General features: G+C 49.7%; 3 protein-coding genes across 3 annotated transcripts; 1 reads left to right on the forward strand and 2 right to left on the reverse strand.

The window, feature by feature from the left end:
• Window positions 1-6,153: 6,153 nt before the first annotated feature.
• POLQ (DNA polymerase theta) lies at window positions 6,154-76,118 on the reverse strand. Its single transcript, XM_083171508.1, has 31 exons — window positions 75,964-76,118; window positions 73,510-74,195; window positions 70,769-70,951; window positions 68,295-68,425; window positions 65,962-66,118; window positions 57,025-57,133; window positions 56,590-56,812; window positions 55,709-55,868; window positions 55,357-55,503; window positions 54,976-55,188; window positions 54,540-54,682; window positions 54,216-54,414; window positions 50,412-50,554; window positions 50,136-50,329; window positions 47,933-48,057; window positions 44,912-45,155; window positions 41,021-44,001; window positions 37,038-37,181; window positions 36,373-36,575; window positions 31,946-32,186; window positions 31,679-31,872; window positions 31,175-31,312; window positions 30,667-30,841; window positions 30,147-30,273; window positions 27,675-27,781; window positions 26,553-26,737; window positions 17,250-17,361; window positions 15,682-15,806; window positions 9,019-9,166; window positions 7,796-7,905; window positions 6,154-6,580 (listed from the first exon to the last, which is right to left on the reverse strand). The coding sequence occupies exons 2-31, from the start codon at window positions 74,015-74,017 to the stop codon at window positions 6,467-6,469; spliced, it is 7,983 nt and encodes a 2,660-aa protein (XP_083027634.1). The 5' UTR covers window positions 74,018-74,195; window positions 75,964-76,118; the 3' UTR covers window positions 6,154-6,466.
• Window positions 76,119-76,197: 79 nt separating this feature from the next.
• Window positions 76,198-83,126, forward strand: LOC146059361 (uncharacterized). Its single transcript, XM_083171515.1, has 12 exons — window positions 76,198-76,405; window positions 76,946-77,021; window positions 77,364-77,469; window positions 78,366-78,511; window positions 79,573-79,672; window positions 80,280-80,357; window positions 80,534-80,630; window positions 80,978-81,057; window positions 81,422-81,566; window positions 82,240-82,439; window positions 82,526-82,654; window positions 82,904-83,126. The coding sequence occupies exons 2-12, from the start codon at window positions 76,954-76,956 to the stop codon at window positions 82,970-82,972; spliced, it is 1,218 nt and encodes a 405-aa protein (XP_083027641.1). The 5' UTR covers window positions 76,198-76,405; window positions 76,946-76,953; the 3' UTR covers window positions 82,973-83,126.
• A 6,688-nt stretch (window positions 83,127-89,814) lies between these two features.
• Window positions 89,815-121,602, reverse strand: LOC146058360 (F-box only protein 40-like). Its single transcript, XM_083170644.1, has 4 exons — window positions 120,990-121,602; window positions 119,993-120,408; window positions 90,456-92,348; window positions 89,815-90,063 (listed from the first exon to the last, which is right to left on the reverse strand). Exons 1-4 carry the CDS (start codon window positions 121,600-121,602, stop codon window positions 89,815-89,817), a joined length of 3,171 nt encoding a protein of 1,056 aa, XP_083026770.1.
• Between the last annotated feature and the right edge of the window lie 22,577 nt (window positions 121,603-144,179).

A 144,179-nucleotide genomic window follows, 5' to 3' on the forward strand; every position in this document is an offset into this window, starting at 1 on the left:
CTGGGTCACCGCCCCTGAGCACCTGTGTGCTGTACCAAAGGAGCACTGGCTGTGTCCCCACCCCTGAGCACCTGTGTGCTGTACCGGAGGATCACTGGCTGCGTCACCGCCCCTGAGCATCTGTGTGCTGTACCGGAGGGAGCACTGGCTGCGTCACCGCCCCTGAGCACCTGTGTGCTGTACCAAAGGAGCACTGGCTGTGTCCCCACCCCTGAGCACCTGTGTGCTGTACCGGAGGATCACTGGCTGCGTCACTGCCCCTGAGTGCTGTACGGGAGGGAGCACTGGCTGCGTCACCGCCCCTGAGTGCTGTACCGAAGGGAGCACTGGCTGTGTCACTGCCCCTGAGCACCTGTGTGCTGTACCAGAGGAGCACTGGCTGCGTCACCGCCCCTGAGCACCTGTGCACTGTACCGGAGGGAGCACTGGCTGTGTCCCCACCCCTGAGCACCTGTGTGCTGTACCGGAGGATAACTGGCTGCGTCACCGCCCCTGAGCACCTGTATGCTGTACGGGAGGGAGCACTGGCTGCGTCACCGCCCCTGAGTGCTGTACCGAAGGGAGCACTGGCTGTGTCACCTGTGTGCTGTACCGAAGGGAGCACTGGCTGCGTCACTGCCCCTGAGCACCTGTGTACTGTACCGGAGGAGCACTGGCTGCGTCACCACCCCTGAGCACCTGTGTTCTGTACCAGAGGGAGCATTGGCTGCGTCACCACCCCTGAGCACCTGTGTGCTGCACCAGAGGAGCACTGGCAGCGTCACTGCCTTTGTGCACCGATGTCCCCTGGTGTAAGCGCAGGAATGATACGGTCAGTGGCGATGATGATTACATGCATGGAACTACAGTATTTATCTCCTGAGCATTGCAGCTGTGTGAGGCTTCCTACACTTGTATGTAGCAGACACCAGAAGGATAGGATCACATGGGTCACATGACACACTAGGAACCGCGCAGTGTACAAGCAATGAATAAAGTTTAAGAATTCTCCACAATTCCTACGCTGCCTCCTGGCCACATGTCACCTCATACCCAGCATACACAGAAGGACAATGACGGACAGTAAGGACAAGGCCCTACAGCAGGGTCCTCTGTACTGTCACCGCATGATGTGACATCCATCAGATCTAATCTTCCGCGTGGCAGTCACAGTACCGTCACACTGACATGCAGAGGGATAATAACTGAGCGCTGACTGGAGAAGACGACGCATCCCGGTGCCGGCAGGAGGAAGGATCTAGACTGGGATGTAATCTCCCTCTCTCACATCATGAGGTGGTGTCATTAACCCCTACACATCCCTCATCTACCCGCATCCCCGTTGTGTTCCTCAGGAATCCTCATCTAAGGACTAATTATTATTCCCTCACTATCTCTCATAACACAGACATGGGGGTAAAGCTTCTAAAAGCCCTTAGCAATATGGCCAACATCACTATTCATTTTCAGAAGCTCCGTAATGTGTAAGAATTACTAGATAAAGCATCAGGGCAGATACACAACTCCCACAGTGCAGCCGTCCAGTGATAACTGCTCATCAATGGGAATCAGTGACACACGAGATCCCACATCCCCGTAATGATGCGCAGCTGCACATGGCCGGGCGCAGGTGGGTATAAGAGACGGTGAAATCAGGCCCCATTTACACAGCTGCTCCCCGTCCCTGCTGCAATGGGAGCACTTAGCTGTGACAGGAACTAACTAGACATTAGGTAAATACAGGTTACAAAGAATGGGAAATGGAGAGTGAACACAGAACCTGAACAATAGTGCGGAATTTGTCATAGCAATCAGTGTACCATGGCTATTCCCTATGTGTGCTGCTGGGGACCCTGCTCCTCCCACTATAGAACTCTCAGTCTGTGGCTTCCTGCTGCCTCCATTTCCCTCCTCACATCATGTCACTGCCCCTGTCACATGCAGCCCTGTCCTCACTGGTACATCACCCATCTCCTGATATACTCTGTGCTGCTGGGGACCCTGCTCCTCCCACTATATAACTGTCAGTCTGTGGCTTCCTGCTGCCTCCATTCCCCTCCTCACATCATGTCACTGCCCCTGTCACATGCAGCCCTGTCCTCACTGGCACATCACTCATCTCCTGATATATTCTGTGCTGCAGGGGGACCCTGCTCCTCCCACTATATAACTCTCAGTCTGTGGCTTCCTGCTGCCTCCAATCCCGCTGTCACATGCAGCCCTGTCCTCACTCATCTCCTTATATACTCTGTGCTGCAGGGGGACCCTGCTCCTCCCACTATATAACTCTCAGTCTGTGGCCTCCTGCTATCCCCATTCCCCTCCTTAAATCATGTCACTGCCCCTGTCACATGTGTTAGTAATGCTCCTCTAACATCCAATGGTGCGTCTATAATGGAGGAGGGTGAATTCTGTGCAGGAGTCCGCGCATTCACCCTGCACAAACTGACTATTCTCAGACCTCAGCTTTTAAATGATGCATATACTGTATTAGCAAAATACTTTCGGATTTGCTGGAAGGCTGCCACCTCCATACTTCCCAGTTCTCATTGGCTGACTGCTAGCCTTCCCTACCAGCTCCCATTCCCCTCCCACGAGCTTTCATTGGCTGACTACTAGCCTTCCCTACCAGCCACCATCCCTCAACTTTCACTGGCTGATTGCTAGCCTACTCTACCAGCTGCCAACCCTCTCCCTCCCAGCTGTCACTGGTTGACTGCTAGCCTTCTCTACCAGCAAACACCCCCTCTATCCCAGCTCTCACTGTCTGGCTGCTAGCCTTCTCTACCAGCCACCACCTCCTCCCTCCCAGCTGTCACTGGCTGACTGCTTGCCTTCTCTACCAGCTGCTATCCCCCTCCCTCCTAGCTCTCGCTGGCTGACTGCTAGCCTTCTCTACCAGCTGCTATCCCCCTCCCAGCTCTCACTGGCTGACTGCTTGCCTTCTCTACCAGCTACTATCCCCCTCCCTCCCAGCTCTCACCGGCTAACTGCTAGCCTTCTCTACCAGCTGCCACCCCCACCGTCCTAGCTCTCACTGGCCGACTGCTAGCCTTCTCTACCAGCTGCTAATCCTCTCCCTCCGAGCTCTTACTGGCTGATTGCTAGCCTTGTCTACAAGCCGCCATCCCCCTCCAATCCCAGCTCTCACTGGCTGACCTCTAGCCTTCTATACCAGCTGCTAACCCTCTCCCCCTAGCTCTCACTGGCTGACTGCTAGCCATCTCTACCAGCCACCATCCCCTCACTCCCAGCTCTCACTGGTTGACGGCTAGCCTTCTCTAACTCCTGCCATCCCCCTCCCAGCTATCACTGTCTGTCTACTAGCCTTCTCTACCAGCCACCACCCCCCTCCCAGCTCTCACTGGCTGACTGCTAGCCTTCTCTACCAGCCACCACCCCCTCCCATCCAGCTCTCACTGGCTGACTGCTAGCCTTCTCTAACAGCCACCACCCTCCTAGCTCTCACTGGCTGACTGCTAGCCTTTTCTACCAGCTGCTAACCTCCCTCCCAGCTCTCACTGGTAGTCTCCCGGCCTTCTCTGACAGCCACCACCCCCACCCTCCCTGCTCTCACTGGCTGACTACTAGCCTTCTCTACTATCTGCTAACCATCTGCCTCGCAGTTCTCACTGGATCACTGCTAGCCTTCTCTACCAGCTGTTAATCCTCTGCCTCCCAGCTCTCACTGGCTGATTGGTAGCCTTCTCTAGCAGCCACCATGCCCCTCCCTCCCAGCTCTCACTGGCTGATTGCTAGCCTTCTCTACAAGCCACCATCCCCCTCCCTCCCAACTCTCACTGGCTAACTTCTAGCCATCTATAGCAGCTGCTAACCCTTTCCCTCCCAGCTCTCACTGGCTGACTGCTAGCCTTCTCTATCAGCTGCCATCTCCCTCCCTCCCAGTGCTCACTGGCTGACTCCTAGCCCTCTCTAACAGCCACCACCCCTCCCATCCAGCTCTCACTGGCTGACTGCTAGGCTTCTCTACCAGCTGCTAACCCTCTCCCTCCCAGCTCTCACTGGCTGAATGCTAGCCTTCTCTACCAGCCACCACCCCTCCCATCCAGCTCTCACTGGCTGACTGGTAGCCTTCTCAAACGGCTGCTAATCCTCTCCCTCCCACCTCTCACTGGCTGACTACTAGCCTTCTCTACCAGCTGCTATTTCTCTCCCTCCCAGCTCTCACTGGCTGACTACTAGCATTTTCTACCAGCTGCTAACCCTTTCCCTCCCAGCTCTCACTGGCTGACTGCAATACTTCTCTACCAGCTGCTAACCATCTCCCTCCCAGCTCTCACCGGGTGACTGCTAGCCTTCTCTACCAGCCACCATCCCCCTCCCTCCCAACTCTCACTGGCTGACTGCTAGCCTTCTCTACCAGCCGCTATCCCCCTCCCTCCCAACTCTCACTGTCCGACTGCTAGACTTCTCTATCAGCTGTCATCCCCCTGCATCCCGGTGCTCACTGGCTGACTCCTAGCCCTCTTTAACAGCCACCACCCCTCCCAACCAGCTCTCACTGGCTGACTGCTAGGCTTCTCTACCAGCTGCTAACCCTCTCCCTCCCAGCTCTCACTGGCTGAATGTTAGCCTTCTCTACCAGCTACCTCCCCTCTCCCTCCCAGCTCTCACTGTCTGACGAGTAGCCTTCTCAAACAGCTGCTAATCCTCTCCCTCCCACCTCTCACTGGCTGACTACTAGCCTTCTCTACCAGTTGCTATTTCTCTCCCTCCCAGCTCTCACTGGCTGACTGCAATCCTTCTCTACCAGCTGCTAACCCTTTCCCTCCCAGCTCTCACTGGCTCACTGCAATCCTTCTCTACCAGCTGCTAACCCTTTCCCTCCCCGCTCTCACTGCAATCCTTCTCTACAAGCTGCTAACCCTTTCCCTCCCAGCTCTCACTGGCTGACTGCAATCCTTCTCTACCAGCTGCTAACCATCTCCCTTCCAGCTCTCACCGGGTGACTGCTAGCCTTCTCTACCAGCCACCATCCCCCTCACTCCCAGCTCTCACTGGCTGACTCCTAGCCTTCTCTGCCAGCTGCTAACCTCCCAACCCTCAATGGCTGATTGCTAGCCTTCTCTACCAGCTGCTAACCTTCTCCCTCCCAGCTCTCACTGGCTTGACTCCTAGCCTTCTCTAACAGCCACAAACCCCCCCCCCCAGCCTCTCACTGGCTGACTACTACCCTTCGCTACCAGCTGCTAACCCTTTACCTCCCAGCTCTCTCTGGCTGACTGCTAGCCTTCTCAACCCACTGCTAATCCTCTCCCTCCCAGCTCTTACTGGCTGATTGCTAACCTTGTCTACCAGCCGCCATCCCCCTCCTTCCCAGCTCTCACTGGCTGATTGCTAGCCTTCTCTACCAGCCACCATCTCCCTTCCTCTCAGCTCTCACTGCTAGCTTTCTCTACTAGCTGCCATCCCTCTCACTCCCTGATAGCTAGCCTTCTCTACCAGCCGCCACATCCCTCCCTCCAAACTCTCAATGGCTGACTCAGCCTTCTTTACCAGCCCTCATCCCCCTCCCTTCTGGCTCTCACTGGCTGACTCCTAGCCTTCTCTACCAGCTGCCACCCCTCTCCCATCTGGTTCTCATTGGCTGACTCCTAGCCTTCTCTACCAGCTGCCACCCCTATCCCTTCTGGTTCTCATTGGCTGACTCCCAGCCTTCTCTACAAGCCATCACCCCTTATGTCAGTGCCGTCTGCTGATGCAGCTCTGGTTATGTGACCTGTACTTGTCCTATCTTGTTTCCTGTTTTGCATATGAGTTTATGTGCTTGGTAATTGGGCGATGTGGGACACTTGTGGCGCCATATAAATAAAAGGATGATAATAACAATGTGGGGGCATGAAGCTGGAGAGACATTAAGTTATGAGGCTAGCAAGACATGGGGTGGGGGTGGGTCATATCATTCCGTAGAGAACATTAGAGTATGGGAATGGAGAAACCCACAGGGATGAGGCTACAGCAGGGGTGGCCAAACAGGTCCTCGACATCTACCAACAGTCTACGTTGGTGCACAGGTGTAGACACATGAACTGTTGGTAGATCTTGGAGGACAGGTTTGGCCATCCCTGGGCTACGGTATATGGCGGCCACACTATCCTGACAACTGATGGGCCGCACATATCAGCGCACTCGGGATGGAGACCAGATATTGCCTTGGAGAAATCATCTTTATTTGGTCAGTGCTAAACCCGGGGGAGGAGATAAAAGAAACCTGTTCCACTGGCTGCACAGTGAGCAGATAATAATATACATTCATATAAATATATAATACAGACATCTACATATAGAAATTCATTCACTGCTTTCCCAGAATTCATGATTACGCGTAATGGCGTCGCTGCCGTGTCCGGGACACACCATGACACACATGACTTCATCGTAGTAACTGGAGTTCCGCCTTCCATGGATCCAGCCATGATAACGTTATCCAGTGATGTCACTGAGGGGGGAGGGGATAATTCATCATCTATAGGTCAAAGTCTTGTAGCTGCCCCCAGCTTGGGCCAAACTTCACCTTCACCTTCAGTGTGACCGATAGCGTCACCGCATTCTCCATCTCGCGCTTTATTATCTGCGCCACCTGCATGGAAGGACACGGTTATACTGACACTCTCACAGGTAACACGCTGACATGCCGGCACTGTACACAGGTAACACGCTGACATGCCCGGCACTGTACACAGGTAACACGCTGACATGCCGGCACTGTACACAGGTAACACGCTGACATGCCCGGCACTGTACACAGGTAACACGCTGACATGCCCGGCACTGTACACAGGTAACACGCTGACATGCCCGGCACTGTACACAGGTAACAAGCTGACATGCCCGGCACTGTACACAGGTAACACGCTGACATGCCGGCACTGTAAACAGGTAACACGCTGACATGCCGGCACTGTACACAGGTAACACGCTGACATGCCCGGCACTGTACACAGGTAACACGCTGACATGCCCGGCACTGTACACAGGTAACACGCTGACATGCCGGCACTGTACACAGGTAACACGCTGACATGCCCGGCACTGTACACAGGTAACACGCTGACATGCCGGCACTGTAAACAGGTAACACGCTGACATGCCCGGCACTGTACACAGGTAACACGCTGACATGCCCGGCACTGTACACAGGTAACACGCTGACATGCCGGCACTGTACACAGGTAACACGCTGACATGCCCGGCACTGTACACAGGTAACACGCTGACATGCCCGGCACTGTACACAGGTAACACGCTGACATGCCCGGCACTGTACACAGGTAACACGCTGACATGCCCGGCACTGTACACAGGTGACATGCCCGGCACTGTACACAGGTAACACGCTGACATGCCCGGCACTGTACACAGGTAACACGCTGACATGCCCGGCACTGTACACAGGTAACACGCTGACATGCCGGCACTGTACACAGGTAACACGCTGACATGCCCGGCACTGTACACAGGTAACACGCTGACATGCCGGCACTGTACACAGGTAACACGCTGACATGCCCGGCACTGTACACAGGTAACACGCTGACATGCCGGCACTGTACACAGGTAACACGCTGACATGCCCGGCACTGTACACAGGTAACACGCTGACATGCCCGGCACTGTACACAGGTAACACGCTGAAATGCCCGGCACTGTACACAGGTAACACGCTGAAATGCCCGGCACTGTACACAGGTAACACGCTGACATGCCGGCACTGTACACAGGTAACACGCTGACATGCCCATCACTGCTGCCATAGGGGAGACACTGGCAGCACGCAGTGCATTATGGGTGATACCTGAATCATATCGTCCTCCGCAGCCTCGTACAGAAGCTCGTCGTGCAGCTGCAGAATGAAGAACGCCCCTCGGGATGGCGGAGAATAATTCCCTCTCTTCTCCGAACGCCCTGGGAACATCGGACATGGATTTATTATACACTATAACATGACACAACATACCTGTAACATACGTTGTGTCCGTGTTCAGTAACAGCCAAATGCCCCAAGTACGGAGGCGCTCGGTGTGACGTCATACAGAATTATAGCCATGTGTACAATAATCATGTATGAGGGTCACACGCGTGCTCCTGGCCTTGTGCAGACAGCCCGGGGTGGTCGGTGACTACGGTAGGTGAGGGCCTTGGTATACAGGTTGACTCACATTTGTTATCTGTATATTGGATTGCACCCTGAGGACGGGGCTGAGACCCCGAAAGTACTCGGTATAGATCCTTTTAACAGACGGACGTTTAAGAAACAAGTGTGTTGGAGTGCCCTCTTCCTGGATCAATCTATATATACAGTATATGTATGTACAGCGTACACACACACAAACACATGATTTGTTGGTCACAGATATCTCGTTTCCCTCCTGCCACATCTCTGTGCACAGCTATGCCCAATGCCCAGCAGCTCCCCTGAGCCACAGTGCCCGGTCCTCCCGCTGAGCCACAGTGCCCGGTCCTCCCACTGAGCCACAGTGCCCGGTCCTCCCGCTGAGCCACAGTGCCCGGTCCTCCCGCTGAGCCACAGTGCCCGGTCCTCCCGCTGAGCCACAGTACCCGGTCCTACCGCTGAGCCACAGTACCCAGTTCTCCTGCTGAGCCACAGTGCCCAGTCCTACCACTGACCCACAGTGCCCAGTCCTACCACTGACCCACAGTGCCCAGTCCTACCGCTGACCCACAGTGCCCGGTCCTCCCGCTGACCCACAGTGCCCGGTCCTCCCGCTGACCCACAGTGCCCGGTCCTCCCGCTGACCCACAGTGCCCGGTCCTCCCGCTGACCCACATTGCCCAGTCCTACCGCTGACCCACATTGCCCAGTCCGACCGCTGACCCACAGTACCCAGTTCTCCTGCTGAGCCACAGTGCCCGGTCCTCCCGCTGACCCACATTGCCCAGTCCTACCGCTGACCCACAGTACCCAGTTCTCCTGCTGAGCCACAGTGCCCAGTCCTACCACTGACCCACAGTGCCCAGTCCTACCGCTGACCCACAGTGGTGACTACTGGCACATACCGATGTGGCGCAGCTGCGGCCGGTGTCCGTGGGATTTGGGCACGGACAGGAAAGTTTCTTCCAAACGCCTCTGAATGTTCACAGTTGCAGTTTTGACTATGTCAGCGGCTGATCCCTGCACTGTCGTGTTCACAGCCTGACGCTCGGCCTAACAAGTGTGACACAAATGTGACATTATACATGGCATCCTGCCTCCCTCTATATACATTATACATGGCATCCCGCCTCCCTCTATATACATTATACATGGCATCCCGCCTCCCTCTATATACATTATACATGGCATCCCGCCTCCCTCTATATACATTATACATGGCATCCCGCCTCCCTCTATATACATTATACATGGCATCCCGCCTCCCTCTATATACATTATACATGGCATCCCGCCTCCCTCTATATACATTATACATGGCATCCCGCCTCCCTCTATATACATTATACATGGCATCCCGCCTCCCTCTATATACATTATACATGGCATCCCGCCTCCCTCTATATACATTATACATGCCATCCCGCCTCCCTCTATATACATTATACATAGCATCCTGCCTCCCTCTATATACATTATACATAGCATCCTGCCTCCCTCTATATACATTATACATGACATCCTGCCTCCCTCTACATACATTATACATGACATCCTGCCTCCCTCTACATACATTATACATGGCATCCTGCCTCCCTCTATATACATTATACATGGCATCCTGCCTCCCTCTACATACATTATACATGACATCCCGCCTCCCTCTATATACATTATACATGGCATCCCGCCTCCCTCTACATACATTATACATGACATCCCGCCTCCCTCTATATACATTATACATAGCATCCCGCCTCCCTCTATATACATTATACATGGCATCCCGCCTCCCTCTACATACATTATACATGACATCCCGCCTCCCTCTATATACATTATACATGGCATCCTGCCTCCCTCTATATACATTATACATGGCATCCCGCCTCCCTCTACATACATTATACATGACATCCCGCCTCCCTCTACATACATTATACATGACATCCCGCCTCCCTCTATATACATTATACATGGCATCCCGCCTCCCTCTATATACATTATACATGGCATCCCGCCTCCCTCTATATATATTATACATGGCATCCCGCCTCCCTCTATATATATTATACATGGCATCCCGCCTCCCTCTACATACATTATACATGGCATCCTGCCTCCCTCTATATACATTATACATGGCATCCTGCCTCCCTCTATATACATTATACATGGCATCCTGCCTCCCTCTACATACATTATACATGGCATCCTGCCTCCCTCTACATACATTATACATGGCATCCTGCCTCCCTCTATATACATTATACATGGCATCCTGCCTCCCTCTATATACATTATACATGACATCCTGCCTCCCTCTATATACATTATACATGGCATCCTGCCTCCCTCTACATACATTATACATGGCATCCTGCCTCCCTCTCCATACATTATACATGGCATCCTGCCTCCCTCTATATACATTATACATGGCATCCTGCCTCCCTCTATATACATTATACATAGCATCCTGCCTCCCTCTACATACATTATACATGGCATCCTGCCTCCCTCTATATACATTATACATGACATCCTGCCTTCTATATACATTATACATGACATCCTGCCTCTATATACATTATACATGGCATCCTGCCTCCCTCTATATACATTATACATGGCATCCCGCCTCCCTCTATATACATTATACATGACATCCTGCCTCCCTCTACATACATTATACATGGCATCCTGCCTCCCTCTACATACATTATACATGGCATCCTGCCTCCCTCTACATACATTATACATGACATCCTGCCTCCCTCTATATACATTATACATGGCATCCTGCCTCCCTCTACATACATTATACATGACATCTCGCCTCCCTCTACATACATTATACATGGCATCCTGCCTCCCTCTATATACATTATACATGGCATCCTGCCTCCCTCTATATACATTATACATGACATCCCGCCTCCCTCTACATACATTATACATGGCATCCTGCCTCCCTCTGCATACATTATACATGGCATCCCGCCTCCCTCTATATACATTATACATGGCATCCCGCCTCCCTCTACATACATTATACATGGCATCCTGCCTCCCTCTATATACATTATACATGGCATCCTGCCTCCCTCTACATACATTATACATGGCATCCTGCCTCCCTCTACATACATTATACATGACATCCTGCCTCCCTCTACATACATTATACATGACATCCTGCCTCCCTCTACATACATTATACATGGCATCCCGCCTCCCTCTATATATATTATACATGGCATCCCGCCTCCCTCTATATATATTATACATGGCATCCCGCCTCCCTCTACATACATTATACATGACATCTCGCCTCCCTCTACATACATTATACATGGCATCCCGCCTCCCTCTATATATATTATACATGGCATCCCGCCTCCCTCTATATATATTATACATGGCATCCCGCCTCCCTCTACATACATTATACATGGCATCCTGCCTCCCTCTACATACATTATACATGGCATCCTGCCTCCCTCTACATACATTATACATGGCATCCTGCCTCCCTCTACATACATTATACATGACATCCTGCCTCCCTCTACATACATTATACATGACATCCTGCCTCCCTCTACATACATTATACATGGCATCCCGCCTCCCTCTATATACATTATACATGGCATCCTGCCTCCCTCTACATACATTATACATGGCATCCCGCCTCCCTCTATATACATTATACATGGCATCCCGCCTCCCTCTATATACATTATACATGGCATCCCGCCTCCCTCTATATACATTATACATGGCATCCTGCCTCCCTCTATATACATTATACATGGCATCCTGCCTCCCTCTATATACATTATACATGGCATCCCGCCTCCCTCTACATACATTATACATGGCATCCTGCCTCCCTCTATATACATTATACATGACATCCTGCCTCCCTCTACATACATTATACATGGCATCCCGCCTCCCTCTACATACATTATACATGGCATCCCGCCTCCCTCTATATACATTATACATGGCATCCCGCCTCCCTCTACATACATTATACATGGCATCCTGCCTCCCTCTATATACATTATACATGGCATCCTGCCTCCCTCTATATACATTATACATGGCATCCTGCCTCCCTCTACATACATTATACATGGCATCCTGCCTCCCTCTACATACATTATACATGGCATCCTGCCTCCCTCTATATACATTATACATGACATCCTGCCTCCCTCTACATACATTATACATGACATCCTGCCTCCCTCTACACGTTATACATGACATCCCGCCTCCCACACGTTATACATGACATCCCGCCTCCCACACGTTATACGTGACATCCCGCCTCCCACACGTTATACGTGACATCCCGCCTCCCACACGTTATACGTGACATCCCGCCTCCCACACGTTATACGTGACATCCCGCCTCCCACACGTTATACGTGACATCCCGCCTCCCACACGTTATACGTGACATACCGCCTCCCACACGTTATACGTGACATACCGCCTCCCACACGTTATACGTGACATCCCGCCTCCCACACGTTATACGTGACATCCCGCCTCCCACACGTTATACGTGACATCCCGCCTCCCACACGTTATACGTGACATCCCGCCTCCCACACGTTATACGTGACATCCCGCCTCCCACACGTTATACGTGACATCCCGCCTCCCACACGTTATACGTGACATCCCGCCTCCCACACGTTATACATGACATCCCGCCTCCCACACGTTATACATGACATCCCGCCTCCCACACGTTATACATGACATCCCGCCTCCCACACGTTATACGTGACATCCCGCGTTGCTCCTGACACGGAACATTACCAGGGCTTCCAGCAGTTCTTCCTGCAATGACCAGCAGTAGGGGTCTCCGCAGCCCCCGTTCGACAGAGAATGCGCTAAAGTAATCGCCAATGACGCAGTGGTCGTATGTAGATGGTGTCTGCATAATTCAGACCTGATCACACGACAATTAGTTCACGCAGCAAGCGATATATTATCATAGTACACAAGTGTGATGCCGTGATGTGATGAAATCCTGCTACTATTTCTATTCCGTCACCGATGTGGTGCCCCCTATCCCTTCCTCGCTCTGTGCCCCCTATCCCGCCCCGTGCCCCCTATCCTGTCCCCTCTCTGTGCCCTCTATTCTGTCCCTGCTCCGTGCCCTCTATCCTGACCCCTCTCCGTAGCCTCTATCCTGTCCCCTCTCCGTAGCCTCTATCCTGTCCCCTCCCCGTAGTCTCTATCCCGTCCCCTCTCCGTAGCCTCTATCCCGTCCCCGCTCCGTGCCCTCTATCCTGTCCCCTCTCCGTAGCCTCTTTCCTGTCCCCTCTCCGTAGTCTCTATCCCGTCGCCTCTCCGTAGCCTCTATTCTGTCCCTGCTCCGTAGCCTCTATCCTGTCCCCTCTCCGTAGCCTCTATCCTGTCCCCTCTCCGTAGCCTCTATTCTGTCCCCTCTCCGTAGCCTCTATTCTGTCCCTGCTCCGTAGCCTCTATCCTGTCCCCTCTCCGTAGCCTCTATTCTGTCCCCTCTCCGTAGCCTCTATTCTGTCCCCTCTCCGTAGCCTCTATTCTGTCCCTGCTCCGTGCCCTCTATCCTGACCCCTCTCCGTAGCCTCTATCCCGTCACCTCTCCATAGCCTCTATCCTGTCCCCTCTCCGTAGTCTCTATCCCGTCCCCTCTCCGTAGCCTCTATCCCGTCCCCTCTCCATAGCCTCTATTCTGTCCCCGCTCCGTAGCCTCTATCCTGTCCCTGCTCCATGTCCTCTATCCCATCTCCGCTCCGTGCTCTCTATCTCGTCCCCGCTCCATAGCCTCTATCCTGTCCCCGCCCCCTATCCCGTCGCCGCTCCGTGCCCCCTATCCCATCCCCGCTCCGTAGCCTCTATCCCATCCCCGCCCCCTATCCCATCCCCGCTCCGTAGCCTCTATCCTATCCCCACCCTCTATCCCGCCCCCGCTCCATGCCCTCTATCTCGGCCCCGCTCCATGCCCTCTATCCCGTCCCCGCTCCGTAGCCTCTATCCCGTCCCCGCTCCGTGTCCTCTATTCCATCCCCGCTCCGTATCCTCTATCCCGTCCCCGCTCCGTGTCCTCTATCCCGTCCCCGCTCCGTGCCCTCTATCCCGTCCCCGCTCCGTGCCCTCTATCCCGTCCCCGCTCCGTGCCCTCTATCCCGTCCCCGCTCCGTAGCCTCTATCCCGTCCCCGCTCCGTAGCCTCTATCCCGTCCCCGCTCCGTAGCCTCTATCCCGTCCCCGCTCCGTAGCCTCTATCCCGTCCCCGCTCCGTAGCCTCTATCTCGTCCCCGCTCCGTAGCCTCTATCCCGTCCCCGCTCCGTAGCCTCTATCCCGTCTCCGCTCCGTGCCCTCTATCCCGTCCCCGCCCCCTATCCCATCCCCGCTCCGTAGCCTCTATCCTGTCCCCACCCTCTATCCCGCCCCCGCTCCATGTCCTCTATCCCATCCCTGCTCCGTGCCCTCTATCTCGGCCCTGCTCCATGTCCTCTATCCCGTCCCCGCTCCGTGCCCTCTATCTTGGCCCCGCTCCGTGTCCTCTATCCCGTCCCCGCTCCGTGCCCTCTATCCCGTCCCCGCTCCGTAGCCTCTATCCCGTCCCCGCTCCGTAGCCTCTATCCCGTCCCCGCTCCGTAGCCTCTATCCCGTCCCCGCTCCGTAGCCTCTATCCCGTCCCCGCTCCGTAGCCTCTATCCCGTCCCCGCTCCGTAGCCTCTATCCCGTCCCCGCTCCGTGCCCTCTATCCCGTCTCCGCTCCGTGCCCTCTATCCCGTCCCCGCTCCGTAGCATCTATCCTGTCCCCGCTCCGTGCCCTCTATTCCGCCCCCGCTCCGTAGCCTCTATCCTGTCCCCACTCCATGCCCTCTATCTCGTCCCCGCTCCATGCCCCCTATCCCGTCCCCGCTCCATAGCCTCTATCCTGTCCCCGCCCTCTATCCCGTCCCCGCTCCATGCCCCCTATCCCGTCCCTGCTCCGTGCCCCCTATCCCATCCCCGCTCTGTGCCCACTATCACGTCCCCGCTCCGTGCCCCCTATCCCCTCCCCTCTCTGTGCCCTCTATCCTGTCCCCGCTCCGTGCCCTCTATCCCTTCCCCGCTCCATGCCCTCTATCCCGTCCCTGCCCTCTATCCCGATCCCGCTCCGTGTCCCCTCTCCCGCTCCGTAGTCTCTATCCTGTCCCAGCCCTCTATCCCGTCCCCTCTCTCTGTGCCCTCTATCCCGTCCCCGCTACGTGCCCCCTATCCCATCCCCTCTATCCCGACCCCGCTCCGTGCCCTCTATCCCGACCCCGCTCCGTGCCCTCTATCCCGACCCCGCTCCGTGCCCTCTATCCCGACCCCGCTCCGTGCCCTCTATCCCGACCCCGCTCCGTGCCCTCTATCTCGACCCCTCTCCGTGCCCCCTATCCCGACCCCTCTCCGTGCCCCCTATCACGACCCCTCTCCGTGGCCTCTATACTACCCCTGCTGAGGATCCCCCCACCCCACGGCAGGTAGACCTCAGGTTAGCGGCACATTGTACTCACATGAGCTTTGGCGTGGTGATTGGAGTCCTTAATAGCCGGGAGGTACCTGCGTCGGCCCAGGAGGGTCTGTACAAATCCATTACTGGCACAGCCCCTCACGGTCTCTTTCAGGAACCTCTGAATACCTGAGATAAGACGTGTAAGGTTCTATCCGAGTACAGAGGAGGCGACTGGTAAAAGTCTTGTGACCATTTGTACTAATTATGGCTGAATATAGCACAGAATATACAATTATATTACACCAGTCCCAAATCGGGCAACGGACTAGGCGGCACACACCCAGTACGCAGGGGCAAACTGGGCAACTACCTATATGGCACACACCGTCGCAGGGGCTAACCAGGCAACTACATATACGGCACACACCGCACACAGGTGCTCCCTGGTACACTACCTATACAGCATTCACCGCACACAGGTGCTAGCTGGTACACTACCTATACGACACACACCGCACCCATGGGCTAGCTGGTACACTACCTATACGACACACACTGCACACAGGGGTTAGCTTGTACACTACCTATATGACACACACCGCACCCAAGTGCTTGCTGGTACACTACCTATACGGCACACACCGCACGCAGAGGTTAGCTGGTACACTACCTATACAGCACACATCGCACGCAGAGGTTAGCTGGTACACTACCTATACGGCACACACCGCACGCAGAGGTTAGCTGGTACACTACCTATACAGCACACATCGCACGCAGGGGTTAGCTAGTACACTACCTATACGGCACACACCGCACGCAGGGGCTAGCTAGTACACTACCTATACAGCACACACCGCACGCAGGGGCTAGCTGGTACACTACCTATACGGCACACACCGCACGCAGGGGCTAGCTGATACACTACCTATACGGCACACACCGCACACAGGTGTTCGCTGGTAAACTACCTATACGGCACACACCGCACGCAGGTGCTCACTGGTACACTACCTATACAGCACACACCGCACGCAGGGGTTAGCTGGCACACACCGCACACAGGGGTTAGCTGGTCCACTACCTATACGGCACACACCGCACGCAGGGGCTAGCTGGTTCACTACCTATACGTCACACACCGCACGCAGGGGCTAGCTGGTACACTACCTATACGGCACACACCGCACGCAGGGGCTAGCTGGTACACTACCTATATGGCACACACCGCACGCAGGGGCTAGCTGGTACATTACCTATACGGCACACACCGCAAGCAGGGGCTAGCTGGTACACTACCTATATGGCACACACCGCATGCAGGGGCTAGCTGGTACACTACCTATACGGCACACACCGCACGCAGGGGCTAGCTGGTACACTACCTATACGGCACACACCGCACCCAGGTGCTAGCTGGTACACTACCTATACGTCACACACCGCACGCAGGGGCTAGCTGGTACACTACCTATACGGCACACACCGCACGCAGGGGCTAGCTGGTACACTACCTATACGGCACACACCGCACCCAGGTGCTAGCTGGTACACTACCTATACGGCACACACCGCACGCAGGGGCTAGCTGGTACACTACATATATATGTGGCTGCTGGTGTCTCATACCTGAGTATCTGGCTTTAAAAGACTCAATGTAACAAGCAGCGTCATTTTCCTCTATTCCCATCTGCTCCCCCAGCGACTTAGCGCCCATTCCATAAATGATTCCGTAGCAAATCTAAAGGAAAGTAATAAATGTAAGAATATATAGATAGATGGATAGATAGAGAGATATCACATACTGTAGATAGATAGATAACAAGATTCTGTACTTACGTTAAATCCTTTTCTGCCAGTACAAAGGTGTCACTGGAGCTTTACTGTGGGGAATTGAAGGCGACCACAGGGAGCATGGGCACGTTAAATATTAAAGAGTGTGGCCAACTCCTCCCCTTCTACTCCCCCCCCCCTACTTACGAGAGGAGGCTAACATCACACAACAATAATACAGAAATGTAGTGAAAGTAATGTGACGAAAATTAATAATGAAATCACACAAATAAGGTAATTCCAAACACACAAGAGTTCCAAACACACGTCCCCGACAGGAAACTTCCAATAAATGAAGGTTACCAAGACCAAACTGAAGTGCCGGGAGGGCGCCCAGTGCGGAGAAAAGGATTTAACACAAAATCTTGTTTCCTCCTTCATCCACTAGGTGGCACTGGAGTGCTTTACAGTGATGACGTCCCATAGCTCTCATTACGGGAGGAAGGCGCTGGGATCGCCGTAATACAGAGTGGCTAAACTGGGAAACAGAGGCTGCAAAGGTGCCAAAGCGGTAGAACCGAACAGAAGTCTTCCAACCCAACCAAGTAGCAGCACAGAAGAGCTGCTGAATGGACACCCCACGGGCAGCTGCAGAAGAGGGTCCCACAGAGTGAGTGGAATGCACGGAAATGGAAGGTGGAGGAGGCCGAGAGGCCGCCCCGTAAGCCTGGTGTATAGTCAGGCGAATCCACCCAGCCAAAGTTTGCTTGGAAGCCGGCTAACTCGACTTAGCATCATAAAGGACAAATAAGGCATCTGACTTGCGGACAGCCGCCGTTCTGTCCACATAAATGCGGAGTGCCCTCACCACATCCAGCAGCTTCAGTCCAGGTCCTCCTCACGAAAAGCCGGAGCCACTATCGGTTGATTGATATGAAAAGCTGTCACAGCCTTAGGGAGGAGAGAAGGACTGGTGCGAAGCTCCTCTCGGTCCTCATGAAATAACAGGTAAGGAGGAAGACCAGATAAGCCAGAGTGAGAAAAATGTCCAAATACCACGGAGCCTTGGGAGCACGGAAGGGTGGCTGAATCCTCAACACCCCCTGGACGATAGTTTGTACCTGAGGTAACAATGCTGGTCTCTGTTGAAAGAAAACCGAAAGGACAGATACCTGCAACCTGCAAGAGACCCAAGGCGTAAACCCGCGGAGAGATCCTTCTGTAAGAAAAGGAGGAGATGAGCCATCTTGAAGGTAGCCGGAGAGACCTGACGACTCTCACACCAGGAAACATTCGCCCTCCATATACGATGGTAATGGGCAGACGTCACCTGTTTCCTGGCGCTCATCCACAAAGAGAATCCCAGCTTTCCTGAAGATGAACCTCTCAACAACCACGCGGTCAAGTGAAGACACCCCAAGTCCGGATAAACGAAAGGGCCTAGAGACAGCAGGTCGTCCTACAATGGTAGAGGCCATGGCTCGTCTATCAGAAGAGACGTGAGGTTGGTGTACCTAGTTCTGCGTGGCCAATCCAGCGCTATGACCAGAACTGTCATCCTCTCCCTGCGTATGCGCTGGAGAATCCGAGGCAACAGCGGGAATGGAGGAAAGAGGTATATGAACTGGTAGCACCAAGGGGCTGTCAGGGCATCCACCGCCACGGCCCCTGGATCTGTTGTGCCAGATGATTGTGGCGAGATGCCATCATGTCGATCTGAGGACACCACTCTCCCTGGTGGACGTCCAGCCGAATGAGATAGACTCCCAGTTCTCTACGCCTGGTATGAAGACCGCTGAAATCACCTCGGCGTGGGCCTGCACCCAGAGCAGAATCCAACTTACCTCTTTCATGGCCACGCGACTCCGTGTGCCTCCTTGCTTGTTTATGTAGGCCACTTCAGTGGCATTGTCGGACTGCGCTCTGATAGCTCCGCCCTGAAGAAGGAGCTGCACCTGTACCAGTGCATAGAACACCGCTCGAAGCCTCCTGAGTTGTCTACCAACCCTGACACTGGCAGTCCAGCATATTCGCTCCCCAACCCCGGAGACTTGCATCCGTGGTGAGAAGGGTCCCAGGTGCCGAAGGCAAGCCTTAGGAGACAGCGTCACCCTTTGCTGGAGGGACAGGTGAGAACTGGACCACTGCTGGAGAAGAGACAGTTGGAAAGGGTGTGAGCAAAACCGGTCGTTTTGCAGCCCCTCCTGCTTACAGGAGGGGCTGCTGCACATGTGTCACAGAGCAGGGCTCCCTCAGAATGAGGAGGGGACTTACAGGAGGGGCTGCTGCACATGTGTCACAGAGCAGAGCTTCCTCAGCATGAGGAGGGAACTTACAGGAGGGGCCTGCTGCACGTGTCACAGAGCAGGGCTCCCTCAGAATGGGGAGGGGACTTACAGGAGGGGCTGCTGCACATGTGCCACAGAGCAGGGCTCCCTCAGAATGAGGAGGGGACTTACAGGAGGGGCCACTGCAAATGTGCCACAGAGCAGGGCTCCCTGAGAATGAGGAGGGGACTTACAGGAGGGGCCACTGCACATGTGCCACAGAGCAGGGCTCCCTCAGAATGAGGAGGGGACTTACAGGAGGGGCCACTGCACATGTGCCACAGAGCAGGGCTCCCTCAGAATGAGGAGGGGACTTACAGGAGGGGCTGCTGCACATGTGCCACAGAGCAGGGCTCCCTGAGAATGAGGAGGGGACTTACAGGAGGGGCCACTGCACATGTGTCACAGAGCAGGGCTCCCTGAGAATGAGGAGGGGACTTACAGGAGGGGCCACTGCACATGTGTCACAGAGCAGGGCTCCCTGAGAATGAGGAGGGGACTTACAGGAGGGGCCACTGCACATGTGCCACAGAGCAGGGCTCCATCAGGATGAGGAGGGGATTTACAGGAGGGGCTGCTGCACATGTGCCACAGAGCAGGGCTCCCTCAGAATGAGGAGGGGACTTACAGGAGGGGCTGCAGCACATGTGTCACAGAGCAGGGCTCCCTCAGAATGAGGAGGGGACTTACAGGAGGGGCTGCTGCACATGTGCCACAGAGCAGGGCTCCCTCAGAATGAGGAGGGGACTTACAGGAGGGGCCACTGCACATGTGCCACAGAGCAGGGCTCCCTGAGAATGAGGAGGGGACTTACAGGAGGGGCTGCAGCACATGTGTCACAGAGCAGGGCTCCCTGAGAATGAGGAGGGGACTTACAGGAGGGGCTGCAGCACATGTGTCACAGAGCAGGGCTCCCTGAGAATGAGGAGGGGACTTACAGGAGGGGCTGCTGCACATGTGTCACAGAGCAGGGCTCCCTCAGAATGAGGAGGGGACTTACAGGAGGGGCTGCTGCACATGTGCCACAGAGCAGGGCTCCCTGAGAATGAGGAGGGGACTTACAGGAGGGGCCACTGCACATGTGCCACAGAGCAGGGCTCTCTGAGAATGAGGAGGGGACTTACAGGAGGGGCCACTGCACATGTGCCACAGAGCAGGGCTCCCTGAGAATGAGGAGGGGACTTACAGGAGGGGCTGCAGCACATGTGTCACTGAGAATGAGGAGGGGACTTACAGGAGGGGCCACTGCACATGTGCCACAGAGCAGGGCTCCCTTAGAATGAGGAGGGGACTTACAGGAGGGGCTGCAGCACGTGTCACAGAGCAGGGCTCCCTGAGAATGAGGAGGGGACTTACAGGAGGGGCCACTGCACATGTGCCACAGAGCAGGGCTCCCTTAGAATGAGGAGGGGACTTACAGGAGGGGCTGCAGCACATGTGTCACAGAGCAGGGCTCCCTGAGAATGAGGAGGGGACTTACAGGAGGGGCTGCTGCACATGTGCCACAGAGCAGGGCTCCCTCAGAATGGGGAGGGGACTTACAGGAGGGGCTGCTGCACATGTGCCACAGAGCAGGGCTCCCTCAGAATGAGGAGGGGACTTACAGGAGGGGCCACTGCACATGTGCCACAGAGCAGGGCTCCCTGAGAATGAGGAGGGGACTTACAGGAGGGGCCACTGCACATGTGCCACAGAGCAGGGCTCCCTCAGAATGAGGAGGGGACTTACAGGAGGGGCCACTGCACATGTGCCACAGAGCAGGGCTCCCTCAGAATGAGGAGGGGACTTACAGGAGGGGCCACTGCACATGTGCCACAGAGCAGGGCTCCCTGAGAATGAGGAGGGGACTTACAGGAGGGGCTGCTGCCCATGTGTCACAGAGCAGGGCTCCCTGAGAATGAGGAGGGGACTTACAGGAGGGGCTGCTGCACATGTGTCACAGAGCAGGGCTCCCTCAGAATGAGGAGGGGACTTACAGGAGGGGCTGCTGCACATGTGCCACAGAGCAGGGCTCCCTGAGAATGAGGAGGGGACTTACAGGAGGGGCCACTGCACATGTGTCACAGAGCAGGGCTCCCTGAGAATGAGGAGGGGACTTACAGGAGGGGCCACTGCACATGTGTCACAGAGCAGGGCTCCCTGAGAATGAGGAGGGGACTTACAGGAGGGGCCACTGCACATGTGCCACAGAGCAGGGCTCCATCAGGATGAGGAGGGGATTTACAGGAGGGGCTGCTGCACATGTGCCACAGAGCAGGGCTCCCTCAGAATGAGGAGGGGACTTACAGGAGGGGCCACTGCACATGTGCCACAGAGCAGGGCTCCCTGAGAATGAGGAGGGGACTTACAGGAGGGGCTGCAGCACATGTGTCACAGAGCAGGGCTCCCTGAGAATGAGGAGGGGACTTACAGGAGGGGCTGCAGCACATGTGTCACAGAGCAGGGCTCCCTGAGAATGAGGAGGGGACTTACAGGAGGGGCCGCTGCACGTGTCACAGAGCAGGGCTCCCTCAGAATGAGGAGGGGACTTACAGGAGGGGCTGCAGCACATGTGTCACAGAGCAGGGCTCCCTGAGAATGGAGAATGAACTAGAGTAACGGTGTGTACACAGTGGGATTCCCTTGCTATTCAACTTAAGATTCAAGTGCTATACAATCTTTGCTAACTCTACTTTTTACATACAACTCATACAATCTGCATTAGATTTGCACTATACAGTCATTGCTGCCCTGTCCATCTGGGTTTAGATTTGTGCTATCACGGGAGCGCGCATCGGGATCGCGAAGGTAATAAACCTGTGCGATCTGCATGCGATTTTGACTATATAGTCAAAATCTCACCGTGTGTACACAGCATTACACTTCCTGCAGGTCACCTTCTTAGCAGCGCCTCCTGCCATATGACACAGTCACACACGCAACACTCTCTACCAGGGGCAGCCAACCCCAGTCCTCGAGAGCTACCAACAGGTCACATTTTCCAGCTCACCTCACAGGTGCACAGGTGCACTCATTACTCACTGACGCATTTTAAAAGATCCACAGGTGGAGCTGATTACTTCACTTGTGTTCTGTGAGGAGACCTGGAAAACATGCACTGTCGGTAACTCTCGAGGACTAGGGTTGGCTACAACTGATCTGTACGCCGTTCGTATAGGACAGTCAGAAGCACAAAGGAAAGGTTATGCCAGTGTCACAACAGCGCTATGGTATATGAACAGGGAGAGCGCTATGACAACAAATGTACACACTACTGACAAGCCGCTAAACCCCACTGTCTGACTCACATATCCCGGGGTAGAGGCAGCGGGACACAGGACACCTGCGCTTTAGAAACTGGCCGCTACAGGAGGAAAAAAATAAAACCCAAGAGGGCTAGCCCAGAGTTGCCTACTTTTCAGCTGCTCTCCAGGAGAAGGCAGCCAGCTAGCCAAAGGGTCGGAGCTGGCAGACATGCCATGAAGGGGGCGTGGCCAGAGGCGGGGCTGAAACTCTGTGCTGTATTTGGTGGTGAACCAGTCATTTTGGCCAGTATTGCAGGCATTGCAGAGCGGTATTGGGGCCACAATGATGCGATTCACGTCCCCGCGGACCCCCCGCTGAGTGGGAATTGCGGGAGGCTGGGGGGATTTCGGAGGGTAGGCAACCTGAGCTAGCCACACTGTTTATTTAATGTGCCCATGCTCCCTGTGCTCACCTTCTATTCCCCTCTGTAAAGCTCCAGTGCCACCTAGTGGATGAAGGAGAAAGATAGATTTACAACATCGGCGATTCAAACTTGGGTTCCCAGAGCACCTGGAACAGGCTGAGAGCCTGGTATCATGGATAGCCTTAACATCTGGAATGTTAGTGGTGCCTTGAGGAGCGGGTTTGGTAACCACAAACATTCCAGATTGTAAGGGTCTCATACTGCACATAATGGGGTTGTGGATAGCGCAGGACCATACAGTGACGAGCGGTGACAGGTCAGGACGCAGCGCAGCAGATGGTATTGGGGACGGGAAGGCTGGTCACCTGTTTGGCCTGCTGTCTAGTGCTGTCAGTTACAGCGCAGGATCATACAGTTACCAGCGGTGACCGGCCAGGACGCAGCGCAGCAGATGGTATTGGGGATGGGAAGGCTGGTCACCTGTTTGGCCTGCTGTCTCATACTGTCAGTTACAGCGCAGGACCATACAGTGACCAGCGGTGACCGGTCAGGACGCAGTGCAGCAGCTGGTATTGGGACGGGAAGGCTGGTCACCTGTTTGGCCTGCTGTCTAGTGCTGTCAGTTACAGCGCAGGATCATACAGTTACCAGCGGTGACCGGTCAGGACGCAGCGCAGCAGATGGTATTGGGGATGGGAAGGCTGGTCACCTGTTTGGCCTGCTGTCTCATACTGTCAGTCACAGCGCAGGGTAGGGTGACCAACTCATCCCTTTAATCCGGGACACATATTAATTACACAGGTTCTGTGGCTGGCTTTCACCTGGTTTTCAACTGCCTCACCTCAAGACTCCATTTCACCTGGTTTTAAACTGCCACAGAACCTGTATAATTAATATGTGTCCCGGATTAAAGGGATGAGTTGGTCACCCTAGCGCAGGGCCATACAGTGACCAGCGGTGACAGGTCAGGACGCAGCGCAGCAGCTGGTATCGGGGACGGGAAGGCTGGTCACCTGTTTGGCCTGCTGTCTCATACTGTCAGTCACAGCGCAGGACCATACAGTGACCAGCGGTGACAGGTCAGGACGCAGTGCAGCAGATGGTACCAGGGATGGGAAGGCTGGTCACCTGTTTGGCCTGCTGTCTCATACTGTCAGTCACAGCGCAGGACCATACAGTGACCAGCGGTGACCGGTCAGGACACGGTGCAGCAGATGATATTGGGGACGGGAAGGCTGGTCACCTGCTTGGCCTGCTGTCTCATACTGTCAGTCACAGCGCAGGACCATACAGTGACCAGCGGTGACCGGTCAGGACGCAGTGCAGCAGATGGTATTGGGGACGGGAAGGCTGGTCACCTGCTTGGCCTGCTGTCTCATACTGTCAGTTACAGCGCAGGACCATACAGTGACCAGCGGTGACAGGTCAGGACGCAGCGCAGCAGCTGGTATTGGGACGGGAAGGCTGGTCACCTATTTGGCCTGCTGTCTAGTGCTGTCAGTTACAGCGCAGGACCATACAGTGACCAGCAGTGACCGGTCAGGACGCAGAGCAGCAGATGGTATTGGGGACGGGAAGGCTGGTCACCTGCTTGGCCTGCTGTCTCATACTGTCAGTCACAGCGCAGGATCATACAGTGACCAGCGGAGACCAGTCAGGACGCAGCGCAGCAGATAGTACCAGGGATAAGAAGGCTGGTCACCTGTTTGGCCTGCTGTCAGTTACAGAGCAGGACCATACAGTGACCAGCGGTGACAGGTCAGGACGCAGCGCAGCAGCTGGTATTGGGGACAGGAAGGCTGGTCACCTGTTTGGCCTGCTGTCTCATACTGTCAGTCACAGCGCAGGACCATACAGTGACCAGCGGAGACCAGTCAGGACGCAGTGCAGCAGATGGTACCAGGGATGGGAAGGCTGGTCACCTGTTTGGCCTGCTGTCTCGTGCTGTCAGTTACAGAGCAGGACCATACAGTGACCAGCGGTGACAGGTCAGGACGCAGCGCAGCAGCTGGTATTGGGGACAGGAAGGCTGGTCACCTGTTTGGCCTGCTGTCTCATACTGTCAGTCACAGCGCAGGACCATACAGTGACCAGCGGAGACCGGTCAGGACGCAGTGCAGCAGATGGTACCAGGGATGGGAAGGCTGGTCACCTGTTTGGCCTCCTGTCTCATACTGTCAGTCACAGCGCAGGATCATACAGTGACCAGCGGAGACCGGTCAGGACGCAGCGCAGCAGCTGGTATCGGGAACGGGAAGGCTGGTCACCTGTTTGGCCTGCTGTCTCATACTGTCAGTCACAGCGCAGGACCATACAGTGAGCAGCGGTGACTGGTCAGGACGCAGTGCAGCAGATGGTACCAGGGATGGGAAGGCTGGTCACCTGTTTGGCCTGCTGTCTCATACTGTCAGTCACAGCACAGGACCATACAGTGACCAGCGGTGACCGGTCAGGACGCAGCGCAGCAGATGGTACCAGGGATGGGAAGGCTGGTCACCTGTTTGGCCTGCTGTCTCATACTGTCAGTTACAGCGCAGGGCCATACAGTGACCAGCGGTGACCGGTCAGGACGCAGCGCAGCAGATAGTATCGGGACGGGAAGGCTGGTCACCTGTTTGGCCTGCAGTCTCATACTGTCAGTTACAGCGCAGGACCATACAGTGACCAGCGGTGACCGGCCAGGACGCAGCGCAGCAGATAGTACCAGGGATGGGAAGGCTGGTCACCTGTTTGGCCTGCTGTCTCATACTGTCAGTTACAGCGCAGGACCATACAGTGACCAGCGGTGACCGGTCAGGACGCAGCGCAGCAGATAGTATCGGGACGGGAAGGCTGGTCACCTGTTTGGCCTGCTGTCTCGTGCTGTCAGTTACAGCGCAGGGCCATACAGTGACCAGCGGTGACCGGTCAGGACGTAGCGCAGCAGCTGGTATCGGGACGGGAAGGCTGGTCACCTGTTTGGCCTGCTGTCTCATACTGTCAGTCACAGTGCAGGACCATACAGTGACCAGTGGTGACCGGTCAGGACGCAGCGCAGCAGCTGGTATCGGGACGGGAAGGCTGGTCACCTGTTTGGCCTGCTGTCTCATACTGTCAGTCACAGCGCAGGACCATACAGTGACCAGCGGAGACCAGTCAGGACGCAGTGCAGCAGATGGTACCAGGGATGGGAAGGCTGGTCACCTGTTTGGCCTGCTGTCTCATACTGTCAGTCACAGCGTCCAGGTCAACCATCTTCCACTCGGACGCGATGCTCCGGAACACATCCGCCCCGCTGTTCAACACCTGGATGAGCCGCCGGTCCTTAGATAGATGAGCGAGGATCCGTAACTCCAGCTGAGAGTAATCCGCCGCCAGTATTATGGCCCCTGTAATGAGCATCAGAGACTCGCTGGATGCGGCTTAGCAGATGGCGGACCCCCAATGTAGCAGTGACAGACCCAACCCCATCCTCAGTCACTGTCTCCAACACCTCAGTGTCCCCCTGTCCCCAAATGTCACCCCCAGTGCCCGCACCCCATCCTCTGCATAGTCACTGTCTCCAAAACCTGAGTGCCCCACTGTCCCCAAATGTCACCCCCAGCCCACACCCCATCCTCTGCATAGTCACTGTCCCCAACACCTCAGTGTCTCTCTGTCCCCAAATGTCACCGCCAGCCCACACCCCATCCACTGCATAGTCACTGTCCCCAACACCTCAGTGTCTCTCTGTCCCCAAATGTCACCCCCAGCCCGCACCCCATCCTCTGCATAGTCACTGTCTCCAAAACCTGTGTCCCCGTCCCCAAATGTCACCGCCAGCCCACACCCCATCCTCTGCATAGTCACTGTCCCCAACACCCACGTGTCCCCGTCCCCTGCTCCTGGATGTCCCCCCCCAGCATGTAGCCCACACCCCATCCTCTGCATTGTCACTGTCTCCAACACCTCAGTGTCCCCCTGTCCCCAAATGTCACCCCCAGCCCACACCCCATCCTCTGCATAGTCACTGTCCTCAACCCCCGCATATCTCCTGTCCCCAAATGTGACCCCCCATGGCCACACCCCATCCTCTGCATAGTCACTGTCCCCAACACCGGCATGTCCCCTGTCCCCGGATGTCCCCCTGAGCATGTAGCCCACAGCCCACACCCCATCCTCTATCCCCTGGTCCTGGATGTCCCCCCCCAGCATGTAGCCCACACCCCATCCTCTGCGTAGTCAGTGTCTCCAGCACCCGCGTGTCCCTCTAACCTGTGCTCCTGGGGGGAAGGGGGGACACAGCTGATAACAATACTTCTTACAGCACTGATGGCGGATGGTTACCTGGGAACGGGACAAAGGCGTGCCTCATACTGACGAAGAATGACATCCCCTTCTCCGCCGGAATCTGATCTGCCCGAACCACAGGTCTGGGAACGTTCCTCTTACCCCTGCATAGAAAGACACTGCCGTCAGTTCCACCAGTGCCGCCTGCCTGCGTGTCACTGCGCTGTGTGGCTGATAAGTATAACAGTGGTCGGTGACTAAGGGTGCCCCGTACTAAGCGTCTCAGGCCTATTCCTGTACATTTAATTATTTTGGTTTGATGAAGGTTTCTCCAGCGGAACGACTCTGTTATTATGTGCAAAGGAAGCCGGATACGTGGTCCCCATAATAACTACAGAGCAGTCGCCCTCTGTCATATACAGCTGGGTAGTGACAGATAGCGGAGAAAAGAAACACTCCCACTCAGGACCACAGCTGTTAGACACACCAGTAACAGGACAGATCCCAGGGCACTGCTCAGGACCACAGCTGTTAGACATGCCAGTAACAGGACAGGTCCCAGGGCACCGCTCAGGACCACAGCTGTTAGACATGCCAGTAACAGGACAGATCCCAGTGCACCGCTCAGGCCCACAGCTGTTAGACATGTCAGTAACAGGACAGCTCTCAGGGCACTGGTCAGGACCACAGCTGTTAGACACGTCAGTAACAGGACAGGTTCCAGGGCACCGCTCAGGACCACAGCTGTTAGAAACATCAGTAACAGGAAAAATCCCAGGGCACTGCTCAGGACCACAGCTGTTAGACACATCAGTAACAGGAAAGATCCCAGGGCACTGCTCAGGACCCCGGCTGTTAGACATGTCAGTAACAGGACAGATCCCAGGGCACTGCTCAGTACCACACCTGTTAGACATGTGAGTAACAGGACAGATCCCAGGGCACTGCTCAGGACCACAGCTGTTAGACATGTGAGTAACAGGACAGATCCCAGGGCACTGCTCAGGACCACAGCTGTTAGACATGTGAGTAACAGGACAGATCTCAGGAAACCACAAAGGACCACAGCTGTTAAACACATCAATAACAGGACAGATCCTATGGCAGCGCTTAGGACAGGGGTGGGGAACCTCCGGTCCGCGTGCCATAAACGGTCCCTGTAGCCAGTTTGACTGGTCCGCCCACCCACTTGCCTGGGAATTCAAGGAAGGGGGAGTTCTCACCTGAGGTCAGGAGTTCTAGCTTGAGGTCATGAGGCGGTGACGCGGGCGGAAGTGAGTTCTCGCGAGAGGCGCCTTATTCAGCTGCAGTCAGAGGGCGGTATTCAATGAGCCTGATTCGCCATGTTTTTATGGCGAATTTGTGCTGTTTGGTGAATTTCTGACTAAAACGGTGAATCACCCTATTCAATGACCACATGGCGAATACATTTGAAGTTTTTTTTCGCCATGATTCACCAAGTAGCAATCGCTATCTTTTTATGGTGAAGTGGAATGTGAACTTTTAAAATAAAGTGTTTTGTTTTTTACATTTGGTGTCAAAAAATCAGGAATTTTATTCTGAGGAGGGGCATGCTATTTTTATTCATGTGCTGTAAGCACATGAATATATATTTAATAAAAAAAAAAAATTTTTTTTTTTTTTTCTTTTACACAGCAGCCAGCAGGGGGTGCCGGAGCCGAGCCGCTCATTACATATTCATATATTCACTGCACCCGATCGTTACGATCGGGTGTAGTGAATATACGCGGTCCCCTGCTGGCACCCCCGGGGGGCAGCCTGTACTGCCTGGCACCCGGGGAGCCCACCTCCCCCCCACAAACGTTCTGGGGCAGGCAGGGAGACTTCCATCTCTCTGCCTGCCACCGTCTTCAGGCTCCCTGCGGCGTTCGCCGCAGGAGCTCATATTCGCCGGTCAGGGGCAGCGAGCCCCTGACACGTTGAATACCGGAGCCGGCGAGGCTCCGGAACGTGGCGAATGTGCAGCGAATCCTAAACAGGATTCGCTGCACCTCGCTGGTATTCTCATTGAATACCGCCCAGAGAGACTTCCATCTCCCTGCCTGCCACCGTCCTCAGGCTCCCTGCGGCGTTCGCCGCAGGAGCTCATATTCGCCGGTCAGGGGCAGCGAGCCCCTGACTCGTTGAATACCGGAGCCAGCGAGGCTCCGGAACGTGGCGAATGTGCAGCGAATCCTAAAAAGGATTCGCTGCACCTCGCAGGTATTCTCATTGAATACCGCCCAGAGTGTGGGGCGGGGAAAGCAGGCAGTCAGAGCGTGGGGCGGGTGAAGCAGGCAGTCAGAGCATGGGGTGGGGGAAGCAGGGTCATTTTTAAGTGGCTAATTTGGATATGGCCCCCGAAGGATTGTTTCCAATTACAACTGGCCCTTGAAAGAAAAAAGGTTCCCCCACCCCTGGCTAAGGACCACAGCTGGAAAACATGCACATCTGGGGTACTGAGGGTTGGATTTGGGAACTACTGGTGTAAAGAATATAACATTCCCTGTATAGTATTATATAATGTACCGGTGCTTTGGAAGGACGGCAGATCCCGGTCCCTGGGATGGGGGGCTCTCTCCCACCAGTCGCGGCATTTCAATCTCAAAATCTTTGGGCACATTCTGGATATTTGGTTCAGTAAAACTGACCCGACCTGTGGAGGAAGTCAGGATAAATGATACACTAATCACACAGTTATATGATTACGTCAGGGCTGTATAAGGGAGCCCAACATTCAGGAGGCGGATGGTGACCCTAATGCTCTCCTCCTGCAGCTTAACCCACAAGATGGGGTACATGTGGCGGTGGGGTCTGGGAGATGGGGTACCTGTGGCGGTGTGGGTCTGGGAGATGGGGTACCTGTGGCGGTGTGGGTCTGGGGTACCTGTGGCGGTGTGGGTCTGGAGTACCTGTAGCGGTGTGGGTCTGGAGTACCTGTGGCGGTGGGGTCTGGGAGATGGGGTACCTGTGGCGGGGTGGGTCTGGGGTACCTGTGGCGGTGGGGTCTGGGAGATGGGGTACCTGTGGCAGTGTGGGTCTGGAGTACCTGTGGCGGTGTGGGTCTGGGAGATGGGGTATATGCGCTCCATGCACAGGTATGGGCTGAAGCTCTTCTCTCGCTGTAATGGATAAACCACTTTGGTCATAGCATTAGTGATCCGCTTCCACTCCAGGATTAGGCCAGGAAGAGGGTGCAGAGGTTTCAGCTTCTCCAGAACATCCTGAGGACAGGGAAGAACAGACTTAAGCTGGCCATACACACGAAGATTTATCTTCAGATCTGGCTGGTTGGAAAAAAAACATGGTTATGGATGAGAGCAAATGACAGTTGACCATTTGCTTGGAAATGCTGAAAAACTGACAAACTGTCACTCATCCATAACCATGTTTTTGTTCCAACCAGCCAGATCTGAAGATAAATCTTACTAGTGTATGGGCACCATTAGAGACAATGGTGGGCTTCTTCGCTGGACTCACGGAACCCACGTGCATCAGCCGGACAGAATACTGTGATGGATCTCACGGATACGCTATAATGTCACTGACAGACGCACCTTTGTGGTACTGAACTGCTTGCTGAGCCGGACTCTGTTTCCATTCACTGCCGCTCTCCTTGTGTACCCCAGCGTCTTCTTGTGGCCCTGCCCTTTCAGATCTCCATTGGGAGGCAGCTTAAGTTCAATGAACAACACCTAAAAAAAGGATGATATTAATAAGGCCAACAATGGTGAAACCATGGACCTCGCATAAAGAGTAAAAAGAACGTCAAGTGTGAAACGCGTCAGGGTGTGACATGTGTTAGACTGATGAACATAGAAAGACGCACATCAGCTGCAGGACACTTAGAGGAGAACTCAGCGAAACTCTTGGAACAATAGGAAACGGTGGAAAAATTGTAAACACTGGCTGAACCCGCTTTGTACATCAGGGTGATGCCACCAGAAGTAAGGAGACAGATATCTGGGGTTCCATCATTACAGAGAACAGTTCATGTTCTTTCTGGGCATCAGTCGTATCAAGCTACTAGCGACAATTCTAAAATAGGTTTTTGGCACTACCTGAGCAACGTCATCGGGACTTGTCAAGGAGAAGCTGTGTCCAGCCAGCTGGTACGCCTGGACCTCAATCTCATTCATCTTGGCTTGCATGATGTGTTTCTGCATCTCACATTCCTCCGTGCTGAAGCCAATACCATTAAGTTCCAGCAGAGCCAGGCAGTACTGGGCAGGCATCTCCATCTTACAGAAGACGTCTGAGGGAGAGGCGAAACGCGTTAATGTGTCAGTAGGGAATTCCATTCATAGCTGCTAGTAAAAGGTTGTTACCTTGCAGTTTGTCCTTCTCCAGCAAACTGGTAAGTTTGATCATTGTGTTAAAAACAAGAACCGACTCTATAGCTGCTCTGTAGCGCCCCGACTGGTCACAGTTAGCACTGAGTCCGAGGCTGTGCACTCCCTGGCCAGTTCCAATACCATCCAGCAGAGGGAGCTCATGTGGAAGAAAGTTTGCTACCATGTTGTGTAGTGTTCGCTCCTTGGACCCAGGGTCTAGTAACCAGCAAGCCACCTACAAAACAATAGGTCATTAACGAATAATGTGTACAATGATTTAAAAATAAATTATATATATTTTATATTTAGTGTGTATTAGTTTGTGTATATACTGTTTATAATACGGGCAGCACATGGTCAGCAGTGAGGAAATGGGTAGGTCATGAAAATTCTACTGATGAGTGGAAATTAGAAGAATAATCTAATATTGATTCCTGGTATAGGAAATAAAGAGTTTTCCCGTCTCACATTCAGTGGCGTCATTAAGTCAGCATTAGAATTCTGTCTCCCACTGATGGAGCGTAAGCAGAGCCTTATGTTACAGGAGCAAGATTGATCATCAAGGCAAGTGCGACCAAGCCACAACATGAACAGACTAATGCGTTTTATTGTCCTATGACAACCGGATTCCCGGTCCTGGAGAATCCAGCCAGAAGATTCCAAACTTTGGGCTTTCTCCAGACCATGCAGCAAAGCTGTGGAGTCCAGTAGGCCTGGTAGAAGATGATTGTCCATCCCTTTGACTGGAGGAAGGCAATCTTCATGGCCATGATGTTTGTGAAGACACTGTGGTGCGGCCAGGCCAATGGTTGGTGCCTTCAAAGGAATGTGATGAGTACTGAAAGCAAACCAGAGGAGGCACCGGTGACCACCCCAGACTGGAACCATGGATTTGTCCTGCTCCATGCTACTCAATCTGTCTTCCAACAGAATATTTAGGAATTTCAGGTTTAACAACTGGATCAAAGGTTTCTGGACCTGAAAGATATTCAGAAGGAGTAAACCCCAATTTGTTCTGCGGAACTGGGATAAATACTGAAATAACTGAAGGTCTTCATGTTGAACAACATACAGTATTCTGTTGGGTCTCCAGGAGATCTGTGATATTTGCCCAAACTATGATCCCTCTCACCCTGGCGGCTGGGCCCCTGGAGAGAAACAGAATCCCACTAATGGAAATGCCCGAATGGAAAGCCTGCCCACCATGCTTTCTGATAGTCAGGAGGTTGGGTTCTTAGCTGCCTGTTTAGCTCACTGCAGCCCCCTCATGAAGAACAGAGGTTGGACCCCTGGAGACTGACTCCTCGTCTTACCGCAACAAAAGGAACAAAACGATAGCGGTTAGAAAATTCTAAAATTGTGGCAGCGCATGCTGGAATGTGTAGTTTCACAACAGCTGGAGGGCCGCAGGTTGGAGGGGCTTGTCCTAGACTGTCCCTTGCCAGGCTCTCACCCAAATCAGCTCATCGGGTGCAGAAAACCTCAGGAGAGGCCACCAGGAGACTGCAGCGAGTGCGGAGGGTCCCGGCTTGGCTGCATAAGGTCTGCAGTAGCCTGGGACAGAGGTTTGGGAGGAGGGGGGTGATCTGTACCTCTACTGCAGGCATGTCCAAACTATGGACCCCCACCTGTTGTGAAACTACACGTCCCATCATGCCTTGCCACAGTTTTGCTATGAGGGAATACTAAAACTATGGCAAGGCATGCTGGGATGTGTAGTTTCACAACAGCTGGAGGGCCACAGGTTGGACATACCTGCTCTACTGAGTGGAGGAGATGAACCCATTCTTGTTATGCTGCCAGCGAGGAGGAAGAAGAAAGCTAAACTAAAATGAAGCCGATGGTATCCGGTCCAGAGGTCGACAAATGAAAAGGTTGACATGAGGGTTTTGGTTTTATTAAATATTTCCCGTTACCATCCACATGAACTCCAACTGGGAGCGGTTCACTAAGATGTGTATTCTACTATACATGTGATGTTGCTATAGGCAACCAAATCAGAAGCTACTTCTTATTTATTTAGCAGCCTCTAGAATATAGTAGACAGGATCTGATTGGCTGCCGCCCATAGTAACATCACATGCGACGTACAATACACATCTTAGTAAATTTCCCTCTTAGTGTTTCCCAAAGGCCGTATCGCGGCAGACAAGCTGAGGTCGCAGAGAATATGACCCGTTTCCCAGGCCTCCGATGGTAATGCCGCCTGACACCCAGCGCTGGGAGACACACAGGGGGCCGGGATGAGCAGGTTCTGGCCCCGGTGATGGCGGCTAATTACATGCAGCTAAATCTGCCTTTGATGATAATCCAATAACCCGTAACACAGATAATCTGATTGCAGAACACACTCAGGATTAATCCTGCAATGATCCAGCTAGTCAGTGCGCTGCATCTGCTCCTTATCAGCCGTGGGAACCGGAGAGCGGATCTACAGCACGTCACGCTGCCGGATCAGGAGTCTCTGCTAATTACAGATGGAACGGTCTCAGCTGTGTGTGTGTGGGGGGGGGGGGGGGGGGTGACAAGTGGACCTGCCTAAGAATTAGGACACGGGGAACTGTTGTGGTGGGGGGGCGGCATGAGAGGGAGGACAGGATGGGAGAGGCAGGGGAAGCACGGGGGCTATGAGCTGAGAGACATTGTGTGTACACAGGATATACAGTACTCGGACCAGGAGATCTGCAGAGGGCAGCGAAGATGGAAACAGTACAAACAGCCTAATATACTGTATGTCCAAAGCCGCTCCCCCTGGGACACTGACTGTGCAGCCTGGTAGGAGTAACACCCCATACACTGGACAGGCACTGCTTAGAGGAGAAGGACCAGGCAAAATAGTAATCGGACAGCAGCTGAATAACAGTAATCGGACAGCAGCTGAATAACAATAACCAAGCAGCAGCTGAACAACAGTAACCAGGCAGCAGCCTAACAACAGTAACCAGGCAGCAGCTGAACAACAGTAACCAGGCAGCAGCTGAACAACAGTAACCAGGCAGCAGCTGAACAACAGTAACCAGGCAGCAGCTGAACAACAGTAACCAGGCAGCAGCTGAACAACAGTAACCAGGCAGCAGCTGAACAACAGTAACCAGGCAGCAGCTGAACAACAGTAACCAGGCAGCAGCTGAACAACAGTAACCAGGCAGCAGCTGAACAACAATAAACAGGCAGCAGCTGAACAACAATAACCAGGCAGCAGCTGAACAACACTCACCAGGCAACAGCTGAACAACACTCACCAGGCAGCAGCTGAATAACACTAACCAGACAGCAGCTGAACAACACTCACCAGGCAGCAGCTGAACAACACTCACCAGGCAGCAGATGAACAACACTCACCAGGCAGCAGATGAACAACACTCACCAGGCAGCAGATGAATAACACTCACCAGGCAGCAGATGAATAACAGTACACAGGAAGCAGCTTAATAACACTAACTAGCCAGCAGTTGATCAACAGTAACTAGCCAGCAGTTGATCAACAGTAACCAGCCAGCAGTTGAACAACAGTAACTAGCCAGCAGTTGAAAAACAGTAACTAGCCAGCAGTTGAACAACAGTAACTAGCCAGCAGTTGATCAACAGTAACCAGGCAGCAGTTGATCAACAGTAACCAGGCAGCAGTGAAACCACAGTAACCAGGCAGCAGTGAAACAACAGTAACCAGAAAGCAGCTTAATACCAGGAAGCAGCTTAATTTGTCAAAATAGGTGTACAAAAATGCCAAGCAAACCTTTTTATTAACCCTTTGAGCACCAATGTTGCTGTAAGAGATCCTCAAAATACCTGCTTAAAATGCCTGCGCTGCTTACAGCAACTGTTCTTTTTTTGGGTGCAATATTTAACATATCTTCAGTTAACTGACTTGGCTGCGTTTGTATTTAGTTATAGTAAAAGAACACTCACCGGTAGCAATGCTGGCAGAATATAGGCATGCTGCATATCATTTTACTCAGCAGAAGCTGTTTGTGCGCCATTTTCACTCAGTTTTGCAAATAAGATTATCTTGAATGGCAAAAGGAGCAAATAACAGCTATCGCTACAGAGTCATGCCATGGCATGCCCCATCTAGAACAGACTGTGGGGCTTCCATTGCTGGATTGGCACACCTAGACTACATGCCTGTCCTGCCTCGCACAATGGAGCCAATGGCGTGAAGCAGGAACTGGGATGGAAAAATAAAAACACAAAAACGGATTACAAGACATGTACAGAACCAGATCTCACACCCACCCAGCAGCTGTGTCTAATGTCACACACCATATAGAGATGGCATTGTATCATCATGCAGGCGATAGACACAAGCAGCATATGTCCCAGCAAATCCCCGGCACCGAGCACCATCAGCGAGGATGACGGAGGGCGGCCGGAGAAGCTGGGACAGTCCATCACTCTCTATAGTATTATTTTATGTGAACCTTTGGGTCCTGGAAGTGTCCTGTGATGGAGACCTTGCAGCCCAGGAGGAGAGTCTTGTACTGCTCGATGAAGTTATACATGATGACCGTGCTCTGCTCCTCGGGGGGACGTGTCTGCTGTAACGTGGCCTGCAGGTACCACAGACGCTCCTGCACCGGCAGGTTCTGGTCCAGCGGAGGGGGGGCCAGGCTGGAGCTGATGTCTGCAGAGAGTACACACACGTCAGGCATCTCAGCTGATTACTGCTAGCTACACACAATCCATCATCATATATGGCCACAAGGGGGCGCTGCTGGAATGCACACTCTAATTCTGAATATAATAAGAGGTGCTGAGACTTGTAGTGCCACACAGCAAAAGGGAAAATGCTAAAATTTTTCTGAGGACCGCAGCTGCACTTCATGTTAAATGGTGGAGTTTGGTCTGATTGCCGATGTGCTTTGTGCTGACAGTGTACTCCGGCATGTCCTCTTTATCCTGACATGGGGCTACATATTTGTAAAGTGTGACGTTGTGTTTCAATGCCCTGCACCACATAGCACAAGACAGCCAAGCTCTGAACAACCATCTGTGCTGTGAGTTGGTCAATAAGATCTGATTTAGAGCAATACCACCAGTACAGATACTAATAACCGCACGAGGACAGTGATATCCAGAGTCATACCTGACGGGTCCTGCTCCCGCTGTAAGGACAGGTAATAGGCGTCTTTCCCTCCCCAACACACCGCCAGGCCCACCAGCAGAACGTCATCCCAGCCCTGGATGGAGAGGCCGTCTTCCTTGACCTGCGCCCGGCTCGGAGACTTAACTGGAAGATCAGAGTAGTGATGGTTCAACAACGATCCTGGCCTCAATCATTGGGGGGGGGGGGGGGGGATAGTCCGTAAATGTCAATAACGGGGGTAAAACTTTTCTCCATGTCCACTAGGTGCTCTAAGCACCCCAGAAGATGTGAGCATATTCCACCACGTATCTGCCTTTATGGTGGCACCTGGTCTTCTTTACGCATGTTGAATAGATTTTACAAATTCAATATGTCTGCATCTATTAAATTTAGAGACTTGGTGGCCGCCAGCTGATCCAGGGGAATGTGCTCCACCCTCCCAGGGACCCAATATATCCAGTGTGGAGATGTACTGTATAACTGAGACTACACCAGCTGATCCAGGGGACTGTGCTCCACCCTCCCAGGAACCCAATATATCCAGTGTGGAGATGTACTGTATAACTGAGACTACACCAGCTGATCCAGGGGAATGTGCTCCACCCTCCCAGGAACCCACCATATCCAGTGTGGAGAAGTACTGTATAACTGAGACTACACCAGCTGATCCAGGGGAATGTGCTCCACCCTCCCAGGAACCCAATATTTCCGATGTGGAGATGTACTGTATAACTGAGACTACACCAGCTGATCCAGGGGAATGTGCTCCACCCTCCCAGGAACCCAATATATCCAGTGTGGAGATGTACTGCATAACTGAGACTACACCACCTGATCCAAGGGACTGTGCTCCACCCTCCCAGGAACCCAACATATCCAGTGTGGAGATGTACTGTATAACTGAGACTACACCAGCTGATCCAGGGGAATGTGCTCCACCCTCCCAGGAACCCACCATATCCAGTGTGGAGATGTACTGCATAACTGAGACTACACCAGCTGATCCAGGGGAATGTGTTCCACCCTCCCAGGAACCCACCACATGCAGTGTGGAGAAGTACTGTATAACTGAGACTACACCAGCTGATCCAGGGGAATGTGCTCCACCCTCCCAAAAACCCAACATATTTAGTGTGGAGATGTACTGTATAACTGAGACTACACCAGCTGATCCAGGGGAATGTGCTCCACCCTTCCAGGAACCCACCATATACAGTGTGGAGAAGTACTGTATAACCGAGACTACACTAGCTGATCCAGAGGAATGTGCTCCACCCTCCCAGGAACCCAATATATCCAGTGTGGAGATGTACTGTAGAACTGAGACTACACCAGCTGATCCAGGGGACTGTGCTCCACCCTCCCAGGAACCCAATATATCCAGTGTGGAGATGTACTGTATAACTGAGACTACACCAGCTGATCCAGGGGACTGTGCTCCACCCTCCCAGGAACCCAATATATCCAGTGTGGAGATGTACTGTATAACTGAGACTACACCAGCTGATCCAGGGGAATGTGCTCCACCCTCCCAGGAACCCAACATATCCAGTGTGGAGATGTACTGTATAACTGAGACTACACCAGCTGATCCGGGGGACTGTGTTCCACCCTCCCAGGAACCCACCACATCCAGTGTGGAGAAGTACTGTATAACTGAGACTACACCAGCTGATCCAGGGGAATGTGCTCCACCCTCCCAGGAACCCAATATATCCAGTGTGGAGATGTACTGTATAACAGACTACACCAGCTGATCCAGGGGAATGTGCTCCACCCTCCCAAAAACCCATCATATTTAGTGTGGAGATGTACTGTATAACTGAGACTACACCAGCTGATCCAGGGGACTGTGCTCCACCCTCCCAGGAACCCAATATATCCAGTGTGGAGATGTACTGTATAACTGAGACTACACCAGCTGATCCAGGGGAATGTGCTCCACCCTCCCAAAAACTTACTTACTTACAGGTTCTTTAGTGTGGAGATGTACTGTAGAACTGAGACTACACCAGCTGATCCAGGGGACTGTGCTCCACCCTCCCAGGAACCCAATATATCCAGTGTGGAGATGTACTGTATAACTGAGACTACACCAGCTGATCCAGGGGAATGTGCTCCACCCTCCCAGGAACCCAATATATCCAGTGTGGAGATGTACTGTATAACAGACTACACCAGCTGATCCAGGGGAATGTGCTCCACCCTCCCAGGAACCCAATATATCCAGTGTGGAGATGTACTGTAGAACTGAGACTACACCAGCTGATCCAGGGGACTGTGCTCCACCCTCCCAGGAACCCAATATATCCAGTGTGGAGATGTACTGTATAACTGAGACTACACCAGCTGATCCAGGGGACTGTGCTCCACCCTCCCAGGAACCCACCATATTTAGTGTGGAGATGTACTGTATAACTGAGACTACACCAGCTGATCCAGGGGACTGTGCTCCACCCTCCCAGGAACCCAATATATCCAGTGTGGAGATGTACTGTATAACTGAGACTACACCAGCTGATCCAGGGGAATGTGCTCCACCCTCCCAAAAACCCATCATATTTAGTGTGGAGATGTACTGTAGAACTGAGACTACACCAGCTGATCCAGGGGACTGTGCTCCACCCTCCCAGGAACCCAATATATCCAGTGTGGAGATGTAGTGTATAACTGAGACTACACCAGCTGATCCAGGGGAATGTGCTCCACCCTCCCAGGAACCCAATATATCCAGTGTGGAGATGTACTGTATAACAGACTACACCAGCTGATCCAGGGGAATGTGCTCCACCCTCCCAGGAACCCAATATATCCAGTGTGGAGATGTACTGTATAACTGAGACTATACCAGCTGATCCAGGGGAATGTGCTCCACCCTCCCAGGAACTCAATATACCCAGTGTGGAGATGTACTGTATAACTGAGACTACACCAGCTGATCCAGGGGAATGTGCTCCACCCTCCCAGGAACCCAATATATCCAGTGTGGAGATGTACTGTAGAACTGAGACTACACCAGCTGATCCAGGGGACTGTGCTCCACCCTCCCAGGAACCCAATATATCCAGTGTGGAGATGTACTGTATAACTGAGACTACACCAGCTGATCCAGGGGAATGTGCTCCACCCTCCCAGGAACCCACCATATCCAGTGTGGAGAAGTACTGTATAACTGAGACTACACCAGCTGATCCAGGGGAATGTGCTCCACCCTCCCAGGAACCCAATATATCCGATGTGGAGATGTACTGTATAACTGAGACTACACCAGCTGATCCAGGGGAATGTGCTCCACCCTCCCAGGAACCCAATATATCCAGTGTGGAGATGTACTGTATAACTGAGACTATATCAGCTGATCCAGGGGAATGTGCTCCACCCTCCCAGGAACCCAATATATCCAGTGTGGAGATGTACTGTATAACCGAGACTACACCAGCTGATCCAGGGGACTGTGCTCCACCCTCCCAGGAACCCAATATATCCAGTGTGGAGATGTACTGTATAACTGAGACTACACCAGCTGATCCAGGGGACTGTGCTCCACCCTCCCAGGAACCCAATATATCCAGTGTGGAGATGTACTGTATAACTGAGACTACACCAGCTGATCCAGGGGAATGTGCTCCACCCTCCCAGGAACCCCAATATATCCAGTGTGGGGATGTACTGTATAACCGAGACTACACCAGCTGATCCAGGGGAATGTGCTCCACCCTCCCAGGAACCCACCACATCCAGTGTGGAGATGTACTGTATAACCGAGACTACACCAGCTGATCCAGGGGACTGTGCTCCACCCTCCCAGGAACCCAATATATCCAGTGTGGAGAAGTACTGTATAACTGAGACTACACCAGCTGATCCAGGGGACTGTGCTACACCCTCCCAGGAACCCAATATATCCAGTGTGGGGATGTACTGTATAACCGAGACTACACAAGCCATTTGCGTCACCTGTAACCAGACAGAAGAACATTCACCTTGTCTGAACCTTCCACCGATGCACATCTTGGATGGTGGAGGCTGTGTCCTACGCTCACAGGCCACAGATAGGGAAAACATCTTCTGGTTCTTCCATTCTTTCAGGAACGTCTGAAAAAGAGTCTGGTCACTTGCCACATCAATGATACTGAAACCTTCTGCGCTGGATAAGGGCAGAGGGAACGAGTCCTGAGACAACTGCAAGGAGAAGTCCTCATCTATAACCGAGGTGTCTCTAGTCGGTTCAACACCAGGGACCTCCCTGTAGTCCAGTTTTGTACACTGCAACCCCAAAAACTCATCCTGCTTTTCCACCTCCATGGACAAAACGGAGCTTGCAGAATCTATTCTTCGCTTCTTGAGTCCAGATTTGATGGAGGACATCCCGATAACTCTCCCAGATGCGCACTCGCTGGGCGGTGTAGGGGGAACAAGCTCATTCTTGCTGTCAGGCCTAAAGTCAGGTGTCCCTGCAGCTCCTGCGACATCATTGTGGGTGGAATTCCGATGGCCAACATCTAGAAAGTGATGGCTTGTAGATGGTGTGTGTGGGATGTCCTGAGGACCTGGGCAGAGTGGTCCAGCGATGTGTTTGATCTCCTTATTGTCAGCAATAGAGAGAGTCTGCTTAGGCCGAGATGTGCTGGGGTCATCGATAGGCTTCATATGACCTGTAGGACTTGGCCACTGATCTAGAAGGTCCTGCATGCCTGGAGTCAAGTTGAATGACAGATCAGACCAGTCTGCCTGATTTCTGATCAGTTCCTCCCCTTCTGGTATTTCCAGCTGGGGTTTCTTTTCCATCGTGGCCATCGGACAGGTTCCCACAATTCTGTGTTCCCTTTCCCTGTCTAAGGCTGGAGGTAGCTCTGCATCATTAAGAGCCTCCATCATTTGGAAAGAGTCAAGTTGGGAGAACATAATGGAAGGATCATCGCACTTTGATGGTTGGTTCTGCCCCACAGTAATAATATTGACCGAGGGACCGGACTGATTCAAGGGATCTGTCTCTTCTTCCCTGATGCCAGGTGGCATACCAGGTTGATTCAGGGGAACCATCTCTTCTTCCTTGCTATCAGGTGACGAGGACAGATTGGGCGGATTCAGGAGTTCCATCTCTGCTTCTTGTGTGATGATAGGTGGCAGAGGCAGACCAGGCTGGTTTAGGAGAACCTTTCCTTCTAGTTTGATGCTAGGTGGCTGGTGCAGACCAGGCTGGATCAGGAGAACCTTTCCTTCTAGCTCGATGCCAGGTGGCTGGGGCAAACCAGGCTGGTTCAGAAGAACCTTTCCTTCTTGCTCGATACCAGGTGGCTGAGGCAGACCAGGCTGGTTCAGAAGAACCTTTCCTTCTTGCTCGATGCCAGGTGGCTGGGGCAGACCAGGATTATTTAGTTTATTACAGACCCCAAGATCTTCATCGAAACTGTCAAACAGGAAACTATCACTCATGTTCAGGCTTGTTCCTACCACCTGATGACCTTCCAGACGGTCATCTCCTGTCGGACCTTGGTTCTGTGCTTGCAGCAGTTCTGTTTCGGCAACAAGGGATGAATCGCTCTCCTCTTTATTTGCCTGGCTGGGGCCAGTCTGGAAGAAGCTCTGCAGTTGTGTATCAGTCAGAGAGAGATCACTCCGTCTGGGCTGCACAATACTCTCCGTGACCTTATTTGCAGGCTGGATTTCTGGCCCTTTTAGGATCTCTCTGGATTCATTCGACCCACTTAACGATTGCATTATGGAATTCCTCGGCTCCTGGTTTGCATCCGCTCTGCTGGGCTCCTCGGCAGGCGTCAAGCCCGTTTGCAGCACAGCACCAGCCAGGTCAGAGATCTGTTGCGGCAGCTCAGATGCCAACTCTCTGGCTCCCTGTCCCCTCTCAGATGCCACCTGCTGCAATATTAACTTCTCAGTCTGCGTGTCCAATTGGAAACTGTCCTCAAAGGTCCTAGATGCTACGTACAGGTCAGGAGAGCGGCTGTCCTGGGGGGAACCTGCGATGCAGACAGCGGGGTCACATTCTTTATTTGTGGTGGTAATGGTCCCACTGTGTGAGCGCTCATTTCCTAAACCAGCTGGGCTCACTAGCGATGGTCCTGCAGTTATCACCGGTGGTCCTGTCTGTGGGACACTTGATACCTCAGTGTTAGTGATTTCTCCCACGGCCTCGCTTGTGCGTGATATCTGATTCTCCGCCCCTACGGCCTCCTTCCTAACCAGCCCCTTGTCGGGATGTATGACCTCATCCGCGTTGTCATGGCTACTACGGTCAGACTGCGATGTGATAGGGTTAGAGTTGGCACTAAGTGCAGAATCCCGCAATAGATCATGTTGTGGGCACCGTGGGGTCTTCACGGTCACTTTGGCAGCTCTTCGGTCAGCGGACATCTCCGGAGTTTTCTTATCTGAATCAGTTACTCTGCCCTCTCTGTTGTCACCTTGTCTTCTTCCAGAATCATTTAGTGACAAAGGTTCCAGGATATTCTCTTTATCTTTAATCTCTGTGCAGGATGATGGGTGCCCGCCATGGTCTGCGTCCTTATACGCCACAAGATTGTTGGAGGATATCTCTGACTTTGCACCAGCAGAAGCCTCTTCCCTCTTATTCTGACCGGAGGCTGGTACGCGCTCAGGACCTGTTCCCAGGTCACCTCTTTTTGCTTGGGGGAAGGAGTTAATTTTTGGGGTCTCCTTCACAGAGGTTGTGGCCTTTACCGACGATCGCTCTTGAGCAGCTAAATGGTCCGAGTTGCCATCAAAAGACGAGCAGGAACCGGAAGGGGAGTCTGAACTGGTCTCAGGACTCCATTGGATGCCCATCAATGCCAAATCTACCTTCAGCAGCTTCCTGGCCTCCTCTACAATAAGCTCAGCCGCCTCTCTCTCCGTCAGTCCCTTTTTCCCAGATATCCAGATGCATCGGGCAGCTCGGCGCCGCTCCTGTACGGCCTCCTCCTCTTCATCCACCGCTCTGCGGACACTAGACACAAGGAGGAGATCTGGTTAGATGGACAGCAGCACAGGGGGGCAGGCTACGGCAGAAGCTTTGGTGTGGAACACAAGAACTAAGGAACCAAGCAGGAATCTTACAGATAAAAGAGTTTCACAAATTGTGCGTTACTAATAACAGCATAAAAGAGATGAATTTGGCAATCAGGATAATCATGGGAAGGAAAAGTCCACAATTGTTACCGGTGAATTGACAGAATAAAGCGAATGTTGGTTTTGGGGCCACAGAGACAATTCTATAATTATAAAGAAGGTCTACCTGCGGTGCGATGGACTAGACAATAACAAGGGAGCAGATGGAGGAAGCAGAAAGAGGCCGATAACTGGAAGAGGCTTCCTTATCTACGGAGGACAACGTAATGTGTTTAATAGGAATTATTTATTACAATACGATAATAAGAATCTGTAATTGACAGAGTAATCTAGTCCATGTGTTAATTAGGCACCTGAAGCCACGAATTGGGGTTCATTACACGGAAGGCGGAGAAATCAGAGCTGACCGTCTGCCTATCACAGTGATTGGTTTCCGCTCCCACTGGCAGTGTTTATGCCGTTTTACTCATCTGTGTCATAATTTATTTGTTATGCAGTAAGATCGGAGCAGCGATGGCACACACATTGTCTCTGTAATTGTAAGGGTGTATTAGTATTACACTGGGGAAAATTTACCAAAGCTTCTAAAAATAACAAGATGTGATGTTGCCCCTAGCAACCAATCACCTCTTTTTATTTTTAGAATCTTTAGCCAGGTAAAACAGATCTATGCAGCAGAAAGGATGCTGGGACATGGAGCAAGGCGCGGCAATGGTTAATGATGAGACTAATGGGTGATGCGGGCACGCACAGGAATACCGCCCCGCCCAGCAGACAGGGTCACTGACCTTTTAAAGGGCACTGCGTTCTTCAGGGCCGTCTCCACGTCAGTGACATTTCCTCTTGCCAGCTCGCTGACAGTAATGAATCCGGCATTGTACAGGGCTCTGGCCCTCTGAGCGTTCAGCAAATCCAAGCGCACCAGGTCGCAGAGCTCCCGCTGTACGCCAAAGGTGAGACGGCTCTGGAACTGTGAGAGGAGGAGCTCCATGTTGTGCCAGCCCAGGCGATTGCTGAATACGGTCACCATGCCTGCAACACAGGGAACGGGGTCACAGGGCATCGTTCCGAAACGCGGTTATTGATACAAGACATGGATGCAGGACACAGAACCAGCTACACAATGACAAGTCACCAGGGCGGGACACAGAACCGGCTACACAATGACAAGTCACCAGTACAGGACACAGAACCGGCTACACAATGACAAGTCACCAGGGCGGGACACAGAACCGGCTACACAATGACAAGTCACCAGGGCGGGACACAGAACCGGCTACACGATGACAAGTCACCAGGGCGGGACACAGAACCGGCTACACAATGACAAGTCAACAGTACAGGTCACGGAACCAGCTACACAATGACAAGTCACCAGGGCGGGACACAGAACCAGCTACACAATGACAAGTCACCAGGGTGGGACACAGAACCGGCTACACAATGACAAGTCACCAGGGCGGGACACAAAACCGGCTACACGATGACAAGTCACCAGGGCGTGACACAGAACCGGCTACACAATGACAAGTCACCAGGGCGGGACACAAAACCGGCTACACGATGACAAGTCACCAGGATGTGACACAGAATCGGCTACACAATGACAAGTCACCAGTACAGAACACAGAATCGGCTACACAATGACAAGTCACCAGTGCAAAACACAGAACCGGCTACATAATGACAAGTCACCAGGGCGGGACACAGAACCGGCTACACAATGACAAGTCACCAGGGCGGGACACAGAACCGGCTACACAATGACAAGTCACCAGGGCGGGACACAGAACCAGCTACACAATGACAAGTCACCAGGGCGGGACACAGAACCGGCTACACAATGACAAGTCACCAGGGCGGGACACAGAACCGGCTACACAATGACAAGTCACCAGGGCGGGACACAGAACCGGCTACACAATGACAAGTCACCAGGGCGGGACACAGAACCGGCTACACAATGACAAGTCACCAGAACAGGACACAGAACCGGCTACACAATGACAAGTCACCAGTGCAAAACACAGAACCGGCTACACAATGACAAGTCACCAGGGCGGGACACAGAACCGGCTACACAATGACAAGTCACCAGAACAGGACACAGAACCGGCTACACAATGACAAGTCACCAGTGCAAAACACAGAACCGGCTACACAATGACAAGTCACCAGGGCGGGACACAGAACCGGCTACACAATGACAAGTCACCAGGGCGGGACACAGAACCGGCTACACAATGACAAGTCACCAGGGCGGGACACAGAACCGGCTACACAATGACAAGTCACCAGAACAGGACACAGAACCGGCTACACAATGACAAGTCACCAGTGCAAAACACAGAACCGGCTACACAATGACAAGTCACCAGGGCGGGACACAGAACCGGCTACACAATGACAAGTCACCAGTACAGGTCACGGAACCGGCTACACGATGACAAGTCACCAGTGCGAGACATAGAACCGGCTACACAATGACAAGTCACCAGGGCGGGACACAGAACCGGCTACACAATGACAAGTCACCAGGGCGGGACACAGAACCGGCTACACAATGACAAGTCACCAGTACAGGTCACGGAACCAGCTACACAATGACAAGTCACCAGGGCGGGACACAGAACCAGCTACACAATGACAAGTCACCAGGGCGGGACACAGAACCAGCTACACAATGACAAGTCACCAGGGTGGGACACAGAACCGGCTACACAATGACAAGTCACCAGGGCGGGACACAGAACCGGCTACACAATGACAAGTCACCAGGGCGGGACACAGAACCGGCTACACAATGACAAGTCACCAGGGCGGGACACAGAACCGGCTACACAATGACAAGTCACCAGAACAGGACACAGAACTGGCTACACAATGACAAGTCACCAGTGCAAAACACAGAACCGGCTACACAATGACAAGTCACCAGGGCGGGACACAGAACCGGCTACACAATGACAAGTCACCAGTACAGGTCACGGAACCGGCTACACGATGACAAGTCACCAGTGCGAGACATAGAACCGGCTACACAATGACAAGTCACCAGGGCGGGACACAGAACCGGCTACACAATGACAAGTCACCAGGGCGGGACACAGAACCGGCTACACAATGACAAGTCACCAGTACAGGTCACGGAACCAGCTACACAATGACAAGTCACCAGGGCGGGACACAGAACCAGCTACACAATGACAAGTCACCAGGGTGGGACACAGAACCGGCTACACAATGACAAGTCACCAGGGCGGGACACAGAACCGGCTACACGATGACAAGTCACCAGTGCGAGACATAGAACTGGCTACACGATGACAAGTCACCAGGATGTGACACAGAATCGGCTACACAATGACAAGTCACCATTACAGAACACAGAATCGGCTACACAATGACAAGTCACCAGTGCAAGACACAGAACCGGCTACACAATGACAAGTCACCAGTGCAGGACACAGAACCAGCTACACAATGACAAGTCACCAGTGCAGGACACAGAACCGGCTACACAACGACAAGTTACCGGTGCGGGACACAGAACCAGCTACACAATGACAAGTCACCAGTACAGGACACAGAACCGGCTACACAATGACAAGTCACCAGGGCGGGACACAGAACCGGCTACACAATGACAAGTCACCAGTACAAAACACAGAACCGGCTACACAATAACAAGTATCCGACCACTCACTCCCCCTGACAGGTTCACACATCTGACCACTCCCACCCCCGACAGTCACACCTGCCTCCAGCCACTCCCCCAACAAGGTAGCACCTGCCTTTGTGTCTCTTACCTGCATAGGTAGCTGCGGATTGTTGCAGGGATTGGAGCTGACCGCGGCTGCAGCCGTATTTCTTTGTCAGTTCCGATAAAGGGACCTCACTGATTAAGTCCAGCAGCACCAGACTTGTGTAGAACCTGTAGATACAACATAGCCAGCGATTTATCTACCATCTACAGCAAATGTATCGGAGCCGGAGAATCTCATCTAAACCGTCAATATACTACCGCTCTCTCCCGGTGTAACCCAGGCACATATACTACTGCTCTCTCCCAGTGTAACCCAGGCACATATACTACCGCTCTCTCCCGGTGTAACCCTGGCACATATACTACCGCTCTCTCCTGGTGTAACCCAGGCACATATACTAAAGCTCTCTCCTGGTGTAACCCAGGTACATATACTACTGCTCTCTCCCGGTTTAACCCAGGCACATATACTACTGCTCTCTCCCGATGTAACCCAGGTACATACACTACCGCTCTCTCCCGATGTAACCCAGGCACATATACTACTGCTCTCTCCTGGTGTAACCCAGGCACATATACTACTGCTCTCTCCTGGTGTAACCCAGGTACATACACTACAGCTCTCTCCCTGTGTAACCCAGGCACATATACTACTGCTCTCTCCCTGTGTAACCCAGGCACATATACTACTGCTCTCTCCCGGTGTATCCCAGGCACATATACTACTGCTCTCTCCTGCTGTAACCCAGGCACATATACTACTGCTCTCTCCCGGTGTAACCCAGGCACATATACTACTGCTCTCTCCCAGTATAACACAGGCACATATACTACTGCTCTCTCCCGGTGTAACCCGGGCACATACACTACTGCTCTCTCCCGCTGTAACCCAGGCACATATACTACTGCTCTCTCCCGCTGTAACCCAGGCACATATACTCCTGCTGTAACCCAGGCACATATACTACTGCTCTCTCCCGGTGTAACCCAGGCACATATACTCCTGCTCTCTCCTGGTGTAACCCAGGCACATATACTCCTGCTATAACCCAGGCACATATACTACTGCTCTCTCCTGGTGTAACCCAGGCACATACACTACTGCTCTCTCCCGCTGTAACCCAGGCACATATACTACTGCTCTCTCCTGGTGTAACCCAGGCACATATACTACTGCTCTCTCCTGCTGTAACCCAGGCACATATACTACTGCTCTCTCCTGCTGTCACCCAGGCACATATACTACTGCTCTCTCCTGGTGTAACCCAGGCACATATACTACTGCTCTCTCCTGGTGTAACCCAGGCACATATACTACTGCTCTCTCCTGCAGTAGCCCAGGCACATATACTACTGCTCTCTCCTGGTGTAACCCAGGCACATATACTACCGCTCTCTCCTGCTGTAACTCAGGCACATATACTACCGCTCTCTCCCGCTGTAACCCAGGCACATATACTACCGCTCTGTCCTGCTGTAACCCAGGTACATACAATACCGCTCTCTCCCGGTGTAACCCAGGCACATATACTACTGCTCTCTCCCGGTGTAACCCAGGCACATATACTACTGCTCTCTCCTGGTGTAACCCAGGCACATATACTACTGCTCTCTCCCGGTGTAACCCAGGCACATATACTACTGCTCTCTTCTGCCGTAACCCAGGCACATATACTACTGCTCTCTCCTGCTGTAACCCAGGCACATATACTACTGCTCTCTCCCGCTGTAACCTAGGCACATACTGTATATAAACTGCTCTCTCCTGCCATAACCCAGGCACATATACTACTGCTCTCTCCTGCTGTAACCCAGGCACATATACTACTGCTCTCTCCCGCTGTAACCCAGGCACATATACTACTGCTCTCTCCTGCTGTAACCCAGGCACATATACTACTGCTCTCTCCTGCTGTAACCCAGGCACATATACTACTGCTCTCTCCTGCCATAACCCAGGCACATATACTACTGCTCTCTCCTGGTGTAACCCAGGCACATATACTACTGCTCTCTCCTGCTGTAACCCAGGCACATATACTACTGCTCTCTCCTGCTGTAACCCAGGCACATATACTACTGCTCTCTCCTGCTGTAACCCAGGCACATATACTACTGCTCTCTCCCAGTGTAACCCAGGTACATATACTACTGCTCTCTCTGGGAGTATATACTACCCTTGCACAGCTGGACACATCAAACTTAATGTTAGTTTTAGGTATATCCGATATATTATGACCGGTCACCTTTTGTGGATAGCGATCTGTCGCTGCTGTCGGTCATTTTTGGCTGTGATTTTCCCTTTTACGGAACGGGCCAGAAACCCTTCCTCGATTCCCACCAGCTCTGCCACGCGCTTCATTGAGACAGGAAGTTTCTCCCAGAGGCAAAAGAACTGGTACCAGTCAATAGTCGCCCACTCCTCATACACGGGGGTGACCTGGATCGGGGGACAGCCGTTTATGAGACCTCAGAGCGTATGAGAAATAACCAAACTCATGAATATTATCATTTCCTCATACCAGGTACAGGATATGCAGGTCGTTCTCCAGGACAAAGCCCTTCATAGCCCTCTGCAGATCGGCAAATATCCCCAGAGCCTCGGAGGGGGAGAGGGAGGAGGAGAGGGTGGCGGAGCCCAACTTTGTGGGACGATAAACCTCTACTGCAAACAAGACAAGAGGACAGAAGATGTCAGCAGGGTCCTGGAGCAAGGTTGGCGTAATGCATCATTACATAAGAGGACACATATACAACGTCATTATTTATCTGTAATGGAAAGATCCGCATAGGTCAACTGGGACATAAATAATGAATGGAACCAGGTGCTGGAAAGATCGGACCATCGAGTAGCAGGTTCCCCTAAGACCACTTTACAAGAAGAGGAGGAAAAGAACTGTTTGGGGGAACGCACTAGCCATTTTAAAATGTAACTTTTATTGGTATTCATTTTAATATTCTCTATGTCAGAGTTGGGGAATTCATGTAAACAGCAGAAATTTTATAGGGGTTAAACCATGGGTCCTCAAACTGCGGCCCTCCAGATGTTGTAAAACTACAAATCCCAGCATGCCTTGCCACAGTTTTAACACTCCCTTATAGCAAAACTGTGGCAAGGCATGCTGGGATTTGTAGTTTCACAACATCTGGAGGGCCGCAGTTTGAGGACCCATGGGTTAAACTCATGTACAACATATACACAAATACATATAGTGTGTTTAAAAAGAGGAAATTATTGTGTTTAAAAATTTACACAAGTGTCTGTCCGAAAGAAATGTCTATTCAGTATAGTCCTGAAGGAAAATATGTTTGCCACTAGTAATAATCTATAATTATGACTCTGATATTGCAGCAGGAGAGTGGTATATTAAGTCCTTGTTTAAGGCACAGTGTGCTTGTTGTCGCAATGTTTCAATTTATAGTATAATACTGTTAAACATTCGACACAAGGCACAGAAATGGTAAGATGTTACAATGTATTACAGTTTGTATAGGGCGTAGTGTAATTATGTTGACACAAAATAAGGTCTATTGGCGCCCTCTTCTGGTCATTTCATATACATGAAAAATGATCAGAGCTACAAACAAACAATGATATCCTGGTACTCACCTTATGTCACTGCACATATATTATTTCAGTGTGCTATTCCTTTATATATGGTGCACTACTTTCTATCAGAGTTTGGGCTGGGTGTAGTTAAATGCTACCCCTTCTTTTTCTAGTATCAGATATTAGCAAAACATTTTTCAAACTTCATAACATTTAGGCCAGTATTCAATTCCTCAGATTCGCAGTTTTTTTCAGTGAATCTGGCAATTCGCTGGGTTAACGGTGAATTTTCTGTTAGAAAAAACAATTTGCCATATTCAATGGAGAAAATTCGCCACAAATGAACAGCGAATGTCTGCCGATTCGCCGTAAATGATTCTCCACAATTCGCCTGTGATTTGCAATGGGGTTTTTAGTGGAATTCGCCGACAGTGTATTCAATGCTCAAATGGAGAACTGCTTTCTCCATTGATTTTCGCCATGATTCTCCGTTTAGCATTCGTCATCTTTTTTAGGTGAACTGTAATGTGATCTTTTAAATTAAAGCGTTTTTAATTTTTTTTTTTTGGTGTTAAAAAATCAGAATTTTTTTTCTATGAAAGGGCATGCTATTTTTATTCATATACTTGCAGCACATGAATATATTTTTAATATATATATTTATTTTTTTTAAACAATATTTTTTTATTTTTTTTTACACATTCGCCAGCAGGAGCCGCTCATTAATATTCATATATTCACTGCACACTGGTCCCGATCATTACATAGGCACGATCGGGACCAGTGAGTGCAGCGGCTCCGACCCCAGCAGCACCCTGCAAGCCCTTCTTCACCCCCACTAGTGTCCGGACACCCCACAGGTGGGACACGTGTGCTGCTTTGCTGGGGGTGAGGTGAGGGGAGGGAGGTGAGGGGACGAGGGGACGGGGGGGGGGGAGAGATATGCGGGGGACATTAGCTGACAGGGACGGCTCCAGCAGTAGCAGACGTCTGGCTCCGTCAGCCCCAGCACGGTGATAGCAGATGTCAGCTCCGGGGCTGCTTGAGCCGGAGGTCTGCTACTGCTGCTGCTGCTGCTGCTGGACTCGTCAGGCTGTGCAGGGGCTCCCAGCAGCATTAGTGCGCTCCCCGGCCGGGACTCCGCTCCATCCCCTGCAGTGGCAGTGTAGCCACAGAAGCAGGGGAGAGCAATTCGTCATGGGGGTCAATTTTCGCCGTCAGGGGCTGAGAGCCCCTGACGCGTTGAATACAGGGGACGGGCGGCTGCCAGCGAATCTCCCAGCAGAGAGAATCCAAGGCGAAAGGGCAGCGAATCCTACACAGGATTCGCTGCCGCCCACGACCCCCGGCCATTGAATACTGGCCTTCGGCTAATAGACATCTTTTAGACAGAACATATGCCAACGCAGCGTTTCGTTGTTCACCAGCTTTTTCGAGGCTAACCAGATAGCCTTACTTTGACCTTATTTATCAGTATCCAGGGACCAATGAGAGCACAGTGTAAGTGTCACATGTCTTATTCCACCTATCATGTGCATTCCCATTGCTTAATTAATGTGGGAATGCACATGATAGGTGGAATAAGACATCTGGTTGGCCTTGAAAAAGCTGGTGAACAGCGAAACGCTGCGTTGGCACATGTTCTGTCTAAAAGATGTCTATTAGCCTAAATGTTATGAAGTTTGAAAAGTGTTTTGCTAATATCTGATACTATAAAAAGAAGGGGTAGCATTTAACTACACCCAGCCCAAACTCTGATAGAAAGTAGTGCAACATATATAAAGGAATAGCCCACTGAAATAATATATGTGCAGTGACATAAGGAGAGTGCCAGGATGTCATTGTTTGTTTGTAGCTCTGATAATTTTTCTTGTATATGAAATGACCAGAAGAGGGCACCAATAGACCATATTTTGTGTCAACATAATTACACTACGCCCTATACAAATTGTAATACATTGTAACATCTTACCATTTCTGTGCCTTGTGTCGAATGTTTAACAGTATTACACTATAAATTGAAACATTGCGACAACAAGCACACTGTGCCTTAAACAAGGACTTAATATACCACTCTCCTGCTGCAATATCAGAGTCATAATTATAGATTATTACTAGTGGCAAACATATTTTGCTTCAGGACTATACTGAATAGACATTTTTTTCGGACAGACACTTGTGTAAATTTTTAAACACAATAATTTCCTCTTTTTAAACACACTACATGTATCTGTGTATATGTTGTACGGGATTTTAAAAATTATAAAATTTCTGCTGTTTACATGAATTCCCCAACTCTGACATAGGGAATATTAAAATTAATACCAATAAAAGCTACATTTTAAAATGACTAGTGCGTTCCCCCAAACAGTTATTTTCCTCCTCTTCTTGTAAAATGTACATATCCACGCTGTAGGGAACAGCACCCCCAACACAAAGTCCAAAAGTCTTTCTGGGGTCTCTCTATCCTGTAAATATCAGTGATTAATCAACTTTTTAGGTTGTGCGGACACACACCATACTCTTCACGGAGTAAAACCCAATATGTCCCTTAAGACCACCAAAGGATGCTTCTATGATCAGTTGAGGATCCTCATTGGACAATGATTGAGATTGATACCCACCAACTTTCCAAGTGATCCCCGCATTCAGCTGTTAGGCGAGCGCCAGGATCACAACACGGGTGGCGTGGACTTGGCCGGCTGACGTACAAGGTCACCTGATTAGATCTACAGCGAGTAGATGGATCTCCGATAGAACCCCAGGAAGTAATTACCTTCACCGGCGCCGTCTCGGGTTTCTTGGAGAACCTGTATGAACTCGTTCTTCAGCAGCCACTCCACACAGGCCTCGATGCTCCCGGTGCCCTTCTGCGCAGCGTCCTCGCTCTCCGCGCTCATGCTGGCAGCCAGTAGGGTACAAGAGGCGTAAATACGCACGTCATCCGGAGTGTCTGCCACCCCGCCAACTATGATCTGAGGCATAAAATCTCCAATTACTGACTGATTATTATAATTATACAATACTTGGCTCAACATCTCCGTCGCTGATAAATGAACCCACGGCCTGAGCAGTCCAGAGCTTTCTAGACACCGCTTACCTCCAGAATAGCTCGGATCATGCTGCCCGTGATGCCAGCCCCTTCTTTCCGCAGCAGACAGCTCTGCACCGGCTTCAAGGACCCCTGCAATAAGCTGATGCCCTTCGACCTCTCTGCCGGCTTGCAGACAAGAATGCTCTCCCCTGTAGGAATGGGATATTATTATGCAAAGCAGCGTCCAGCACCGGCTGACGTATTACCCAGCAGTGTATGCAGCACTGTACGCGTCACAGACATTATACAGCGGTATAGACTCAGACAGAAACTCCCAGGGACCCTGAGAACTTCCAGTTTAAAGGCCAAACACCAATAAGCATCTGCACTGTCCTCCACTACGGCACTCCGGTCACTGCTCCCATCAGGCACTCTAATCCAGTCACCAGAGTGACAGATCCCGAGAAGTCTCATCCCTGTACCAGATACACAGAGCACTCACCCTCCGTATCCACCCCTTTCCTGCCGGCTCGCCCAGCCATCTGCTTGTAAGTCAGGATATCCAGCAGTCTGCCATTGAATAGCGGGCTCCTAATGATGACGCGGCGCGCTGGGAGGTTGACCCCGGATGACAGGGTGGAGGTCGCCGTCAGTACGCGCACAATACCCTGCCGGAACGCTCCCTCAATGATGTCACGCTCATCGAACGTCAGCCCTGCGAATAAGACAGCTATGGTGAACACGTGCTATACAGGAGCCCTACACGTATAGAGTCCTACAACACACATGAACCACAGATATTACACGTATGATGGTGATAGCGTTAGCCATCGCTCTAGGTTATACAACCGCAGGAAAGAGAAATTAAGTTTAGGGGCGGTACCAGCATGATGGAAAGCCACGCCCCACGGAACGGTGCGCTTCAGTACTGCGTCCAACCCTGCCGGGCAGCGCTTCAGCTGCCCCACCACGTCCTGAATGCCGTCCTTGTCCAGGACCGGCGGGGAGATACCAGCCTCCATCCCGCCACCTGGAGAAGAAGCACCAATAAGATCAGTGTCACAGTATCAGGTGTCTGCACAGAGACAGCAAAACGGTCTATTATATAAATCACCTGCTCAAAGTACAGAGCGGAGAGTCCAGCAATGGGCAGTCTCAAAGGACAAAGCGCCAATGTAGCCCCATGGTTGGGTACAATTCTCCCCTACACACAGATAACACTCAGGACTACTCACCAGCCGCCACCCGCGAGGCCTTCTGATACACGTTGTAGAACTCACGGGCAATGGTGTCGCTCAACTTCTCACACCAGTTCTTGGAAGGGCAGAAGATTAGGATGGAGTGACCATCACGTATGGTCTCGTAGCACAGGCTGACAATGTGATCATCATCCCCCTGAAATGAACACGGTATAGACCCTGAGACCCCAGCATAGCAAAAGTCTAATGCCCCCAAAACCACATGTATCTTTAGCTGTCTGTGACTAAAACATCCCATCCCCACCTCCAACTCAGTGCCCTTCCTCCCCCCCGCATCCCATTCCCTCCTCCAACCCACTGCCCTCTCCTCCCCACATCCCATTCCCTCCTCCAACTCGGTGCCCTTCCTACCCCGCATCTTATTACCTCATCCAACCCACTGCCCTCCCCTCCGTGCATCCCATTACCTCATCCAACCCACTGCCCTCCCCTCCCCGCATCCCATTCCCTCCTCCAACCCACTGCCCTCCCCTCCCCGCATCCCATTCCCTCCTCCAACCCCCTGCCCTTCCTTCCCCGCATCCCATTCCCTTCACCAACCCGCTGCCCTCTCTTCCCCGCATCCAATTACCTCATCCAACCCCTTGCCCTTCCTTCCCTGCATCCCATTCCCTTCACCAACCCGCTGCCCTCTCTTCCCCGCATCCCATTACCTCATCCAACCCCCTGCCCTTCCTTCCCCGCATCCCATTCCCTTCACCAACCCGCTGCGCTACCTACCCACATCCCATTTCCTCCTACAATCTGCTGCCCCTCCTTTCCTCCCTCCCCACTGCCCCCCGGTATGACCGGGGATCAAGACCGCATCCCACATAACGGTCTCTCAGCACAGTGATGCCGCTAAGAACGATTCTTACCTTCACTTGAATTAAAGGTTCGAATTCCCGCACTGGGGTCATTGTGGAACCAAACACAGTTTTTCCTATTTTAATGTGTTCCCTGAGTGGCACCGGGCGGTAGTCTGTGTGGTAGAGCTCGGCACTGAGCCATGAGGCCAGCAGGCTGAGATTGGGCAAGGTGGCACTCATGCCCACGATCTGTACATCATTCCCACAGCTGCTCTTACTGGCATCATTGTTCCTATAATGTGATATTATCAACAGTAAAACATGTGCAGAGTCCAGCAGCTGCGTATGGCATCAACCGGCAACCAACGGATCCACAGAACCACCTGCATTGTGCCGGTAATGTTCCCGATCAGGAATAACTCACATTATAGTGTCTGAGCCAACAACGTTCAATAATATAATATTACATCCTCAATTTCATGCAACGGCTTCATAAATACTTACTTGGCCGCTCTTTTCTGAGTGACGTATCGGATCTTGGCGAGGAGAAGTTCCAGCAAGTAACCGCGGTGTGAATCTCCCAACATGTGCAGCTCGTCCACCACCATCATCCCTGTGTAGGAGAGAACGCACAGCGTTACTATGAGCCGTGTACCACAGACAGCACCCACCCTCCGTGCCAGGGACAGCACCCACCTGCCATGCCAGAGACCCATTATACACCCATTATGCTGGAAGCAGAGACACGCTCACACCCATTATTCTGGAAGCAGAGACACACTCACCCATTATTCTGGAAGCAGAGACACGCCCACACCCATTATGCTGGAAGCTGAGACACGCCCACACTCATTATGCTGGAAGCTGAGACACGCCCACACTCATTATGCTGGAAGTAGAGATACGCTCACACTCATTATGCTGGAAGCAGAGACACGCTCACACCCATTATTCTGGAAGCAGAGACACGCCCACACCCATTATGCTGGAAGCTGAGACACGCCCACACTCATTATGCTGGAAGTAGAGATACGCTCACACTCATTATTCTGGAAGCAGAGACACGCCCACACCCATTATGCTGGAAGCTGAGACACGCCCACACTCATTATGCTGGAAGTAGAGATACGCTCACACTCATTATGCTGGAAGCAGAGACACGCTCACACCCATTATTCTGGAAGCAGAGACACGCCCACACCCATTATGCTGGAAGTAGAGATACGCTCACACCCATTATGCTGGAAGTAGAGATACGCTCACACTCATTATGCTGGAAGTAGAGACACGCTCACACTCATTATGCTGGAAGCAGAGACACGCTCACACTCATTATGCTGGAAGCAGAGACACGCTCACACTATATGCTGGAAGCAGAGACACGCTCACACTCATTATGCTGGAAGCAGACACACCCTCACACCCATTATGCTGGAAGCAGACACACGCTCACACATTATGCTGGAAGCAGAGACACGCTCACACTATATGCTAGAAGGAGAGACACGCTCACACTATATGCTAGAAGGAGAGACACACACACCCATTATGCTGGAAGGAGAGACACACACACACCTATTATGCTGGAAGCAGAGACACGCTCACACTATATGCTGGAAGCAGAGACACGCTCACACCCACTCTGGAAGCAGAGACACACACACATCCATTATACTGGAAGCAGAGACACGCTCACACCCATTATGCTGGAAGCAGAGACACACACACATCCATTATACTGGAAGCAGAGACACGCTCACACCCATTATGCTGGAAGCAGAGACACGCTCACACTCATTATACTGGAAGCAGACACACACGCACACTATATGCTGGAAGCAGAGACACGCTCACACCCATTATGCTGGAAGCAGAGACACGCTCACACTATATGCTGGAAGCAGAGACACGCTCACACTATATGCTGGAAGCAGAGACACGCTCACACCCATTATGCTGGAAGCAGAGACACGCTCACACCCATTATGCTGGAAGCAGAGACACGCTCACACCCATTATGCTGGAAGCAGAGACACACTCACGCGCTTTAGGCTGGAAGCAGAGACACGCTCACACTCATTATGCTGGAAGCAGACACACACTCAAACTCATTATGCTGGAAGCAGAGACACACACTCATTATGCTGGAAGCAGAGACACGCTCACACTCATTATGCTGGAAGCAGAGACACGCTCACACCCATTATGCTGGAAGCAGAGACACACACACTAATTATGCTGGAAGCAGAGACACGCTCACACTCATTATGCTGGAAGCAGAGACACGCTCACACCCATTATGCTGGAAACAAAGACACACACACACCCATTATGCTGGAAGCAGAGACACGCTCACACTCATTATGCTGGAAGCAGAGACACGCTCACACTCATTATGGTGGAAGCAGAGACACGCTCACACCCATTATGCTGGAAGCAGAGACACACACACACTCATTATGCTGGAAGCAGAGACACGCTCACACTCATTATGCTGGAAGCAGAGACACGCTCACACCCATTATGCTGGAAACAAAGACACACACACACCCATTATGCTGGAAGCAGAGACACACTCACACTATATGCTGGAAGCAGAGACACGCTCACACTATATGCTGGAAGCAGAGACACGCTCACACTCATTATGCTGGAAGCAGAGACACGCTCACACCCATTATGCTGGAAGCTGACACACACACACACATCCATTATACTGGAAGCAGAGACACACTCACACTATATGCTGGAAGCAGAGACACGCTCACACCCATTATGCTGGAAGCAGAGACACGCTCACACCCATTATGCTGGAAGCAGAGACACGCTCACACCCATTATGCTGGAAGCAGAGACACGCTCACACTCATTATGCTGGAAGCAGAGACACGCTCACACCCATTATGCTGGAAGCAGAGACACACACACATCCATTATACTGGAAGCAGAGACACACTCACACTATATGCTGGAAGCAGAGACACGCTCACACTATATGCTGGAAGCAGAGACACGCTCACGCCCATTATGCTGGAAGCAGAGACACACACACATCCATTATACTGGAAGCAGAGACACACTCACACTATATGCTGGAAGCAGAGACACGCTCACACTATATGCTGGAAGCAGAGACACGCTCACGCCCATTATGCTGGAAGCAGAGACACACACACATCCATTATACTGGAAGCAGAGACACACTCACACTATATGCTGGAAGCAGAGACACGCTCACACCCATTATGCTGGAAGCAGAGACACGCTCACACCCATTATGCTGGAAGCAGAGACACGCTCACACCCATTATGCTGGAAGCAGAGACACGCTCACACCCATTATGCTGGAAGCAGAGACACGCTCACACCCATTATGCTGGAAGCAGAGACACGCTCACACTCATTATGCTGGAAGCAGAGACACGCTCACACCCATTATGCTGGAAGCAGAGACACACACATCCATTATACTGGAAGCAGAGACACACTCACACTATATGCTGGAAGCAGAGACACGCTCACACTATATGCTGGAAGCAGAGACACGCTCACGCCCATTATGCTGGAAGCAGAGACACACACACATCCATTATACTGGAAGCAGAGACACACTCACACTATATGCTGGAAGCAGAGACACGCTCACACCCATTATGCTGGAAGCAGAGACACGCTCACACCCATTATGCTGGAAGCAGAGACACGCTCACACCCATTATGCTGGAAGCAGAGACACACTCACACCCATTATGCTGGAAGCAGAGACACACTCACACTATATGCTGAAAGCAGAGATACGCTCACACCCATTATGCTGGAAGCAGAGACACGCTCACACTATATGCTGGAAGCAGAGACATGCTCACACTCATTATGCTGGAAGCAGAGACACGCTCACACCCATTACGCTGGAAGCAGAGACACGCTCACACCCATTACGCTGGAAGCAGAGACACGCTCACACCCATTATGCTGGAAACAAAGACACACACACAACCATTATGCTGGAAGCAGAGACACGCTCACACTATATGCTGGAAGCAGAGACACGCTCACACTCATTATGCTGGAAGCAGAGACACGCTCACACTCATTATGCTGGAAGCAGAGACACGCTCACACCCATTATGCTGGAAGCAGAGACACACACACATCCATTATACTGGAAGCAGAGACACACTCACACTATATGCTGGAAGCAGAGACACGCTCACACCCATTATGCTGGAAGCAGAGACACGCTCACACCCATTATGCTGGAAGCAGAGACACGCTCACACCCATTATGCTGGAAGCAGAGACACGCTCACACTCATTATGCTGGAAGCAGAGACACGCTCACACCCATTATGCTGGAAGCAGAGACACACACACATCCATTATACTGGAAGCAGAGACACACTCACACTATATGCTGGAAGCAGAGACACGCTCACACTATATGCTGGAAGCAGAGACACGCTCACGCCCATTATGCTGGAAGCAGAGACACACACACATCCATTATACTGGAAGCAGAGACACACTCACACTATATGCTGGAAGCAGAGACACGCTCACACCCATTATGCTGGAAGCAGAGACACGCTCACACCCATTATGCTGGAAGCAGAGACACGCTCACACCCATTATGCTGGAAGCAGAGACACGCTCACACCCATTATGCTGGAAGCAGAGACAAGCTCACACCCATTATGCTGGAAGCAGAGACACGCTCACACTCATTATGCTGGAAGCAGAGACACGCTCACACCCATTATGCTGGAAGCAGAGACACACACACATCCATTATACTGGAAGCAGAGACACACTCACACTATATGCTGGAAGCAGAGACACGCTCACACTATATGCTGGAAGCAGAGACACGCTCACGCCCATTATGCTGGAAGCAGAGACACACACACATCCATTATACTGGAAGCAGAGACACACTCACACTATATGCTGGAAGCAGAGACACGCTCACACCCATTATGCTGGAAGCAGAGACACGCTCACACCCATTATGCTGGAAGCAGAGACACGCTCACACCCATTATGCTGGAAGCAGAGACACACTCACACCCATTATGCTGGAAGCAGAGACACACTCACACTATATGCTGGAAGCAGAGATACGCTCACACCCATTATGCTGGAAGCAGAGACACGCTCACACTATATGCTGGAAGCAGAGACATGCTCACACTCATTATGCTGGAAGCAGAGACACGCTCACACCCATTATGCTGGAAGCAGAGACACGCTCACACCCATTACGCTGGAAGCAGAGACACGCTCACACCCATTATGCTGGAAACAAAGACACACACACAACCATTATGCTGGAAGCAGAGACACGCTCACACTATATGCTGGAAGCAGAGACACGCTCACACTCATTATGCTGGAAGCAGAGACACGCTCACACTCATTATGCTGGAAGCAGAGACACGCTCACACCCATTATGCTGGAAGCAGAGACACACACACATCCATTATACTGGAAGCAGAGACACACTCACACTATATGCTGGAAGCAGAGACACGCTCACACCCATTATGCTGGAAGCAGAGACACGCTCACACCCATTATGCTGGAAGCAGAGACACGCTCACACCCATTATGCTGGAAGCAGAGACACGCTCACACTCATTATGCTGGAAGCAGAGACACGCTCACACTCATTATGCTGGAAGCAGAGACACGCTCACACTCATTATGCTGGAAGCAGAGACACGCTCACACTCATTATGCTGGAAGCAGAGACACGCTCACACCCATTATGCTGGAAGCAGAGACACACACACATCCATTATACTGGAAGCAGAGACACACTCACACTATATGCTGGAAGCAGAGACACGCTCACACTATATGCTGAAAGCAGAGACACGCTCACACCCATTATGCTGGAAGCAGAGACACACACACATCCATTATACTGGAAGCAGAGACACACTCACTATATGCTGGAAGCAGAGACACGCTCACACTCATTATACTGGAAGCAGACACACACTCACACTATATGCTGGAAGCAGAGACACGCTCACACCCATTATGCTGGAAGCAGAGACACGCTCACACTCATTATACTGGAAGCAGACACACACTCACACTATATGCTGGAAGAAGAGACACGCTCACACCCATTATGCTGGAAGCAGAGACACGCTCACACTCATTATGCTGGAAGCAGAGACACGCTCACACTATATGCTGGAAGCAGAGACACGCTCACACTATATGCTGGAAGCAGAGACACGCTCACACCCATTATGCTGGAAGCAGAGACACGCTCATACTATATGCTGGAAGCAGAGACACACTCACGCGCTTTAGGCTGGAAGCAGAGACACGCTCACACTCATTATGCTGGAAGCAGACACACACTCAAACTCATTATGCTGGAAGCAGAGACACACACTCATTATGCTGGAAGAAGAGACACGCTCACACTCATTATGCTGGAAGCAGAGACACGCTCACACCCATTATGCTGGAAGCAGACACACACACACTAATTATGCTGGAAGCAGAGACACGCTCACACTCATTATGCTGGAAACAAAGACACACACACCCATTATGCTGGAAGCAGAGACACGCTCACACTCATTATGCTGGAAGCAGAGACACGCTCACACTCATTATGGTGGAAGCAAAGACACGCTCACACCCATTATGCTGGAAGCAGAGACACACACACACACACTCATTATGCTGGAAGCAGAGACACGCTCACACTCATTATGCTGGAAGCAGAGACACGCTCACACCCATTATGCTGGAAACAAAGACACACACACACCCATTATGCTGGAAGCAGAGACACGCTCACACTATATGCTGGAAGCAGAGACACGCTCACACTATATGCTGGAAGCAGAGACACGCTCACACTCATTATGCTGGAAGCAGAGACACGCTCACACCCATTATGCTGGAAGCAGAGACACACACACATCCATTATACTGGAAGCAGAGACACACTCACACTATATGCTGGAAGCAGAGACACGCTCACACCCATTATGCTGGAAGCAGAGACACGCTCACACCCATTATGCTGGAAGCAGAGACACGCTCACACCCATTATGCTGGAAGCAGAGACACGCTCACACTCATTACGCTGGAAGCAGAGACACGCTCACACCCATTATGCTGGAAGCGTAGACACACACACATCCATTATACTGGAAGCAGAGACACACTCCCACTATATGCTGGAAGCAGAGACACGCTCACACTATATGCTGGAAGCAGAGACACGCTCACGCCCATTATGCTGGAAGCAGAGACACACACACATCCATTATACTGGAAGCAGAGACACACTCACACTATATGCTGGAAGCAGAGACACGCTCACACCCATTATGCTGGAAGCAGAGACACGCTCACACCCATTACGCTGGAAGCAGAGACACGCTCACACCCATTATGCTGGAAGCAGAGACACACTCACACCCATTATGCTGGAAGCAGAGACACACTCACACTATATGCTGGAAGCAGAGATACGCTCACACCCATTATGCTGGAAGCAGAGACACGCTCACACTATATGCTGGAAGCAGAGACACGCTCACACTCATTATGCTGGAAGCAGAGACACGCTCACACCCATTATGCTGGAAGCAGAGACACGCTCACACCCATTACGCTGGAAGCAGAGACACGCTCACACCCATTATGCTGGAAGCAGAGACACACTCACACCCATTATGCTGGAAGCAGAGACACACTCACACTATATGCTGGAAACAAAGACACACACACAACCATTATGCTGGAAGCAGAGACACGCTCACACTATATGCTGGAAGCAGAGACACGCTCACACTATATGCTGGAAGCAGAGACACGCTCACACTCATTATGCTGGAAGCAGAGACACGCTCACACCCATTATGCTGGAAGCAGAGACACACACACATCCATTATACTGGAAGCAGAGACACACTCACACTATATGCTGGAAGCAGAGACACGCTCACACCCATTATGCTGGAAGCAGAGACACGCTCACACCCATTATGCTGGAAGCAGAGACACGCTCACACCCATTATGCTGGAAGCAGAGACACGCTCACACTCATTATGCTGGAAGCAGAGACACGCTCACACTCATTATGCTGGAAGCAGAGACACGCTCACACCCATTATGCTGGAAGCAGAGACACACACACATCCATTATACTGGAAGCAGAGACACACTCACACTATATGCTGGAAGCAGAGACACGCTCACACTATATGCTGGAAGCAGAGACACGCTCACACCCATTATGCTGGAAGCAGAGACACACACACATCCATTATACTGGAAGCAGAGACACACTCACACTATATGCTGGAAGCAGAGACACGCTCACACCCATTATGCTGGAAGCAGAGACACGCTCACACTATATGCTGGAAGCAGAGACACGCTCACACCCATTATGCTGGAAGCAGAGACACGCTCACACTATATGCTGGAAGCAGAGACACGCTCACACTCATTATGCTGGAAGCAGAGACACGCTCACACCCATTATGCTGGAAGCAGAGACACGCTCACACTCATTATGCTGGAAGCAGAGACACGCTCACACTCATTATGCTGGAAGCAGAGACACGCTCACACCCATTATGCTGGAAGCAGAGACACGCTCACACCCATTATGCTGGAAGCAGAGACATACACACATCCATTATACTGGAAGCAGAGACACACTAACACTATATGCTGGAAGCAGAGACACGCTCACACCCATTATGCTGGAAGCAGAGACACGCTCACACTCATTATGCTGGAAGCAGAGACACGCTCACTCTCATTATGCTGGAAGCAGAGACACGCTCACACCCATTATGCTGGAAGCAGAGACACGCTCACACTCATTATGCTGGAAGCAGAGACACGCTCACACTCATTATGCTGGAAGCAATGACACGCTCACACATTATGCTGGAAGTAGAGACACGCTCACACCCATTATGCTGAAAGCAGAGACACACTCACACTCATTATGCTGGAAGCAGAGACACGCTCACACTCATTATGCTGGAAGCAGAGACACGCCCACACCCATTATGCTGGAAGCAGAGACACGCTCACACTCATTATGCTGGAAGCAATGACACGCTCACACTCATTATGCTGGAAGTAGAGACACGCTCACACCCATTATGCTGGAAGCAGAGACACACTTACACTCATTATGCTGGAAGCAGAGACACGCTCACACTCATTATGCTGGAAGCAGAGACACGCCCACACCCATTATGATGGAAGCAGAGACACGCTCACACTCATTATGCTGGAAGCAGAGACACGCCCACACCCATTATGATGGAAGCAGAGACACACACACTATATGCTGGACACGCTCACACCCAGCATCCCTGTGCAAGAACCACCACACACCAGCTATCACACCAGACACCAATGGTATCAGCACATACCTAACAAATCAATCCTGTCCTCTTCAATCAGCCGGTTCACCAATCCATTGGCTTTCTCAATGGTGCAGACGGCGACATCTATAGAGGAGAATCCACCTGCCGGAGACAAGCCGCCAACATAGCCCGCCACCCGAACCCCCACCTCCTGGAACAGGTTCTGAAATACAGAAAATTCTGGGTGTTTCACAGGGTCCTCCCATTAACCAATTGCTTCCCAGGAAATGTTATACAAGTCTCTAGATGCCCAAGATCAGCACAACTGCCCTTATACAGCAGCACATGACACATAACGGACCAATCAGTGCTGGGGTTACTGCCCCTATAGATTAACACATGACGCACACCGGACCAATCACTGCTGGGGTTACTGCCCTTATAGATCAGCACATGACACACAGCGGACCAATCAGTGCTGGGGTTACTGCCCCTATAGATCAGCACATGACATATACCGGACCAATCAGTGCTGGGGTTACTGCCCCTATAGATCAGCACATGACATATACCAAGACCAATCAGTGCTGGGGTTACTGCCCTTATAGAGCAGTACATGACACATACCAGACCAATCAGTGCTGGGGTTACTGCCCTTATAGAGCAGTACATGACACACACTGGACCAATCAGTGCTGGGGTTACTGCCCTTATAGAGCAGCACATGACGCATACCGGACCAATCAGTGCTGGGGTTACTGCCCTGACAGAGAAGCACATGACACATACTGGACCAATCAGTGCTGGGGTTACTGCCCATATAGATCAGCACATGACACACACCGGACCAGTGCTGGGGTTACTGCCCTTATAGATCAGCACATGACTCACACAGGACCAATCAGTGCTGGGCTTACTGCCTTTACAGATCAGCACATGACTCACACCGGACCAATCAGTGCTGTCCTTATAACCAGATTTATGTCTTTCCTGTTAAATCTCTTTCTTCAAGGACATCAGGAGCCACAGGGCTAACAGTGGGTAGTGAGTGGGAGAGCGACAGAAAGGTTAAACTTCTCTGCTGCTCCCAGACAGCTAGGCTCCTCCCCTACCCTACCCCGCCTCCATGCCAGGCCCCTCCCCTCCTCTAACCCGCCTCCAGGCTAAGCTACTTAGTATTTTAACAAGCCAGGCAGGAGACAAGACAGAAGGAAGAGAACCACCATACATAAAACACATTCAAACATATGTGAGGTCCCGCAACAGAGGAAACCAGAACTGTAACATGTGAGAGTTCACTCAGAGGAACTATTAACTGACTTCACTCAATGGAGGAACTATGACCTTCAATACAATTGAAGCAGGCGTGACACTTTAGTTCGTCCCACTGTTAGCCTTGTGGCCCCGGACGTCCTCAAAGAAAGAGATTTAACGGGTAAGACATAAATCTCGTTTTACTCTTCATCGGGAGATGTCAGGGGCCACAGGGCTAACAGTGGGATGTCATAAAGCAGCCACCTAAGGATGGGGACGTGCTTTTGCCTCGGCCAGTATACTCTGGCCCAACGCAGAGTCCTGGAAGACAAATATATCAAACAAAAAAACATAAGAAAGTATCAGCAGACGACCAAGTCGCTGCCTTGCAAAGATGCTCCGGTGCTGCACCCCCCTAACAGCCTAAGACGCACCCAGCTGCCTTGGAAAGATGCTCCGCTGCTGCACCACCCCTAACAGCCCAAGACACACCCAGCTGCCTTGGAAAGATGCTCCGCTGCTGCACCACCCCTAACAGCCCAAGACGGATCCGATATGATTTCCCGGCGGTCGGAATCCCGACACTGGAATCCCGACCGCCGAAATCCCGACAAGGGGGGGACATGGATCGCCCCCCCTTGCGGGCTCGCTGCGCTCGCCACGCAGCGGGCCCGGTGCCTCGCTACGCTCGGCACGCTATTTTATTCTCCCTCTATGGGTGTCGTGGACACCCACGGAGGGAGAAAGTTTCGGGATTTCGGCGGTCGGGATTCCAGTGTCGGGATTCGGACCGCCGGGATCCCGACCGCCGGGAAATTAACCGCATCCCCCCAAGACGCACCCAGCTGCCTTGCAAAGATGCTCCGGTGCTGCACCCCCCTAACAGCCTAAGACGCACCCAGCTGCCATGGAAAGATGCTCCGCTGCTGCACCCCCCTAACAGCCCAAGACGCACCCAGCTGCCTTGGAAAGATGCTCCGCTGCTGCACCACCCCTAACAGCCCAAGACTCTGACCCACACAACAGACCAATCACCCAGATGTGACATCATTTCCCAGCAGCAAGCGATACGCTGCGACACTGTAAGAGCTGCCACAATGGGGCCCTGGTACACTAATAACAGCAGCCATATGCAGACACATTACCTGCAAGTAATAGGTCTTCTCCTTGGCTACAGAGACGAAGGGCAGAATGAACAGAGCTTTCTTCCGGGTCTCCAGGACTCTCTTTAGGATGAGCAGCTCGGCCACCAGCGTTTTCCCAGCACTGGTCGGAGCTGGGGGGGAACAAAGGACAACCTTACTGTCCTGGACTAATAGGCCTCTGGTATATACACACACGCTGTATTCTATTATACAGATCACATGCCTGTCCTGCAGCGAGTCTGCGGCCCCCAAGGAGGGCTATATCTGACACATAGGGGGAAATTACTAAGAATACGAAAATTCGTATCCGGATTCTTTAGACTAATGAATACGACTGGCATCGCCATGGTAATGCATTTACGAATCCATATTCTGGAGGGAAATTTACTAATCAGTCATATTTGACTGATTCGTATTCTCCGATTGCGTATGGATTCGTATTTTTTCTGATACGAATTTGTATTTTAAATTAAAAATTGTATCGGCAGCCTGCACGGATCAGTCAGATCAGTTACATTAGTCAGATCAGTCAGATCCGTGCAGGCTGCAGTGTAAAAAAAATAGCTAAATAGATAAATAAAAAAAACAAAAACTGGCGTGGGCCCGCACCCCGCACCCCCAACCCCCCCCCCCCCCCCCCCCCCCCCCCCCCCCGGGCATAACCAGCTCAGAATTTACCTATTCAGGCTGAAGCCCTGGGCTGATTGTGGTGTACAAAATAGATTAAACTACTGTATATTGTTGTGGAACTATGAGTCCCAGCAAGCCTCCACGCATGCAGGGACTTGGAGAACCACAAGTCCACTTTTTTTACATTGTGCGGCTTCTCCTCCCGAATGCCGCTATTGGCTGCCTAGCGGCACCTAGCAGCCAATCAGGAGTCGCTAGGCTGCTAGACGGCCAATAGCGGCATTCATCCTGCGGCTTCTCCTTAGTTCGTGGGTGTCGGGTTTAGCGCTTTTTTGTTTTGCCAAGTCCCGCAAAGCTACTTTGGAACCAAGAGCACCGATCTACACCAGCGGAGCCTTGTAAGTATCATTTCCTTCCATGGATACCCAAAGGATTTCTCCAGGACCATCGGACGGATGGAGGTAGACCTAACTACGGGGTCAAGATAGGTAAGTATCAGTATGTGTGGGCTGTGTATGTAATAAAGTTTTATTGTTCAGGTGTAAGTGTGTTTATTTTACTATTTGTATTGCTGTGGAACTACAAGTTCCAGGGCCCTTTAATACCCCGCATACTGGGACTTGTGGTTCTCAAAAGTTCCTGCATGCGGGGGAGGCTTGCTGGGACTCATAGTTCCACAGCAATATACAATAGTTTAATCTTTCTTTTACACCACAATCAGCCCGGTACCCACCGCACAGGGGTACCGGGGACAGCCCCAGGCTTCAGCCTGGGGAGATAAATTCTGGAGGGGTGACACCCCTTCATTGGGGAGGACCCCTGCCCGGCTGACCGGTCAGGGGGTTAATGCTTTGGCCGGGGGGGGGGGGACTTGTATAAAAAGTCTCCCCCCCCCCCCCGCTGTGGCATTATCCTGCTGGCTGGTTGGGCCTGGTGCTGGTTCACAAAATATGGGGGACCCCTACTCGTTTTGTCCCCGTATTTTGGGAACCAGGACCGGCCATTGGGCCTGGTGCTGGTTTAAAAAAAATGGGGAACCCCTATTCGGCTTGTTCCCTGATTTTTAAAAACCAGGATAGGCTCTTCGAGCCTGGGGCTGGTAACGGCCGTGCGGGGGGGACCCCACACCATCTTTTTTAAATATTTATTTATCTGAAGCCTGCACGGATCTGACTAATGTGACTGATCTGACTGATGTGACTGAACTGACTGATCTGACTAATGTGACTGATCTGACTGATGTGACTGAACTGACTGCTGTGACGGATCTGACGGATCTGACTGATGTGACGGATCTGACTGATGTGACGGATCTGACTGATCTGACTAATGTGAATGATCCGTGCAGGCTTCTGCCAATTACACCTGGAAAATGAAGTGTATTTTCCAGTCATATTTTACCGGCAAACCCCACCCCGCTATAGAGGATGCACGTATAACCAGTGGGCAGCAGAATGGCGGGCAGAAGTATCAGTACCAGGAGCAGATTTGGTCATCCCCAGGTGCTCTACAGAGGGATGCCAGTACAGAGGCGGGCACTACAGTGCGGAGGGCACGGGTTTATATACACCTGCTGTGCTCACATGGTGGGTCTTGTGTCAGACACATCCGTGACCTGGAAGCATGTGCTTGATATGTCAGTGCCAGCATCCGCCTATTGGCCATAATAAATCAGATCAGGCCTAAGCAGCCTCCATTGCGTTACTTATACTAAGTCACCTGTCTGTCTGCATACACAGAGAATCCGTCACCCATAATCCTCTCTGGCTGCGGACGAGATAAGCACCAGCCGGGCAGGTCCGGCCTGTGACACGACAGATGGCAGCTGTAATGGGACCACTTACCAGAATACACCAGGTTACTCCCCGCCAGCACCTGCCCCAGCATTAGGCACTCCGCCTGCCACTCAAACATCTGGACCACCCCCAGGGCACCGTACTTCTCCAGGACGGCCGCAGGGAGACCCCAGCTGGCCAGCAGCAGCTTGTCAGCCAGACCCTCGGGGACAGCCATACGGTGGCCTTGTGCTGAGGGGAAACAAGAAATAAGAGATAATTACTCGACTGACGGACAGACAAACCCCTGCGGCCAATCAGATCTGTACACACCGCTCGCTACAGGCTGACCGCCACTGCCAATGGGCTGCTACAGCTGTGTATACATCGCTCGCTACAGGCTGCCCGCCACTGCCGCGGGGCTGCTACAGCTGTGTATACATCGCTCGCTACAGGCTGACCGCCACTGCCGCGGGGCTGCTACAGCTGTGTATACATCGCTCGCTACAGGCTGCCCGCCACTGCCGCGGGGCTGCTACAGCTGTGTATACATCGCTCGCTACAGGCTGACCGCCACTGCCGCGGGGCTGCTACAGCTGTGTATACATCGCTCGCTACAGGCTGACCGCCACTGCCTCGGGGCTGCTACAGCTGTGTATACATCGCCCGCTACAGGCTGCCCGCCACTGCCGCGGGGCTGCTACAGCTGTGTATACATCGCTCGCTACAGGCTGCCCGCCACTGCCGCGGGGCTGCTACAGCTGTGTATACATCGCTCGCTACAGGCTGCCCGCCATTGCCGCGGGGCTGCTACAGCTGTGTATACATCGCTCGCTACAGGCTGACCGCCACTGCCGCGGGGCTGCTACAGCTGTGTATACATCGCTCGCTACAGGCTGACCGCCACTGCCGCGGGGCTGCTACAGCTGTGTATACATCGCTCGCTACAGGCTGCCCGCCACTGCCGCGGGGCTGCTACAGCTGTGTATACATCGCTCGCTACAGGCTGCCCGCCACTGCCGCGGGGCTGCTACAGCTGTGTATACATCGCTCGCTACAGGCTGACCGCCACTGCCGCGGGGCTGCTACAGCTGTGTATACATCGCTCGCTACAGGCTGCCCGCCACTGCCGCGGGGCTGCTACAGCTGTGTATACATCGCTCGCTACAGGCTGCCCGCCACTGCCGCGGGGCTGCTACAGCTGTGTATACATCGCTCGCTACAGGCTGCCCGCCACTGCCGCGGGGCTGCTACAGCTGTGTATACATCGCTCGCTACAGGCTGACCGCCACTGCCGCGGGGCTGCTACAGCTGTGTATACATCGCTCGCTACAGGCTGCCCGCCACTGCCGCGGGGCTGCTACAGCTGTGTATACATCGCTCGCTACAGGCTGCCCGCCACTGCCGCGGGGCTGCTACAGCTGTGTATACATCGCTCGCTACAGGCTGCCCGCCACTGCCGCGGGGCTGCTACAGCTGTGTATACATCGCTCGCTACAGGCTGCCCGCCACTGCCGCAGGGCTGCTACAGCTGTGTATACATCGCTCGCTACAGGCTGACCGCCACTGCCGCGGGGCTGCTACAGCTGTGTATACATCGCTCGCTACAGGCTGACCGCCACTGCCGCGGGGCTGCTACAGCTGTGTATACATCGCTCGCTACAGGCTGACCGCCACTGCTGCATCAAGGATCCTTGATAAAGCACCGTTGTGTGAAACGCGTTGAATGAACTAAGAAGCCCCCAGACGGAGACACAGAGCAAGCCCCCGCCAGTGCCGCTGCAAGCGCAAGGTAAAAGCCGGCAGGTGACGTCACTTGTGAAAGAAACTCCGGAACCCCGCCAGAAAGGTACTCAGCCTGCGTCTTGCGGCAGTACGTAATTAGTGCAGGGTAAGCCAGCCTAGCTCTCTCCACACTACTGGACTGCTTCTACAAACTCCAATAAGGAGTGTAAACATTAAGTTGGTCGCGTCTATTTGTTTTTATTATTTTATTTTATTTTTATTTTTTATTATTATTTATTTTTATTTTGATTTATATTTATTTTTATCTTTATTATTATTTGTATTTGTACTTTATTTTCACCTACTCCTCTCACTGCTCTTATCAGTATACCTGCCTCTGCACTCTGCATACTCACGGTACCCACCCACCTTCATCCCTTTAGCGCTTGTAAAAAACCTAACTATTCGATTTCCCCAGTGTGCCATCTGTGTGGAACACTGATCCTTCCACAGCTCTGCGACAGAAACAGGCTGCGAGGGGCCAGCGCTGACGTCACACACGCTCCCTAAAAACAGCCGTTACCACCCCGAAATGGCAGCTTCCTGTCAGTCATGCTGCGAGTGGATCGCAAATAGATTAATCGCTGATTTTTGGCGCTGTTTGGCCTCGCGGGTGGGCACTACGATCTACACAAGCCCCCTTGTTAGATCATTCGCACAGCAGCGAGCAGGTCTTGTGCAGATTGGCTGGGGGCCGGGGATGTCAGGGTCCCCGCGTCTCAGCGGTCTGGCCTACACTAGTTCCCATTAGGATGCAATGCCACAGATACCAGAGGAAGCGACACTCTACCGTTCAGCAGTGCCGCAGGGCGACATACAAGAGGACTAGTATAAAGGAAAGAGGACGGCATAGCACAAAATCAGCTTTTGACATTTATGTGACTCTGTTTAGAATTTGGAAATAAATTGTGGTTGCTATGGGTAACCACCAGTTTACATAAACATGATAATGGAAACCGCTGGTGATAACATCATCTCTGGCAGGATGCAGATGTTACAGTGATCCAGGGGGGGGGCATATTTACCTGTGGCGGAAAGGCTGGTCTCCAGCAGTGTGCGGTCCAGGCCAGCAGGGGGCGCTAGAACAGACACAGACAGGTTGGCACTGGTGCTCTGCTCCGGCCTCTTCTGCTTGTGCAGTATGGACGCCTGCTGGCCAGGGCTGAACAAGATGTAGTTTTCGTTGGAGCTTGAGATGGTACTGGTGTCCTTGGTCTTTTCCCTGCTTCCTCCGGCTCTTGGGGCTGAGGGCCTGTGAGAGTCCCCCTGGGGTCGGGCCTTACTGTACTTGTTATGCAGTGCGGCCCTCTTTGACGTTGAGGGACTTGTGGAGTCCTCTGACCCAGGGCTGGTTAAGGAACGAGGCCGGTTGCGTTTGCGGCTGTTGTGAGGCCCCAGAACCGCTTTCGTCCTACTTGGCACCTCACCCTTTCCGCCACTTTCATTTTGGGTTAAACCACCAAACAAGATGTTGGCCAAGTTGGCGCTAGTCCCCGGAGATCCACCAGGCGGTCGGCGTGACGACTGCATCATGCGTTACCAGTGTCTCATTCATAAGCTGCTGAGTCAGGTTATTCATACAATCAAACTCGCCGTGTTCGTGTTACTGTGGTTGTGTAGGTTACAGTACCACTTGCACCAGGAGGACAGGAGCTGGGGGAGGCGGAGAGCCTTGCAGGAGACTGAGCGTCCACCGGGGGCAGAGCCAGTTCTGTGATGGAAACAAGAAGACTGTAATAAGAGAGCATAATATAATACCTGACAGTGTGCCTCCCTCCTCACCTACGTACCCCTGGTGCATGTGCGGTAGGTTGTGGCCTTGTCAGTTTGTAGCTCAGTGATGTCCAACAAGTGACCTTCCACCTGTTACTGCACCTGCTCACCTGTCACTGCGCCTGCTTACCTGTTATTGCGCCTGCTCACCTGTCACTGCGCCTGCTTACCTGTCACTGCGCCTGCTTACCTGTCACTGCGCCTGCATACCTGTCACTGCACCTGCTTACCTGTCACTTTGCTCGCTTGTCACTGCACCTGCTCACCTGTCACTGCACTCGCTTACCTGTCACTGCGCCTGCTCACCTGTTACTGCGCCTGCTTACCTGTCACTTTGCTCGCTTGTCACTGCACCTGCATACCTGTCACTGTGCCTGCTCACCTGTCACTGCGCCGGCTCACCTGTCACTGCGCCGGCTCACCTGTCACTGCGCCGGCTCACCTGTCACTGCGCCGGCTCACCTGTCACTGCGCCTGCTCACCTGTCACTGCGCCTGCATACCTGTCACTGCGCCTGCTCACCTGTTACTGCGCCTGCTCACCTGTCACTGCGCCTGCATACCTGTCACTGCGCCTGCATACCTGTCACAGCGCCTGCATACCTGTCACTGTGCCTGCTCACCTGTCACTGCGCCTGCTCACCTGTCACTGCGCCTGCTCACCTGTCACAGCGCCTGCTCACCTGTCACAGCACCTGCTCACCTGTCACTGCGCCTGCTCACCTGTCACCATATATTATTTTTATTTATTGCTAGGAGTATGGGTAATGTGTGGGCCTTTTAAAGGTTCCCTACATGCACCCTAGTCTCTAAAATGGTCACCGCCACACACATCCCCCCTCCCCACTGGAATAGACGAAAGGTAACCCCCCTTCCCAACAAAATGGTAACTCCCCCCACACACCCCTCCCCTAAGAATGGTCACCCCCCCCCCACATACCCCTTCCCCCCCCAGAATGGACACTCCCCCACACTTCCCTCCCCTCCAGAATGGTCACTCCCCCCCCCCACACACACACACAACTCCCCCCAGAGTGGTCACTCTCCCCACACACCTCCTCCCCCTAGAATGGCCACTCCCCCCCACGGCCCTCCCCCCAGAATGGTCACTACACACACACCCCTCCCCCACCCAGAATGGTCACTCCCCTCCCCCCCAGAATGGTCACCCCCCCCCCACACACACACACCCCTCGCCCCCGAAATGGTCACTCCCCCCACACACACACCACCCTCTAGAGTGGTCACTCCCCCCACACACCCCTCCCCCCTGAATGGTCACTACACACACACCCCTCCCCCACCCAGAATGGTCACTCCCCACCCCACCCCTCCCCCCCAGATTGGTCACTCCCCCCCCCCCCCCCACACACACACACCCCTCGCCCCCGAAATGCTCACTCCCCCCCACACACACCACCCTCCAGAGTGGTCACTCCCCCCCACACACCCCTCCCCCCAGAATGGTCACTACACACACACCCCTCCCCCCAGAATAGTCACTCCCCCCACACACCCCTCCCCCAGAATGGTCACTCCCCCCACACACCCCTCCCCCAGAATGGTCACTCCCCCCACACACACACACCTCTCCCCCCCCCCCCCCCCCGAGTGGTCAATGTCCCCACACACCCCTCCCCGCAGGGCCAGAATGGTCCCTATGTAATGTGCGGGGTGCAGCATGATTACTCCTCCCCAGACACCTACCTCGCCCCATTATCGGGTCACCTACGCCCGAGCTCCGGTCCCCCAGCCGCTGCAGCAACCGTCGCTGTCTGCCCGGTTCAAACTACGCGCGTCAGTCACCTGCGTCCCGTGACGTCACGCCGAGCCCGGCGCCGCTGCGGCCATGTTGGTTCCTGGCAGCGTCATGTGACACCCCTCCCACAGACCCACAGTCTGATTGCTGCCGTGCTGGCACTTGTAGTCCCACCTCACCTGTATGACTGAGCACACATTGCCGGCACTGGATACACTGTGTCACTGCTGTGTCTGGTTGTCATGGTAACAACACTGGTGCTAATTACCAGCCTGCAAGGGGTTAATGTGGGATTGGCTCACCTGTCCCCTACCTTATAAATAGGCTGCAGGGAGCCTGGGGGTGCTGGTAGCTGCACTACAGACTGTGACCAGACCAAGGACCCTGCAGGTGATGCTCTGCGTAATAATAATATTGTGCCTCCTGGTGTGAGGGCGATGACCATGTGAGGGCAAGGGGGTACTTTCCTGTAGCCACATTCCCCAATCAATGTTCTGCTCCTGTCTGTCCTCTTATCCTATAATAAAAGCCTGACTCTGCTCCTCACCTCTATGGGAGGGATTTAAGTGTTATGTGCATTGGTGGCCACTGGATGGTGCCAGTCAGGGCCAGCTATAAGGGGGTGCTGTGGATACATCTGTCCTGGGCCCCGGCAGCTCATTTTGCCTACCACTGGGTAACCCTGGAAGGATGGCATTAGGGTGACCAACTCATCCCTTTAATCTGGGACACATATTAATTACACAGGTTCTGTGGCTGGCTTTCACCTGGTTTTAAACTGCCACAGAACCTGTGTAATTAATGTGTATCGGATTAAAGGGATGAGCTGGTCACCCTAGATGGCATTGATCTGGGTGACTGGGGGGGTGAATGTGTTGGGTACACGAGAGATCTATTATTACCTAATCCATGTTGTATTTAATCCATTAGTGCCAAGGATGGAGCAGAAATCCCCCCAGAAGCTTTCCTGGCCTCCAGCAAGCACCAAGGCAAAGAACGCACATAGGTAACACTTTGTGTGTCGGCAATCAGCCTGTATAGGACGCCACCCGTCCATTATCACTGTGTCCTCAGGCAACCTGCTCTCCATGACTGAGGCCTTGTGGTTCTCTGCCTGCTCTGTGGTATTTCCTACTCAGGGTTGTGCTGAACAGCGGATTCAGTGTGGAATTGTCGTGTGATTGAAGTGTTTGCTTATGGTGGCTTCTCTCCTGCCATGCTGCTCGTTCCCTGTGTAATAACATGTGACTGGTTATTCTGAGCAGGTCTGATCCTACCTGTAATATAAGGGAAGAGGCCGTAGCTATAGGTAGCGGTCTGTGACCTGTCTGTACATCCGTCTCCCCAGGCACCATATCAGTGACCTAATGAAGCTGTGCAGGAAGAAGACGCAGGCCCTGGACCGTTCCTCGTACAAAGCATCTCTCCGGGAGTGCGTCAGCCTTCTACATGAGGTAACGCAACGCATGTGGTGTCTTCCCTGGACCTTGTATTCCCATTTTAAGCCGTGTGGTGTTGGTAACTGCTATAGAGTGTAAGCTCCCTTGTCTAGAAACCTCCATGTTACCTGTATACTACACTTATATTGTATTGTTTCTATATGTAAGACCAGGCCGTTTTGCTGCGAGTGGGGGAGGGGCAGTATATGGTGACACCGCTGTCCTACGCTAAGGGACCTGTATCTGTCTGCATCTATTGGTCCTTCCCCTCCCCTGCGACCAGATACAGCTACAGAGTCCTTCCATGGTGTACATCCAGGCGGATGACCGTGCAAGGGGCGAGACTCACGCTGTCAGAGGCCATAGGCTCTGTAATAACGATTTGTGGATGCCCCTGGGGCAGGTGCAGTTACCCTATCGGGGTATTGCTTCCTATGTGTTGGTTTCTGCACCGGTTTCACCAACATGTCCATATGTAGAAACCTAGACTGTGGCGCAGGTAAGGAGCACTTGGACCAGCTGCTCTAACCCTTATTTTTAGCCTTTAGATCTAATCTCACCGCTGTTTGAGCCTTCATTTAACATGATATCCTTATGTTGATCCCATGCATATATACGTTACTGTGTATTGGCCTCTACCACCTCTGACTGGAGGCTGTTCCACTAGTCCACTACCCGTTCTGTAAAGTCTCTTTCCTTACATTTCCCATGAGATGGGCCCTCTCCGTGTGCTAAGCCACCTCCCTGTCATCACCCGGGACATGTAACCTGTATGCCGACACTGGACGCATGGCTGGTGTGACTGCATCTGACACTGGCAGCGAGTGCGTCTGAGAATCGGGCCCTTAGTGCAGAGGACATATGGGAGATGAGGGGTAACCAATTATTATGCATGGTCCTTTCTCCCACAGGTTCTGGCCGGTCCCCAATATACCCCGAGGACCTGCGGATGTCGGGAGCCTTCCCTGCAGCATTCATGTTCTCCAGACGCCTTTCTCCACCCAGCGTTCCAGTACCTCAGACAACACGAAGAGCGCCCTCGGTGTGGGGGTTCAGGGTGAATATATATATTATGCAATGTCTCAATGATCCCCTCGGATCCAGAGCCTGGCAGAACAGTTGTCTGACATTTAAATCAGCTGAGGCTCCCATGTAGAACACAACCCATATTGGGGGTTGTCACAGACCCACCGGTCGCCTGCTCAGATACGTCAATCTGAGCAGCTCCGGCTGTGACTGGGGTTCACTTTGGACACTCGGGTCCTTTCTTTGAGGTACACTGCCACCAGCCAAAACCTGAGTTTAGCGCTTGAAACTGCGCAAGGGGCGGCTTGGCTCGCACCTGACCACACAATGCAGTATAACAATGGTAACGTTTTTTAGCGTTTCTCTTCTGAGGCTAATGAGTCTTAAGAACACAGAACCAGGACTGAGAATAGGTATTATTTATTAATAGAAATACTACAGAGCTTTAAAAAATGGTTACAAGATATTACAATGATTTTATAAGTACACACAAGATTTAATGCAATTTCAGAAATAAAAAGGGATAAAAAGAAATGACAGAACTATATCTTACACGTAAGTACACATCCTGACGTGGGGGTCTCCACAAGAAATCTCTGGTCGCTTACAGCCTGTTTGCTACACCCCCAGGTAGTGACACTGACTATAGGGAGAAGGGTCTTAGTTATACCTTGAAGACTCCCTCATCCCTCCCACCCTTGGGATTTGACTCTTTCCATGCTGATCACTTTTTCCTGGATAAATGAAGAATTGGTCCACTGCTGTGAAGTAGATTTTACACATTCCTCAAGTGATAAGAGGTAATTTAGTGGAGGGGCAGAGAACCTTTGGCCTGTTGGCCGGACACTAGTGCTCTTTCTCCCCCCCCCCCCCCCCCCCCAAATGTGGTTTATGAGGGGTTTCCAATCTTATCTGACATCCTAACTTCAGAGGATTTCTACAGATGTCAAACAGAGGGAATACAGGCCTCAAACTCAAACCAGGGTCACCTACAGTTTACCCACATAATAAAAGCCTTGTCCTGATTCCAATACTCACAGGAGACATAACTTTACAACAATATCAGCCTTGTTACCCGGTTACTCCCCACAGATCTCCCTTGGAGCTGCTCCGCGACTTGTTCCGGCTGGAATCGTCCCGCTGCTGGTGCAGACTCCTCACAGAAGCTCCCCGGCTACAGGAACTCTTACCAGTAAGCTCCTCAGTTCATGTGACCGTGTGGTCCAGGGCTTGGCCAGGCCCAATGTTGGATGCTGTCTGTCACCAGTGCCAAGACGGGGGGGGGACCATAAAGCTGGGAACACACCTAAAGGTTAATCTGTCTGGTGGGAACAAAATCTGGGAGCAAATGACAATCAGCCATCCGCTCGGTAATGCTGGAAGCAGACAAAGGTCGCTCAGCAATACTGGTTACAGCACTGTAGTTTGTATTTTATCCGAACAGTGGTTTGTCTGTTCCAGTGTCTGGGAGGAAGTGGTGTATTAGCAGTGACACCCAGATGTTACCACATTTTCTTCCCACCATGTTTTTAGTGAGCACCCAGCTGTACCATGAGGGGAGTTGTACGTTAACTGGTGCAACATAGCGGTGGGGTGCATTGGGTCCAGTTCTGTGTGCCATAATCTGGTCATGGATAAGTGAGGTGATGGGGGGGATAGATGGCATGAACAGTGATGCGTGGTGTCTGGACCTGTTGGGCCTCTCCACAAATCCCGACCTCCGGCTTCGGACATATTGCCGTAAATGTCACCAAACAGTTTCCAGAGGTTGGGTATAATCTGCTTTCTTGCACCCCCAGGTATACAGTACGGCATGGATGCCAGGACCGCGCCAGATGCATTACTCCTGTGGAGCACGCTGGGCAGCAGAGGACAGGGTATGTGTGTGTTCTCTGATCTCCTTCTAAAACGTGATCCCGACCAGTCTCTGGTCTTCTACTGCTGCCATTTTGTTGTGGACACTACTCAGTCTGGTGTTACTGTTTTCCAGTGTTGGTTCTGTCACATAACCACATGTCATCACCCTGATCCCATAATGCATCTCTTCTCGCAGGCGTCTTGTCAGAGTCCTGTGGGTAAGCACCAGGAATGCCTCAATTGCTGTACCACAGGCAGGAGGCCCCAGGAGGAATGGACAGACTTCCCAGCTGGTGAGTTGGGCTGGCCGGTGGGCACCCTGGGCTACTGTTGGTTATTGCAGGGGAAGGGTGGCAGTAAGGGATCAGTCTTTGTCTGAGAAGCAGTGATACGCTGTGTGGTCAGCAAGCTGCAATACTCTGACCACCCTGCAGGAGGCAGCGGCTCCCATCAGTTACTGTATTTCCAGGTCCCCTCTCCTTCTGGCCTGTATATCATGCAATACTGGATGGGAGACTTCTGCTGGCCCCTCACACCTGGGTCAATTATTAGCCCATAGGAGTCATGGGAATGGCCGATATTACACATAGGACTACAACCGCGCCAGGCCCCACATCTCACATGGCTATTGTCTCCTCAGAACACCTGTATAACCGGAGCCAGGCCAGGAGCAGCGACTTACCTGAGGAGGACGTGTTATCTGAGCAAAGACCGAGACGGGTGAGAGACTGACGTGCCCCCCCCCCCCCCCCCCCCCCCCCCTCATATGACTCATTCACCAGTCTACTGCCAATATCCGGGACATACCGGATCAAGGCCATAACAATCTTTGCTTTTACACTTGGGAAACTCACGGACACAGGAGGCAGCCATTTTGGGTTGTGTGTATTTCTATATCCCGAAAATGGCTGCCTCCACACTGTAACTGTATGTACCACCATTCCTTATGTCTGTGATGGTGGCCATCTTGTTGTGGACTTGTCATGGAGTTGTCACTGCACAGTGTGGAGGGTCTCTGCCGTGTTTCAACACACATATATCTTTGGTCTTTTCCTAAGTTCTAAATACTTTTTCCTCCTAACAGGGATATTTAGCCTCCATCCGGGAGCTGAAGAACTCTCTGAAGACTGACCTGGAGCAGCAACAGCTTTACCTCATGGACATAGAGGCCCGTTTGTCCGGCCTGGAACGCAGGGCGCGGGACGTCACGCGGTATCTGGAGAGAGCCGGTAGGTGTCTGCGGGTCATTCTGTCCGGAGTGTGCAGATGGGGGTGATGCTGTCTAGATCTGAGCTTCTTGTTACTGGAAGTGGGGGGCAGCAAGGACACCCTGACTGGTGAGGCGAGCGGGTGTTTCTGGGCCGTTATTGTTTTGCATTACAAGGTAAGTTCTTGCGTTATCAGACTACATGGATCCGTTCCATGGAAGATGCTGTATTACCGTGTTCTATGTTCCGTCACATACAAGATGGAGTAGTGTTAGAGCAGCGTCCCTATCTGCAAATGTTCCTCAGATTAATGCCCCCTATTTCTCCATATTTATTTGGCCGTTCTCCCAGCGGCTCACCATGACGACCAGGTGATGGTGGAGATGTCCTGATCTTCTCACACACCCGCCGGCTGTGGGAATATGGTGGTCATGGGGTACCCTTGTTTAAGAGGCGGATTGGAGGCTTTAACGTATTCCTCCGGTGATGAAGGGCATTGCTCTGTGTTGCTGGGTTATGCCACATGCCTCTGTGCCACAAACACTGGCCTGCCAGTGAAGGAGAGGAAACCTTGGCAGGAGGTGACGCTTTGGATTGGGAAATTGTGTGCTGTGTGACACCAACTAGGGTGGGGGGGGGGGGGTGTTGTGTGCTGTGTGACACCAGCCTGACGGCTATTGTTCTAACAATGCAGGTCTAGAGCTGAAAGCCATAAAACGAGGAAGCGGTGCACCGAGGACACCTGTGGGCCAGCAGATGTCCTCTTTGGGGAACGATGATCTGGAGAAGCTGGAAGAGTGGGACCTTCATTCCCTGGACCGTTCCTGGGATCAGTGGGAGTGGAGCGAGGACGCGCGGCGGTCACATGTGTCGCAGTGGGATCTGACGCCGCCAGTACGTGATTATATTTGGCTCATTATTGTGAAAATGTGTTCATGTTTCTATTATGTTGAACCGTTGTTCTCTCATCCTTCTCCCAGACGCAGAGTAAGCGCCGCAGAACAGAAGACCCCGCCCACAGACCTGACAGGGGGCGTCCAGCAGGTGGCAGCAGAAGCTGCTGGAGTAATCTACAGACTGGCATCTCCCTGTGCCAGGATCAGGTTAATGTGAGTGAGGGATGGGACTGGGCGACACTGGAACATTTACCTGGGAATAGGTGCAGATACTGGGATAGAAGCCGGATTGTCTGCTAGGATTAATCCATAAAGGTTTAGACCTGGTGTTGCTGATATTATTGTACTAGTGGGTTAGAATTAGAAGTCCCAGGATGATCCTGCCAGTCTCAGGCATTCTAGGACTTGTAGTGCCACAGATGGCGTTACCCCATGTACAGATCTCCTGTTTGTTATTTGCAGGGACTTATACAGCAGGTGACTCAGCAAATCACCCGGACTGAGACCCATCTAAACTCCACCTGGACCTAGATGAGACCGAGGGGTACGAGAACAGGACGACGTCCGAAATGCTGCCAGTCTGTGTGGCCCCAATATTTATTAATTACTCATTATTTATTAATAAACTATTATAAGCACAAAGTGTCCCTTGTTATTGCAGCCTCTGGGGGAGAGGATGGGTTATTGGGGACTTCCATGCTTCAGATAAGACGGACGGTCAGTGTCCCAGATGGACTGGTATGCTGGTTATACTTGGCGATATATCATTAACAATATATAGTGACCATTATCCAGTGTGTACGCGCAATGTCTTCCCCCAGTTATTTCTGACTCTATTACTGGAATAAATGCGTCTAATCTGCAAATATCGCCCAGGATTCTATAACATAAGCGGAAGATGTGTTCTGAATTATTTTCCACTTTCAGCAGAAGAGCTGACAATCGCAGTCACTCGCTCTATGTACATGTGTGGCTGTGTTATTAGGTGGAACCTGGGGGATGGTGGTGCTGATGGCTGCTGTAATGCCGTCCTGATAACAGTGGTTGTTCTGTTAGACTACGGCCTGTAGAGGGCAGCAACAGGAAAGGAGATTATTTAAGGAGTTACATTTTGAATATCCAAATAAATCCGTACCCCTTTTTTTTTTTTTATATATATAATTGCACTTGCCTGCATGGCTACATGGTTCTACGGAGAGCACCATTTTAGCCTTTGCCAATGTTGCTGTGAGCGATTTTTTTTTTTTTTTTTTTTTTTTTTTTTTTTATATATCCGTTAAATGCCAGCGACTGTTTTTGGGACACATCAATACAAATGCAGCTCAGTCAGTTCATTGAAGTTTAGTGGCAGGGGGAGGGGAGTTGCCTATTTTGAGGATCTCTCACTGTATCATTGGTACCCAAAAAGTTAATAATAATTTGCGAGGCAATTTTCACACCTATTTTGACAAATTCCCTTGGCCTTCATAGGGTTAAAAGTTAAAACTGATCTACACATGGTCATTCTATAGTTACTAGGTGATTTATCGCACCCTACGGGCGCTCTTCACACTGTCGTAAGGGGCTGCGCCCCCTTAATTTGTGAACATTTGTATATGAGAAATATGGTTAGAATTGTATGAAAGATGCCTGTATTGCAACGTGCGTGAGTTATAGGTGAAATGTGTTAAATAGAGAGCATATGATTTGGAAGGGGGTGTGTATTGTATTGTTTAATTAAAAAGCGGTTACAGAGTAAGATGTACATTGATAGTGTGGAGGGTACAGGTGACATTTGTGGGTGGGGGGGGGGGGCTGTGTGTGCGTGTGTTGTTTAGGTGTGTGTGCAATAGTATAGTAGGGTGTTTTTGAGTCAGCGGCTCCCCACTGGCGGAGGTCACAACACAGGAAAACAGGAGGCTGGGTAGTGATAGTGGTGTGTGGGCATAAGGTGGACTAAAGAGGAGGGTGGGGGACACTGTGCAGCTTCTGCCAGTGGGTGAGGGTCTAGCGTGGCAGCACAGGAGTACAGGATGGTGGCCCTGAGTCAGTGTCTCCTCCTACTGGGTGGGAGTTAAGGCCCCCATACACTATGCGATTTGGTCCCGATTTCACCCGATTCAGAGGAATCGGGCCAAATCGCATGCCCAGACACCCGGTCTGACCCGATGCACGGTCCCATGCGCATCGGATCGGAGTCGGGAGGTCGGACCGGCTGCACATAAGATTTGCTAAATCTTAGTGCAGCCGGGCAGGGGACGCTGGAGCAGGAGGCTGTGCTCCCGGAAGGTGGAGGGAGCAGGGTGGCTGGGATGCTGCGTTGCGGATGGCGGGGGACGCTGCTAGTAGGGAAGAGGCAGCGGAGTGCGGACGCTGCGGGGGACAGTGACAGTAAGGGGGAGCCGCCGGGAGCTGTCAGCACTTAAAAAAAAAAAAAAGCCCATACAATGAATGGGCAGCCTGTGATTGGCTGAGCGCTCTCTCAGCCAATTGCTGACTGGCTAAGAGCGCTCAGCCAATCACAGGCTGCCCATTCATTGTATGGGCTTTTTTTTTCTCAGCACTGACAGCTCACGCCTCCCCCTGCCTGGCTCTCCGTCACTGTCCCTGTCCCCTGCATGCTGCCTCTGCCCTTCTAGCGGCGCGCCGCACTCCACCAGCAGCCCAACGTTTGCAATAGGATTTACTCCCGCCGCTACACCACACCCTGCGGCGAGCGGGAGAATAGAAAAAATCCTATTCAAAATCTGGGCGGCCACTCAGATTTTGAATAGGTTTTTTTTTACTATGCTCCTGGCCTCCTGCCTACCGTCGCTGCTGACTCTCCGGTCCCCGCGGCGCCCCCTGCCACGGACCCTCTCCCCCCCCCCCCCTCTACTCCCCGGGTTTCCGAAATCGCATCCGATTTATCACATGTAAAAAATGGCACATCAAGTGCCAAATCTTATCAAGCTCCCCCGGGGAGCTGGCAGGGAAGCTTAGGGGAAATCGGGGCTGACTTGTCCTTACGACAAGTCGCCCTAGTGTATGGGGGCCTTTAGGGAGCAGGAGGCTGGGCTATGAGGCATGATAAGGGTATGTGGGCAACACAGCGTCAGCGACTCCCCAGTGGTGGAAGTTACAGTTCAAGAGAGCAGGAGGCAGGGCAGTGATGGGGGTGTGTGGGCATATGGGGGACTAAAGAGGAGGGTGGGGAACAGTGTGCAGCTTCTGCCAGTGGGTGAGGGTCCAGCGTGGCAGTACAGGAGTACAGTACGGTGCCCCTGAGTCAGTGTCTCCTCCTACTGGGTGGGAGTTAGGGTGCATGAGAGCAGGAGGCTGGGTGGTAAAGCATGATAGGGGTATGTGGGCAACACAGCGTCAGCGACTCCCCAGTGGTGGAAGTTACAGTTCAAGAGAGCAGGAGGCAGGGCAGTGATAGGGGTGTGTGGGCATATGGGGGACTAAAGAGGAGGGTGGGCAACAGTGTGCAGCTTCTGCCAGTGGGTGAGGGTCCAGCGTGGCAGTACAGGAGTACAGTACGGTGCCCCTGAGTCAGTGTCTCCTCCTACTGGGTGGGAGTTAGGGTGCATGAGAGCAGGAGGCTGGGTGGTAAAGCATGATAGGGGAATGTGGGCAACACAGGGTGAGCGGGTCCCCGCTGGCGGAAGTTACGGGGCAGGAGAACAGGAGGCATGGCAGTGATAGAGGTGTGTGGGCATGAGGGGTAGTAAAGGTTTTTGGCTGTTGCTGAGTAGGGATAGGCTTTGGTGCAGACGCCATCGATGGTTGGCATTGATGATGATTTTGCACCCTGCCATCGATAGTAGTAACATATTACTTGGATAACCATCGATTGTTGTAGCTATCCATGGTCATCCATTATATCTGACTGAATAGGCCGTGGGTCAATCAGAACTTGGTGGCGGGACTTCCGGGTGTGGGGGGCAGAGCTATGCTCCGTGTCCCGGCACCTTAAAAAATTTGGAACTTGATCGGTTCTCCTTTGCCATCGATGTAGGGAAACCATCTGGTCCTCCCACATTGATGGCAAAAGTATTCAACATCGGCCATAAACCATAGATTATTTGAAATCATTGATGGTCGATGGGCATCTCTAGAACTGGAGGAGGGTGGGGGACAGTATGCAGCTCCCGGCAGTGGGTGAGCGTCTCCTCCCACTTGGAGGGAGTGAGGGTGCATGAGAGCAGGAGGCTGTATAATAGTGGTATGTGGGCAAGACATTGATAAAAGTTGTGGCGCTGGTGCAGAGGACCGTGGGGTGGCAGTGGGGGAACCTGCAGCGCGGCAGCCAGGGCCGGATTTCCCACCTAGGGGCGGCACCTGCTTGTGGCGGTATAGGATCCCCCATTGTCACGGGGGTACGTGAAATGCGGGGGTCCGCTGGGGGGTGGAATTGCCGGAAGGGGGTCAGGGGTGTCTGCAAATTGCGGGAAAGGGGGGGCCTGAATTGCGGGAAGGGGGTCCGCAAATTGCGGGAGGGGGGTTTTAGGGGGTCAGTGAATTGCTGGAGGGGGGGTTGTGGAGGTCCGTGAATCGGGGGAGGGGCGCGGGGGGTGCTGTGAATCAAGGGGGGGGGTGCGAAGGTCCATGAATCGCGGGAGGGGGGGGGTCGTGGGAGCCTGCGAATCGCAGGAGGTGGGGTGCGGGGGTGCCGTGAATCGCGGGAGGGGGGGCGTGAATCGCGGGAGGGGGGGTCCACGAATCGCGGTAGGGGGCGGGGGAGGTCGCAAATCGCAGGAGGGGGGTACGAGCACAATGGCCCGGCTTTGGGTTGCCTTGTTGCCCAATATTATTGGGGGTTATATCCCCAGGATTCCCTTGCTCTGTGACCTGATATAACAGAAGACTGACCGTATTCTACAATATGTGGGATATAGTACAGCAGGATGGGCCATTACTATGCTGGGCGGATTCACCAGTGAATTCCCTATTAGACACCCGCCTAGGGGCAGCTCACCGGCCTGATGAAGTCCGGTGTATACATCTATCTACGGTGTTCCGATATATCTAAACATCGTTCTGTCTTTACCCTGACCGCCCATATAGGATCCACTGATGATTGACAGCTCAGTGGGCGGGTACATTTCATGCGCCCGTCCATGTGTGGAGAACATTCTGCACAAACCGTCTGCACATATATCTACTAGTGTGTACCCAGAGACCAATCCTCACCAGCAGCTTCCTGATCCCAACTTACAAGGGCGGGCCCATGAGAATGGCGGTAGGAGCTGCATCTGGCACGGTTGGCTGTGTCTGCCGGGCGCTGTTCCTCAGCCGATCGAGTTCTTTTGTGTGTCTGTCAACCTATGTTGGCATGGGTACTGTGTAAGTGTAACGCAGCCCCTCGCATGGCTCCCTACACCAGGCACACTGTTATAATCTACCTCTATGTCCACTTGGATAGAAAAGTATGAAAAACTACCTGTTTTGGAAAAAGAAATGTGAAAAATCATGTCGACCTTTTGACCATGTTGACATTTTTCATCTATAGACTGTTGACCTTTTTATTGTCGACCTGCCGACCACATCCCTATTACACAGCGCTGTAACTAAAGATAACACATAAATGGAGAAAGCGGTCACATGACATACTTCATTGTACAGATATATACATTATACGTACTCGGGGACGGCGGCACAAAACAAACCGAGAATCTGCTATCCGGAGGGCACCGACTTATTTACTATGTTATTTGCTGCTACTGGCTGAGGCAATACACGAGTACCACCACCATGATCGTATATATATAATCAGTGGCGTAACAATAGCACGGGCACCGGGGGCTGAGGGGCTATTGTAATGCCCCCCCATCCCCCGCAGATTTACCTGTATTCGCTGCAGTGGTCCCGGCTCCTCTCTTGGCTTCATTCTGATGCTATGGAGACGGACCATCATAAAATGTCTGCCCCCATATAGCAGACTGTTCTCTGAAACTGTCTGCTGTATGGGGGCGGACATTTTGTGATGGTCCGTTTTTCATAGCATCAGAATGAAGCCAGGAGAAGGAGCCGGGACCACTGCAGCGAATACAGGTAAATCTGCAGGGGATGGGGGGGGCTGCTTAATTATAGGTGGGGGGTGCTCAAATTATAGTTACGCCACTGATATATATATATATATATATATATATATATATATATTAGCATTTATGAAACTATTACCCCTGTCACATCGCTAAGCCGGATTGGACGGTCCTGTGCTTTTACGCTACACCCGGGCTGCCTATTATACAGAGGATGAACCAGGTTTAACCCTTCTTATAATCCGGATGAAATGGCGGGGCAGCTGGACCTGGGTTATTAGCTGTGATGCTTTCGCACCGCACCTTGTCCTGGGACCATACATCACTAAGCCGGGTCCGAGGTGCGGTGTGAAAGAGGTACGATAATAATAATCTCATTATAGCTGATACTTCCCTCTAACATCAACTGCCTCATGTACGTGTAGGTCAATATGCAGGACAATGTTATTTGTGATTTTTTTTGCATTTCAGTCTGGTTTAAATAAATTGGATTTTTATTAAATGGCCTACATTGAATGATGAATGATGTTAATGGTCTTATTGTAAAGTGTCTCACCACTGGATCTGCTACTAGCGCTGGGGCTGTTGAGCCTGACTAGACATCAGACCTGAAAGGGTTAAAGACCCACAGCCTCTGTATGGGACATAAGTACTAAGCTTTGGGGAGAGATTATATACTAACAAATCAGCTCATAACTGTCATTTTTAAATACATTCTTTAACAAGGCAATTAGGAGCTGGTCAACCGGTACACCTCTCTCTCTCTCTCTCTCTCTCGTCCCTTACTGTAGACCAGATATATGTTTAGGACTGTCCTCTGGGAGCCAGGTGCAGTCGGGCTGTCCTCTGGGAGCCAGGTGCAGTTAGGGCTGTCCTCTGGGAGCTGGGTGCAGTCGGGGCTGTCCTCTGGGAGCCAGGTGCAGTTAGGGCTGTCCTCTGGGAGTCGGTACCCTGGCGGGCTATTCAGACCCAGATGAGGTATATGTGGGCACTGTCTCCATGCCTCTTCCCACCAAACACTGCACGAGTCGGTGTGTGAGTATTATCATGATCAGTGGATGGGTCATGGGCCAATGCAGAGCAGAGGACATAGAGCAAGGTTGTGATGACTCAGGGAGTTGAGGAATAAGTCCACATTCAGCAAATCCCATGTTTGGAGAGGCTGATGGAGACCTGAGGGTTATACTGGCTATGGGCAGGAATTGGAACATACTGTATAGGAGAAATACATGTCATTCTGGTGGTAGTTGAGTTGTTTTAGAACAGTTATGGATTATTTCACACCATCAGATTAAGAGAAAACCCTCCGTGAAGATGAACCCGAAATGTGTAACTTGTTATCCATTATACAGTAAATAATAGTTTCCTCTAGTGCCTTCCGCCCGCTCCCTTCCCTCCATGAGTGCTTCCATTGGGAGTCTGTGGCTCTAGCTTCCTCCTCAGGTGTAAAAAGTTCTCCTCCTTCTGCTGAGGCCCATTCACACTGGGCAGCTGGAACGGATCCTCCTTCCGCTCCAGGATATTGAACGGACAGACCTTCAGGTGCTCAGACATGGAGGAGATGTCCTCAAACTCCCACCGGTGGACAGGAGAGAAGAGGCTGCTGAAGTTCCAGACCTGAAACAGGAGAAGAGAGCATAGGTCATGGAGTGGTCTAGCCGTGCACTCGCGGCATGTTCCTGAGGCAGTGGTCATTGACAAAGGGCAGATAGGCCCAAACTCTTCCCGTATAGTCGTCTTTATATTTATTTAATGTTACACTATGACCAATACAGATGTCTAGAGAACGGTGTATTGATGGAGTGCATAAGGTTTTGTGTGACACTAGTACTATAGACAACTCTTTATATAATAAGTCACAATACAACCATATTTCTGCAATTAAATTATAATTAACTATATGACTATATATATTGTAATAATAATTATAAGAAACATTTCGATCCTCCACCTGCAAATGATCTTGGATTCTGTCCATGACCACACAGTCTCTGAGATCAGACCCTTACCTTCCTCCGACATCTCCATGAGGTTCCCCCGTGTGAGTAAGTCTTCTTCTCCCAGTACAAATGAACCATCCCCCTCTCTTGCAACAGCATGGCACACACGTCTCGCATGAGAGAAGACACTTGGGAGAGCTGACAAAGGCTGAAGCTATCCAGGAACCCGGCAATATACTGAAGGATCTCCAATGGGAGGCCGGTTAGGGAATCTTTGCTCTTTCCATGATGGCTCCTTGAAAGGTTGGGCCTTACTCCCTCGTACAAAATGCAATCAATATGCGGCTTCAGTGCAAATGTCTTCAGCTGTTTGCTATAGATGACTCGTGACCTTTGCCCTGTGGGCCGAAATCTGTTTTGATAGAAGGTGCAACCCAGGTAAGACAGGGGGCAAGGCTGCTGGAACCAACCTCCAAGACAGGACTGTATGTCAGAGTGGACATTCTTAAAGTGGGAGGCAAACTCGTCTCTGCGGAAGAAGAGGTTACACGAGAAAGTGAAGGAGGAATTACTCTTGTTGTGCCTCCTGTTTACACAATCACTCCCCAAGTCCAAGTAAAGGCCTACGTTTCTCATATTCTTTTCAGCCAGAAGATCTAATAGAACCGTCTTATCAGAGAATGGATCTAAGCCAAAATCATAAGTCTGTGTTGGCAAGTCAATAAGCAACCCATCAAGGGCCTTCATCTCCGATATGGCATGACCCTTCAGCTCCCGCTCAAGGGCACATAGCAAGGTGGTGTTAACAATGTCTGACAGTGGCAAGTCTTCTGCCAGAACGCCAAGATCAGAAGTGTCTACCAGCTTCTGCGCTGTGTCCCTCTTGGGACGATCATCCCCAAGCTTGGCTCTTCTGCCGCAGTAGCTTGTTGGCACTTTAAAGGAGCACACGGTCTCCACTGTCTGGGCCTCTAGATTTCCATAAACACAGTCCTTGTCTTTGGGGGTACACGCTGCCATCTGTCCGAAATGGATGAGCATGCTGCCATGGTGCACAAGATACATGGTGTAACTTCCACAATCCATTTCAGATTTCAGCCGTTCTAGGACCCCCTCTTGCCATGGAGCGAAGCCTGTTTTCTCCATCGCCAGTCGGAAGGCCTCCTCCTGTTTTTTTACTTCATCTGGATTTTGCTTTCTCTCTTCTTTTGTGTTGGCTTTGTTGCCAGGTGGCTCACTACTGTCTACGGACTGGCCGCTGCTTTGTCCGGTACTTGACTTCAAAGACTTGACTTCTGGTTGGTTCTTGTTAAAGATATTATCCAGGTGTGTGAAACCGTTTACACCTATATCATCATATCCATGAGCTGGAGCTTCATGCTGAGTGAACTCAATCATTCCATCATCACTCATCACCGAGTTCTCACCATTTTCCAGTTCATACCCTACTACAGCTCCAACATCCATGTCTACGTTTGGTGTTTCCTCTTTTATTGTGTTTTTGGGGTGTTCGGAGAGCTCTGGGAAAAGCTCGGACATTTTAAGGGACCCAAAGAGAATCTTTTGATCCCTGAGAGATAAGGCCACATCAAGACGTTCCTCCAGGTCTTCTTCTTTGCAAATATTCTTATAAAGGGCTTGATCCTTGTCAATTATGGGCCAGCGATTCCATTCCATGGAGCAACAGACCACACTGGCCGGACAAACCCTCAGGTGCCTCGCCTGCTTGCTGCGAGACATGGAGAAGGGGCAGCCAAACTGAGAGTTGAGGCAAGGGACCCATTCATGGGGACAAAGCAGGTGGTGTTCCTCTTCTTTGCATTGGTGGAACTTGGCGCCGCAGTGCAATCGGCAGCTGGTCACCCGGCAGGAGATGCCAGTGTTGATGGGGGCTTGGCAATGCTTGCTGAAACATCTCTCGCAGTGCGTGTGCTGTACTGGTGTGGGGTTTGTTGCCCTTCTCTTGATTTATTAACAGAAGAAAAGGAAAATGAAAGACAAATTAAAATAGCTCTATGTATTCTGACACTCTGATTTATGTGGTAAATAATTGCTGACTGTTGGTGCTGACCGTTCCTGGATAGGGTACGACCCCTTGGGGTTGTTTTTGAGCAAACTTGCCAGAAATTTGCCAAATTCTGATTGAGGTTGGTCAACTATATATCGGACGTGCGACAAAATGTTATCACCCGATGAGCATAAAGTACCTGGGTTTAATGATGGGTGACTAAGACTTCCAACCCCTTCCTGCCCCATCTAGACCGTCGCCATGGCTGCTCATTGACTCATTGGGGTTATCTAATAAGGAGTTCTATTGAAGATGGGATGTTGCTATGGACAACCAATCAGATTCTATCTACCATCTTCTAAAAGGTGCTAAATAAATAAGAAGTCCAATTTGATTGGTTGCTATGGGCAACATCCCATCTTCAATAGATCTCCCATCTTAGTCTATTTCCCCCACTGACATTGTGCAATTTGCCAGCTGTTGGGTAACTGAGGTGGGGGGCGGGGCTGGGTGTTATGTGGGTGTGGCCAGCATGTCTGATCTTACAAGGCACAAAGGTAAATGTAATCAATGAATTCATAATAATGAGGCATGACAAGTTTTAACACCCACTTCAATAACACCCAGACAATAACACCCACTTCAATAACACCCAGACAATAACACCCACTTCAATAACACCCAGACAATAACACCCAGACAATAACACCAACTTCAATAATACCCACACAATAACACCAACTTTAATAACACCCAGACAATAACACCCAGACAATAACACCAACTTCAATAACACCCAGACAATAACACCCAGACAATAACACCAACTTCAATAATACCCACACAATAACACCAACTTCAATAACACCAACTTCAATAACACCCACATAATAGCCCCCACTTCAATAATACCCATTTCAATAACACCATCTTCAATAACACCCAGACAATAACACCCAGACAATAACACCCCCTTCAATAATACCCATGTCAATAACACCATCTTCAATAACACCCACACAATAATAACCCCCCTTCAATAACACCCAGACAATTACACCCACACAATAATACCCCCTTCAATAATACCCACTTCAATAACACCAAGACAATCACACCCACACAACACCCAGACAATAACCCCCACTTCAATAACCCCCACTTCAATAACCCCCCCTTCAATAACACCCACACGATAACACCAACTTCAATAACACCCAGACAATAACACCCACTGAATAACCCCCCCCCCCCCCCTTCAATAACACCCACTTCAGTAAAACCCACACAATAACAACCACACAATAACATCCACTTCATTAACAGCAGAACAAATCTTTGGACAGGAACAAAAGTCATAATTTATTGCAGGGGTCTTGGTAAGTAAATGGAAATTAATCGATTATTCATTAAGGGGGAAATTACTAATATGGATTCATAAAAAATAGGTGTATTCGTAGGCAGAAATACACCTATTTTTTACACATTTGTATTTTCGGGATTTACTATCCCGAAAATACAACAATTCGTATTCCTAAAGATGGGACATTCGTATTTGTATTTACAAATACGAATGTCTACACCATCGATAGAATACGACAGAAATCACCATTCAAAAGAATGGTGGTTCCTGATGTACTAAGCAGCCGTATAGAAAATACGGCTGCTACTTGGTGTAAAACAGGCACCAAAATACGACAGGAAAATACACCTTGATTGTCCCCTATTTGTCGGGTTCCCTGATTTTTAATTACCGGCCCCGGCTCTTTCAGCCTGGTGCTGGTTACAGCTGTGGGGGGGACCCCATGCCGTTTTTTTTTTAAATATTTATTTATTGTTTCTACTTTTTTTTTTTACACTCTGCAGCCTGCACGGATCTGACTGATATGACGGATCTGACTGATATGATGGATCTGACTGATCCGTGCAGGTTGCCTCCACTAATTCGTATTAGCGGCCGTATATACGGCCAGCTAATACAAATCATTACACCATCGGAGGGTTACAAAGCAGTCGTATCTGACTGCTTTGTAAATCCCCCTCCGGAACACGACTTTGCATACGACTGAAACAGTCGTATGCAGTCGTAGGGGAAATACCAATACGAAAAACTAGGTTTTTCATATTAGTAAATTTCCCCCTAATCGTCCAGTAGTCCAGCCTCGTTATCCGGGCACTGAGAGCATGATAATGTTGTGTTTCTATAATTATTAGATTACTGGGTGATTCATCGCACCCTACGGGCGCTCTTCACACCGGCGTAAGGGGCTGCGCCCCCTTAATTTGTGAACATTTGTATATGAGAAATATGGTTAGAATTGTATGAAAGATGCCTGTATTGCAACTTGAGTTATAGGGGAAATGTGTTAAATAGAGAGCATATGATGTGGAAGGGGGTGTGTATTGTTTTGTTTAATTAAAAAGCGGCTACAGAGTAAGATGTACATTGATAGTGTGGAGGGTACAGTGACATTTGTGGGTGTGGGGGTGTGTGTTTGTGCATCTTGTTTAGGTGTGTGTGTGTGTGTGCAATAGTATAGTAGGGTGTTTTTGGGTCAGCGACTCCCCACTGGCGGAGGTCACGACACAGGAAAACAGGAGGCTGGGTAGTGATAGGGGAGTGTGGGCCTACGGGGGACTAAAGAGGAGGGTGGGGGGCACTGTTCAGCTTCTGCCATACCTCCCAACTTTCGTCCGGAGGAAATAGGGACACTCGCGCGGCTTGCGCGAGCGACCGAAAAGGGGGCGGGGCGTATGCAAATGAGGGCGCGTCTTATGCTAATTAGCCGCAACCTCATTTTCATACGAGAATAGACGCTGTGCGCATGCGCACAGCGTCTATTCTACTACATTGGGGGGTCTCCCAACTGCCACCCCCCCGCAGCGGGACAATGCCTGCCGCGGGTGGGACGTCGGGACAGGACCCGAAAATCGGGACTGTCCCGACGGAATCGTGACAGTTGGGAGGTATGTTCTGCCAGTGGGTGGGGGTCCAGCGTGGCAGTACAGGAGTACAGGATGGTGGCCCTGAGTCAGTGTCTCCTCCTACTGGGTGGGATTTAGGGTGCATAAGAGCAGGAGGCTGGGTGGTAAAGCATGATAGGGGTATGTGGGCAACACAGGGTGAGCGGCTTCCCACTGGCAGAAGTTACGGGGCAGGAGAACAGGAGGCATGGCAGTAAAAGAGGTGTGTGGGCATGAGGGGTAGTAAAGGTTTTTTGGCTGTTGCAGAGTAGGGATAGGCATTGGTGGTTGGCATTGATGGTGATTTTGCACCATGCCATCGATAGTAGTAACATATTACTTGGATAACCATCAATTGTTGTAGCTATCGATGGTCATCCAATATATCTGACTGAATAGGCCGTGGGTCAATCAGAACTCGGTGGCAGGACTTCCGGGTGTGGGGGGGCGGAGCTATGCTCTGTGTCCCGGCACCTTAAAAAAAATTGCTGGAAGGGGGGGTCCGCAAATTGCGGGAGGGGAGTTGTGGGGGACAGTGAATTGCGGGAGGGGGGGTTGTGGGGGTCCATGAATCGCGGGAGGGGCGCGCGGGGTGCCGTGAATGAAGGGAGGGGGGTCGCGTGGGGCCGCAAATCGCGGGAGGGGGTCCGCAAATCACGGGTAGGGGGGGCGCCGTGAATCGCTGGAGGGGGAGTCGCGGGGATCCCGCGGGGATCCAGCAAATGGGGGTCGGGGGTGCCGTGAATAGTGGGAGGGGTGTGTGAATTGCGGGAGGGGTGTCATGGGGGGTTGCGAATTGCGGGAGGGGGCGCCGGAGATGCTGTGGGGTTCCGGGAATCGCGGGAGGGGGTACGCAAATCGTAGGAGGGGTTGCGAGGGGAGCCGTGAATCACGGGAGGGGGGGCGCGGGGGTCTGCGAATCGCAGGAGGAGGGCGTGGGGGGGTCATGAATCGCGGGAGGGGGAGGTTGTGTGGGGCCGCGAATTGCGGGAGTGCGGAAAACGTTATACACATAGAACACTTTTCCCTGGGGGGGCGGGTTTGTGTATCCTGCTGGGCGGGAATGTTATATACACAGGGGATGAGTGACAGATCTGGCTAAATATATAAGAGATTCCACATGAAGGTAATGTACAGGAATATTATTATGAATATTAGATTATCACTTGTTATGACACTGTTATATGCACTCTGCGTTTACCATTGTATAAAGGACGAGTCAGTCGTTATCCAACGTTCTCCTCTTCTATCCAGGGTCCAGAAATGATTCTGCTGTCATTGGGGCTATGAGGGGAGAAAGAGAGATGAAACAACCGCATTGGCTGATATGGTTTTCTTATCACTGTGTGTCTGGCTCTTCCCTCTCTGACCTCTGGTGCGTGATAACAGGGTCAGACTCGGGCCTTGGCAAACCACTGTGTCCTGCAGGTGCACGGGCAAACAGGGGGGTGTGGCCATAATGTGACTCACACCGTGCAGGTGCACGAGCACACGAGGGGGTGTGGCCATGATGTGACTCACACCGCGCAGGTGCACAAGCACACAAGGGGGTGTGGCCATGATGTGATCTCAAGCCCCGCAGGTGCACAAGCACACAGGGGGGTGTGGCCATGATGTGACTCACACCGCGCAGGTGCACGAGCACACAAGGGGGTGTGGCCATGATGTAATCTCACGCCCCGCAGGTGCACAAGCACACAAGGGGGTGTGGCCATGATGTGACTCACACCTTGCAGGTGCACAAGCACACAAGGAGGTGTAGCCATGGCTCACAGGATAGTGGCATGAGTCAGAGATAGGGAAGCAATCGGTGTAGTCATCATTGATAGTTGCCACCACTTTTTTTTTGTCTCCCCCCCCCCTTTAAAAGGGAGAGAGAGAGAAAGGGAGAGAGGGGGTAAAGGATGAGAGGGGGCTCTGTCCAAAGCAGGCCCCGGTGGCCTAGTGGGAAATCCGGCCCCGGTGATATCCCAGAACTAAGTGCAATAGTGACAAGGGATGATCTGGATATTGTGGCTGTTACAGAGTCATGGTGCAATGAGGATCATGCCTGGGACATAGCTATCCCTATTGCAGGACATCACCGGAATGGCATGAATAGGAGTAACACGTTGTGACTCCACTAGGAAGTCTGTTGCACACCTGCACACCAATTACTTGTAGTGGTTCGAGGAGAGACCCCAATTCTCAGGTAAGTGAGAGGGGGTGCTGTTCCCTGCAGCCAAGCATATAATGTTTTTTAAGGCAAGAGAAAGAAAGGGACTGCTTTGTGGGGAACGCACTGAAAAAATTGATTTTGACTCATAAAATGTAACTTTTATTTTTTATCTTTAATAATCCCAAATCAACTTTGTGGGAATGATGATTTCAGCGAAACATAAGAGATTAAAAACGTTTACATACAGACATGTACACACAATGTGATTGAAAGAGAGAAATAAAGTGTTTTAAAATTACACTTGGTTCCTGTCTGAGAAATGATTTTGTTTTATTTTTGCTGGTGATGTTATGTCATGTGTAAGACACTTATAACCCTGTGTAATAGTTGGTGCTAGTCTTTGACGTTTGGCACATTGGTGAGGTATCTGGTGTATTGTTAATGCCACCACTTCTTCAATTGCCGCCTGTTGGTGGTTAGTTATATTGTTCGTGGTATCTCCCAAAGAGTATATCTTTTATACCCTTCACCTTAAATAATAGGTGATCCTTTGGCGCCACCTACTGGTGGTCTAATTGATCCAATGATCTTATAAGGATTGCGGGGAGATAAGGGAGGGATACCCGTACTTGGATATATAGGACTAGCACAAAAACTATTTACAAACATACAGGATATGTGTGTGAGTGTGTTTAATACATTTGAATGAAAGATGTTTTATTCATAGAACACATTGAAGCGCTCAGGTGGGTATGTCCACTGTGCTGTAAGGCAGGGTTTGAATTACCCCTTGCTGCCTTCAGACTAACTTTGTATCTCATTAATTGGCACCTTGTGGAAGGCTGCAGCCTACTTCACCCTAGGTGTTATAGCTTCTGACACCTGGGTGATCTTAAGAGCGCCCTGTTACATTAACATCACAAATCATTATTAAGCTAACAAAACATCCCAGACAGGATTACAAGCCAACGCATGCGTTTCGCTGAATAGCTCAGCTTTATCAAGGCCTTGATAAAATTTAATAGGATGAGAGATTCAAAAAGTGAGAGATTTGGTAAGAAATCTCCAGTTTTTTTAAAGCGGCAATCATTTACACGGCAACACCAGTTTGATTTTGAAGTGTGAATGATTGCCGCTTTAAAAAAACTGGAGATTTCTTCCCAAATCTCTCACTTTTTGAATCTCTCATCCTATTAAATCTCACCCTTGGTGTCAGTTGCAAGTTCTTCAAGAACTAGGGATATTCAAGAACTGGACAGTTAGGAGCTGATTGACTGGTGTATTATCACCTTCCACTTCATCACTTCTCCAGTCTGAATGAATCTGCCCCCCGAATTCCTTGCAGGAAGCAATTGGTGAGAGGCCATTCACAAAGATGTAATGTTAGATTTAATATCAGGATATTATATTAGGAATGTGGGTGAGAAGCCAGGAACCAGTGACCAGGTGCTGTGGTTATACACTAAAGACGGAGGCCGACTCCTACACAGAAACAAAGGTGTTGGATGTCAGGAAGGCCGACTTTGCAGAGAACGGGCCCCTGTGGTGCATCCCGGCACAATTCCCATTGATACTAAGGGTATACCGATAACAGGGTTTTTACCACCTCTTCCGTTTAGTGTATCCCGCCCACGGGGAGATGTTAGTCATTCATTGGTGGATTGGAGGAATTTAGGACGAGTGCAGGGGAGGTGTGAAAAGCTTTCAATTGCAATATTAAAGGCAACAGGACCTTTGTATTGTCGAAGTCGAATCTACACAACTTTAGCGTATAATAGCCGCCATTTGCATTCACATACATAAATTTGTATTCCCTTGTTACTTGATATTGTATAATTGACTCTGTAGTGTAATGTATACTCTGTAATATTATAATACTTTGTTACCCCGTGTGTTCGCTAGGTACTAAATACATATGATTAGAGGTTTGGACCCTTGACCTAAACTTATCCATCAGTCTTGTCTAAGTTATTACTGAAAGCTGATGGAGCGACAGAGACGCTCCCTGAAATATATACAAGGTTTGAGTGAGTCCATTGCTATTGCCGAAGATCCCGCCATAAGGGTATTACTATAGCGTCACGGTAAGGTACGCTACGCGGCGCATTGCTTAGGTACGCCTGTAGTTAGGAATAAAGGGTAACAGGTTGGCGTTGCACTAAGTAAACAGTGCAACTGACTTATTGACCATCAGTTTACTAAATAATGGAATTTAACCCCTTCCCGACATTTGACGTACATTTACGTCATGGTCGGGATGTACTTCCCGACACATGGCATAAATGTACGTCATGCCATTAAACTGTCACCGCGTCTATAGACGCGGTGACAGAGGGACGATGTCTGCTGTCCCTGACAGCAGACATCTTCCCTCATTGCCCAGGGGGGGCAGCGATGCCCCCACCCATCGGCGATCGCTGTGATTGGCTGTTCAATGTGAACAGCCAATTACAGCGTTTTCTGTGTACCGGCGAATAACGTCGCTCGGTGACACAGGGATCGGTGGTGATTGGTGCTGTTAAGTACAGCACCAATCACCACCGGGTGTAAAGGTGTCACTGGTGGTCACCCCACCTCACCCCACCTGCCCCCAAAGGCTGTGATTGGTCCGTCGGACCAACGGACCAATCACAGCCATTACACCACACAGAAAATAACGGAGACAGCCCTGCAGCCGCCATTCTGGTCAGGAACAGCGTGCAGAGCGGTCTCCGTGCCCATCTGTGCCCTTATACTGACCTGATCAGCGTTGGTGGCATCCGTGCTGCCAGCTGCTGGTGCTTCCTGGTTGCTGTGGTTGCTTTTGCTTCCTGGCTGCTTGTGCTGCTGCTGCTGCAGCGTCATTGTGTCAGAGATATATATTGTGTGATATAATTTTGTATCTGCTGCCCCCCTTTTGTGCTGATCAGTATAAACTAACTGATCAGCAACTTTTTTGGGGTGCAGGTTTTTTTTTTTTTATATATACCCTGTCAGGTTGCACCCAAATTTGTGTGCCTGCTGCCCCTCACTGCTAATCAGTGTTGCATCACTGATCAGCAGTTTTTTTTTTTTTTGAGGGTGCTGTGGGGTTTTTTTAAAAAAATTTTTTACACCCACGGTGCTTTTGTGGGTGTCCTGTGCCCGCTGAGCGCTGATCAGTGACGGACGTTACTGACCAACATCTGTGCTCAATTTTTGGCGCAGGAGCTTTTTTTTTAACTTACACGTGTTAAAGCACTACATACACACTACATACCCCCCGTGTTGAAATAAAGTTTGTACCCCCCCCCTACACTATACACGTGTTGAAACACTACACTTAAAAATAATAAAAATGTCCCAATCATCGCAAAGACTGTTTTCAGCGGAGGAGGCATATGCCCTTCTTGCCTCTGACACTGACACAGCCAGTGAAGTAAGCGATGAATTTGCATTCGTCTTAAGCTCCTCTTCCTCCTCTAGTGATGAGGGACCCCCTCAAAGACGCCCCCGTAGAGCAGCTGAGACTCCCCCCCCAATGATTGATCTCGTATGGACCCCACCACCAGACAATTTTGAGCCCCAGGTTCCTGAGTTTTTGGCCAACCCAGGAATCCAATTTGATAGTACAGGCCTCAAAGAAATTGACTTTTTCAAAGTCTTTTTCTCTGATGATTTTATAAATGTAATGGTGGACCAAAGTAATTTATATGCCCAGCAGTTTATTGCCCAAAACCCCACGTCATCATTTGCTAGGTGGACCCCTGTAGATGCAGTAGAGATGATGACGTTTTGGGGTCTGGTGTTACATATGGGCATAGTTAAAAAGCCAGAAATTAGACAATATTGGAGTACAGATGTTCTGTACAGCACCCCACTTCATCATATGGCCATGACCCAGACTCGTTTTGAGACGATCCTTAAATTTTTGCATTACACCGATAATGCACAGTGCCCACCCAGAGATGATCCCACCTTTGACCGGCTATTCAAAGTCAGGCCGGTCATTGATCATTTCAGCGCCAAATTTGCTGAGATGTACAACCCCCAAAAATTCATTTGTGTAGACGAGTCACTTATACATTTTAAAGGAAGGGTTAAATTCCGCCAGTACCTTCCCAATAAGAGGGCAAGGTATGGCATAAAAATGTATAAGCTGTGCGAAAGTACCTCAAGGTACACCCACAGGTTTAGGGTATATGAAGGGAAGGACACAAGAATTGAACCGCCAGAATGCCCCCCCTCCCTCGTAGGTGTTAGTGGAAAGATTGTCTGGGATTTAGTGCACCCCTTCCTGGATAAGGGTTATCACCTCTATGTGGATAACTTTTACACTAGCATCCCCCTGTTTAAGGCCCTTGGTTCAAGAGGTACAGCAGCTTGCGGTACTGTGCGCAAGAACCAAAGAGGCCTCCCAAAAACGCACGTTGCCCAATTACTGAGAAAGGGTTAAAGCAGGGCAATATGCACCGAAAATATGTTGTTGGTCAAATATAAGGACAAGAGGGATGTCCTTATACTGACAACAATTCACGGAGACAGTACCACCTCCGTCCCTGTACGAGGTACCAGTACCCACACCTCAAAACTTATTTGTATCCTAGATTACAATAAGTACATGGGCGGAGTGGATCTTTCAGATCAGGTACTGAAGCCGTACAGTGCCCTGCGGAAAACAAAAATATGGTATAAGAAGCTGGCCGTGTATATCATCCAGATGGCACTGTATAACGCTTACGTACTATTCCGTTCTACCAGCCAGACGGGGACATTTATGCACTTTCAAGAGGAAGTCATAAAGGGCCTAATATTTGGGAACCAGCAGGCAGAGGGCCCCAGTACTTCTAGTACTGGCCCCAGAACTTCTAGTACTGGCCCCCGTATTGTATCAGGGCAGCATTTTCCTAACGAAATCCCCTCCACTGGAAAAAAGGGCAGGACACAAAAAAGGTGCAAAGTTTGCTATAAAAAGGGAATACGAAAGCAAACTATTTTCCACTGTGAAACTTGCCCCGACAAACCCGGCCTATGTATGAAGGAGTGCTTTAAAATATACCACACATCTATGGATTATTAAGTTCATCATTTCACCATGCTTCGGGGGTCTTGCTAATGCGACATAGCACCCACCATTCATTCCACCAGAATCTGTGCTGCAAAATCCAAATATCACTCCTTCCCTTCTGAGTCCTGCCATGCACCCAAATGGTATTTTTTGGTCACATATGAGGCATTGCCGTACTCGGGAGAAATTGGGGCACAGATTTTGGGGTGCTTTGTCTCCTTCATTCCTTGTGAAAATGAAAATTTTTTAGCCAGAACTGCATTTTTGTGTAAAAATTGTAATTTTTCATTTTCACAGCCCAGTTGTACCACAATTGGTGAAACCCCTGGGGGTTTGAAATGTACACTATACCCCTAGATGAATTCCCTGAGGGGTGTAGTTTGCAAAATGGGGTCACTTGTGGGGGGGTTCCACTGTATTGGTGCTTCGGGGGTCTTGCTAATGCGACATAGCACCCACCATTCATTCCACCAGAATCTGTGCTGCAAAATCCAAATATCACTCCTTCCCTTCTGAGTCCTGCCATTTTTTGGTCACATATGAGGCATTGCCGTACTCGGGAGAAATTGCGGCACAGATTTTGGGGTGCTTTGTCTCCTTCATTCCTTGTGAAAATGAAAAATTTTGAGCCAGAACTGCATTTTTGTGTAAAAAAATGTAATTTTTCATTTTCACAGCCCAGTTGTACCACAATTGGTGAAACCCCTGGGGGTTTGAAATGTACACTATACCCCTAGATGAATTCCCTGAGGGGTGTAGTTTGCAAAATGGGGTCACTTGTGGGGGGGTTCCACTGTATTGGGGCTTCAGGGGTCTTGCTAATGCGACATAGCACCCACCATTCATTCCACCAGAATGTGTGCTGCAAAATCCAAATATCACTCCTTTCCTTCTGAGTCCTGCCATGCACCCAAATGGTATTTTTTGGTCACATATGAGGCATTGCCGTACTCGGGAGAAATTGCGGCACAGATTTTGGGGTGCTTTGTCTCCTTCATTCCTTGTGAAAATGAAAAATTTTGAGCCAGAACTGCATTTTTGTGTAAAAAATGTAATTTTTCATTTTCACAGCCCAGTTGTACCACAATTGGTGAAACCCCTGGGGGTTTGAAATGTACACTATACCCCTAGATGAATTCCCTGAGGGGTGTAGTTTGCAAAATGGGGTCACTTGTGGGGGGGTTCCACTGTATTGGTGCTTCGGGGGTCTTGCTAATGCGACATAGCACCCACCATTCATTCCACCAGAATGTGTGCTGCAAAATCCAAATATCACTCCTTCCCTTCTGAGTCCTGCCATGCACCCAAATGGTATTTTTTGGTCACATATGAGGCATTGCCGTACTCGGTAGAAATTGCGGCACAGATTTTGGGGCGCTTTGTCTCCTTCATTCCTTGTGAAAATGAAAAATTTTGAGCCAGAACTGCATTTTTGTGTAAAAAAATGTAATTTTTCATTTTCACAGCCCAGTTGTACCAAAATTGGTGAAACCCCTTGGGGTTTGAAATGTACACTATACCCCTAGATGAATTCCCTGAGGGGTGTAGTTTGCAAAATGGGGTCACTTGTGGGGGGGGTCCTAACTTTTAGCATCTTATGGTGCCTAGAAACCTACATGGTGCCTAAAAAATAATCTCATAAAAAGGAGGCTCCAAAATCAAGTAGGTGCTCCTTCTATTATGAAGCCTGTGGTTTGGTCAACGTGCACACTAGGGCCACATATAGGATATTTATGAAAACAAAAGAATTGGGGGAATCAATTTTTAGTCACATTTCTCTAGTAAAATCTACTGTGTTCCTTAGAAAAATGTATTAAAATTGAAAATCTGCAAAAAAAATGAAATTTTGAAATTTCACCTACACTTTGTTTTAATTCCTGTGAAACACCTAAAGGGTTAACAAACTTCCAAAATGCTGTTTTGAATACTGTGAGGGGTGCAGTTTTTGAAATGGCATCATTTATGGGGGTGTCTCACATACAAGTCCCTCAAAGTCACATCAGAACTGAACTGGTCCCTAAAAAAATCAGTGTTTGAAATTTTCTTGAAAATTTGAGAATTTGCTATTCATATTTTAAGCCTCCTAGTGTCCAAAAAAATTAAAAGGAGGTTGAAATAATGATGGAAACATAAAGTATACATATGGTCTATGTTAGTTATTAACTATTTTGAGTGGTATGATTATTTGTCTCACAAGCAGAAAATTTAACATTTTGCTAATTGCAAAATTTTCAATTTTTTTACGACATTTTGGTATTTTTCACAAAAAAACACAGACTGTATCGACCAAAATTTACCACTAACTTGAAGTACAATGTGTCACGAGAAAACAATCTCAAAATCACGGGGATAAGTAAAAGCAAAAAAAAGTTATCCCCACTTAAGTGATACATGTCAGATTTGAAAAAAAGGGCTCTGTCAGGAAGGCAAAAACAGGCTGCGGCGGTAAGGGGTTAACAGTATCAAAAGGGTTTAAAAAAGCACCAGGAAAAAGAAGCCAGTGCGGTTTACAAATGATGTATAAACTAGTGTCAAAGCAAAAACGATGCCGTTAGGAAATACAAACAAAATCAAAATAATAACAACAAAGAGGTGTGTCCTGCCAGGCGGAAGGAGGCTAAGGGATTGATCCTATCACTGCACCCTTCTCAATTAAAAGGACCGACCCCTAAGCCAGTGATCAGGCTGCAAAGGCAGAAGCTGAAGAGAAAATGGCCCAGTTAGTAGGTAAAGGGGCCAAAAGTATTTTAAAGTACAGTATAGAAGTAAGTTTACACAAAACAAAAGGCAAAATAGTAAGAGAGAGAGTTTGGTGGAGTTGGACAAGGCAATAGCAGCCCATATATACCATTATGGCCCTTATTCAGACCTGATCGCAAGATGAATTTCTTCTCAAAATGGGCAAAACCATGCTGCACTGCAGGTGGGGCAGAGGTAACATGTGCAGAGAGAGTTACATTTGGGTGGGGTGTGTTGAAACTGATATCTATATTGCGGTGTAAAAACCAAGCAGTCAGTATTTACCCTGCACAGAAACAAAATAATCTGCCAAAATTTGTACTGTGATCAGATCTGAATAAGGGCCTGGGTGTGCTCAGTATTCATTACAGAACAAGAAGGGAAGGGGGTGCAGTTAAATCGCACAACTCTCAAAACTGAAAATGGATAAACAAATGGGGCCAGGTGGGATACATCCAGGGATACTAAAATAGAGATGTGCTGGTAGCACCATTAACAGAATTATTCACTAACTAAAGGTGTGATTACAGAGAAAGGAAAAAGGGTGAATGTAATACCACTGCACAAAAGTGGAAGCATGGAAGAACATTACATTAGTGGTAGGAAAAGAAATGGAAACAGTCTTGAAAGAACGAGTTGTGGAATATCTTTCTGGTTGACTCGATAAACTGCCACCACCACTCCTGCCCCCATCTCACCCCCCACCCCCTATGTGACCACCACACCGTCAGTGCAGAAATATGGGCATGTGCAGGGTAGAAACATAGGTCTCCTGTGCAAACATGCAGGGGGCCAATCAAATTAGAATGAGGGTCTAAGAGAGGAGGGGTCAAGTGTGCAGGCTCAGATTCAGCCCCCTTCCCCCCCGGTGGTAGAGAGACTCTACTGCACATACACGGGTCTCCAGGAAAATGGCGCCCGCAATACGTTCCTGAGGGCAACTTTATTGCACAAGCGCAAACGATTTTCCTAATGAAAATGTTTGCACTGCACATCTGGTGCCGGACAGATGGAGGGTTAAATGCTGATAAGTGCGTGTGCGGTGTGTGGGCCCCCCTAGACCCAGGGCCCATGTAAACCACGCAACTTGCAGCCATTAAAGATACGCCAACGCTGCTACATCTTAAGCTGGGTACACACAAGGACGTCTGGCAATCGGTAACATAGTCGGGCAATTTCTCTTATCCCCACTCAACACCAGATTGCCAGGACACATCTGTGTAGTGTAATAAACCACAAAATGACATCATGGGCAAACAGATAGATCCACTTCCGCAGCCCCCATATGTGCAATACTGACAGATTTACTAAGTTTCTAGATGCAAAACATTCCCAAGCATCACACACACACGCACACCCCCCCCCCCCTCCGCAGCTACCGGCTACAGTTCACAAAAAAGTAACCAGCCTTGCCATCATACATCTGCCCGGTGGAAACGCATAATGAATGTCACACTGGGTGCTGATACTGTCCCCAGATCATAGATGAGAATGTAAATATTGATACATAGATAGACCCATAAGAGAGAATGAGATGCCCAGAAACGTCCCCTTATTGTCACCACAGGAGTCAGATTGTGCATCAGCTACTGATTCCTATAGTAGTGACTATACATCCGGCTGAGGGACATTTACAGTTACCCCCAACTGCACTGATAACACTTTCACCTTTTTGTCCCTAACCCTGTGAGTCCCAAGTGAATTTGTCAAAATTGGTGTGAAAATTGGCAAGTAAACATTTTTTTATCATAATAACCTGTAATGATACCTTATATAGGAAATATATTCTTTTTTTATTTGAATTCATATAACAAATGTGAGCGGCGCTGGCATTTTTAGCGGATATTTTGACCCTCGCTCACAGAGATGTTAGCACTCAAAGGGTTAAGAGACAGCAGCTCAGAAAACAACAGACAAACCCCAGGTTACGCTATAAGTCCTTATAATGAGTTATATACGTTCATGATGTTTCCCAGCCTGGCGCAGTCACCCGGTGCTATTCCCCCAGTCACTTACCTGCCATCTGGTAACTACAAGGGAACAATGTCATGTATCAGCCCTGGTCCCGGGCATTGTGGTCACTGAAGCAGCCCCAGCCTGGCGCAGTCACCCGGTGCTATACCCCCAGTCACTTACCTACAAGGGAACAACGTCATGTATCAGCCGCGGTCCCGGGCATTGTGGTCACTGAAGCAGCCCCTTGATGTGTGACAGAGGAGAAAGTCACTGGGAGAGAGTTATAAATAATGGTCTATTGGCATCTGCCCAACATCTCACAACCAGCTGTGCCCATTATTCACCTCCCTATGGGCAGGCTGTGACCCCTAGCCGTCCCTTCACAACTACAATGCACCCGATATACAAGAAAAAAGAGGGGAAAAAACAGCGCCAATACACCAATGAGATATTTAAAATAAAGTAAGGAAATTTAGGTCTATTATGGGCCGGCCCACCGGGAAATAGCCCGGTTTCCCGCAGGGGCGTAACTATAGCACCGCAGCCCCCGCCACCGCGGGGGGGGGGGGGGGCGCTGTGCATGTGGGGGCGCCGGGGGGCTGCGGTGCTATAGTTACCCCCCCCCCCAATCCCCCGCAGACTTACGTATCTCGCTGGTCCCGGCGGCTTCATTCTTCTGATGAGGACCACCACAAAATGGCCGCCCCCATATAGCACACTGTTCTCTGAAACTGTCTGCTGTATGGGGGCGGCCATTTTGTGGTGGTCATCAGCAGAAGAACGGAGCCGCCGGGACCAGCGCAGTGCGATAGGTAAGACTGCGGGGGAGGGGGTTAGCATAGGCGGCGGGGCGACGGGGCGGTGGCGGGGGGTGGGTATGGGCGTGCCCCCCCCTAACGGCGGGGGGGCACCCAAAACATAGCTACGCCACTGGTTTCCTGGCAGGCCAATCCGCCCTTGGAGATCAGGGCATGTCATGTAGTACGTGTGTAAACTTAATGTGACCCCTGCAGAGTGTAAGCACTGTGGACATTCCCTCAGAGTGACCATCTGTGGACTTCTCTGAAGTTAGGATGTCAGATAAGATCTGAGACCCCTCATAAACCAGATTGGGGGTTAGAGCAATAGTGCCTAGGCAACAGGCCAAAGGTGCTCCACCCCCTCCACTAAAGGTCTCTTATCACTTGGGGAATGGGTATCAATCACTTTGAAAACAGCAGACGAATTCTGCATGTACTGTAGAAGATCCATTATCTAGGGACATTCACTATGTACAGCAGGGAAAGGGTCAAAATCCCAAGGGTGGGAGGGATGAGGGAGCCTGCAGATAGAACCACTCTCTAGTCAATATTTGAGTGTTACTTCTTGGGGGAACAGCAAGCTGGCTGGAAGCGACCCATTTGATTCAGGTGGAAATCCCCCCCCCCCCCCCCGCCACCACCACAGAATGAGTTCTTGGGTGTAATATACAGTTCTGTCATTTTTTTTCATTCCCTTTTATTTCTGAGTTGTATTTCTCATGTGTGTACTTTTAAAATCATTGTAATATCTTGTAACCATTTTTATCACTTAAAGCTCTGTAGTATTTCTAGGAATAATGAATAAATAATTCCTGTTTTTGATGTTGTGTTCTTAGGACCTGTAAGCCAAAGACGAGCGGTCAAAACGTTACCTTTGTTCTATACTGTAATGTGTGGTCAGGTGCGAGCAAGGCGTACCTTGCGCAATTTTCAAAGCGCTAAATCAGGCTTTGCTGGTGGCAGTGTACCTCATAGAGGGGACCTGTGTGTCCAAAGTGAACCGCAGTCACGGCCGGAGCTGCTAAGATTGACGTATCTGCAGAGGTGACCGGTGGGTCTGTGACAGATACCATTATGTGTTTCTGAACATACATGTACATTTAGTGAGTGAAGTACATTGTGGTTTGAAGTATTCACTTTCCTACCTCAGTACAAGATTAATCTACATATCCTATTTGAAAAAAACCCCTACTCATTGGATTCTGTTTCTTTTCTTCACTCCACATTTCCGCATTGGGAGCGCTGCCTCCAGAGACTGAACCCCAAATTTAAAGAGTGGACATCTTCCTCAAAGCACAAAGAAACCTTTAAAAACTTCAAAACCTCTTAACCTACCGTGAGTTGGGGTACGCCCACCAATGCTTCTCTTATTTCAAAGATACCATGATATGTTTTGAATATACATCCATTTGGTAAATACGGCGGGTGCCGGACGGGTTCCCGACAGTCGGGATCCCGACAATCATTTACCCGATGTCGGGATCCCGACTGTCAAAACGCCGACAGCCGGGTGCCCGACGGCCACCCGCTATTTTCCCTCGTGGGGGTCCACGACCCCCATAGAGGGAGAATAGAATAGGTGGCTCGCGTAGCGAGCCACCGTGCCCGCAGCGTGGCGAGCGCAGCGAGCCCGCAAGGGGCTTTTTTGCACTCGCCATGCTGTCTGACTCTGGCCAGTCAGGATCCCGACGTCGGGACACCCAATGAGGTATGCTGTGGATTGAAGTATTCACCTCTTTATCCCATCTCATGAATAATTCACATATCTAATTTGTAAAACACCCCTACACATTGGATTTTTTTTTTACTCCATATTCTCACATTGGGAGCAATGTCTTCAGAAGCTGAACTCCAGATCTACAGATTAAACATCTCCTCTGAAGCACAAAGAAACCTTTACGAGTTTCAATACCTCTTAACCTGCCATCACTGTCCACATCTATGGTTTGTTTTTCCTGTTGTTGAGGTGTAGGTAACACCTGGGAGGTATACTTTCTGGGCTGCATTCATGATCACTGTATAAAATGTTTTGTTTTGTGAACATACACAGCCTACAAACAGTTGAATCAGGCCCAACGTAACAGTAACTAAAGACTGCACACACTGGAAGCAGGAGATCTCTGCACAGGTAGCCACGTTCTACCAGCTGTGGAATGAGGCAATGGTTGCAGATTATTCTACAGGTAGCAAGGCTGAATTGGTGCTGTGTTCTGGCAGTAAGTGTAGATAAGATGTAATGTAATGTGCTGGATATAAATACACTGGGCAGAAGCAGCTATATCCTCTGCCAGTAGTTGTAAATGAGGTAGCGAGCTGTGCGGGGAACACGCCTGGAGTATCTGGGTATATACTGCCAATGGATGTATATGAGAGGGTGCAGGTAGCTGGGTATATAATGCCAAAGGTTGTATATAAGAGGGTGCAGGTAGCTGGGTATACTCCGCCAATAGTTGTATATAAGAGGGTGCAGGTAGCTGTGTATACTCCGCCAATAGTTGTATATAAGAGGGTGCAGGTAGCTGTGTATACTCCGCCAATGGTTGTATATAAGAGGGTGCAGGTAGCTGGGTATACTCTGCCAATGGTTGTATATAAGAGGGTGCAGGTAGCTGGGTATTCTCTGACAATGGTTGTATATAAGAGGGTGCAGGTAGCTGGGTATACTTCGCCAATGGTTGTGTATAAGTGGGTGCAGGTAGCTGGGTATACTCCGCCAATGGTTGTATATAAGAGGGTGCAGGTAGCTGTGTATACTCCGCCAATGGTTGTATATAAGAGGGTGCAGGTAGCTGGGTATACTCCGCCAATGGTTGTATATAAGAGGGTGCAGGTAGCTGGGTATACTCCGCCAATGGTTGTATATAAGAGGGTGGAGGTACCTGGGTATACTCCGCCAATGGTTGTATATAAGAGGGTGCAGGTAGCTGGGTATACTCCGCCAATGGTTGTATATAAGAGGGTGCAGGTAGCTGGGTATACTCCGCCAATGGTTGTATATAAGAGGGTGGAGGTAGCTGGGTATACTCCGCCAATGGTTGTATATAAGAGGGTGCAGGTAGCTGGATATACTCTGCCAATGGTTGTATATAAGGGGGTGCAGGTAGCTGGGCATACTCCGCCAATGGTTGTATATAAGAGGGTGCAGGTAGCTGGGTATACTCCGCCAATGGTTGTATATAAGAGGGTGCAGGTAGCTGGGTATACTCCGCCAATGGTTGTATATAAGAGAGTGCAGGTAGCTGGATATACTCTGCCAATGGTTGTATATAAGAGGGTGCAGGTAGCTGGGTATACTCCGCCAATGGTTGTATATAAGAGGGTGCAGGTAGCTGGGTATACTCCGCCAATGGTTGTATATAAGAGGGTGCAGGTACCTGGGTATACTCTGCAATGGTTGTATATAAGAGGGTGCAGGTAGCTGGGTATACTCCGCCAATGGTTGTATATAAGAGGGTGCAGGTAGCTGGGTATACTCCGCCAATGGTTGTATATAAGGGGGTGCAGGTAGCTGGGTATACTCTGACAATGGTTGTATATAAGAGGGTGCAGGTAGCTGGGTATACTCCGCCAATGGTTGTATATAAGAGGGTGCAGGTAGCTGGGTATACTCCGCCAATGGTTGTATATAAGAGGGTGCAGGTAGCTGGGTATACTCCGCCAATGGTTGTATATAAGAGGGTGCAGGTAGCTGGGTATACTCCGCCAATGGTTGTATATAAGAGGGTGCAGGTAGCTGGGTATACTCCACCAATGGTTGTATATAAGAGGGTGCAGGTAGCTGGGTATTCTCCGCCAATGGTTGTTTATAAGAGGGTGCAGGTAGCTGGGTATACTCCGCCAATGGTTGTATATAAGAGGGTGCAGGTAGCTGGGTATACTCTGCCAATGGTTGTATATAAGAGGGTGCAGGTAGCTGGGTATACTCCGCCAATGGTTGTATATAAGAGGGTGCAGGTAGCTGGGTATACTCCGCCAATGGTTGTATATAAGAGGGTGCAGGTAGCTGGGTATACTCCGCCAATGGTTGTATATAAGAGGGTGCAGGTAGCTGGGTATACTCCACCAATGGTTGTATATAAGAGGGTGCAGGTACCTGGGTATATTCTGCCAATGGTTGTATATAAGAGGGTGCAGGTAGCTGGGTATACTCTGCCAATGGTTGTATATAAGAGGGTGCAGGTAGCTGGGTATACTCCGCCAATGGTTGTATATAAGAGGGTGCAGGTACCTGGGTATACTCCGCCAATGGTTGTAGATAAGAGGGTGCAGGTAGCTGGGTATACTCTGCCAATGGTTGTATATAAGAGGGTGCAGGTAGCTGGGTATACTCCGCCAATGGTTGTATATAAGAGGGTGCAGGTACCTGGGTATACTCCGCCAATGGTTGTATATAAGAGGGTGCAGGTAGCTGGGTATACTCCGCCAATGGTTGTATATAAGAGGGTGCAGGTAGCTGGGTATACTCTGCCAATGGTTGTATATGAGGGTGCAGGTAGCTGGGTATACTCCGCCAATGGTTGTATATAAGGGGGTGCAGGTAGCTGGGTATACTCTGACAATGGTTGTATATAAGAGGGTGCAGGTAGCTGGGTATACTCCGCCAATGGTTGTATATAAGAGGGTGGAGGTACCTGGGTATACTCCGCCAATGGTTGTAAATAAGGGGGTGCAGGTAGCTGGGTATACTCTGCCAATGGTTGTATATAAGGGAGTGCAGGTAGCTGGGTATACTCCGCCAATGGTTGTATATAAGAGGGTGCAGGTAGCTAGGTATACTCCGCCAATGGTTGTATATAAGAGGGTGCAGGTAGCTGGGTATACTCCGCCAATGGTTGTATATAAGAGGGTGCAGGTAGCTGGGTATACTCCGCCAATGGTTGTATATAAGAGGGTGCAGGTAGCTGGGTATACTCCGCCAATGGTTGTATATAAGAGGGTGCAGGTAGCTGGGTATTCTCCGCCAATAGTTGTATATAAGAGGGTGCAGGTAGCTGGGTATACTCCGCCAATGGTTGTATATAAGAGGGTGCAGGTAGCTGGGTATACTCCGCCAATGGTTGTATATAAGAGGGTGCAGGTAGCTGGGTATACTCTGACAATGGTTGTATATAAGAGGGTGCAGGTAGCTGGATATACTCTGCCAATGGTTGTATATAAGAGGGTGCAGGTAGCTGGGTATACTCCGCCAATGGTTGTATATAAGAGGGTGGAGGTACCTGGGTATACTCCGCCAATGGTTGTAGATAAGAGGGTGCAGGTAGCTGGGTATACTCCGCCAATGGTTGTATATAAGAGGGTGCAGGTAGCTGGGTATACTCCGCCAATGGTTGTATATAAGAGGGTGCAGGTAGCTGGGTATACTCCGCCAATGGTTGTATATAAGAGGGTGCAGGTAGCTGGGTATACTCTGACAATGGTTGTATATAAGAGGGTGCAGGTAGCTGGATATACTCTGCCAATGGTTGTATATAAGAGGGTGCAGGTAGCTGGGTATACTCCGCCAATGGTTGTATATAAGAGGGTGCAGGTAGCTGGGTATACTCCACCAATGGTTGTATATAAGAGGGTGCAGGTAGCTGGGTATACTCCGCCAATGGTTGTATATAAGAGGGTGCAGGTAGCTGGGTATACTCTGACAATGGTTGTATATAAGAGGGTGCAGGTAGCTGGATATACTCTGCCAATGGTTGTATATAAGAGGGTGCAGGTAGCTGGGTATACTCCGACAATGGTTGTATATAAGAGGGTGCAGGTAGCTGGGTATACTCCACCAATGGTTGTATATAAGAGGGTGCAGGTAGCTGGGTATACTTTGACAATGGTTGTATATAAGAGGGTGCAGGTAGCTGGATATACTCTGCCAATGATTGTATATAAGGGGGTGCAGGTAGCTGCGTATACTCCGCCAATGGTTGTATATAAGAAGGTGCAGGTAGCTGGGTATACTCCGCCAATGGTTGTATATAAGAGGGTGCAGGTAGCTGGGTATACTCTGCCAATGGTTGTATATAAGAGGGTGCAGGTAGCTGGGTATACTCCGCCAATGGTTGTATATAAGGGGGTGCAGGTAGCTGGGTATACTCTGCCAATGGTTGTATATAAGAGGGTGCAGGTAGCTGGGTATACTCCGCCAATGGTTGTATATAAGAGGGTGCAGGTAGCTGGGTATACTCCGCCAATGGTTGTATATAAGGGGGTGCAGGTAGCTGGCTATACTCCGCCAATGGTTGTATATAAGAGGGTGCAGGTAGCTGGGTATACTCCGCCAATGGTTGTATATAAGAGGGTGCAGGTAGCTGGGTATACTCCGCCAATGGTTGTATATAAGAGGGTGCAGGTAGCTGGGTATACTCCACCAATGGTAGTATATAAGAGGGTGCAGGTAGCTGGTTATACTCCGCCAATGGTTGTATATAAGAGGGTGCAGGTAGCTGGGTATACTCTGCCAATGGTTGTATATAAGAGGGTGCAGGTAGCTGGGTATACTCCGCCAATGGTTGTATATAAGGGGGTGCAGGTAGCTGGGTATACTCTGCCAATGGTTGTATATAAGAGGGTGCAGGTAGCTGGGTATACTCCGCCAATGGTTGTATATAAGAGGGTGCAGGTAGCTGGGTATACTCCGCCAATGGTTGTATATAAGGGGGTGCAGGTAGCTGGGTATACTCCGCCAATGGTTGTATATAAGGGGGTGCAGGTAGCTGGGTATACTCTGCCAATGGTTGTATATGAGGGTGCAGGTAGCTGGGTATACTCCGCCAATGGTTGTATATAAGGGGGTGCAGGTAGCTGGGTATACTTTGACAATGGTTGTATATAAGAGGGTGCAGGTAGCTGGATATACTCCGCCAATGGTTGTATATAAGGGGGTGCAGGTAGCTGGGTATACTCTGCCAATGGTTGTATATAAGAGGGTGCAGGTAGCTGGGTATACTCCGCCAATGGTTGTATATAAGGGGGTGCAGGTAGCTGGGTATACTCTGCCAATGGTTGTATATAAGGGGGTGCAGGTAGCTGGGTATACTCCGCCAATGGTTGTATATAAGGGGGTGCAGGTAGCTGGGTATATTCTGCCAATGGTTGTATATAAGAGGGTGCAGGTAGCTGGGTATACTCCGCCAATAGTTGTATATAAGAGGGTGCAGGTAGCTGGGTATACTCCGCCAATGGTTGTATATAAGAGGGTGCAGGTAGCTGGGTATTCTCCGCCAATAGTTGTATATAAGAGGGTGCAGGTAGCTGGGTATACTCCGCCAATGGTTGTATATAAGAGGGTGCAGGTAGCTGGGTTTACTCCGCCAATGGTTGTATATAAGAGGGTGCAGGTAGCTGGGTATACTCTGACAATGGTTGTATATAAGAGGGTGCAGGTAGCTGGATATACTCTGCCAATGGTTGTATATAAGAGGGTGCAGGTAGCTGGGTATACTCTGCCAATGGTTGTATATAAGAGGGTGCAGGTAGCTGGGTATACTCCGCCAATGGTTGTATATAAGGGGGTGCAGGTAGCTGGGTATACTCTGCCAATGGTTGTATATAAGGGGGTGCAGGTAGCTGGGTATACTCCGCCAATGGTTGTATATAAGGGGGTGCAGGTAGCTGGGTATATTCTGCCAATGGTTGTATATAAGAGGGTGCAGGTAGCTGGGTATACTCCGCCAATGGTTGTATATAAGGGGGTGCAGGTAGCTGGGTATACTCTGCCAATGGTTGTATATAAGAGGGTGCAGGAAGCTGGGTATACTCCGCCAATGGTTGTATATAAGAGGGTGCAGGTAGCTGGGTATACTCCGCCAATGGTTGTATATAAGGGGGTGCAGGTAGCTGGGTATACTCCGCCAATGGTTGTATATAAGGGGGTGCAGGTAGCTGGGTATACTCTGCCAATGGTTGTATATGAGGGTGCAGGTAGCTGGGTATACTCCGCCAATGGTTGTATATAAGGGGGTGCAGGTAGCTGGGTATACTTTGACAATGGTTGTATATAAGAGGGTGCAGGTAGCTGGATATACTCCGCCAATGGTTGTATATAAGGGGGTGCAGGTAGCTGGGTATACTCTGCCAATGGTTGTATATAAGAGGGTGCAGGTAGCTGGGTATACTCCGCCAATGGTTGTATATAAGGGGGTGCAGGTAGCTGGGTATACTCTGCCAATGGTTGTATATAAGGGGGTGCAGGTAGCTGGGTATACTCCGCCAATGGTTGTATATAAGGGGGTGCAGGTAGCTGGGTATATTCTGCCAATGGTTGTATATAAGAGGGTGCAGGTAGCTGGGTATACTCCGCCAATTTTTGTATATAAGAGGGTGGAGGTAGCTGGGTATACTCCGCCAATGGTTGTATATAAGAGGGTGCAGGTAGCTGGGTATACTCCGCCAATGGTTGTATATAAGAGGGTGCAGGTAGCTGGGTATACTCCGCCAATGGTTTTATATAAGGGGGTGCAGGTAGCTGGGTATACTCCGCCAATGGTTGTATATAAGGGGGTGCAGGTAGCTGGGTATACTCTGCCAATGGTTGTATATGAGGGTGCAGGTAGCTGGGTATACTCCGCCAATGGTTGTATATAAGGGGGTGCAGGTAGCTGGGTATACTTTGACAATGGTTGTATATAAGAGGGTGCAGGTAGCTGGATATACTCCGCCAATGGTTGTATATAAGGGGGTGCAGGTAGCTGGGTATACTCCGCCAATGGTTGTATATAAGGGGGTGCAGGTAGCTGGGTATACTCCGCCAATGGTTGTATATAAGGGGGTGCAGGTAGCTGGGTATATTCTGCCAATGAACAAAGTGGAGTGAGACTAGACCTTCTGTGCGCCTGGGCAGCCTAAGGGGAATTACACCAAATTGATATCCCTAAAATATCAAATGTGAACAAGATACAAAAACAGAGTGTAGGTGTTATTCCCGAGTGGCGCCCTAATAAGAAGAGTACGTCCCTGTAAATAAAGGGGCGATCCTCTTCTCCGTAAATGTGAGATATTATATAATACCGCCACGCTCCTTCTGATCGGAAGGGGATCCTCTTCTCCGTATCAGACAGACCAACCAACTGATTGTGTGTTCCTGGACCAACCGAAGGTAACCCAAGTTTCCTCCCCGATTATGGATACCGGAAAAAATGGATATACAATGGCACATAGAGTAATACCATTTATTCAACAAGAAATAACAATAAAAGAGGTAGACAGTGGCTAATTACCAAGTTGGTGGAGAACCAGGGGCAAACCAAGTTCTCTAAAGCGCATGGAAAGGAAGGTAGGTACCCGGGATGTACCTCCAAGTCCAGGCTAATCGGTAACCATTCCAATGTCCAATCCTCAATAAAAACAACAGGCAACAGGAGCTCCAAGCGCGCTTTCGATCATCTACTGTGATCTTCTTCAAAGGGAGTGCTCCTGTTTGCCCCTCCTTCCTATTTAACATAGCAGCATCCAATCATAATTAGGCAGTGTCTGGCCCACCCTAAATATGCACCAATAAAATACAAGGCAGCTTAAAACAAAGTCTATACGTTTTGTATATCTGTCCGGCCCGGAAGTACCCCACTTCCGGGTTGCGTTCCAGTTACTTGATGAGTGGACGCAATTCCGGAAGTTCCCCGCTTCCGGGTTGCGTTCCACTTGCTTAGCCCATAGACGCTAGACCGGAAGAGACTGACTTCCGGGTTGCGTCTCATACATTCCGCTCCCCAAGCCTTAGGGAACATTGCTGTAATGCCGCATCACTTCCTGCGGAAGTGTGGCTCCTTATAGTATCCAGCGCCATCTTGGGAGTGGAAAGAACGCCAGGACGATCCAGATATGAGGAATAAAGTGTCTCCTTTTCTGTAATAACGAGCGCCATTTTGTTGGTTGGACATATCGCTTCATATTGTATTTCATACGTCCCAATTTAGATGTTTTCATTGGTGTTTGGGATACTTGTATTCTGGAGACACATCAGAGTGAATAAGGTTTTCATCATCCCCATAACAGTATCCCAATGGGGCAAATATCCTCAAAATTGAAACAGAAAAGACAAATGTAAACAACAAGGTCAGAAAGTGCACTGGATGTGCAAAATAGCAAATAGTATTAAAACATCACAAATAAATATGAGTTTAAAAAGATGGCATAATGCATGTTTAAAAATAGTATAAAATATCAAAGAAACCATTTCACTTCAAAGTCCATGTTAAGTCCACCAGGTGTGAGGGTATTCAATTCGTATATGCATTTCATTTCTTCCCTCGCTAAGGTGCTTGCCAGATTTCTATTGCGGACATTGGTGTTAATTTGTTTCAACCCTAAAAATTTGACAATATGATTGCACGAAGAATTATGTTTGGTTTTAAAATGTTGTGGTAAGGAATGCGTTTCAAGACCTTTCTTTATATTATTCAGGTGTTCACCTATCCTTATTTTCAAAGGTCTAGAGGTGCGTCCGATGTAAAACAAGTTGCAAGAACATTCCACCGCATATATAACGTTCTTACTATTACACGTGATGAAGTCATCTATTGTAAAGGAAACCCCATTGATGGTCACCGTAGTATATTTTGAGGTGCCATTACTTTTGATTTCACGACATCCTTTACACAGTCCACACCTGTGAAATCCTTTTGTCAGTGTTCTCCCCTTATTTGGGGCAGTTATTAATGCACTACGAACAATTTTGTTCCTCATGTTAGGGGCTTTCCTATATATAAATTTAGGGCGATCTGGTAGGATTTCCCCCAATATAGGATCTTTTTTTAATATCCCCCAATTTTTTTTAAAAGATCTTTCTAATGTCTTAAACTGTGCATTAAAACCAGTAATAAAAGCACAGCTAAAATTGTCCGTATTACTCCTGGTGGGCTTAAATTCATTTAAAAGTTCACTTCTTTCTATAGTTAAGGTGTCTTGTGCTTTTTTGTTAATAAAAGTGGGATCATATCCACTGGTTATAAATCTATTTGCCATCCTATCCGACTGTTCCTTGTATATATCTGTTTCAGTGCAGTTCCGTCTCAATCGTTTGAATTGACCACCAGGTATGGCATCCAGCCATTGAGAATGGTGGCAACTGTCTCTTTGAATATATGATTGTGAATCGGTGGGTTTAATAAAGGTTTTTGTCTTGAGTTTTTGATATTCAATAAAAATGGTGACATCCAAAAAATCAATACTGGTCTTATTGATGTTGAATGTAAGTTCAATGTTTCGGTCATTATTATTTAGATGACTGCAGAAAGAACTCAGGTCTTCCTCCGACCCACTCCAGAAAAAAATAATATCGTCTATATACCTCCTCCAGGACACCAGGTTCGCCCCATACGCATTGTTGGACCACACATAATCGTGTTCCCATTGGCCCATGAAGATGTTCGCGTAACTCGGGGCGAACCTGGTGCCCATAGCGGTTCCCGTCCTTTGGAGGTAATAGTCCTTTTCAAAAAGAAAATAATTGTTCTTCAGGATGAAGCCAACCCCTTCCAATAGACAGGCCTGGAGGTCCACCTCTAAAGTGCTGGTGCATAAATATTGGCTGACTGCTTGAATCCCCAAATTGTGCTCGATAATAGTATAAAGGGATTTAACGTCCGCAGTTACTAAAAACAGGCCATCAGTGACTAAAATGGTGGGAAGGATATTAAGAAGACTTTTAGTGTCTTTAAGATGTGAAACATTAGTTAAAACAAGAGGCTGTAAATAAAAATCTATAAATTCAGAGAGATTGGCCGTGACAGAATTCGTTCCTGAAACTATCGGTCTCCCGGGGGTGTGTGTGATGCTTTTGTGAATTTTAGGTAGTAAATAAATAACAGGGACCGATGGTTCATCATTCAATAAAAATTTAAAACTGTTGTCATTAAGAACCCCCTTTGATTTATATTTCTCCAAAAAGATTAATAATTGTTTCTGAATTCTGTCTGTAGGGTCTGTACGTAATTTTTGATATACTATCCCATCATCGATTTGTGATCGTACTTCTCTCACATACCATTCTTTATCCATTATAACAATACCTCCGCCTTTGTCAGCCGGTTTAATGATTATGGTATCATTATCCTTTAGATCTTTAAGGGCCTTTTTTTCCTTTAAAGTAAGATTATATTTCACATTAGTTGGTTTGATGTTTTTAATGTCTTCCTGAATTAGGGTATTAAAAGTTTCAATAAAACTTCCCTTCACATGAGCCGGAAAGAAAATGGACCTGGGTTTAAATTTATTGGGGATAATGGAGGGAGTGGTATCAACGGGATCCTGTATGGTGGATTCCTTCATAAGAAAAAACTTTTTTATGCAAAGTTTCCGAACAAATTTGTGGACATCCACAAAGGTCTCAAATTTATTAATGTTGTGGGTTGGCGCGTATTTAAGGCCTTTTCCTAAGACTGAGGTTTCTAATGGTGACAAAGTGTGGGAACTAATGTTAAAAATCTTTACAGTATCTCTTTCTAATGATTCGTTCCCAGGCGGTCTTTCTTAGGTTTTCTTCTTAGGTTTCTTCTTCTTACGAGGTTTCTGTTTCCCGCCCCTTTTTCCCCGTTTGGTAACTTTTTTTGTGGTTATCTCCAACGACGGTTGGTTTCTCTTTCCTCTAAAAAATGCAGTCTATTGGGGTTTCTTCTTAGAGGTTCGTATCTGTTCCTAGTTTGGAGAGGACTCACGACTTCTGTTCTTCTGCCGTCAAAAGGGGAATTTCTTTCCCCCCCTCTTTCACGGTTATTGATTCTATTTGATCTTCGGTTTTCACCTTCATTTGGGTGATATCTGGGTGTAGAGTTTGAAATGGCTTGGGTTTCTCTTAAATCTCTAAACCTAAATCTTTTTTTAATTTCGTAGGGTAATTGGGGTCTCCATATCGGACGACCCTGTATCCTCTGATATTGACTTTCCCTGTGTCCCTTATCTGTACGGGTTTGGTAAGGAGATCGGTATCTTTTTCTGTTATTATCATAATCTCTATGTTTATTTTTCATACTCGGATATCTGTCTCTGGAATCAACTATTATTTTTTTGGGGTTCGGATCGTATTGGGGACAGCCTGGAGTATGTATGCTAAGATCTTCTTCCTCCTCCTCCTCATCAATATCTTGATTGGCTTCGCGTTTATCTCTGATAAATTTCCTAATTTTACGATCTACAATGGTTCTCTCAGTTTTTTTAATGGAGACCTCAATCCTTTTTTCCAAATCTTTATAGTCTGTTGATTCTGCAAAAGGTTTAATTAGATCCCTGTATTTGTTAATTTCTTCATCTAATCTGCTTAATTCTCCTTTCCTCTCCTCTATGATTAGTTTCATTAACCGAAATGAACAATTGCTAACAATTTTCTCCCATTCCTCTTTGAAAGGAATGGTGGGAGAATCAAATGAGGCCTTTTTGTTGATTTGAAGGCCTTTTGGTATCAGCTCATGGGCAAGATATTTCTCAAGGGTGACTACCTCCCACCATATACGGTTTTCCTTGAGGAGGATTCTTTCTAATTTTTTCATAATGTTGTCCAGGCTTTCATCTAAAAGCTCTATATGGTCCCCATTCTCCCTGAATAAATTTTCCAGAAGGGATTTTCTATTTTCTCTATATCCAAACATAGCGGCGGCACTAAGGGTGAAGTCTCAATAGGGAAAACACAAGTACACTGAACAAAGTGGAGTGAGACTAGACCTTCTGTGCGCCTGGGCAGCCTAAGGGGAATTACACCAAATTGATATCCCTAAAATATCAAATGTGAACAAGATACAAAAACAGAGTGTAGGTGTTATTCCCGAGTGGCACCCTAATAAGAAGAGTACGTCCCTGTAAATAAAGGGGCGATCCTCTTCTCCGTAAATGTGAGATATTATATAATACCGCCACGCTCCTTCTGATCGGAAGGGGATCCTCTTCTCCGTATCAGACAGACCAACCAACTGATTGTGTGTTCCTGGACCAACCGAAGGTAACCCAAGTTTCCTCCCCGATTATGGATACCGGAAAAAATGGATATACAATGGCACATAGAGTAATACCATTTATTCAACAAGAAATAACAATAAAAGAGGTAGACAGTGGCTAATTACCAAGTTGGTGGAGAACCAGGGGCAAACCAAGTTCTCTAAAGCGCATGGAAAGGAAGGTAGGTACCCGGGATGTACCTCCAAGTCCAGGCTAATCGGTAACCATTCCAATATCCAATCCTCAATAAAAACAACAGGCAACAGGAGCTCCAAGCGCGCTTTCGATCATCTACTGTGATCTTCTTCAAAGGGAGTGCTCCTGTTTGCCCCTCCTTCCTATTTAACATAGCAGCATCCAATCATAATTAGGCAGTGTCTGGCCCACCCTAAATATGCACCAATAAAATACAAGGCAGCTTAAAACAAAGTCTATACGTTTTGTATATCTGTCCGGCCCGGAAGTACCCCACTTCTGCCAATGGTTGTATATAAGAGGGTGCAGGTAGCTGGGTATACTCCGCCAATTTTTGTATATAAGAGGGTGGAGGTAGCTGGGTATACTCCGCCAATGGTTGTATATAAGAGGGTGCAGGTAGCTGGGTATACTCCGCCAATGGTTGTATATAAGAGGGTGCAGGTAGCTGGGTATACTCCGCCAATGGTTGTATATAAGAGGGTGCAGGTAGCTGGGTATACTCCGCCAATGGTTGTATATAAGAGGGTGCAGGTAGCTGGGTATACTCCGCCAATGGTTGTATATAAGGGGGTGCAGGTAGCTGGGTATACTCCGCCAATGGTTGTATATAAGAGGGTGCAGGTAGCTGGGTATACTCCGCCAATGGTTGTATATAAGAGGGTGCAGGTAGCTGGGTATACTCCACCAATGGTAGTATATAAGAGGGTGCAGGTAGCTGGGTATACTCCGCCAATGGTTGTATATAAGAGGGTACAGGTAGCTGGGTATATTCCGCCAATGGTTGTATATAAGAGGGTGCAGGTAGCTGGGTATACTCCGCCAATGGTTGTAAATAAGAGGGTGCAGGTAGCTGGGTATACTCCGCCAATGGTTGTATATAAGAGGGTGCAGGTAGCTGGGTATTCTCCGCCACAGGTTGTTTATAAGAGGGTGCAGGTAGCTGGGTATACTCCGCCAATGGTTGTATATAAGAGGGTGCAGGTAGCTGGGTATACTCCGCCAATGGTTGTATATAAGAGGGTGCAGGTAGCTGGGTATACTCCACCAATGGTAGTATATAAGAGGGTGCAGGTAGCTGGGTATACTCCGCCAATGGTTGTATATAAGAGGGTGAGGTAGCTGGGTATACTCCGCCAATGGTTGTATATAAGAGGGTGCAGGTAGCTGGGTATACTCCACCAATGGTAGTATATAAGAGGGTGCAGGTAGCTGGGTATACTCCGCCAATGGTTGTATATAAGAGGGTACAGGTAGCTGGGTATACTCCGCCAATGGTTGTATATAAGAGGGTGCAGGTAGCTGGGTATACTCCGCCAATGGTTGTATATAAGAGGGTGCAGGTAGCTGGGTATACTCCGCCAATGGTTGTATATAAGAGGGTGCAGGTAGCTGGGTATACTCCGCCAATGGTTGTATATAAGAGGGTGCAGGTAGCTGGGTATACTCCGCCAATGGTTGTATATAAGAGGGTGCAGGTAGCTGGGTATACTCCGCCAATGGTTGTATATAAGAGGGTGCAGGTAGCTGGGTATTCTCCGCCAATGGTTGTTTATAAGAGGGTGCAGGTAGCTGGGTATACTCCGCCAATGGTTGTATATAAGAGGGTGCAGGTAGCTGGGTATACTCCACCAATGGTAGTATATAAGAGGGTGCAGGTAGCTGGGTATACTCCGCCAATGGTTGTATATAAGAGGGTACAGGTAGCTGGGTATACTCCGCCAATGGTTGTATATAAGAGGGTGCAGGTAGCTGGGTATACTCCGCCAATGGTTGTATATAAGAGGGTGCAGGTAGCTGGGTATTCTCCGCCAATGGTTGTTTATAAGAGGGTGCAGGTAGCTGGGTATACTCCGCCAATGGTTGTATATAAGAGGGTGCAGGTAGCTGGGTATACTCCGCCAATGGTTGTATATAAGAGGGTGCAGGTAGCTGGGTATACTCCGCCAATGGTTGTATATAAGAGGGTGCAGGTAGCTGGGTATACTCCACCAATGGTAGTATATAAGAGGGTGCAGGTAGCTGGGTATACTCCACCAATGGTTGTATATAAGAGGGTACAGGTAGCTGGGTATACTCCGCCAATGGTTGTATATAAGAGGGTGCAGGTAGCTGGGTATACTCCGCCAATGGTTGTATATAAGAGGGTGCAGGTAGCTGGGTATACTCCGCCAATGGTTGTATATAAGAGGGTGCAGGTAGCTGGGTATACTCCACCAATGGTAGTATATAAGAGGGTGCAGGTAGCTGGGTATACTCCGCCAATGGTTGTATATAAGAGGGTACAGGTAGCTGGGTATACTCCGCCAATGGTTGTATATAAGAGTATAAGAGGGTGCAGGTAGCTGGGTATACTCCGCCAATGGTTGTATATAAGAGGGTGCAGGTAGCTGGGTATACTCCGCCAATGGTTGTATATAAGACGGTGCAGGTAGCTGGGTATACTCCGCCAATGGTTGTATATAAGAGGGTGCAGGTAGCTGGGTATTCTCCGCCAATGGTTGTTTATAAGAGGGTGCAGGTAGCTGGGTATACTCCGCCAATGGTTGTATATAAGAGGGTGCAGGTAGCTGGGTATACTCCGCCAATGGTTGTATATAAGAGGGTGCAGGTAGCTGGGTATACTCCGCCAATGGTTGTATATAAGAGGGTGCAGGTAGCTGGGTATACTCCACCAATGGTTGTATATAAGAGGGTGCAGGTAGCTGGGTATTCTCTGCCAATGGTTGTATATAAGAGGGTGCAGGTAGCTGGGTATACTCTACCAATGGTTGTACTGTATATAAGAGGGTGCAGGTAGCTGGGTATACTCCGCCAATGGTTGTATATAAGAGGGTGCAGGTAGCTGGGTATACTCCGCCAATGGTTGTATATAAGAGGGTGCAGGTAGCTGGGTATACTCCGCCAATGGTTGTATATAAGAGGGTGCAGGTAGCTGGGTATACTTTACCAATGGTTGTATATAAGAGGGTGCAGGTACCTGGGTATACTCCGCCAATGGTTGTATATAAGAGGGTGGAGGTAGCTGGGTATACTCCGCCAATGGTTGTATATAAGAGGGTGCAGGTAGCTGGGTATACTCCGCCAATGGTTGTATATAAGGGGGTGCAGGTAGCTGGGTATACTCCGCCAATGGTTGTATATAAGAGGGTGGAGGTAGCTGGGTATACTCCGCCAATGGTTGTATATAAGAGGGTGCAGGTAGCTGGGTATACTCCGCCAATGGTTGTATATAAGAGGGTGCAGGTAGCTGGGTATACTCCGCCAATGGTTGTATATAAGGGGTGCAGGTAGCTGGTTATACTCCGCCAATGGTTGTATATAAGAGGGTGGAGGTAGCTGGGTATACTCCGCCAATGTTTGTATATAAGAGGGTGGAGGTAGCTGGTTATACTCCGCCAATGGTTGTATATAAGAGGGTGGAGGTAGCTGGGTATACTCCGCCAATGGTTGTATATAAGAGGGTGCAGGTAGCTGGGTATACTCCGCCAATGGTTGTATATAAGAGGGTGCAGGTAGCTGGGTATACTCCGCCAATGGATGTATATAAGAGGGTGCAGGTAGCTGGGTATACTCCGCCAATGGTTGTATATAAGAGGGTGCAGGTAGCTGGGTATACTCCGCCAATGGTTGTATATAAGAGGGTGGAGGTAGCTGGGTATTCTGGCAATGATAGTAACACATAAGGAAGAGGTAACTATGGCCCTTATTCTGATCGGTGCGGCCGGATCCGAATATGCGGCCAGGACCGTGCGTGCGAAACCCCGCCTTCCATACGGATCGCCAACTCCGTTGGTACGCGGTAAGAAGCTGTCCGAACGGACCGCAAGTGTATTTTTCACGGATACACCTCCTCCATCTCAGGGAACCTCCCCCATCATTCGATGGTCGCAGACCATCAAATGCAGGACCGAGTGGTCCACCAGCTCCCGCAACCTCAGACCACACGGACATTTTTCCGTGCAAAAGCAGGGATCTGGGCGGGCAGCTGACATCCGGCGATGTCATATGTCCGCCCCCTACACGTGCGTCACGGCCACATTACCATGCGTACGCCCAGCGTTTGCATGGGAACGCCCATGAAACGCGGGGCGTATGCATATGGTAATGCGCCCAAATAGCCCTTCACGCCCCTCTCCACCCCCTGTTCGGAATGTTCACATTTCATGCGGGATTTTGCCGTACGCCCCGCTCGCACATGCACAGACACAAAACATCGGCGGCATGAACGCACTCTGAAATTACCGCACCAACCAGAATAAGGGCCTATGTTGGATTTGCTTACAGTAAGATCTGCAAGTAACAAGCTTTGCACAAGACGGTGATGGGGTGTACCGTGTACCGCGGTGATGGGGTGTACCGTGTACCGTGAACATGGTCAGGGACGTAGGAGCTGCTGCTGTGGACCACAAGGTATCACCAATGATCTGCTCATGATGACTGGGAGAGGACAATAACTCATCAATAATCATATTTCCAGTGTGAACTGGCAGCGATATTGCATTGTGGTATGGTGGCATGTGGCAGTACCGTATCCATGTACTGATATACAGGGGCTGCCCGCGTGTCCGATGTGCAGATTTGTTTTTCTTAGTTGTCCTTTATGACAGGGGTCCAAGAAGGTTCTGGAAACATCTCTTTGAGCGTCTGGTCCATGCAGGGGTGCAACAAGAACTTTGGGGGCCAAATCACATTTTAAAGGGCAAAACTTCTAGATGAGCACCTCTCTCCAAAGAGGATGTTCTACATCGAATTAGGGAGGCCAATCCCGGGATCGACGGGATCCCTGGGTTTTGGCCTAAAATCGGCGGGATTTGAATCCTGGGATTGAAGCTCCCAATCCCGAGATTCTGGGATTAGTTCCCCTGTATAAAATTCATTTTTTGCTTAAAGCCAGGTAGCACTGAGCAGAGAGTATGGCTGACTCTGCACCCAGCCATAGATCAGTGCTTTACTCGGACATGTATGTTCTTATTTGTTCAGCTCACGGTTTAAAAAAATAAAAAAAGTTTAAAAAAATGGCAATAAATGATTATAAAACAAATTATGCTTCGTTATCATCAAATTACCCCTTTTTTCAAAGTGAGCCGTTGATTTGCCTAAAAGATCCGGATCATTTCACGGAACGACCACTCGATCCCAGCTCTTTTTAGTGACCCGTTTTGCCCATCTTTGCAGGACATGGGGGGATGAGGGGGTTGGCAGGGCAGGGGGTGGGCTTAGAAGGCCTTTATAGTGACATTTGGGGGGCGGGGTCATTTTCTTTTTATTAGGGAGGCCAATCCTGGTATCCCAGGAATCCTGGGATTGAGCATTTTTCAATCTCGAGTCATCTCAGGAGCAGATGAGGTGTGAGGCATCTCAGGAACAGACGAAGTGTGAGGCATCTCAGGAACAGGCAAGTTATGAGGCACCTCAGGAGCAGGCAAGGTGTGAGGCATCTCAGGAGCAGGGGAGGTGTGAGGCATCTCAGGAACAGGCAAGTTACGAGGCACCTCAGGAGCAGGCAAGGTGTGAGGCATCTCAGGAGCAGGAGAGGTGTGAGGCACCTCAGGAGTAGGTGAGGTGTGAGGCACGTAAGGAGCAGGCAAGGTGTGAGGCCTATCAGGAGCAAGCAAGGTGTGAGGCACCTCAGGAGCAGGTGAGGCATCTCAGGAGCAGGGGAGGTGTGAGGCATCTCAGGAGCAGGGGAGGTGTGAGGCACCTTAGGAGCAGGGGAGGTGTGAGGCCTATCAGGAGCAAGCAAGGTGTGAGGCACCTCAGGAGCAGGTGAGGCATCTCAGGAGCAGGGGAGGTGTGAGGCATCTCAGGAGCAGGGGAGGTGTGAGGCATCTCAGGAGCAGGGGAGGTGTGAGGCATCTCAGGAGCAGGGGAGGTGTGAGGCACCTTAGGAGCAGGGGAGGTGTGAGGCCTATCAGGAGCAAGCAAGGTGTGAGGCACCTCAGGAGCAGGTGAGGCATCTCAGGAGCAGGGGAGGTGTGAGGCATCTCAGGAGCAGGGGAGGTGTGAGGCATCTCAGGAGCAGGGGAGGTGTGAGGCACCTTAGGAGCAGGGGAGGTGTGAGGCATCTCAGGAGCAGGGGAGGTGTGAGGCATCTCAGGAGCAGGGGAGGTGTGAGGCATCTCAGGAGCAGGGGAGGTGTGAGGCATCTCAGGAGCAGGGGAGGTGTGAGGCATCTCAGGAGCAGGGGAGGTGTGAGGCACCTTAGGAGCAGCGGAGGTGTGAGGCATCTCAGGAGCAGGGGAGTTGTGAGGCATCTCAGGAGCAGGGGAGGTGTGAGGCATCTCAGGAGCAGGGGAGGTGTGAGGCATCTCAGGAGCAGGCGAGGTGTGAGGGAATCGGGACATCTGTCAGAATGAACTTAGGTCTACAGTCATTAGGTCGACCCCACTAGGTCGACTGGCAGGAAGGTCGACCTGACTTAAGGTCGACATGGGCCAAGGTCGACATGACTTAAGGTCGAATTTGCATAAAGGTCGACATGAGGAAGGTCGACTGGTCATAAGGTCGACATGGGTTTTTCACTGTTTTTTGATCCGAATGTCGACACAGTCGACATGGACACAGTTGGCAATGAGAATCGGACCCTCGCATCGCTCGCTTCGCTCGCAATGCTTCGGGCACGGTGCCTCGCTGCGCTCGGCACACTATTTTATTCTCCCACCACGCCCTAGTGGATGGTAGGGCATGAAATACCGCCTGTCGGCACATGTCGGCTCAAAAAACAGTGAAAAACCCATGTCGACCTTATGACCAGTCGACCTTCCTCATGTCGACCTTTATGCAAATTCGACCTTAAGTCATGTCGACCTTGGCCCATGTCGACCTTAAGTCAGGTCGACCTTTCTGCCAGTCGACCTAGTGGGGTCGACCTAATGACTGTAGACCTAAGTTCATTCTAATAGATGACCGCTTCCCCCACAGATATTTACTTTCATATTACCAGAAATAAGGCATCTATAATCTGATTGGCTGGTAATTGGCAGGTGCCAGGCATCACATATGCCCGCACCTTACGTTGTAGTGGTAGGGGAGCTGCCGTTAGGGAGAGGGTTAATGTAAGAGGAGCTGTTGGCCTGGCATCCCAGAGACCACTATTTATAACTCTCCACATGACTTTCCGCTGGGTCACACACCAAGTGCCTGCTGCAGCCACCACAATGCCGGGGACAGAGACTGATAAATGACATTATTCCCTTATATATCCCAGACTGCAGGTAAGGAGGCCGGGTAACGGTACTGGCACAGGGACTGACTGACACTGCTGGGCACAGCAAGCACCGGGATTATAGTAATCAGCAGGAAAGTATTAATGAGACTGAGAGGTTCAGTGTATCATCGGTCAGTACACAAGGGCCCTTATTTTGGTTCACTTGCAAACGCAAATTCCTTCTAATATGGACAAATCCATGTGCACTGTGTGTGTGTAGGGGGGGTGCAGATGTAAAATGAACAGAGAGAATTAGATTTGGGTGGAGTTTTACTTCAAAGTGAGATCTATATTGCAGTGTAGAAATAAAGCAGTCAGTATTTTCCCTGCACAGAAACAAAATTACTCACCCAAATCTAATTCTCTCTGCACATGTTACATCTGCCCCACCTGCAGTGCAGCATGGTTTTGTCCATGTGAGAAGGAATTTGCCTTTGCAAGTGAACCAGAACAAGGGCCAAGGTGCACAATGGTGTCTTCACTCTTGAGGCCCCCATACACTACGCGATTTGGCCCCGATTTCACCCGATTCTGGAGGATTGGACCGAGAAATCAGGTGAAATTGGCCAAATTGCGTAGGGTATGACATCTGATCTGATCCGATGCGCGGTCCCGCCCATCCCCCCCCCGCTCCCCAACTTCTCACATACACAATTTACTTTTAACATTTTTAGTAGCTATATTTTTAGATTAACACACTATATACCCCTCAATGCATAATGCATCACAATAGGACCCCTTAGCCTATCTAATGCTAGTGCCCCTTACACATTATGCCACACAGTAGGAGCCAAACATCACATTACGCAGGAGAGTAGGGGCCAATAATCACATTACACCGCACAGTAGGGGCTAAATATCATATTATGCTGCACAGTAGGGGCCAAAAATCACATTACGTCACAGAGTGGGAGCCAAACCTCACATTACGTCGCACAGTAGAAGCAAAAATCTGTGGCAGGAGAAGTTAACATTAGGCTGCGGTAGGGAAAGTGACGGCTAGGTTGAGGCGGGGAAGGTGACATCTAAGCTGCGGCGGAGAAGGCAACGGCTAAGCTGCGGCAGGGAAGGTGACGGCTAAGCTGCAGCAGGGAAGGTGACGGCTAAGCTGCTGCAGGGAAGGTGATGGCTATGTGTCAGGGGAAGTTAGCATTAGGCTGCGCCAGGGGAGGGTATGGCTAGGCTGTGACAGTTAAGGTGATGGCTAGGCTGCAGCAGGGGAGGTGATGGTTAGGCTGTGGTAGGGAAAGTGACGGCTAGGTTGAGGCGGGGAAGGTGACGGCTAAGCTGCGGCAGGGAAGGTGACGGCTATGTGTCAGGGGAAGTTAGCATTAGGCTGCGCCAGGGGAGGGTATGGCTAGGCTGTGACAGTTAAGGTGATGGCTAGGCTGCAGCAGGGGAGGTGATGGTTAGGCTGTGGTATGGGGGTTAAGGCTGCACACTCCCTGCTATTTTCCATCTGTGCCACCACGGGGTCTGCCGCATTGGAGTTACACCACTGGCGTATTAGCCGGGTAGCAGCGGGCGCACATAGAAATGTAATCCTACTCACCTGGTCCCCGGCGACGACCTCGGCATCCTCTCCGGCAGACGCGCTGCTCCCGGCTGGTACCCGCTCACGGACTGGAGAGGCGCAGAGATGTTTCATCTTCCGCGCCTTTCCTCCGAATGATTCTATTGGCCGCCTAGCGGCCAATCAGGAGCCGAGAAAGTCGCAGCTCATTAAATATGCGAAACTGGAAAAACATGCAATTTTAGCCGTTTTTGCAAAAAAAACCGCAAAAAAAAAAAAAACCTGCAAATCATAGAATGTCACCCAAAGTGTCTGGTTTTTATCACCAGCCAATCAGCTCCTACCTGTGAAGTTACAGCATAGTTGCCGACTTTTTGGCTGCTCAGTAAAGCAGGGGGGCCATCCCAAGGAGGGGAAAAGGGTCGGTTCGGGGCGGAGCCAAGGGGATGGGCTGCCCTATTAGGGGTGTGTCCATAGTGATCTCGTTATAGTGATTTCATCATTTTAGCCTTGCCCGTATTTCAGGCATTGCACGGCAGGGGCGGGGCTAAAAAGCCGCAATCGCATCATTTGACCCGGGGACCAGCCGGTGATGAAGGGCAATGCGGGAGGGTTGCCCCCCTTTCCGGGGGGCCAGAGGGGGGACCCTATTCAGTAGCGCACGCAGGGGGGGTTTCTGAGTACCCAGAAACCCCCCCAGGAGTCTAAGGGCCCTAGGCTTAAAGCTGAGGGTCCCCTCTTTCCATGGGTACAAGAATTTTAAAAATCGGCCCTTGGGAACTGGAGATATCTGACTTCAAAGGAGTGGTCCCCATCCAAGCCTGTTAATTGCTCTTCCCAGTTAGATATTTTAGGTTCTGTCTGACGTAGAGTTTTTCTGATAGTATATTCCAAAAGCTGGGACTCTCCCCCTTTGAGGGTCACTAGTAGCTTGTCTCTACTGTTCCCAGAACCAGAGATATCAGCCTTCCAGCAGCTGGTTACTGCTACAGCTCCACACACCTGGTATGTAGTTTTATATACTCGTTGGCAGATTGCTCTGCCTTCTGAACTCTGATCCCCTAGTCCCCAATACCATTTGGTAGGTGGGATTCTCTAGTTTTTAATTCCATTAAAATCTAAAAAATCTATTTCTGGTAACTGGAGATATCTGCAGTCAAGCAAGCTGTCCTCCCACCAGAAAATTATGAATAATAAGCCCACTCCACTATAAACCCCTCCTCTGCATATTAAACAACCTCTACCACCCTGGAAGTTATGTATCAGGGCCCCTTCATTCAGCCCAATACCCCCTTCTCCCACCATCTGTGCAGCAAAGGGGTAATTGGAAATTACTGATCCAGGCCCTACATGCTGAGCGGTTGATATAATACCCCCTACCACCCGGGGGACATCAAAGCTTCCCCCACCCCTACCGCTGGAGGATCGGTAGGTGCCCCAATACGTTGCTATGCCCAGGGGTCTACACTGCTGTTGACGTCCCTGTATGTATGTATATATATATATTTTTTTGAATTATTATTTATATACATTTGGTCTATCTATAATACTTTAACTGACCCGGCACCTAAGTGTCCATCTCCGTGCTTTGCTCCGCCCCTCTGGAAACCCCCTTCTGAAAATCCTGCGTTTGCCACTGCTATTTCCGGGACCCTCCCGGCCATTCCCGGAGGCTAGGCAAACCTGAGTTGCAGGCTTGGTTTGAAAAATGACAGGTAGGAGCTGATTGGCCGGTGATAAATAACAGACACTTTATCACTTCACCGAGCTTAATAAATCTGCCCCAATGACTCTTACATAATGTCCTGTATATAATACTCAGGGCTGAGTCTCGTACATAGTGTCCTGTATATAGTGCTCAGGGCTGAGTCTCGTACATAATGTCCTATATATAGTACTCAGGGTTGGGTCTCTTACATAGTGTCCTGTATATAGTATTCAGGGCTAAGTCTCTTACATAGTGTCCTGTATATAGTACTCACGGCTTAGTCTCTTACATAGTGTCCTGTATGTAGCGCACAGGGCTGAGTCTCTTATATAGTGTCCTGTATATAGTACTAAGGGCTGAGTCTCTTACATAGTGTCCTTCATATAGCGCACAGGTCTGAGTCCCTTACATAATGTCCTGTATATAATACTCAGGGGTGAGTGTCTTACATAATGTCCTGTATATAGTACTCAGGGCTGAGTCTCTTACATAGTGTCCTGTATATAATACTCAGGGGTGAGTCTCTTACATAGTGTCCTGTATGTAGCGCACAGGGCTGAGTCTCTTATATAGTGTCCTGTATATAGTACTAAGGGCTGAGTCTCTTACATAGTGTCCTTCATATAGCGCACAGGTCTGAGTCTCTTACATAATGTCCTGTATATAATACTCAGGGCTGAGTCTCTTATATAGTGTCCTGTATATAGTACTCAGGGCTGAGTCTCTTACATAATGTCCTGTATATAGTACTCAGGGTTGAGTCTCTTACATAGTGTCCTGTATATAGTATTCAGGGCTGAGTCTCTTACATAGTGTCCTGTATATAGTACTCACGGCTAAGTCTCTTACATAGTGTCCTGTATTTAGTACTCAGGGCTTAGTCTCTTACATAATGTCCTGTATATAATACTCAGGGGTGAGTCTCTTACATAGTGTCCTGTATATAGTACTCACGGCTTAGTCTCTTACATAGTGTCCTGTATTTAGTACTCAGGGCTGAGTGTCTTACATAATGTCCTGTATATAGTACTCAGGGCTGAGTCTCTTACATAGTGTCCTGTATATAATACTCAGGGGTGAGTCTCTTACATAGTGTCCTGTATGTAGCGCACAGGGCTGAGTCTCTTATATAGTGCCCTGTATATAGTATTAAGGGCTGAGTCACTTATATAATGTCCTGTATATAGTACTCAGGGCTGATTCTCTTACATAGTGTCCTTCATATAGCGCACAGGGCTGAGTCTCTTACATAATGTCCTGTATATAATACTCAGGGCTGAGTCTCTTACATAATGTCCTGTATATAGTGCTCAGGGCTGAGTCTCTTACATAATGTCCTGTATACAGTGCTCAGGGCTGAGTCTCTTACAAAATGTCCTATATATAGTACTAAGGCTGAGAATGTTACATAATGTCCTGTATATAGTACTCAGGGATGAGTCTCTTACATAATGTCCTGTATATAGTACTCAGGGCTTAGTCTATTACATAAGTGTCCTGTATTTAGTACTCAGGGCTGAGTCTCTTACATAATGTCCTTTATATAGTACTCGGGGCTGAGTCTCTTACATAATGTCCTGTATATAGTACTCAGGGATGAGTCTCTTACATAATGTCCTGTATATAGTACTCAGGGCTGAGTCTCTTACATAATGTCCTGTATATAGTGCTGGGTGCTGAGTCTCTTACATAATATCCTGTATATAGTGCTGGTTGCTGAGTCTCTTACATAATGTCCTGTATATAGTGCTGGGTGCTGAGTCTCTTACATAATATCCTGTATATAGTGCTGGTTGCTGAGTCTCTTACATAATGTCCTGTATATAGTGCTGGGTGCTGAGTCTCTTACATTATATCCTGCATACAGTGTAGAATGCGGAGTCTTTTACAATACGTCTTGTATATGGTGCTGAGGGTGGAATCTCTTCCATAATGTCTTGTATATAGTACTCAGGGCTGAGTCTCTTAAATAATGTCCTGCATATAGGGCTAAGTATCTTACTGAATGTCCTGTATATAGTGCTCAAGGCTGAGTCTCTTACATAATGTCCTGTATATAGTACTCAGGGCTGAGTCTCTTACATATTATTGGAATATACACTGCTCCAAGTAACAGGGTTTTTAATATTGAACTCCTGTCCTGTATCATATATATTGGTTTTGTTCACGTAACAATATTACTTTATATAAAACAAAGCATTTAGAAAGGAGTTGTTGTTGCATGTAGTTTCTTCATACCATCTTCATACCCCCTTCTCCCACCATCTGTGCAGCAAAGGGGTAATTGGAAATTACTGATCCAGGCCCTACATGCTGAGCGGTTGATATAATACCCCCTACCACCCGGGGGACATCAAAGCTTCCCCCACCCCTACCGCTGGAGGATCGGTAGGTGCCCCAATACGTTGCTATGCCCAGGGGTCTACACTGCTGTTGACGTCCCTGTATGTATGTATGTATATATATATATTTTTTTTTATTATTATTTATATACATTTGGTCTATCTATAATACTTTAACTGACCCGGCACCTAAGTGTCCATCTCCGTGCTTTGCTCCGCCCCTCTGGAAACCCCCTTCTGAAAATCCTGCGTTTGCCACTGCTATTTCCGGGACCCTCCCGGCCATTCCCGGAGGCTAGGCAAACCTGAGTTGCAGGCTTGGTTTGAAAAATGACAGGTAGGAGCTGATTGGCCGGTGATAAATAACAGACACTTTATCACTTCACCGAGCTTAATAAATCTGCCCCAATGACTCTTACATAATGTCCTGTATATAATACTCAGGGCTGAGTCTCGTACATAGTGTCCTGTATATAGTGCTCAGGGCTGAGTCTCGTACATAATGTCCTATATATAGTACTCAGGGTTGGGTCTCTTACATAGTGTCCTGTATATAGTATTCAGGGCTAAGTCTCTTACATAGTGTCCTGTATATAGTACTCACGGCTTAGTCTCTTACATAGTGTCCTGTATTTAGTACTCAGGGCTGAGTGTCTTACATAATGTCCTGTATATAGTACTAAGGGCTGAGTCTCTTACATAGTGTCCTTCATATAGCGCACAGGTCTGAGTCCCTTACATAATGTCCTGTATATAATACTCAGGGGTGAGTGTCTTACATAATGTCCTGTATATAGTACTCAGGGCTGAGTCTCTTACATAGTGTCCTGTATATAATACTCAGGGGTGAGTCTCTTACATAGTGTCCTGTATGTAGCGCACAGGGCTGAGTCTCTTATATAGTGTCCTGTATATAGTACTAAGGGCTGAGTCTCTTACATAGTGTCCTTCATATAGCGCACAGGTCTGAGTCTCTTACATAATGTCCTGTATATAATACTCAGGGCTGAGTCTCTTATATAGTGTCCTGTATATAGTACTCAGGGCTGAGTCTCTTACATAATGTCCTGTATATAGTACTCAGGGTTAAGTCTCTTACATAGTGTCCTGTATATAGTATTCAGGGCTGAGTCTCTTACATAGTGTCCTGTATATAGTACTCACGGCTAAGTCTCTTACATAGTGTCCTGTATTTAGTACTCAGGGCTGAGTCTCTTACATAATGTCCTGTATATAATACTCAGGGGTGAGTCTCTTACATAGTGTCCTGTATATAGTACTCACGGCTTAGTCTCTTACATAGTGTCCTGTATTTAGTACTCAGGGCTGAGTGGCTTACATAATGTCCTGTATATAGTACTCAGGGCTGAGTCTCTTACATAGTGTCCTGTATATAATACTCAGGGGTGAGTCTCTTACATAGTGTCCTGTATGTAGCGCACAGGGCTGAGTCTCTTATATAGTGTCCTGTATATAGTAGTAAGGGCTGAGTCACTTATATAATGTCCTGTATATAGTACTCAGGGCTGATTCTCTTACATAGTGTCCTTCATATAGCGCACAGGGCTGAGTCTCTTACATAATGTCCTGTATATAATACTCAGGGCTGAGTCTCTTACATAATGTCCTGTATATAGTACTCAGGGCTGAGTCTCTTACATAGTGTCCTGTATATAATACTCAGGGCTGAGTCTCTTACATAATGTCCTGTATATAGTGCTCAGGGCTGAGTCTCTTACATAATGTCCTGTATACAGTGCTCAGGGCTGAGTCTCTTACAAAATGTCCTATATATAGTACTAAGGCTGAGAATGTTACATAATGTCCTGTATATAGTACTCAGGGATGAGTCTCTTACATAATGTCCTGTATATAATACTCAGGGCTGAGTCTCTTACATAATGTCCTGTATATAGTACTCAGGGCTGAGTCTCTTACATAATGTCCTGTATATAGTACTCAGGGCTTAGTCTATTACATAAGTGTCCTGTATTTAGTACTCAGGGCTGAGTCTCTTACATAATGTCCTTTATATAGTACTCGGGGCTGAGTCTCTTACATAATGTCCTGTATATAGTACTCAGGGATGAGTCTCTTACATAATGTCCTGTATATAGTACTCAGGGCTGAGTCTCTTACATAATGTCCTGTATATAGTGCTGGGTGCTGAGTCTCTTACATAATATCCTGTATATAGTGCTGGTTGCTGAGTCTCTTACATAATGTCCTGTATATAGTGCTGGGTGCTGAGTCTCTTACATAATATCCTGTATATAGTGCTGGTTGCTGAGTCTCTTACATAATGTCCTGTATATAGTGCTGGGTGCTGAGTCTCTTACATTATATCCTGCATACAGTGTAGAATGCGGAGTCTTTTACAATACATCCTGTATATGGTGCTGAGGGTGGAATCTCTTCCATAATGTCTTGTATATAGTACTCAGGGCTGAGTCTCTTAAATAATGTCCTGCATGTAGGGCTAAGTATCTTACTGAATGTCCTGTATATAGTGCTCAAGGCTGAGTCTCTTACATAATGTCCTGTATATAGTACTCAGGGCTGAGTCTCTTACATATTATTGGAATATACACTGCTCCAAGTAACAGGGTTTTTAATATTGAACTCCTGTCCTGTATCATATATATTGGTTTTGTTCACGTAACAATATTACTTTATATAAAACAAAGCATTTAGAAAGGAGTTGTTGTTGCATGTAGTTTCTTCATACCATCTATCATAGGAATGTGGCATAGTTAGGGGCATCTAAGACCCCATCGCTGTTCCCTGTGATTGGTTATAACATGTAACTGCAAACCAGAAGTGATTATCATTTAGCCCAAATTATAAACCATTGGAGGAGATCACGAAACATCAAGAACCATCTGGTTCAAAGTCATCTACCACGAATATGTGAACCCAGATTTAACAAAAAAGGCTCAAAAAGCTGTGGCCACTGTAAGGCATGTAAATACATGATCCCCAAAGAAGACTTTACTGATAAGAACTCCAAAGTCTGGAAAATTCAAAGTCCAATAACATGCATGACTGTAGGACAGTATACCATTTGGAGTGCCCATGTGGAAAAATCTACATAGGGAAGACATCCAGGCCTTTAAAGATCCGCATCTTGGAGCATGTAGGAACGATACGGAACGCCCGAACAGACTCCCTGAAATTTAAAAATCTGACGTCAGTGGCAAAGCACTTTTTGCGGGAACACAATGGAGATCCAAGTGGTCTCAAAGCTTTTGGAATGAGACACATACAACTGGGTATACGAGGTGGAGACCTGGATAGACAACTATTACAGTTCGAGACCAAAATGATTTTCCTCCTTGATAGTCTTTTTCCAAAAGGACTGAATGAGGCAAACAGTTATGTTTCTTTCTTCTGACTGACAACTTGAGATTAAGATGCTTTTTTTCTTTTTCATGACTTTTCCCTTTTTTTTAAAAAATGGACTCAATTAAACCGACAGCTACACATATAATTGTTCTTTGGTGCGGTGAGGTGAGACGTGGTATCACCAATATAAATACTACCCCCTTTCTTCCTTTTTCCTGATGATGGGTAGTCTTAGTTATGTTATGAGGATCAATTATCATACCAAAAAAACTACATACTGTAATTCAAAAATAAACCCAGCAAGAAAATACACTTACCATACCCACCAATGTGGAGTTCAATCCATTCATAAGTCTGGTCATGGATCCGCAAAGTAAGATGATCAACATATAAATATAGCATAATATGAACCAATGACCAAAATATGGTACAAAATACGGTACAATTACCAAAATATGGTACAATATAAATAATATTTTCCTTCTTTGCTCCCCCTTCATTATCCCCTTCCCCTTCTCTTTAAAAGAACCTCACCTTTCAAATATCTATAATGAACATGATTCCCATTTCCAAGGCAATATGCTTTAGTACTCAATACAGGCTCATTCAAATCATGAGCCAAACGGGTGACTATGTAATACTTCCCTGAATTCTATCCTTAGCACTATACTGTTAAATAATGGATCCTCTCAGAATATCTCTGACACCCCATTATAGACAACTGACCAATGGACAGCCTACCAACATTATACTGACAAATAATGGGTCCTCCCACCCCACTATAGACAATCGACCAATGGATAGCCCTCTAAATATTGCCCTTCATAAAATTTGTGATTCTTGGTATCAATTTTTCCAACAAAAGGTCTTTCCTATACATCTAACAGCACCATGGACATATATAAGTCACTCTGATTCTCCTCTCGATATACATATACAATTTTTTCACTGTTCATTCCACAAACTCTCCTCCTTCTCCCCTTCCCCTTTCCTTCTATTCCTGTTCCAGACACCGACACCATCAAATTCTGTTTTTTTGTTTTATTGTGGCACAATTTGCAGTGGTTCCACCCAAACACTTCCCCATCCATTCCCTTCAATTTCCCAACACCATCCAGTATATTCTCAACTTTGGCACCAAGACATATGGACACATTTTTACCCCATCTAGGGATAATACACAATACATAAACAAAATCACTATATATGTTTCAAGCCATCTTTGATACATCTCACCAAATGCTATTACTTCCTAATTCACCAATTTACTTTTAATCTTATATTCACCAGCACATTACTATGTATGACATTTTATCATCATAATAAACTGTAGGCAATTATTATTACCTCAGGGTTGCCGACCCTCCCGGAATTCCCGGGAGTCTCCCGAAAATTGGGTCCCCCTCCCGGCCCCCCGGAAGGGTGGTCAACCCTCCCGGAATCTGGGGGACCCCCCTGAGTCCCCCGAATCGCGGCATGCAAATGCCGCAATCCACGGGTCTCAGAGGAGGGGGCGGAGCTAAAATGGCACAATCGTCACATTCAAGCCCCGCCCCCCAATCGGGTAAGGAAAGTCCTCTCTCCGGGCTTCTCCCGGAGAGGAGCATTTAAAAGTCGGCAACCCTGTATTACCTCATCAAATCTTATACAAACTTTACCAGTAGGTTATCCATAGGAAATGGGGTGGATGACTAATAGGATGTTTGGCACAAACAAAGTCTTCCACTCAAAAATGAATACCTATAACCACCTATTAAATAAAGAGGACACCGGAGATATCAAAAGCATTAAATGACAGGTTTTATTTGTGAAAGAACATTATGGTTTATTAATATATAAACCATAAATGTCATACACCATACCGATTCAGGCGCTGGGGCGGCGTGATAACAAACACAATGACTTCCTGGTAAAAGACAGGTGATTGCCGGGATTGGCTGAGAGACAATCACGTGATGCGGCATGTGACCACGTCACATGACCGCATGGAGAACGTGTAGGAGATAGACGTCGGGCGGTCACGTGACCATCTGCCCGAACACATCTTAGTAAAGCTGACCGTGACGCCGGACGCCGATCACGTGGTGCGGGAGTGCGGTCACGTGACTACCAACGTCAGCGTCTAGATTAGAATATATTAAACTTAGGGGGAGGCTGTGAAACTCGAAACGGACCTATGATTGGACAAAACTTACACATGACACAGGGACAGTGTTCCCATTGGTAGGTCATCAATGAATAAATATAAGCCGGCTGGGGCAATCAGGTTGGCCTTGACAAAGCTGATTAAGTCAGCGAAACGCTTGCGTTGGTTCCTAATCGAAATGTTATGTTTGTTAATTGAAATGTACTAGAAATAATGTCATGCTAGTGTAACAGTGCGCAATCCAGATCTCCCAGGTGGTAGAAGATCACACCTAGGGTGAGACAGGTAGTGATCCTTATTGGACACTAACCAGCCGATTACTGATATACCTGAGGGCAGTAAGAGATAATCAAAAGTCTGCCACCAAATATATAGGACACATCTACCTGAGCGCACAGGGACACCTGAGCAATATATCTGCTTAAGTGTACCAAGATACCCCTGATTTTGTGTGCAATTGATTATTCTGCTTCTCAAACATATCTGAGAATTATCTCCTTCTCTGATTAATCTTCTGTTTGACAAAGTAAAATTCTACTGTGTAAAACACATTCAAAATCAGTGTATTACCATCAACCACCAGTAGGTGGCACCAAAGGATCATCTATAAATAAATGGTAAAAAATAAAGATATGTCCAACAGGGTCTCTATCTGACAAAATCAGTGCAACAAGATTAACCACCAATAGGTGGCACCAAATAGTGGAGAAACAAAAAATATTGCAACAGAATAACATTCTAGAAATCTTTGTTGGACATCTTTACTGACACAGGAGACCGGTAGAAGCCTTGCCACACTATTATAAACAGAAATTACATGTTACACAACCTCACTGACAGAAATTAAACTAACATTTTTCGAACTGGATTCAAATGTGATTTTAAAACAACACTATTTATTTCTTTCTTTGAACACAATGTATGTCTGTATGTAAAAGATTTTTAACCGCTATTTTTCGCTGCAAACCCCATTCCCGTATAGTAAATTCTGGGAATATTAATGATTAAATTAATAAAAGTTACATTTTATGATTCCTTGTTTTCCTAGTGCGTTCCACACACAGTAGTCTCTTTTTTCTCTTGTCCTAAAAATTATTGTATACTCGACTGCTGGGAGCAGCACCCCCTCCACTGATCAGATCATTTGGGGCCTTTTCTAAAATACTATACTTACCCGGTGTGCAGATGTGCAAACAAGCTCCCTAGTGGAGCCAATACTAATGAACCATTGTAATACAGCATGTCAGTGTTTCATTATAACCTGATTTATTCCCGCGATTCCGCTCTACCGCCATGCCGCCGCCGGCCGCCATGTGGACAGAAAGGGGAACATTTACTATGGCTTCTGAAAGTGAAAAGTGGGGATTTTGCCCATAGCAACCAATCAGATTCTGCCTATCATTTTCTAAGATGCAATACAGGAATGATAGCAGGAATATGATTGGTTACTATGGGCAACCCCACTTTTCACTTTCCGAACTTTAGTAAATTGAGCCCTATAGATATCACATACGGCTGCATTATCCCCAGTACTTGTGTAGTATCATTCAAATTGCTGCTTTGTAGCATTAGTATCAGATACAGAAACCAATCTATGAGCTCTGAAGGTCTGTATAGCCAGTGAGTGACGTGATCCTGGACACAATGCAACATAGCCAGGTTAAGGGGTGGGGGTGCAGGGAATACTGTATATTGGGCCCCCCCTTGTCAGGGCCCTCCGGCCAGAGTGCACTCACATCACCAGCTCTCCCTCTTATGCAGCAGCAGAACCAGGCAGTCAGATGTGAGCAGGACAGTATGTAGTGCAGGTAGAGACACAGGAGTATCAGGTGCCATGAGCTACGGATGGAGCTTCCTGAGGAGAGAGAGGAGGGGGAGAGAGCTGATAGTCACACAGGGATCCCAGCCTCCTCCCCACCTGTGTGCCAGGGCCCCCCGGCCGGAGTGCACTCACATCACCAGCTCTCCCTCTTATGCAGCAGCAGAACCAGGCAGTCAGATGTGAGCAGGACAGTATGTAGTGCAGGTAGAGACACAGGAGTATCAGGTGCCATGAGCTACGGATGGAGCTTCCCGAGGAGAGAGAGGAGGGGGAGAGAGCTGATAGTCACACAGGGATCCCAGCCTCCTCCCCACCTGGGTGTCAGGGCATTATTACACTATTGGTGTACATGTTATATACACAATCCATACCTCTCCACATGTGACCTATTCCAGAACGGACAGAATCCTCTCTACCTGGACTTCCTGGACTCACCTGCAATTAAACATTGACCCCCAATCACATATTAAGAGGGAAGTCCCGGCATTTGTCCCCCCTGGAATGTGTCATGTTGGGAGATATGTACAATCCAATGAAAACCATACACCTTGGTGGGGCCTTGCCTAACTCCCCCCTCCTCCCCCCACTACCTCCTCCAAGGCTTAATCCGGCCGTGCAATGTGGTGGCCAGGCAGAAGTCACCGGGTAGTAAATGGTCAGAACAAGATCTTCCACTGCTGATTCAGGGTAGAGAGATGGAAAGCGCCGTTGTCAGAAGGCAGAGGGGAGCCATCATTTGGAGGAGGTGCTACTGGTCCTGACATGCCACATGGATCATTTTGGGGTAGGCGGCACTTAGTTTAGGTAAATTGAAGTAAAAACCATTATCTTGTGGCTCTATACTAGGTAATTATAGGACCCACTCTGGGGTTTGGGGTGTGGTGCAGCTGGGGGGCTCTGCGGTGGCACACAATTACATTCTACTAACACTTATCTCGTACTCACTAACACTAACACTATTCCACTAACACTATTCCTTTAATATTTGAATTCCATTCATCACTTGTGTATCCCTCTCTGTAGGTAGCTCCGGCTTATTACACCAACACGTTATTTTCCTCACTGGTGCGGCTGTGGGCTTTCCGACCTATGCTGATTTTTGGGTGTGGCACCCTGCATCTAGATATAGCAATAGGGACCCCCAATACACAGAAAAGCCATGATGGAGGCTTGGGGGCTTAAAGAAGACAGGGGGGATCATCACAGGCTAAATTGATAATAGAATACAAAAGGTAATGGCACTAGATACTGATTATACCAACATGCGACCAATATTGACAAGTGTTGTCAGTGGTGCTGGGTTGGTGGTGCTCCCAAAAATAGGTTCAGCAAAAACGCTGTATGAAAATGGGTGTTCAAAAGGAAGGACCAAAGAAGAACAAAACAGGTTTTTGGGGCACACTTAATACAAATACGTAAAGATATGTAGAATGATAAATGATAAAGTTAATATATAGCTTTTATTAGGGTTCACTTAAAATATATGTGCGCGTCAATTAGCGGCGTCAAAGATATGAGAATTAAGACAAATTAGATTATGTCAATTAGATTCTAAAAAACATGATAGGCATACTAAAATTAATTACAGTAATAGTAAATCACGATTAATTGGCGAAAAATTTTCACCTGGGGGACCACCCCCTGTGTGTTGGTGTGTTTCAAGCGTCTGGAGGTTAAATTGGTAACATATGTGTGTTACAGGTAAGCGTTCACAGCAGTTGCGGGTACCTGCTGTGGGACTTGGAGGATAGAAAGGAATAAGGATAGAAAAATGGTCTTTCCTGAGGTGCCTGGTGTTGTGCGATCACCTGTAATTGATACGACACCACCTGTAATTGATACGACACCAGATATTCCCTATCAGTCGCTTGGGGGCTTACCCATGTATATGGAACTAGAGATGTGCACCGGACATTTTTCAGGTTTTTGGGATAGACAGTAACTAGGTCAACA

This window comes from Crinia signifera, chromosome 2 (genome assembly GCF_055691185.1).
Source record: "Crinia signifera chromosome 2, ASM5569118v1, whole genome shotgun sequence".
Classification (NCBI taxonomy): domain Eukaryota; kingdom Metazoa; phylum Chordata; class Amphibia; order Anura; family Myobatrachidae; genus Crinia; species Crinia signifera.

Coding starts and splice junctions, on each gene's coding strand:
- POLQ (XM_083171508.1), bottom strand. CDS start 74,017: ATGATGCAGTCGTCACGCCGACCGCCTGGTGGATCTCCGGGGACTAGC. Junction 55,504..55,708: donor GGCCTCGCGGGTGGCGGCTG/GTGAGTAGTCCT, acceptor CTTCTTCTCCAG/GTGGCGGGATGGAGGCTGGT. Junction 44,002..44,911: donor AACGCAGTGCCCTTTAAAAG/GTCAGTGACCCT, acceptor CCTTGTGTCTAG/TGTCCGCAGAGCGGTGGATG.
- LOC146059361 (XM_083171515.1), top strand. CDS start 76,954: ATGGAGCAGAAATCCCCCCAGAAGCTTTCCTGGCCTCCAGCAAGCACC. Junction 80,631..80,977: donor ATGGACAGACTTCCCAGCTG/GTGAGTTGGGCT, acceptor TTGTCTCCTCAG/AACACCTGTATAACCGGAGC. Junction 81,567..82,239: donor GCGGTATCTGGAGAGAGCCG/GTAGGTGTCTGC, acceptor CTAACAATGCAG/GTCTAGAGCTGAAAGCCATA.
- LOC146058360 (XM_083170644.1), bottom strand. CDS start 121,602: ATGTTTGGATATAGAGAAAATAGAAAATCCCTTCTGGAAAATTTATTC. Junction 120,409..120,989: donor TTCCAGAGACAGATATCCGA/GTATGAAAAATA, acceptor TGTCACCATTAG/AAACCTCAGTCTTAGGAAAA. Junction 90,064..90,455: donor CATGGAGATGTCGGAGGAAG/GTAAGGGTCTGA, acceptor CTCCTGTTTCAG/GTCTGGAACTTCAGCAGCCT.